The following is a 143,013-nucleotide window of genomic DNA, read 5'->3' as shown; positions in this document are numbered from 1 at the left end:
CCCCATACCACACCACTCCAGGGACCTCCATCAGACCTTTCCTTGGGTCAGCCAGTCTGCTCCTCATGTCTGCCCCTCCCTGCTCCCATCCAAGGATAGAATTCCATTTCCCTCCAGTCCCTTCCACCCTTCTCCCCCACCCGCCCTCTACACACCTGCACCATCAAACGGGTTTGTCTTTAACCTCCAAACAGGGAACTTTAATTAAAGAGACAGTGACCCCTTTTATGAGTTTGGTCGAGTTGGGTTTCAGGGCCCTTGTCACTAGCGGCTCACATAACGCTAACAAAAGCTTGCAGGCCCCAAGAGGAGCCGGTCTCCCTCATAGACGCTGTGGCAGGGCACAGAGTGGGGATGGGCGAACATGGGAAGGGGGGAGGAATACATGGGTCAGGAGCCCCAGTGACCGCATAGATGAGGTTGGAGTTTGGAGGTGGGGCAGGCAAAGAGCCTGGGCAGGGGGCACTGACTGCGCACAGTACCTTTGGAGCATGACCCTGCCCATGGGACAACCATGTGGACCCTAACAGTGTGGTGGCTTCTCCTTTTGTGAAATGGTTAGGCTCCCAACAGGGCCTCATGTCAATGTCCAGAATTTCTTCCATCCTGCTTGCCTGTTGGCTTACATTATAAAACTAGAAGTAATTTCCAAGAGTACTATACTGACTAGAACCTGCTGTAAGGACAGCCAATGTTTTCACTCATATATTTAAAGGAAAAGTCATTTTATAATAAAACATAATTACTAATAACTAGATTAACACCACTGAACATATAACATGAAATGCAAATTCTGTCCTGTGTCCGAAGGTGCAAACGCTACACAATCCACAAGTTGCTTGATAGGGAGCTGTCCTCCCTGTGCAAGAGCCAAAATTCAGGTCTTCTTACTCTCCAACTCCCACACCCATCACAGACTCCAAATGCGGGCTAGTGTTATGAGTTTGAAGGGCCCTTATCTTATGTTTAATCACCTCTTAACTGTTGATTTTTAACCAAGGGCTTCTCTGGGTCCTGTAAGGGATGTTTGCTTGCCCTTTGATCTGGTTCTTTGATATCCTTTGTGAATTCCTTAAGCTGAAGAGGGCTGTCCAATCTGCCACACTTATTCATTCGACAAACATCGTTGGCTGTTAAAAGGAACCTATACTTAATTGATTATTTCCGTTAAGGGTGGGTTTTTCCTAAAGGGTGTACACTCCCATTAACCAGAGGCTGATAAGTTGCCACTTATCTGCATTGGTAGTCACCTAAATGGTAATCCAGGGTTGCTCTGATTGTAATCTAGGGTTAAGCCCAAACTAGTATATTTGTGGAGGCAAAAGTTAAGACCAAAACTGAATAAACAGACCCCAAAACTTCTCCTACCACTCATGGATCCCTGGCTCCTCCTGGTGACACAGGTGGTTGCCAGGCAGGGACACTTAGGTTTGATGTGAGGACATCTGTGAGAAGTCAAGTGACCCCCACACAAGGGGGAGAGCCTGCAGACCAGTGTGCACGACATCATCACATCCTGGGGCTACACATTTCCACAAGTGGGTCTTCCCCTGCACACAGAGTGTCACCTACCCATGTGAGTGGCCTGTCTGTGTGTGTGTGCCTGGGAGTGCATACACCCACTGAGAGAGGTCACAGCCCTTTTCCTGCTCTCTGGGGGAGGGATCTGGAGGCCAAAGGGGTTGGGGAGTAATTGGTTTTGGCGTTTCCTACCTCCGCTGCCCGGGAAGCTTTCTCTGTTTCATCTTCAGTCTGATCAATCCCTAGTCATGTGCCTTTCCACATGGACGCCCCCGACCCCCCAACTCACTACGCTCTTGGAAACTTCGTTAGTGCCATTAATCTGCTGACCCAGGCAAATCACCAACTCTTCCTGCAACTCAAGCTTCTCACCCCTCCCCGAGTCTCCCTGGGAGGGGTGGGCTCACTCTTCCCTTCCTCCATTTACCCCTTTCTGTTCGATGTCCCCATCCCATCACTCCTCCTTCCTCCTCGTTCAGGTCTACACACTCAGTGCTTCCCAGGTCTTTTCCCACATATGTGTCCCAGCACTTTGTGTGTCAAGAGGCTAATCCATGTCTGTCATAGCCGAATAGATCCCTCCTGCTTGGTCCTTAGTAGCAGAGTGTGGGGCCAGATTCTGACTGCAGGAAGAAATGAACACGAAAGAAAGAAACTAACACAGTGAGTGCTTACTGTGTGCCAGTCTGTGCTAGACACCTTTACATAGTTAGGTCCACTGATTCTTGGAACCCAAGAGGCAGGCCTTAATTCTCCCATTTCGAAGATGAGGAAAATTGAGGCAGAAGAGATTAATCACTTGTTAATGAATAGGAGAGCTAAGACTGGGACTTGGATCTGCCTGACTCAAGTCATTCTTTCTGCTATATAGAAAGGAAGAGGACATCCATTCTTGAGCCAGGTTCTAGGTATTCTCCCAAGAAGCTCCCCATGTAAAAGGACCCTCTTTTTCTTCTGCTAGAGCCAGATTTTCAGGTCAGTGTGTACGTCTATGTCTTCTTCCTTTCAGATTAGAAAGGGCCCATGGTGCCCAGCCCCTGGCCTGGGGCCCCAGGCTGCATCCGGGTGCCAGGATGCACCATCTTGGCTGGGTCCAGGCCTCCCAGGAGAAGGCTTTGCTTCTCCCCTGGCCTCCATGGCTGATGTGCTGGGCCCATTGTCCAGGCGGGAACAAAGACTGCAGATTTAAGCCGAGTGACCAGGCGGCTCTGCCAAGCAGAAAAGACCGCCCCCCTGGAAGCTGGGCCCAGCCGGGGGTTAGGAGGGGGACCTGAGAGAAAGGGGACAGGGAACCTTTGAAAGTAACTAATTAAAGAGCCTTTGCTTGCCCCCTCCCCCTGGGCGCCTAATCTCTCTGGGGCAGCAGCCAGACAATGTGCCCCTCCACCCTGCCCCCCTCACCCGAGTTTTAAAACAAGAGACAACTTGAAGTTAATGAGCGCCACCTGATGGGGGTCCCCTAATGAGAGGGGGCTGCTGGGCGGCTCACACATTCTCTGGTTCCATGAATAGTTCCCCCCACCCCCTGAGTTTTATTCATCTAAGGCCAGGGGCAGGGGGCAGAAAGGAAGGGGGCCCTGCTCAGCCTGAAGCACGTGGACAGTGGCTCAATGCAGGGAGGGGGCCCCACACTCCCTCCCCCACAGCCATGCCCAGCTCTGAAGCTAAGCCTCACCAGGCTTTGGCTTGAGCTGGCTGGTGGCTCAGGGCCTGCCCTATTCCTAGGCCCTTGGACACTGGCACTGGCTGCTGGCTTTCCCCAACAGGGCACTGAGGCAGTGGAGGGATGCTTTGGGGCTGCTGTACTTGGTGATGAGGGCGGGGATCAGGTGTCATTAGGGAGTGAGACTGAAAGCCTTTCTTGTTTCTTTGGGCCTTTTTTGGATATTTGGATAATTTCTACCATTGCTGCCTCCTCCATATAATTCTCCTATCTTGGACTCATTCTTGATTCCTGCCTGGTTCCAAACCCTGAAGTTCACTGCTGATGAAGCCCACCCCATCTTTTCCTTCCCCAAATCTGGTCCCCCCTCTCTGATCCTTCCTTGTCACCAACAGTGGTTCTTCTCAGACTCAGTATCTTCTGTTCCCAGCCTGATTAGGCAGGTTATCAGCCTTAGGAGACAGGCCCAGCCAGCTCCCTTGAGTAGGGTGTGGGTCCCACCACAGTGACTGTAACATAGTGTGGGTGTGCATCAGCCTGGGGAGTGGAAAGGTTGGGAGCACTTTTGAGGAACTGGGGGAACTTGAGACTGACTCCAACTCTCTGCCCTCATCAACATTCCTGCCCCATAACTATCCCTAAACCCACGACCCATCCCAAACCCAGCTCAGCCTGCACTGGAGCCTGGGGTGAGACTCACTGAATGAGACTCTGACCTCAGATGAGGGCTCTGGGAAATGGGCTGATGGAAGACTGGTCTTTGCTCTCAGACCAAGTGATGGCCAGCAGGGCTCCTTGGAGCGATGTGATAGAATTCCCCCAACTATCCAAAAAAGGCAGGAGCTGAGGGGATAGCATTTGGAGGGCCCAGGATGAACCGAGTTAGAGGGGGGAGGGAGGGAGGGAGGAGACAGCATGGGGGTCTCCAGCCAGCAGCAAGCCATGGACAGAGGTGACTAATTTCTCAACTACTCATGGTGAAAATATCGCATTTCATGCTTTGTTGCCGATTCATAGAAAAATTCTATTAAAACCGGGTGGATTATTTATACAGTTTAAACAAATGATGATCAAAGATTTTACATGTTTTGAAAAGAACCCAGCTTGTGCAGCATGGCTGGGGACTCGCCCAGAGTGTGGTGGACAAGTGTACCAGGTGTGCAGTGTCTTGGTAGGAGTGGGTTGAGGATAAGATTGGGGGGTAGGCTCTGATGGCCTGGGTTGGGGGTGGTTACAGCTGTTCTTGCCAGCAGGGGGCGCCTTCCCCCCAGTGTCGCTGCCCCCTCCTTCTACCTAATCAAAGACCCACAGATGGGCAATGATTTCATGTCCCTTTTTGTTTGGTCATCCTTCCTCACAGTTCTTGATTCAAACTCCCCTAAAAGTGTAGTTGTGCTGAATTGACACTTGTGGGACTGTGATTGCCTTGGGCTGGGGCCTTGCCACTGAACGTGCATAACACTTGCCTAATGTCCAAGTCCACTATATTCGTGTGGCATTTGTGAATGTGGCAGGGCATGCGGGCATGTCTCCATTGGTTTATTTTGTCATTTGCCTTCCTCTTAGTCCCATGCTGAAGATCATTTCATCCTACAAACCTGCCCTGTTGCTCCTTTGCACTTGCACATGGGTCACACCTGTGTAAGGGGAAGATTTTTAAGAGGCATTTGCAGTGGCTAAGCTGGAGTAGTGGGCAGTGGTAGGTGGGTGGCAAAAGTAGAGGTCACTTTTCTGACAGTTTGGGGGATCCCAGCTTAGGGGGCATGGTTTCCCTACCCCAGTTCTAAAGGACACATATGAACCTCCTAAATATGCCCAATCCCCACTACCCACTCCCCTCCAAAGAAAAACACGCTAAGTGGTTGAGACCCCCCAAGTGGAGGCCAGCCTAGAGTCCCATTGTGAGAACTTGGAACTTGGAACCTAGCTCAGCTCTGGGAGTTGGGTGAGCAGAGTTGGAGGGAGGGCTGGATGGTGCCTGGGGCAGGGACAGAATGACCCTGCATCTGGTGCCCAGGCTGCCTGTCCCTGCCTACCAGGTGGTCCTGCCTCAGCAGTTTTATTACCCATGGGGAGATAACGTCCCGCGGGGAGGCAGCCTGTTCTGAAGGGGAATGTCCTCCCCACACACGTTCTAGCCTCAGGGGCCAGGCCAGGCCTAGCTCAATTTCTGGTCAGATGGATCCTGAAAGGACCTAACAAGTGTCCCCCTGGAGAAGCCATGGATAGTCCTGGAGGTTCCTACATAGGCGGGCTTGGAGAGGAAAGGGCAGAGAGAGAAGAGACAGGGTGAAGGGAGAGCTGGACTTCTTTTGAGAGGAAAGAGGAGGTTTGGTGGGGCAGGACTGGCAACAGCAAGGAATGGGGGGCCCTGCCTCCCTGGATACCCCCAATTGTTGGTCAGGGAGAGCAGGAATAACTAAGGACACCTAGCTTAATGTGAGGGCTCAGTGCTGCTGATGGGTCTAGGTGATGGGAAGTTCTTCGCTGTTCCATTTGCTTATGTATTTATTGCTTCTTCCTTGAAGCTGGTTCCCACAATGACAGCAACACCCAGGGCCTATGCAGCTAGCAAGGAGCAAGACCCAGCCGAGGGGTGTTTAATCATCTCATCATGGAGACCCTGGCCTATTTGTTTTCTTCCATGACTTGCTTTTCTTTTCCTTCTTTCTTTCTTTCTTTTTTTTTTTTTTTTATTTAGAAACAAAACAGGCCACATTTGGAGCCTGGAACAGCAGTGAATAAAACAATCGCTTGTGACTACAGCATCCATCACAGGCTGAGGTCCTCTAGCAGCCCAGCCCAGAGGAGCCACCACCATCACCGCTGCCTTCACCACAGCCTGCACTTTATTAGAATTTATACGTTGCCCCTATTGAGGGGGAAAATAATTAACACCCCTACAAATATATCGTAAACAAAATATTTATTAGAAATAAATAACTCATTTATTTTACATATTTCATTTCAACAATAACATTACCCAATTTATCATTTAACATTTTTGCAAGACAACTTAACGACTACTTATTAGCATTTCCATTTTTCACCCGCGCACCATAAAGCACGGGCGCTCCCCAAGTGGCCTGGCACAGGACGAGCCAGAAGCGCAGAAGACCCCGGGTGGGCTAAGTTCCCCCTGGACCTCCCCTTCTCTTACACACTCCATGCAGGAATGACATCCCATGGTGAACACAGGTAGTCACCTTCAAACACAGACACATTCTTCTACATAACCTAGGGAGCAACTCCCCATAGATTAGTACCCCCAGAAGAGACACATATAAGCGTGCAAATTGATTCCCTGCCTGACTCCCCAAATATTCAAGCTCACATAGACCTAACAACCACACCCAAACACATCCACACACACAAATGTGTATGCACATACATGCACAGATTCCCCATGGCTCACACCTCACTGTGCACAGTCAAAGACCAGGCAATATGCCTGCCTCAGATCTCACATAGGCAGGGAACGGAGACCAGCTGCTTCTCCCCTCTTGCTCCTCACAGTGGGTGTGACATACCACAGAGGCCCATGTGTGGGATCTGAGACCCCCTCAGTTCCCACCTGTGCCCCTTGGGGCTTCCTCTTTGCCTCTTTTCTGTTTCCCCTGCTTAGCAAGGGTTTCCTGAAATCAAGTCCCTGTTTTGATTCCAAACTTCTACTCTAGAGGGGTGATCCCGAAGAACCTGGCCTGGCTCTCTTCATCCCCCAACCCCAATTGTATCTCTCAGAAGGTGAAGTGTGAGGACCTGGCTTCTGGGCTGTGAATTCAGGCCTGGGGGTGTGGGGTACAAAGGAGGGATTTGGACCTGGTGAAGTGGGGTCAAACTACCTGATGATATTTATTGTATTTGAGAGTCCTACCTACCAAGGTCAAGGCCCAGCCTGGTCCCACTGCCTATTTCCTTCCACGGGGCAAACACTCTTCCCTGCCTGCAGGAGGAAAGAAGGGAGCAGGGAGTGCACACCCAGGTAGCAGTCTGAGCTTAGACACATTTCTCCACCCTCCTACCCCCCAGCCCTGATCTGGTGCCTGGTGGGAGTGGAGGGTGACCTTATATGTTTACGGAATCAAATCCCTATCCCCAACAACGGTACACATTCTAGTATATCTGGGTGCTGATGAGGGATAGATGGGTGCACACCCCTCAAGGTCTCTGAATTCTGTCCAGGCTGACTCATGCTCCACCCTCAACACCAGTCACAACATCTGGGAGATTAGGACTTGTTTGGGTGTTGAGGGCCAAGGCTGAGATGTTCCCTCTGATTGTGGTGTGCTTAGCCTCTCTCCCCTCTCTCGCTGGGAGGTGAATGGAGGTGGGAGGCTGGTGCCTGGAGGTGGGGGGCTGAGGCCCAGGAGACAGGGCAGGGGGCCCTTTAGAGTCAGCTTAGCCAGGGGTTGGGGGCAGGGCCCAAGGGGAGCATACACAATGCTTGGAGGTTGGAGGGTCTGAAACTGGAGACTTTAATAAAAGCCACTGACAGCAAATAAAGCTGCCAGGGGAGTCCCATTACCCACAACAAGGACCCTTTGTGAACCAAGCAGAGCTGAACTGACCCTTCTCAACCAGCCTGTCTCCATCCCACCAACCCTGGGCCCCATCTCCTTGCTTGCAGGCTCCTTAGCCTCCTCCCTGCTCAGCCCAATCCAGCTCAAGGTCTCTAATGCTGAAGGAACCCAGATGGATATTGCCACAAACTGGAAGTCCTTCTCTATGTCTACCCCTAATTGCTCTAGTTTCTGATGCCACCAACCTTTGGCTGTTTTGTCCTCTAGACAAATGCCCAGGAAATCCACTCAGGAGCACCTTCTGTTAAATGCACGGGGAAACCGAGTCATGGTGTGGATTCCACTCACCCTGACCTATGGCGGGGCTAGGGATAGATATCTATGGCTGGCCTGATCCTGATGCAGACCCTCATATGGATCTTGACCATGACTTGTTTTTCTCTGGGCCCTGATGCTGACTCTAGTACCATGGTATATCAAAGGGCTGCTGCACTGGGGTCAGGAAGACCTAGATTGAGTCCTGAAGCTGCTGCTTCTCAGTTGTTTGACCTTGAGTAAATCCTTTTTTGAGTCTCAGTTTCCTTATCTTTACAGTGGAACTGATCTAAAAGGATTCCTCTGAGGATTAATGTCCTATTAGGCTTACCACTTATAAACTTAAAGTCAACCAAATTGTGACTTGAACATCGATTTCTATATAGGTTCTGAGTCCTGCTCTGATTTCCATCCTGACCACAACATTGCTAAATGGATAGGAGGCTCAATGATTAGTTAGCTCTTCAAAGAAAAATGGAAAAATGGAACACTTTCTAACTTCTGACCTCAGCCAAGAAGTCCACTAGTTGGTGGAGGACTTGGGAGAGCCATAGGGGGAAGAGAGAAGGTTGGGGGTCAGAGCACTGGCCTGGAGTTTGGGAAGGTTTGGAGGAGAGGGGGAAAGTGGGTTGAGGGCAACTGGGGACTCAGATGTAGAGCTGAGGATGTGCACAGGGAAACTTCTCTGAGGTTAGGTGTCACGGCAAGGGGTGGGAAGGGGCAACCCGTAGGGTTGTCACTTTAAGGGCAAGGTGGGGACTAAGATGGTGTCACCACACGGGGTTGGAAGATGGGGTCCGGCTGGTGATCACAAGTCCCTCCCAGTCCGGCAGGAGGGGATTCTGGTGTAGGGCGGGGAGAGAGATTAGGAGGCGCTCTCAATTGCCTTAATGGGCTCTAAGAGGCGGGATCCTATTACAGCTCGGGGTGCCCCGGGGTGCCTTGCTGGGAAGACAAGCTAATCTGCCATGCAAATTAAATCCTGCCTCAAGACGCAAGGCCTGCTTAATGTGATCCATTACACAGTTTACTTGTTTATATCTAATATTGGAACAGGCAGCCCGGGCGGGCGGCAGCGGCAGGCGGAGCGGCCCAAAAGCAGGAGAGTAAATTACCAGCAAAATGAGCTTTTCCAGCTTCAGCCGCCGCCACCACCCGCGCTTGCCCGGCTTTCTGCGTCCCGGGCGCCCCCTCCCGCCCGCAGCGTCCCCTCGCTCCTCTGGCTGTCCCGCTTTCTCCCTGTCGGCCTTCCAGTCTCTTTCTTCTCTTTGTCTTTCTCTTTCTCTTCTGTCGCTTGACCAGCATTTCCGTCTCTTTCTGCTTCCTTGTCCTTCCCCAGCCTCAGTCTTCTGTGGAGTCTTTTTGGCTATTTCTCTGTCCCTGCTCCTGGGTTTCTGTGGCTCACTTTTGGCTCTTCTCTGTGTGCTCAATCTTTTTCACGCATCAGTGATAGATACCTGTCTGAGGGTGACGCGTGGCAATGTGATGCCTTGTGTGGAAGTGAGGGTGAGCCTGCAAAGTGGACTGGGGATGCCTGGCTTGAGCTCAGTGAGCTGCAGGGTTCCTATTTTGCTGGTGACACTGTCCCTGATTGTGAGGGTGTGTAACAGTGACCTTGAGCTGTGTGTCTGGGAAGTGTCACAATGACCCAGAGTGTGTGACTGGAGTATGCCCTTGAGTGTGGGTGGGCACGGGTGTGCGAGTGTGATGTGTGTGTGTGTGTGGGGGGGTAGTTTTAATAAGCTCTTGGAGAGGTTGTCCATCATCTTCCCAACACACCCTTCTTTGGGGCCTTCCTGTGTCTTGTGTCTCCTGGCCAGCCTCTTTGTGGGCATGAGGTTTCCCTCCCCTTCCTCCCCTTTCTTGATCCACAACCACCTTCTTTCCAGCTGCTGGAATAGCTCCAAGCCTTTCAGTGCCCTAAGGTCACCTGACTGTCCACCATCCATATCCCTGGTGCATAACATTTGCTCTGCCCTTTCTCTGTCCCAGCTCTTCACCCCCTCCTCTGGCCTGTACCCCTCTGTGGAGACCTCCCCTTCCAATTGGATAGCTGGAGACCCAAGCCTGCACCTCCCGAAGAGTCAGAGACCAAAACAGATCAGATCCAGAGGTAGACAGAAAGAAACGAAAATCAACACAGGTGAGAGAGACACAGATACTTACCATGGCAGAGGTGGTAGACAAGGGATGAGCAGGCAGAGAGACCCACAGATGTGGACAGACACAGGTCAGAAGCCAGGCAGCAAGAGGCAGGAGGGCCAGGATGACTGAGCATCTGTGACTGGGAGCTTATGCTTACGCTCACAGGGGCCATGGACCTAGTACTAAAGGTCCATTTCAGGCTGAAGCTGCTTGGGGATAGAGTGTGGGGAAGGGGTTCCCCAGTTTCTAGGTTGATGAGGCACCAGCCCTGTGGTCTCATGCTGAGGAGACTTGAGTAAATGGAGCTAAGCACCTGGATTCCTGTGGTGCCTGTGGTCCCTAGAAGAGCCTGAGGCCCAGGGCAGACAGGGCAGAGAGAGAGCAAGCACCCAGAGCTGTGGCTGTGCACAGCTGCTGCTCTTGTGCTGCCCCCGCACACACACTCTCACACATACATGCCACGTGCCAAGCTGGCGGCTTGCCAGTGAGGTTTCCCTGGCCCTGGTCTATGGCCCTGAGTTGGGGCCCTAGCCACAGTCTCTATGCTCAGGACTTCTGATACCTTAACCTTCTGCTCCCAAGGGCCTTGTCCCCTCCCAAGCCAGGGAGCAATTCTGATTCCTACTCTCCCATCCCTGAGCCCTCTGGGGCGCCTGTTCCCCCAGTTGGTTCAGATTCCCAAGAACATCAAAGCCCCCAGTTGAAGAACTTTGAGGCACATGTCTTCTTGTCCCTGACCCCTGGCCCTGGTTGGGGTGGGGGATCCTGCTGGGTGGAGGGTAGGAGGGAAGGTGTGAGTCTGTATGTCTGTGTGGAACGGGGGCTGTTTAGATAAACAGATGGCAACAAATGGCATAAAATTATATACCCATAATGTCAGTTCATAACATTTTGTTCGACATACTTGATTTAATCGCTTAGCTGACGATTTGGCTTTTGGGCCCATATGGTGGGGAATGAAGCTGCGTGGCACCCGCTCCAATCTGGCTCTTTTATCACCGAGGCTGGGGGGGGCAGGGATGGGGGGTGTTGGTGGAGGGAGGAGAAGGGATGCAGATGGAAAGAGAATGAGCTGACAGGAGAGGGGCCAGGGAGGTGGTGACTGTAGGGACTGAAGGGGACTGGACCCCGGCAGGGTGGAGGACTTCTAGGGACAGTATGAGCAGGGCCCAAGTGAGCTGGGATGGAAGGACCATTCCCACGAGACCTGGACCCTATGGCTGCCCTCACTGGATACTGCTAGGGCTGTGGCCACAGATCTGCCTCCACAGGCTCAGTAACCTAAGACTGCCTTTTACTTTCTTCAAAACCCAGACTCAGATCCCTGGGGCTATCCCTGTCACTTTTTTCCCTCCCAAACTTAACAATTTGTGCATGGGTGTGCACGTGTGTGCATGTGTGTGCGTGTACACATGCGCGTGCCTGTATGCCTATCTGCTTTTGCATATGGAAGGTTGTCTGGGAGTCTGTGAGGTGACTTGTGATTGATTTTGTCTGTGCGAATTGCCTTTCACTCTGGGCAACTCTGAAAGGGGGTGAATGAGTGTTGATGGCTATTTGTGACCAAGTATGACTAAGGGGATGTACTGTGTCTTATGTCTGGTGGACTCTGACTTGTAGATGTGAGTGTGAACATGTATTCTAGTGGTGATGAGGTGGTGGGTATGATGAAGTGTGATGGCCTGTGTGCAACAGATCTGCGGGACCTTGGGATGGAGGGTTGTGTGGAGTGTGGCTGAGTGTACAAATGTTTCAAATGAACTGTGGCATACAATAGGTGCTCAAACAGTGTTGCAGAGTATGTGCGTGCAGCCGTTTCCAAGAAGCTTGTTCTAGGTGTTAATACTGGGTGGGGGAAAGGTGTATGTGTGTGTGTGTGTGTGTGTGTGTCTGTCAGTCTGTCTAGGTCCTTCAGGGTACCTACCCTATACTCTGTAAACAAAAGGCCCTGCATAGGATACCCTCTCAAGTCTCCTGGCTGTGGCCCCAAGTTGCTGGTCACTGGCTCTGCTGGGGACTCAGAGAAAAGAGCCAGGTGCTTTCCCACAGAAATGCCCTTCCTTCCCAATGCCAGTCCAGCCTGGTTCACCCTGCCCACTGCCTTTCCAGTCTCGGAGCTGAGCCAGCCCCACAAGCAGCAAATCTGGGCCTAAATCAGGGCCCATCACTCATGTAGCAGCCTCATCTGCCCCCTGCTGGGTGCTGCCTGCTGGCTCTGGAATGGGGAGGGGCACCAGCCCAGGATGGGGGCTGGCACCTGCAGAGGGTTGGGAGCCCACTCTCTTCTTTCCCCTCCCTGGGATTCCTGTCCCTCAGTCCCAACTAGGGCTTTGTGTGTGCTGAGTCCCTTGGCTGTGCCTGGTGTCTTTCTATCTGCTCTCCTTGTGTCTCTGCTGCTGACTCTCTCCCCTGGGTCCTCATGACAACTTCCCTCTGCCATTCTTTCTGTCTCTGACTTTCTTCCACATTTCAGCTTCTCCTTTCCTCTGTTTTTCTGTTTATGCGTCTGAGGGTCTCTGAAGGTCAGGGCTGGGCTGGAACCAGGGCATAGGCCCTCTCTATTTGGCAAGTCCTATTACCATCCTTCCCTGAAACCAGCAGTATTTATGGCAAAGAGACCTAGGGGTAGTGTTGGTGGGTGAATGGTAATGTGATAGGGCCCTGTCAGTAACGGGCACACCGCTACTCTTCACTTTTCCCAGAGCAAGTGCCCTCAACACCCTGACTCCCAAGGTATGCTGTGGTTTGACCAAACCCTCAGCTCCTTCTCAGATCACTTGGTCATTCATTCATTCAACAATCATGGAGCACGTTTGATAAGCCAAGCACTGGGTTAACCAATATGAGCAAGATGCTCATAGACCCTTGTCCTCCAGGGCCTCACTGCGTAAGGGACACAGGTGTGCAAACAGATAAGGATGTTGGTCTTCCAGCGAGTGGGAGAGAGGGCACAGAGAGGCCCAAAGGAGGATGAATTCTATGGGAAGGAGTGTGGAGGAAAAGCTCTAAGGAGAAGGGGATTCTTAGCTGGAATTTTTTTTTTTTTGCCACTAACAAAAATAATACTTGCTTAATGCAGTATGCTTAGAAGACATAGAAATGCTCAAAGGAAAACAGAAACCAAATGAAGAACTTCTAAAAACAATTTCAGGGAGTTTTGAGAGATGATAGAGTTTTTGTAAGTGAATGAGGTGGTGGTGGGGAAACTTGGGAAGAGTAGAGTTAGGGAAGAGCATGAGTCAAGGCATCATGGCAAGAGTTCAGAATGTTTGTAGCTGTAAGACGTCTGCTGTGGCTGAACCTGAGTGTCCCATAGGCTGGCTGAGGAAATTGGCCTTTGCTCTACAGGTAATGAGGAGCCACCCTGAAGGGTAGTAAGCAGATGAATAATGTGACCATATTTCCCACTTTAGAACAATTATTCTGGAAAATAGATTGGAGTTGGTTGAGACCCAAAGCAGAAAGACTAGTTAGGAATGAAACATCAGACAATGAGAGATGATGACTGTGGTAATGCTGTTGGAGAGAGGAAAGGGAAATCCACGGGGAAGACCGAATGAACAGAAATGGAGACTGGAAGTGGGGGTTGGGGTGGGAGAGAGGGAGGAGCCAAGATTGAAGCCCAGGCCTTTGGCTTAGTCAGTAGCAAGTGTGGTGGTGCCATTTGCTAAAATGGGAAACTTAGAAGAGAAGAATTGGGGTTGGGATGGTGGAAGGGCTGAATATGCTCTTGGATGTGTAGAGTGTGCAATGGAAGCTTTCATGTGGAACTGTTCAACTGGTGGTGGAAAACCAGGGTCTGGAGCTGGGCATGTAGACTTGGAAGCCACTGTTCATTTCTATGTATTGGTCAACAAATATCCACTGAGCACCTATGATAGATTGGGCTGGGGAGGCAGTGGTGAATGAGACAAGATGCCCTCTGCCTTTGTGGGGCTCACAGTTATCAATGGTGGCATCTGAAGTCATGAGAGAGGATGGACTTCCCTGCAGGGGAGAGAGGAAGGTGCTAGAGTGCCAGCCTTGCAGGGCCTCTCCTTTTGATTCACAGAAGGCCATCCAGACACTTGCTCCATTACCTTCTTAGACGAGCTTGACTGGATGTCTCCTGTGGTCCCTGTTCTCCAGGCCTTCTCCCTGCCAGTGTGCCATAGACTTACTCATACGTCTGCAAGGCAGCCGGGCTCCCTGCATCTGCCCTACTCCCGTGTGTGGTGTAGTGAAAGAGAAGTCTGACACACTCAGCTGTCTGCCCTGCATTGCTTTCTACAGCTTCTGACATTGTTTGAAAAAAAACCAAGGCTCCTTGTTATTGTCTTCAAAGCCTTCCATGATCTGGCTCAGCCTAATTTCCCAGAATCATCCATGACCAAACCTTACACACGTCCCAGGGGCTGCCTGTCCAAACTAAATCCCAAACCTTGATCAACCCTCGCTCTCTTCTATACCCAAGCTGTGCCCAGGCTCTTGACACCATCTCTCTGTCCCAGGTGGTCTGCTACCTTTTAGTGATCTGGCTCAAGTGTCTCCCATCTGGGAGATTTTGCTGGTCTTCCAGAGCCCCTTAGGAACCCTTCTCATGGAATTTTTGTTGTGGTCTGAATGTTTATGTTCCCCTTAAATTCACATTGAAATTCTAACCCTCAGAATAATTATAATTAGGAGGTCGGGCCGTTTGGATCTGATTATGTCATAAGGGCAGAGCCCGAGTGAAAGGGATTAGTGCCCTTATTAAAAAGACCCCAGGGGTTGTGGCTCAGTGGTACAGAGGTTGTGTGAGGCACTGGGTTCGATTCTCAGCACCACATATAAATAAGTAAAATAAAGATCCATGGACTGGGGATATAGCTTAGTTGGTAGAGTGCTGGTCTCACAAGCACAAGGCCCTGGGTTCAATCCCCAGCACCGCTAAAAAAAAAAAGAACCCAGAGAGCTAGCTAGTTGCTTCCACCATGGAGGGACACAGCAGGATGATGTCATTTATAAGGAAATGGGCCCTGTTGGTGCCTTGATCTTGGACTTCCCAGCCTCTAGAATGGTAAGAAATCAATTTCCATTTTTTAAATTAGACATTCAGTTTATGGTATTTTTCCATAGCAGACTGAACAGACTAAGCTTCTCTTTAGAAGACCTTATTAACTCATATGATGATTGTCTTGCTGGTCTGGCTCTTCCTCAAAATAAGGAAATACTTTAGGGTTGTGCTTGATTTTTGTTCTTGTCTATAGTTTGAGTGCCTCATGTAATTCTAGGTACATATTAGGTTAAAAATTACAGATGGTGCATTAGAGTAGGCTGGTGTGGAGATGGGGCTGCAGTTGGAGGTAGCTGGGTGTTGGGTAGGGCTGGAACCAGGGAGTGTTGATATAGGGGTGGGGCTAGGTGTTTGGGGTAAGAGTGAGTGTTGCAGCAGAGCTGGCGGAAGGTGGGCTGGGTGTGGGACTAGAACTGGTGTCAGTGCAGAGCAGGGTGATGGGATGGGGTGGATGTTAGAAATGCAATGTTAGATAAACAGCAACTGGGTATAGGAGAAAGGGGGCTGGGTGTTGGGGGAGTCGGGGAGGGCTGATGGAGTTGGATTCAGGAACACAGGAGAGCCCCCTGAGACCTCTCCAGGGTTCTGACTTTTAATGCTGCTGATCCAGCGCTTCCTCAGTAGCCAGCTTCTCCCCAGAAGGAGAGAAGGAGAGAAGAGGAGACCCGGGGAGAAGAGCCTAAAAGGGTGAAGAAGGATTTTCATTATGAAGTTAATTAGCTTCAGAGCCGCTGCACCTTTCAGGACGAGGAATTAGAGGGATTTAATTGCTTTATCAGCCTTCCCTTTGATTTTCAGCAATCAGGCCGATTCCATTTAATTTAACTGCCACAGACGAGGAGAAAATTGATGCGCTCACCTGCCTCGGAGCAGAAAGAGAGAGTGGGGAAGAGGGAGAGGGGGAGCCAGAGAGACTGGCAAACACAGAGTCTGCAGATTAATGAAAACCAACAGCATTTGCTCACAATTGGAGATGAAGTGTGCCCTCGAGGTGTTTGGAGCTATGTGCGTGGCTGCGTGTGTGTGGCTCTGTGTGAGTTTGTGTGTTTGGCTGTGTGGGAGTTTGTGACTATGTATGTTTGCGTGGGTGTGACCGTGAGTGATCTGGTTGACGTGGAGGTGGGAGTGTGGGTGAGTGCTGGTATTTGGCTGTAGGTAAGTGACGTTCGAGGCATGTGATTGACTGTCAAAGACTCCTTGTACATTGGAACGACAGTGTGAATGAGGATGATTGTCTCTGCCTGAGTAACCATGAAAACAGTGACTGTGTGTATCATTGCATAGGTAAGAATTACCTGTGTGTGAGGCTGCACATCTATTTGTTCATTTGTTCAGGAACCACAGAATGAACTCCTGCTAAGAGTCAGGGGCAGTGCTGTGGGGCAAAGAGGTCTGAGATGGGGTCCTGGCCCTCAAGGGTTCAGAGTCTAGTAGAGGGGTCAGACTGGTAAATAATGTCATGGCTATAGAATGTACTGTGTGGACTGCTGTGGTGGCACTGTTCTGAAGACCTCCCAGAAGAAGTGGCTTAAAAGATAAGAAAGTGTATAAGTAGAGAAGGAATTGCTGATTTGGGGGTACAGGAAGGACATTGCAACCAGATCAGAGGGTATGCATAACATAAGAGGAAGCTGGGGTTGCTCAGGAGGGCAGACCCTGGAGCATAAATGACTGCGGATCTTGCTAAGTAATGTGTACTTTCCCTGTCGGGTATTGCATGGAAGCAACTCTCAGATATGTGGGCTAAAGAGATTGCTCTGGCTGTTGGGTGGAAGATAGATTGAGAGGCAAGGAAAACAGTTACAACCATTGAACAATTCAGGGGAGAGATTATGAGGGTCCGAGGAAAGAGGGAAGAGATTAAGTAGAATGGGCAGGATTCAGGGAGGGGATAGGGCACAAGGAGGTCTCAAAGGTTTCTTAAGAGCAGAGTAGTAAGAGATTCCATAAAGGACGTACTGGAGGATGAGGTGGAGAATGGGGTAATGACCCAGTCTTGAATGTGTGGACTTTAAGTTGCTGTAGGATGTCCAGGTCGAGGTACCCAGAAGACAGCTGGATATGGGGCTGGAGCTCAGCAGAGATGACCAGCCTGAAGACAAAGAAAGGAGAATCATCAGCATGTGGAGGTGGCAAACAATGCCACAGGAGCGGAGGTGACTACCCAGGGAATGTGTTGAGATCTGGAGGAAGTAAAAGACTAGAGGAAGAAAAAGAAACAGGAAAGATGATGAAGATTCAGACAAAACAGAGGAAAACAGAAAATTAGGAGAGAGAACATGACTGAGAGCTGAGTTTTTTTTTGAGTTCTTGAGTTCAAGGTTTGCTATGAGACATCCATATAGCTGTGTCTAGTGGCAGAATCTAGAAGGCAGCTCTCTCAGCATGAGTGAAGGCCTAGGGATGTGAAAGTTCATGCTAGAATCGGCACAGCTGATGTACAGGATAAGTGGCTGGATGCAGAGGATGAGACAGGAGAAGTGAGTTGGGTTACCTAGAGCTTTGAAGACCAACCTACAAGTTAGTACTTTTACCTGCAGTCAGGCTAAAGTTACTGACCAGCTTTAATAAGGATATGACTTGATTAGATTTTCAGATGTCACTCTACATCTTAGTTTGATTTTCTCTGGAATCAGAACTTGAGACAAGGACTTGGGAGAAGGTAGCTTATTTGAGAGGAGATCCCAGGGGACAGTAGTGAGGGAACAAGGAGAGTGAAACAGAGAGGAAACCTGGTTGCTACTGTGGGCAGTGGAAGCTCAGTCTTTGGGAAACCTCTGAGGAATCATACAGAATGCAATTTGGGCTGGGTGTGATCATGCACACCTGTAATCCCAGCAGCTTGGGAGGCTGAGGCAGGAGGATTGCAAGTGCAAAGCCAACCTCAGCAACTTAGTGAGGCCCTAAGCACCTTGTGTGACCTTCTCTCAAAACAACAACAACAACAAAACAACAACAAACAAACAAACAAAAAACATAAAAGGGATGGGGGTGTGGCTCAGGGTTTTAGTGTCCCTGGGTTCAATAGCTAGTACCAAAAAAAAAAAAAAAAAAAAAAAAGAAAAAAAAGAATGCACTTCAGAATTTTTAGAATTGTCCCTGTAAAGGACAAGCAGCTCAGTATTTATCCACTGAATGAGGTCCCCCTGGGTTGAAGGCTGCTATCAGGGCCAGGCTATCCCTTTCCCTGGGCTAGATGAATTGATATCATAAGTGGGCTAAAAAGAAGAGATATCAGGAACAATTAAAGAATCTGCTAATTGTGGCAGGCACTTGGGAAATGGATTGGAAAGGGAGAGGCTGTTAGATGATTGCAGTGTCCACACCATTCAAGATGAAGAATGTAAGTGCTGAGGAAAGGAAGGGATAGAATTAATTGGACCTATAGATAAACTTGGCATTTGGGGTTTGTGGTAGGCAGAATCATGGCACCCCAGTGTCTACACCTAATCCCAAGAACCGGTAAATATGTTGTGTTATAGAGCAAGGTGGGATTAGGGTTGCAAATAGAATTAAGTTTGCTGATCAACTCCGGATTTATCTTGGATCTGAATGAGTCGATGTATTCACAAGAGTCCATAAAAGGAAGGCAGGCGGGTCAGAGTCAGGAGTGACTTGAAGATGCTATGCTGCTGTCTTTGAAGACAGAGATTGGGGCCATGAACCAAGGAATGCCAGTGCCCCTCAAAGCTGGAAAAGGCAGAGGAACAGATTCTCCCCTACAATCTCCAGAAAGACTAGCCCTGCTGACACCTTGATTTGAGCTCAGTGAGGACCATGCTAGACTTCTGACTTCCACAACTGAAAGATAATGAATATGTGTTGTTTGAAACCACTAAATTTCTGGTCTCTGTTACAACACCAGTAACAAACTCATTAAAAAATCCAAGAAGTATTCTCAAATGACTTCCAAGACTTCTAGCTTGAACAAGAAAAGGAGGAGTTTGTTGGGAAAGGGTAAAGGGGTAAATTTGGAGAGAAGCTTCTGGGCCGTTTCAGCCATGTTCTTTGTGTGGCAGGAGGGATTTCTGTGAATAGCTCTCTATCAAATAGTATATGAAGCCAGGGTGGAAGAAAGATTTTGGGAAAGGGGCTTGGATGACTTTGATATACTTTGTGTCCGAGGGTTCATGTGTTGGAGACTTGGTCCTCAGTGTGGCAGTGTAGAGGTGAGGAGACCTTTAAAAGGTGACCTAGTGGGAAGTTCTTAGGTTATTGAGAGTGCTATCCTCAGAATACATTAAAATAGTTCTGAAGGAATCCTGTATTGGTTCTTGCAAGAGGGTTGTTAGAAAAAGAACAAGACTAGTCCCTCCCCTCATTTTGGCTTTCTGTATCATCATGTGATCTCCTGCTCTCTCTTTCTCACTCCTGTGTGTGATACCACCATTGTGATGTCACCTGCCATGATATGATACAGCCGGGGAAGCCCTTGCCAGAACCTGCCTAGCCTTCAAAACTGTAAGCTAAATAAATCTCTTATCTTTTTAAGTTTACAGCCTCAGGCATTTCATTATAGTAACCGAAAATGAGTAATATAGCAGTCCTTATCAGCATGGTGACATTTGAAGCTGTGGAAGCAGAGGAGGTCACTTAGCATTGATTGAGGACAGACAAGGGAAGGGGGATGCCAGTGTTTTGAGGATGATAGAGGAATCAATACTGGTGCAGGCTGGTTCTGTTATCTGTTGCCTCTTAGCAAATGCCTTGAGTTCCAATATTGGCTCAGTGGCTTCTGTTCTCTTTCCTGTACTGTATTGCACTCAGTTTCTTAGGAAATGGCCTGTAGGACAGCTCTGTGCTGTTGTGTCAGTTGTATATTGCACAACTCTAAGGGCAGTATTGACATAGGCTAAAATATGAATGTGAGTTGTCAGTGTACAACCTTGCTAGCAGTACTTGAGAAAGTGAAGGAAGAACATGGTGGTATAGTTGGTCTCTTTAGAGAGACAAGGAATGGATCCTCCTTTGCCTCTAACTATATCCAGATCCTCAGCCTTGGCTTGAATCAGAATGCAAAAGTTTTCAGGAGCAAGGCCTTGAAACAATGGGAGCAGCCCTTGTAAGAAATGGGGTTCTGGAGGCTAGGCTGTCACACCCAGGCCTGGACCCTCCTGTCAACCCCCATTCCTTGGGAAGACAGCTCTTCCCTCTTCTCCCAGCACCCCACCTGTGTTGACTGTCTCGTGATTAGAATGTGCACTCTAACTTGGAATTAACCTGATTAATGTAATGAAGGCAGGGCCGGCTCAGCACCGCCCGGTGATGAGGGGAGATGGATTGGGAGCGAAGGCGCTGGGATGGAGGCGCGGCCGTAATTGCTGCGTTTACTGCTACCTGCCTCGCTGACCCTGCTGTTTAGCCCATTAATGATGATGCACAAGCCTCACTTTCCAAAGATAATGACAGAGAATCTCAGGGGAGGGGAAGAGACCTGGGGGTGTGGGGAGACATGGATCTGAGACTAGGGCCATGGCCGGGTGAGGGGATGAGGGGCCAGGGTCACAGAGCATTAGTGGAGAGAGGGTACAAAGATATAAGATGGGAACTTGCTCTACGCTCCTGCCCCTTAGCAAATTTAGGGTATCTACCCAGCCTTGAGCTTTGAGTAAGGACTATTTTAGCTGTCAGGGTGCTCTGGCTAGGAGGTTAACACTACTGCCTGTGATTCAGGAGGGTTTCTTGGGGGAGGGATCTTGGAAAGAGGAAAGAAAATCCAGAGAATGGGCAAGAACTGAATAGTGCTGTCCTCATTGTCTCTGGCACCAACCTCGGGTAGAGAGGCGAGCATGTAGGATCAAGATAGAGCCCTTGGGGGTGGCATATATGTGCTGAGCACAAAGAACCTGTGCCTAAATCAGTAGGAAGATTTATCACTTTAATTCCTCTTTGATGCCTCTACGAAGATGAAATGGATGGATATCACTAATCTCATCTTCTATGCATTTCATCCTCATCCACATAACATCCTTCCTTCCTTCATCCAAGGTAGTTGAGAGCTGTCTTGTTCTGGTACACACTTGCTGATGCCATGAGGCAGACCCCTTCCCCTCTCTGGGCCTCAGTTGACCACCCATAAATGAAGGGATGGACCAGATGATCAGCCCTGATATGCAATGATGCAAGATCCTGCACATCTGTACTAACCCTTGCAATGTCCCCTGGTCTCTGTGTGGCAGGAGGGCCCTCTCAGAGCAGTCTGAAGGACAGCGTCTTTCCAGCCTACTTGCGCTCTATCAGAGTGCCCATTCCTATGTCCTAGTTTTTTAAATAGCCAGTTGACTTCGTGGACCAATGCTAAGCTCATGGACAACAGAAATTCCCTCCTGTTTTGCCTATGAACTACTGGCAAATCACAACTCCTTCACAGTGCACTGAGGCAATTGATTTGAGAACAAATTTAGAATTTCATATTCCCTCCCCCTAAATTCCATTATGTTAATTTTAGCCTACTGTTCCAAGGATCCTATGAGGCCCAATTTTGTCTTTCACCATTCACAAGTTTTACATCTTCTGATGATCTGATGAAACTGGAGGTCATTAACAAAAATAGGGACTAGGAAGAGCTGAGGATGAAATCATGGAATAAAACTCCTGATATTCCTTTTGAACTTCTACCCAGCTCCCTTTTGGATATCATTCTCCATTTGAGCTCTTGGTTCTTGGTGAACCACAGTGTCTATTGCTATGCATGTGCTCTCTGTTTAGACCCTTGCACTGTTAATAATGCATTTTCCAGGCAGAATGTAAACCCTGTGAGGGCAAGAGCCATGTTTATCCTGTTCACCACTGAGTCTACAGTGCCCGGGGCCCTCTGTCTGAGACATAGAAGGTGCTTGGTATAGCATCATTGAGAAAATAAACAACTCCTTTACAGAAATGAGGGTGTAGTTTTGTTAGGGTGGGACAATTAGGAACCTTAGTGCATGTTACTGCTTAGTTTCCTACCCTCTGGTTTCTGATGCCAGTCTTTGAAGGAAGAGGTGGAGAAAAGAGAGATTTGATAGAAATTTTGGAAAGAGCGCAGGGGGGCGGAGAGGAAGAAAAAGTATCGGGTGGGGGCAGTATGCTTTGGGGCCAGGCAGACTTGTGTTTCAATTTCATTTTTTAGGGCTGGGGAGATATCTCAGCTGGTAGAGTGCTTGCCTCGCAATCACAAGGCCCTGAGTTTGATCCCCAGTACCGCAAACAAACAACAACAACAAAAAATTCACTTTTTATTCATTAACTGCATGATTGAAAGTGATTGCTTATCATATCAAAGTCTTAGTGTTTTCCTCTGTGAAACGGGATGAATACTATCTAAACCACTTAGTTTTCTGTAACAATGGAGAAAGCCCCAGGTTTATGGCTTGGTGCTATGCCTGTGAATGACAGCTCCATTCCTTTTTCCCCTCCTGCCCTCTTTCTTGTAGTGGACACTGAAACTCTCAGGAAGAAAGAGAGAAGGCTATAAGGCATGTTATTTGTTCTCTAAGATAGATAGCTCCATACAGTTATGGAGGTCAACCTTTTTCTAAAAATTATTTTCCCTCATTACACAAGTTATGGATGCTAATTGAAGAAAAACTGAAAGATTCAGATATGCAAAATAAGTCACCTGCAATCTTAACACCTATATTACCACTGTTAACATGTTAGTATGTAGACTTGCATAATACATAACCAACCACTTTTTTTTTTTTTTTACAAAAAATAGAATTATAGAATGTACCTTGCTTTGGAAAGTTTATTTTTAATTAATTATTAATTATTATTATTATTATTAGTTGTAGATGGACACAGTACCTTTATTTATTTATTTTTATGTGGTGTCCCACAAGTATGAGGCAAGCACTCCACCACTGAACTACAACCTCAGCCCTGGAAACTTTATTTTTTACTTACTAATGTATTGTGGACAATTTTTTATGTCCATGACTATAGTTCTATAATCTACATTGACATTGTGAATGGTCCCATAAATGTCTACTGTGAGAATAACTTTACTGAATAATCTCTTATTGATGGACACTTGTCCATGCTTTCTACTTTTGTGAACAATAATGCAAGGAACATTCCTGAGCCTTTATTTCTTGCTCCAAGAGAGGCAAGATGATACCAGTGTGACTGACTAAGAAGTTCCCTGATGAGGCCATATTGACTGAGGCTTTGCTTCTGCCATGAGAAGAAGGAAGAGTGACCAAGGAGAGAGACACCAGATTGACAACAAATTATGGGGAACATATGAAGGTGAGAGCTTGAAATGAGCAGAGGCTGGTAAAACTGCCTGGTAGGGGGTGGCTAAACAGACCCAATGTGCATCTATTCTAGAAAGGACTCTGCAGCAATTACAAAGTGAGCTGCTGGAAGTCCCAACAGAGAGCTTCACAAAGCATATTGTTGAATGAGAAAAGCTAATTGTAGAAAAATGTCATTTTTATGTATATAGGCATCCTACTTTTTTTCAAGAAAAATTAGAAAGTTAATAGGAAAAACAAGATTCCCCCTGAATTTCTCCATAGGTATATTTGGACTCTTTGTAGGACTCAGTGAGAATCTTAGTGCTAAATAGAGGTTTTTTTTAAAAAAACATACCCCCCTCCCTTTTGGTCCTGGGGATTTAACCCAGGGGTACTTTATTACTGAGCCATATTCCCAGCCCTTTTTTCATTTTTTATTTTGAGACAGGGTCTCACTAAGTTGCTTGGGCTTTGTTAAGTAGCTGAGGCTGGCCTTGAACTTGTAATCCTACTGCCTTAGCCTTCCAAGTCCCTGGGTATGTGCCACTGTGCCTGGCTCTATCTTTCCTTGTTTATTGTAGTAAAAATATATATAAGAAATTTACTATCATATAATTAAGTGACAGTTATTACATTCACAACATTATGCAACCATCACCACTATTTCAAATAATGTTCATCGTGCCAAACAGAAACTATTCATTGAGTAATAAGTCCTCCCTCCTGCCAGCTCCTGGTAACATCTAATCTAGTTTCTGTCTCTATGAATTTGCCTATTCTAGATATTTCACAGAAGTGGAATCATATAAATATTTGTCTTTTGGTTCTGGCTTTTTTCACATAGCATCATGCCTTCAAGGTTCATCCACGATGGAGCATGCGTAAGAGCTTCATTCCTTTCTATGGCTGAATAACATTCCATTGTATGTTCCTGTCACATTTTGTTCATCCATTCATGTGTTGATGTGTAGACGTTTTCACTCTGAGATTCATTCCTTCGAATCAGATGTTCTGCATGAAAATACTAAGGGGGAGCTTGTTCTCCATTATTTCAAATGGGAAAAATGATAAACAGGTTATGTGTCAGCTCAAAATCCCTCAGTCAATTTCCTAATATGTAACTAAGCCCAGAAAAATGCCTATAAATAAATATCAAATTATTATGTTGGGATGTAAAGTGCTTAAAACATTTCTTCCTGAGTACCAAACAACAAATATCATTGCAACAAATGGTTAGCAGTAGTAAGAACTTTCTTAGTACTGGCCCACCTCCAGACTTATACCCCCTTGTCTATACATGAGTCTGACACCCTAGAGATTCTATTCAAAATGTAGCCTGGGGTTCTTCCTGTGCATCATTATGTTTAGAATATTATATTGAGTTTGGGAAATACAAATACTGTATCTATTTCCCCTATGTAAACATCTGAAAAAATGTTATTGTGAGAGATACATGTCCTATAAAATTTGGGTATTCAAAACCTAGAGGCATCAATGTAGTTACAACACAAAAAACAAAGCATATGCTTTTTTGTACATATATGTGTGTAAGCGTATTGAAAAAATCTGAAGAACATACACCAAGCTCACGACAAGAAAGAATTGACTGGAATTAGAAGGAGCAACCAATAAGAGCTTTTGTTTTATTAGTAATAGTTGTATTTTGATGAGAGTATATTTATGTATTACTAGTGGGATCAAATATAAATAAATAAATAAAATGTGTTTAATACCCAGGACAACCTTTGGGATAGAAGGTCATGATGTAGTATTAACCAAAGACAGAGCAAGAAGACCTGTTATCTTTCTTCTTCCTTTTTTTCCAGAGTGTCAAGATGAGTTACTCAAAAGCAGAAACAGCAAGAAAAAAATTGTACAACTCTAGGTAGTTGTCAGTCTATGTGATCAGAAATTTGCTGACAGGGACTTTGGGGACTCTGGGAGCAATGCTATGGAGTGGAGCTGGACAGATACCACCATTCTGTTCACCAAAAGATTTTCAAAATTGATGTTGATTCTTGGGAAATTCTAAAAAATGATTATTGTACATGGAGTCTGGCAATACATAGTCAGGAAAGTAATGCTAGGTGGAAGCCAGAATGGGTTCTCTATGAATAAATTCTGAAGGATAGAATGTCATGTGTCTTGCATAGATAAGGCTATTGAATGAAGAAATTAGGGGAGTGGTAAATATATATATTCTTTCTTTCAACAGGGCATGAAGCAATTTGTCACACTATCCTGGTGGATGAAATAGAGAAATGTAGTCTGCATGATGGCCCTGCTTGGAGGATTCATAACTGATGACTCACTGTACCCAAAGAGAAGTGATGAAAAGTTTTATGTCTTGCTAGTAGAAGGTCTTTGAGCCGGTGACTCATTCCTGCCCATGTGATGTTTCAGTGACTCAGATGAGATGTAGATGTCCAGCTTATCACACTTTCAGATGCTCAAGAGGAATAGGATTGCTAATAGATTGGACGACAGAATTGAGACTTGAAATGCTTTTGACAGGCTAGAATGATGATCCTACAAGAACAAATGACATTTGGAGAGGGTAGATGTGGAGTCCTACAGGCAGGTTAAGAAGATCAGAGGTGCAAATGTAGACCTGGGAGCCCTGGCTTAGGAATGAATCATGCAAAAAAGACTGAGTTTATTTGACAGCAAATTCACAGTGAGTCAAGTGTGTGGCAATGCCAGAGCCTGATGACTCCCAAGCTGCTTCAGTAGATGGAGAAATCTGGAATAAGAAAGGTCAATGGTCCCACTGGCCCCATATTTTGCTAGATTCAGGGCTATGAACTCTTCTTAAGAGCAATGTCCAGAGGAGGGCAACCCCTAATGGTAAGGAATCTAAACATCAAGTGTTATGGGTAGGGTAACCATACAATTTATTACCTAAAATGGGACACATTTGAGAAGGAAAGAAAGTTTTATTAACAGGAATGTGTAATAATCCTATCTTTAGGGTATCATTGGAAGAGCCAGGACTTTTACTGGAGAAGAAAAGACTTCAAAAAACCAGAGTAGTCATGTGAGATGGGACACCTTTTTAAGACCCATTATTTTTAAAAATTATTTAAGAGGCAACACCTGCTCATTGAAAAAAATTCAAATGATAGACAATTAACTTTCTATCAAGTGGGGATAAAACTAGTACATGCCTTGCTTAGTTGCTATGAGGATTAAATTAGTGTAAAATGTTCAGAGCAGTGCCTGGTATAAGTTTGTAACATAAAAATAAATTTGAAAAACCATTTAAGGCTTGGTGGCAGAGTATTTGCCTAGCACACACAAGGTCTTGAGTTTGGTCCTCAGTCCTGAAAAAAAAAAGTAAATAAATAAAACCATTTAAAGGGAAAAATGTTCTCCCTTTCCTAGCCCCTTCTGTCCTCTATATCAATGACTTGCTTCAGAAGTAACCATATTAATTTATTATGTATATTTCAAGAAATTTAAAATTTAAAGTAATGTTTACATATAAAGCAAGTATGCCAAAATCTTGATAATGGCTAAATCTGACAGATTAGAATATGAGGATTTACTGTACTATTTTTCCAACTTTTATGTGTATTTGAATTTTTCATTTAAATGGTATATTTATTATAGCTCAGAAAGAAACAGGTATATCTACTATTTTTTTTCCCAGTACTGAGGATTAAATCCAGGGAAGCTCTATCACTGAGCTACATCCCCAACACTTTAAAAATTTTTATTTTGAAATAGGTTTTCCCAGGTTGGCCTCAATTTTGTGATCCTCCTACCTAAGACTTCTGAGTAGCTGGGATCACAGGCATGTACCACCATGGCTGGCTACAGGTGTACCTGTCTTCTATCAGTTCTTCATCAGTCAACATTTTTAAGTTGTTTAGCTAAATCTTCTTCACATAATTCCTATTTTCATCGAAAGAGCTTGCTTATATTACTATTTTTAACTTTTTATTTTAGATACAATTTTTGACTAATGTACATATTGTGTGTGTGTGTGTGTGTGTGTGTGTGTGTGCGCGCGCGCGTGTGTATTACTGGGGATTTAACTCACTAGGTTCCCTAACCTTTTTTATTTTTTATTTTGAGACAGGATCTCACTAAGTTGCCAGAGCTAGCATTGAATTTGCAATCCTCTTGCCTCAGCTTCTTGAATTGCTGGGATAACAGGCATGTGCCATTATACCCAACTTTATTGACTAATTATTATGGAAGATTAAGATTGGGGTTTCTTATATCACCATCTATATTCACTTTATGTTTGTCCATTCTCCTATCACAATTGTCCTATCACAATTTGGAGTAAAATCAATAATTTTTTTTTGTGTGTATATAATTATTTCTTTTTATTATAGCTAAGTCATGTTGTCATTTTCATCACATTTAATTTCTCATATAACTTTTGTTTATCCTAGTGTTAATAATTACCTCAGGGTTTTTTGTTTTTGCTAAATTTTCTAGTTACTTATTAATAATTCATCTATAACAGATGTATAAAACTCTATTTTTGTCAAATATATTTTGTAATATATTGTTATCAACTTTTTATTGGTGGCATACTTTTTGGACCTAAAATATTTCAATTAAGGGCCACCACTAACACAGATGGCACTTTTGAGTTTAAACAGATGAATTTTTAAAAAAGGAGCTTCTTAGGATGACACATTATAAAACAGTGCTCCTTTTGGGAAGATCAGTTCTTTTTCCTCTAGATTTGATGGCAATTCCTCATTAAGATTGTGACTTTGGGGGCTGGGGAAATAGCTCAGTCGGTAGAGTGCTTGCCTTGTAAGCACAAGGACCTGGGTTCGATCCCCAGCACCCCCCAAAAAAAAAAAAAAGATTGTGACTTTGTAAGTAGAGTATTAAAAAAAAAAAAAAAAAGGATTTCAGCTCTCATTTATGGCCCCAAGCCAGATACATTAAGTCAGTGAACAACCTACATAACTGCATGTGATATACCTGATCTTGTTTCTATCTGGTACCAGTAACTCCATGATGATGTTGTAAAGTCATCATCTTGGAATTTTCCTTCTTTGACATTTTGGGAACTTTCCTTATCTGTCTCCTATCTTAAATGTTTTGTTTGTTTTTCTTGGTTTATTCATCCATTTTTGATGAAGACCATTCTCTAGTAACTTTTCAAGAAAGAATGCATGAGAACTAAGTTGAGGGGACTTTGGATGTATGATAATGACATTATTTTTGTATCATAATTGATTGATATTTTGTTTGGGTATTGAATTTTAGACTGGTGATCACTGTTCCTTAGAACTTTGATAGTGTTATTCCATTACCTTATAATTTCTATTATTGCCATTGAGAAGTCTGCTGCCATTCTTATTTCTAAACTGTCATAATGATTTTTCTTTTCCTTCTTTCTCTTATTTTAGATGTTTCTATTTCTTCCTTGATGTTCTACAATTTCATCATTATGTACTTTGGTGTGGGAATTTGTAAATCAATTGTTCTAGGTATTTAGTAGTCCTTTTTAATCTAGAAATCCATATTCCTCATTTCTGAGGAATTTCTGGAGGCATTTTTTTGAAAATTTTCTTCACATTTTTTTCCGAGATTCCTTCTAGTCAGATGTTTAACTTATAGTACTTATCCTCTAGTTTAAAAATTTTATATTTCCTAGTTTTCATCTCTGTGGTTGTTTTCCTTTTTCATGATTTTTCTCAATTTTATCTTGAAAAATTTCTTTTTTTATCTCGAAAATCTTCTATTGAATATTTTTACTTCTAATATTATAGATCATTTATATTAATTTCTAGGAGTTTAAAAATTATTTTCTGCATGTACTTTAAAACACACCTTTACTTGTTTTATGGGTGCGAATTTCTTTTACTCCTCTGAAGCTATTAATTATAGGAGTTTAAGTTTTCTTCTCTTCCATGAATCATCTTTGATTCTTTCAAATTCTTTTTTATAGTATATAATTCTAATCATTTTCTTTCATGTTAGAAACTTGTTTTAAACCTTTAATATGCTTTTCTGTCCGTCAATACACAAAAGTAAGGCACTAAAAGAATACTTGTTCATGTTTGGAACATGATTAGTGGATATTGCTAAAGAGTGTGATCAAGTAGAGACCCAGATGTCTTTGGTGAGACCTGAATTGTCAGTATCTAGAGGATTTTTCTTCTGGACTGATCAGCTTCTTTGGAGTCTTCAACTTGGTGGGTTAGGAAAATTCAGAAAGCTGCTAACTATCTGAAAGTCAAGATGAGGGATATAGCTACTCCCAGATTTAACCAGCTTATTTCAGTATAACAATGGTGTAAGTATTTTTATTGTTGAAAACTTCAAACATAAAAATATAAGAATATAATGAACCCAGCTTCAACAATTATCAATTTGTGATCACTTTTATTCTACATATTCATTTAGCCAACTCCATATCACAGATTATTTTATAGCAAATTCCAGATACTATATCACTTAATCTGTAAATATTTCAGTTTTAACTCTAAAATAAAAAGATGTTACCATGTATGTATAATATGTCAAAATACACTGTACTGGTCGTATATCTACAAAGAACAAATAAAAAATTTAAAATAAATAAACGCTGAAGAAAAAAGACATTAAAATAATCATAATATCACTAGCACATCTGAAAACTTCATAGTAGCCAATAAATGCAATGCTTATATAGTTCTGATTGACTCATAACTTTTCCTTTTACTCCTTTTCTTCCTCCTGCTCCTCCTCTACCTTTTAACTACTTGCGGGATTTAAATATAATGTAATCCAACTCTTAAGTCTGTTTCAGTCTATCCCATCCTTGCCTTTCTATTTATTAAAGGAGGCAGTCGTTTACCCTATTGTTTCCCATGGTTTGGAGTTTTAAACTCACATATTTTGGTTTCTCTGTCCATAGGATTTCCTATAAAGTGGCAGTTACATATAGAAGTTTCATTAGGTCAGGTTTGGTTTTTTAAAATCCTCCCTTGTAGAGACCAATTTTGTTTTATTTGGGAATTTTCATTATGAGGCACCTAATGTCCTATGGTCTTTTTGCAAAATTAATAGTTATGGATGATCATTATCTAGCTCTGTTGCTTCATTAGAAGTTGCAAAGTGATGATATTCTAATTCTATCCATATTTTCATGTATTAGTTGGAAAATTTTTATGAAAAGAATCTTCTCTCATACTATTTGGTTATCCTAAGGTACAGTTCATATAAGAAAGGCAGTAGAAAAGCTTGATTCTTCCTCTTTACTTGTCAGTTTTCCAAATTATGTGTTGATCCCATAGCATCCTTCAAAGATCAATAAGATTTTTCTTTTAATTATATACTTAGGAATTTAAACAGATTTGATGAGTTTCAATCAATTACAGTTAATATTTTCATTAATGCTCAGTCATCTCATCTTTGGTCAATGGGAAACTCTAATTGCTATATAAGTTCTTCTACATGACCCAATAGTTTTATTTTATTTTATTTTTTTATTTTTACAGATCGCATTTTGATTCATTTTACACAAATGGGGTACAACTTTTCATTTGTATGGGTGTACATGATGTAGATTCATACCACTCATGTAATCATACACGTACATAGGGTAATGATATGTCTCATTCCACAATCTTCCCTACCCCTCCCCACCCCCCCCTCTCATTTCCCTCTAAATAATCCAAAGTTCCTCCATTCTTCTCTTACCCCCCAACCCAACCCCCATTATGTATCATCATCCACTTATCAGGGAAAGCATTTGGCCTTTGGTTTTTGGGGATTGGTTTATTTCACTTAGCATGATATTCTTCAATTCCATCCACTTACCTGCAAATGTCATAATTTTATTCTTTATGGCTGAATAATATTCCACTGTGTATATATACCACAGTTTCTTTTTCCATTCAGCTATTGAAGGGCATCTAGGTTAGTTCCACAATCTAGCTATTGTGAATTGAGCTTCTATAAACATTGATGTGGCTGTGTTACTGTAGTATGCTGATTTTAAGTCCTTTGGTTATAAACAGAGGAGTGGGATAACTGGGTCAAAAGGTGGGTCCATTCCAAGTTTTCTGAGGAATCTCCACACTGCTTTCCAGAGCAGCTGCACCAATTTGCAACTCTACCAGCAATGTACAAGTGTGCCTTTTTCCCTACATCCACGCCAACACCTATTATTGGTTGTGTTCTTGATAATAGCCATTCTAATTGGAGTGAGGTGAAATCTTAGGGTAGTTTTTATTTGTATTTCTCTAATTACTAGAGATGTTGAACACTTTTTCATATATTTGTTAATTGCCTGTATATCTTCTTCCATAAAGTGCTCAGTTCCTTAGCCCATTTATTGATTGGGTTCTTTGTATTTTTGGTGTAAAGTTTTTTAAGTTCTTAATAAATTTTGGAGATTAGTACTCTATCTGAAGTGTGTGTGTGGAAAAGATTTTCTCTTACTCGGTAGGCTCTCTTTTCACATTATTGATTGTTTCCTTTGCTGAGGAAAAGCTTTTTAGTTTGAATCCATCCCATTTATTGATACTTGCTTTCAGTTTTTGCACTATGGGGGTTTTGTTAAGGAAGTCTGGTCCTAAGCCAACATGATAAAGATTCAGGCTTACTTTTTCTTCTTTTTGTTGCAGGGTCTCTGGTCTAATTCCTAGGTCCTTGATCCATTTTGTGCAGGTGAGAGATAGAGGTTTAATTTCATTTTACTGCATATGGATTTTCAGTTTTCCCAGCACCATTTGTTGAAGAGGCTATCTTTTCTCCATTGTATGTTTTTGGCACCTTTGTCTAGTATGAGGTAACTGTATTTATGTGGGTTTGTTTTTGTGTCTTCTGTACCATTGGTCTACCTATTTTGTTTCTAATAGTTTTTGATAGTTTCTTTGCTTTCTGATTTGAAGAGATACCTGAAATCATATATGCATCACATTTTAGACATAGAATCTTCCATTTTTCCCAAGGAGCCCTGGTTCCTTTTAGTACAAAGTAGTACTTCAAGACCACAATCTGGGAAGAAGAGATGCTTACTGCTACTAAGTTGGTTAGTTTATTGTCCTTTTCAGTGGACAGAGCCATGAAGTAGATGTTTTTGAAGATAAAGCGCATCGAGAAGTATTGCTGATACTTTCAAATAAAATTCAGGACTAAGGAGATTTTGCTAATCTTCATTGATCTACCATCTGTTTTTGTTTCTCTCATACCAAAAGCCTCTGAGAACATCAACATCATTTCTTATTTGTTTTATCAGTGTATATCCCACTAGGGATGTATATAGAGTCAATTATTAGATTTTAAATTACTTGAGATAGTTTCTCTCTATGTGACTATGATATCAACTCAATAGATAGTTATGTTCATTTATTTCATTTTGTGTTTTAAGCAATAACTTATTTACTTGATTATACTGTGTCATCCTGTAAAGTACTTACATTGTTTCAAATTCAAATCTATAAAGTAAGTTATACTTAGTAATATATACCTGCTACCCTGTCATCTTTCCTTTGTTTCCTTCCTCTTCTAGGAGATGATCATTCTAAAAAACATTTTTTTGTTTATCTTTCCATTTTGTGAAACGTAATCAAATAAGCATATACATATATATGCATTTATATATATGTGTATATATGTATATATATACATACATATATATATATATATATATATATATATATATATATATACATACATACACATATATCTTCCTATTTCTCCTTTCTTTCTTTTTTTGGTACCAGGGATTGAACCCAAGGGTACATTACTGAGCCACATCCCCAACTCTTTTTAGAGACAGGGTCTCATTGAGTTTCTTAGGGCCTCACTAAGTTGCTGAGGCTTCGAACTTGAGATCTTTCTGCCTCAGCCTCCTGAGCCGCTGGGATTGCAGGCATGTGCCAACATGCCCAGCTCTCCTTTCTTTTTAGATAAATAATTGCCTACTATATATATTTTATTCTCCTTAATATTTATCAACCTTTTAAATAATAGGGAACTCAGCTTGCTCCCTAATTTGTCTCCTACTGGTTTTTCATGCACTTTTTAAAGTGAATATCCATTGGCAAGGACAAAGATGTGCTTTAATGGTTTATGAATCTGAATTTGAATTCCAGCCTTGCCCCTTTCTTGCTATGTGACTTTGGACACATATCTCTCTGGGTCTTCTTATCTTCATCTGTATGGTGGAAATAACAAATCCTTCTTCACAGGGCTGCCTATTGTGGACCATTCAGGAAGAGCACCATGCCCAGCACATAGTAAAGGTTGGATAAATGTGAGTTGTCCTCAATAATGTTATGATTAAGTCTGGATTTTCTTTCGTATTCTCATTTTTTGATGATTTCAAGGATTTTTTTTGAGATTTTAATTTTAAAAATTTCTTGTATATACACATATATATATTATATATATATTTGTGATTTCAAGGATTTTACAAGTGCTAAATATGAGTTTTACCTTACCTTTCAGCTCCCAAAGGAGCCAAGCGGGCAGACAGGGCACTGAATATCTATTAAGGATGTTCAGATGCTATTCAGCAGTCAGTCCACTTTTTAAAAAAATTTTAAATTTAATTTTATTTATTTGAGTTGCTGATGGACACGATACGTTTATTTTATTTATTTATTTTTATGTGGTGCTGAGGATCAAATCCAGTGCCTCATATATGATAGGCAAGTGTTCTACCACTGAGCTACAACCCATGTCAGGCAACTTTTGATTTAAACCTAGGCCTATTCAGCCTGGTGGGTCCCACAGAACTGTCTTCTGTCCTGCAAAGTCACCACCACTTCTTGCCTTCTCAACTCTCCTTCTTGGATCAGCGATTTCTTGCTCTGGGCTACAGCATCCCTCCAGAAACTGCTTCCAGACCTCTGTTGCATCCTGAGGAATCTTCAACCTTGCAGAGGGCTCTCTCACTCCATTCTTGGGGTCCTGGGGCTTACATTAAGGACTCCATCCTCTTCCTTTACACTGTCTTGAGGCTTTATTGTTGTGTGATATCATCACTACATATGTCATTGCATCATTTTATCAGTACATTACTCTGAGTTAACGTGACTACACTGTCAGGTTGTTTTTTGTTGCTAGGTTCTTTGCCTCCTTAGAGTCATTTCAGTACTACAGTGTCATGATTATGTACTGCCCTGTACTGTTAACCCATGGTGCACTGACCCATTACCTCCTATTGATATTAGTAGATTGTCATATGATTTTCTTCTTCCTGGACTACATCATTACAGCTCTATATCATCACTTTTATCTTCATGGTAACACACATTATGGTAATACATTTACTGTATTATATTATTATAGAATTATTTTACTTCACTATTTTACTGCTACTTTGTTATAGAATTACAAGGGCTCATCCAAACTGAAATGAAAATTTAGAGGCTAGAAGATGGGGCAGGAGGGTAAATCTACCAATTCTGGAAAATTCTCAAGGTCATTCACTGCTCTGAGACAGTTTCTTATAATTCTGTCTGTGGGACATCATGCCCCATAATGTCTACTCACTATACAAAGTCATGCTTATTGTTTCTAGTTCCAAATCAGTCTCTCTTACCTCTGCTGATAGCATCCCCAGCTACACAGCCCCTTGGGACACAAACCTTGGAGGCAGTCATCTTGGCCTTCTCTTTTGCACCTTCATATCCATGGGCAGCCAAGTCTAGATATGCTAGACTTGAGAGGCTTTAACTAGGCCTTCTTGGGCCCAGCTGGAGATGGAGCTCATCTAGTTTACTGAAACCCCTTCTGTCCCTCAAGTGATACTTCTCCATCACTGACCTTCCTTGTACAGGTCACACTCAATTTCCTTTTCTTGACCTCTCTTGCTTTCATCCTCATCTCTCCATCCTCCTTTCCCATGATTGCACCAGCTTCCTGATAGTCTCCCTGTCTCAATTTTCCCTTTAGTCACCCTGTCTAGCAGCCAGAATTAATTTCAAATAACACTTCAAGTGACCAACAAATAGATGAAAAAATATTCAACATTTCTAGTAATTAGAGAAGTGCAAATTAAAACTATATTGAGATTCCATGTTACTCCAGTCAGCACCGCAATTATCAAGAATATAAGTAACAGTAAATGTTGGCGAGGATGGTGGGAAAAAGGCACATTCATACATTGCTGGTGGGAATACAAATTGGTGCAACTAATATGGAAAGCAGTATGGAGATTCCTCAGAAAACTTGGAATGGAATGACCATTTGACTTCGTTATCCCACACCTCAGTGTAAACCCAAAGGACTTAAAATCAGCATTGTATAGTGACATGGCCACATCAATGTTTGTAGCAGCTATACATAGGCTATGGAACCAACCTAGATGCCCTTCAACAGATGAATGAATGAAGAAAATGTGGTATATATCCACAATGGAATATTACTCAACCATAAGGAAGAACAAAATTATGGCATTTGCTGGTAAATGGCTGGAACTCAAGACTATCATGTTAAGTGAAATAAGTCAATCCCAAAAAACCAAAGGTCAAATGTTCTTTCTAATATGTGAATGAATGCTGACACACAATAAGGGGTTGGGGGAAGAATAGAAGTTCATTAGAGTAGACAAAGGGGAAGGAAAGGAAGGGAGGAGGGATGGGAACAGGAAAGATAATAGAATGAATGGGATATTACTTTCCTATGTGCACATGTGAATACATGACCAGTGAAATTCCTCATCATGTATAACTGCAAGAATGGGGTCCTGATTAGAATAAGTTATCCTCCATGAATGTATAATATGTCAAAATACACTCTACTGTCATGTACATATAAAATGAGCAAATAAAAAATAAATATTACAGAAGATCCAATATAAAAAATAAAAATACAAGTGTTTAGCAATTAAAAAAAAAAAACACTTTGATCTGGTCATCCTTAGAAGCAGTCTAAGAACCTCACCAGTGACAGGAAAAAAGACCAAACTCAACCTGGTCTTCATTGCCCTGTACAAGTTGGTCTTCCTCTCCCTCATCCCTCCCCTGCAGTCGGTTTCCAAGTCCTGTCAGCTCAACCTCTAGTAAATAAACCTTAACCAGTTTTGGAAAGTCCTCTTCCAACCATATGTCCCCATCCCCAAACCCTGAACTTTAGCCAGCACATGGCTCTGAGCAGAGGTTGCTTCTTCTACACACTGGGCTTTGCTCTTGTAGGAAGTCCTCCCAGTGAAGGACAATGTGACCTCTCTGACAAGGTGACCTCCAGCTTTCAACAACCTCTCTGTCATCTGAACTTGCCCAGTCCAGTTGCTTTGGATCATTTGATGGGTTCATAAGTTGACTGAGTGTTTCTTATCTCTCCACTCACCCCAGTCTTTCTTGGGCTGCTAGGAGGGTTCTGATTCTAGGGACCATGGCCCCCAAGTCAGGCTCAGGTTAGAGCCAAGGCAGGACTAGGCATTGACTTATCCCTTTATTCATTCAACAAATATTTTCTTATGTCCATTAAGTGCCAGTTTCTGAGAATAAAGACACAAGTTCTATTCTCATGGAACTTAATATTTTGATGGCAAGAGAGACAAAATAAACACTCAGGTGATATGTCGATGAATGGAGAGATCTGGGGAGTTATAAAACCATATTGATGGGTCAGGAAAGGCTTCCTAGAAGGAGTGACATTTATTCTGAGACTGGAAGGATGAGTAGGAGTTAATTAAGTGAATAGTGGGTGTTGCGGGGCGAAAGAAGTATTTCATGCAGAGAACAGAGTGTACAAAGGACAGAAGGCAAGGTCAGTGGGGCCGCAGCAGGGAGTACAGAGGAAGCTGGCGATCACGACTAGAGCATTATGGATTGAAAGTCAGTTAAGAGTTTGGACCTGATAGTCCATAGTAGTCCACCAGAATGTTAAGCCAGAATTCTGCCAGTCATCCTGGCTCCTCCTTCTCACTCATCCAATCAGATTCCAGATCTTGAGAGTACAACTTCCCAGAAATGTATCAGATCTTGTCCACTTGCTTCTAACTTTCTGCCCCCATTCAAGACTGAGCCATCATCAGCATCATCTTCTGCCTGCTCTCCTGACTTTAGGCTATTGCTTGTTGCTAGTATTATCTTTGAAAATGCAAATAACATCTTGCCTGCCCTTCCCCAACACACACACTTGACCAGATTTGATATATTTCTGGGAGCTTGAGCTGTCAAGATTTGGATTCTTATGGGATGAGAAGGATGAGAGACAGGGAAGAGTAAGGATGACTGGAAGAATTCTGGCTTGAGCAGTTGAATGGATGATGGTACCATTCCCTCAGACAGGATCAGTGAATGGGACAGTTGTGCCTTGGGTTCTGGAAGGTTGTGGGTAATGATAGGAGCATACAAGGAGTTATGGTATGTAATGTGGTCAAGGGGCTGAGGAAGCTTTCCTGGTAGGCTAGCTGATGGCAGGGCCATGTCTAAGTGTGATTGGCTTTAAACAGGTAACTGGGAACACCTGGAAGTTGGGGAAGCAGGAGGACTGCAGACTTGGAAGTGGACTCAGGGTGGCCCAAGGCCTGGGTGACTCCAGCCTTCATTGGTGACAGACGGCTGGGCTAGGCTGGGCTGCCCTCTCCTCCTCTGATAATTAATCCCGCGCGGGGGCCGCGGGCGATGACAGGGCTGTCTAGCGTGCACTTAAGCATTAAATGACCAATTTCTGTCAGACTAACTTCCCCAGCCTCCCCGTCCCCTCCCCTGCCGCCCACCCTCCACTTGCACCCCCTCCCTCCGCTCCCTGCACTCTGAGTTTTTCAGCAACTGATGGCTCCTGGTTCATTTCTGTGGAATTAATTGGTCCCTGAATGAATTCTGTTGACAGGGCAATTTATCATGTGTTTGGGCTGACAGTGCGGGTGTCGGGGGGTAGAGGGGGTAGGGAGATAGACCTGCGAGGGGGTGGGATACAGGGGAGGGGGGCGTGGGGTGGGGTGAATATTGACCATACATAAAGGCCTGAGAGGCACAAGCCCAAGGGCTTGGGGTACCAAAGAGTACCCCAATCATAACTTTATTCTTTGCTACACATTCTGATCCCACAAGTTTGAGAGAAAACCTTAGATTGGAGAGGACCCCCCAAACTTTGGTCTCTCCTCAACTCTTCAGTCATCACCTGGGGGCATCTTCATTGGGGAAACTCAGCAGCAAGCCTGTGTTAACCCTCTGAAGGCTATAATGGGGCCCAGGGCTCTGGAAGAGAATGAGAGAGAGAGAGAGAGAGAGAGAGAGGATATGAATGTGTGTGTGTTTTGAACCCACTCATGCACTCAAGGAGCAAAGGACTGATTAGTCTAGGGGGTAAGGGGGCTGGTCCCCAGGGAGTTGGGCGCTCAGCCGGCCTAGCTAACGGGGCCTAAGGGACTGGCTAATTAGGGTATTGGAATGGTTTGGGCAGGCGGGGGTGTGGGGAGAAAGCTAGAAATGTAGTTGGCCCCAAATAGCGGTTTCCTTTGTTTCCCTTCCTTGGTACCCTATCCTGTACCCTCAAATGTCCCCTCAGATCACCATTCATCTGCCTCCATGCTTACATTCCCTACCCCAAGGGTCCCTAGGCAGACACTGGGAAGAGAGATAGGAAAACACAGTACTAATTCCAAGATGGAGAATGACAATAAATAAACAAATTCATGGGTCCTTCTTCTCTAGCATTAAAAAGCCCCCCATTGCCTTCCCCATCTCCATGGACTCACCCCACTTTCCATAGAACTTCCCTGAACTTCTGGTCATTGAGCTTGTTTGAGTATGGAGGTCTAGAATGTCCAAGGAGGAAGGAGTCCTAGAAACCATCTGTTTTTACACATGAAGAAACTAAGGCTTAGATAGAGGGAGGAGCTTGTTGACAGTCACATAGTGACCTTGTGAGTCAACTTCGGTCCCTTCTGCCCTAGGCTTGGAGATGCCTCCATATACACATGCTTTTTGTTCTGCCTCTATGTTGCATGTAGGGCTGAGCAGTTCCCTGTGGGTGGGTGTGGCTCCTCCACACAGGCAGCTGAGGCTGAGCCTGGGTACTTGCAGATGTACAGTCACAATTATCAGATTGTGAGGATGGGCCCAAGGTGCTGGCAACTAGAGAGGTTGGCATGGAGGAAGGGGATATGGATCAGGTGCAGGGCAGGGTAGCATAATCTGGGGAGGCTTGGGTGCTGTGTTGTGAAGGGTGAATCCAGGACAAGGGGAGCCAGGAGTTTACCACCAGAATGTGCAACCCCTGCTGCTAGCCAGCAATGCTCTCCTGCCTCCACAGACTCCTTCAGAATCCCCAGAAGAGATCGTCCAATGTTTGCTATCCTCCTGAAGGTTGCATCCTGCCCTGCTCCCTTCCTCTCAGCAGATAGCACCCTTATCTCCTGCAATCCCTCGTGGACTCCATAAACTCATGACCCTCCCCTTCCTAGCAGGGTTCTCTGGTTCCTCCCCACCTTATGCTTCTACCCCATTCTTTGAGGCCTCATTCCACAAGTCCCTCACATCCACTCTCAACAGCATCCCTTCATCCTCCTGTTTCCTGTCTTCTGCCTCTGCCATAGGCTAGCCCACAGAGCCCTTAGCTTAAAAGAACTGGCTCTGGAGCTCACCAGCTCACTGACACACCATCTCCTGTCCCCTCCCTTTCAAAAGAATTGCTTACACTCTCCTTCTATTTTCTTGGGGTTTAGCTCCATACCCCATCTCCCACAGCTCTCCCTGTACCTCAGAAAGCACAGTTCTTCGAGGTCACCAGGTGCCCCATATGCACCAGATTCAGTGGACTTTCCCTCAGTCATAGAAGGTCAACAACAACAAAAAGTTCAATTTGGTTTATTCATGAAACAGTTATCCTTCTGTGTGTCAAAGTCCTGGTTGTCTTTTTATTTTTTTTAACTTAAATGTGGAAGAAAAATTCTTACTTTCTTTCTTTCCTATACAATGCATACTCTATTCTGCACTTTTTTTAAACTTAAAAATATAATCTTGTAATATCTGTTTCCTTCCAGAGCTAATTTAATCATTCTTGTAGGTTTCCATCATCTCCTGAATGAACCATGGAGGTGGTGTCTACGGGCTTCCCTGCACTCAAAGTCTCTCCTTGTATCCCACTTCTTGCATTATGGACTGAGCACTCCTCCAAAACTGCAGACTTATGAAACCACTTTCTCTTGCTCAAAAAATTTCCATAGCTCTCATTGCCTGTTGGAGGAAATATGTGTGTGTGTGTATGTATATAATATGTGTGTCTATATTATATATTCCTATTAAATATACGCAATCTTTATTATATAAACATCCCAACGTCTTTAACAGGGCTTTCATGCTCTCAGAACTGTTTAGGTCAACATTTTTTTGGTTGCAAGTGTTGAATACCCAACACATTTGCTTAAGCCAAAAAAAAAAAGGAGAAAATATTGGTTTCTAACCCTAGAAAACCCCAAAGTAGGCCTTGCTTCAGACCTAACTGGCTCCAGAGGCCTAATGATAGCACCAGAGCTCTTTCTCTCTATTCTCAGCTTGGCTTGGCTCCTAGTGTGACTCCACTGGCAGGAAGGCACTCTTCATCTGGTGGAGGGGAGCTTTTAGGGGTCTGAAGTCCTCATATTGCAGCTTTCAGTCCAAAGGAAGAGACCCTCACCCTTCTAGGACCGAATAACACTTCTGAGAGAGTTCCCATTGTTTTTAATGTTAAGTCTATAGGCTATAGGCAGGGACATGGGGTCATCATTGGTCAGATAGGGGCCAGGGGCCCACATGCATGGTTAGGAGCTGACGAGGCACTGATTGACAATCCCCAAGAACTATATAGGATGGTGGAGGTGCAGTTTCCCAATGGAAAAAGGGATGCACCCCTGCCTGATGCCCCCCATGGGAACTATGGCTGCTGCTTTGTGTTGTAAGGAATAGAGAGTCATTCAGGTCATGATGTGAGTTACTCAAGGAGTTTGGTGCTCACAAATCTCAAACCGCTGCACTGCAGGAGGAGCAGGAAGAGCATCTGCCCTCAGAAACCTCCTCATAGCAACTCAGTTACTGCCTCTGTGGGTCTCCCTCCCCCTTCACATGGCTGAGGGCTCCCACCATCTCTCCTCTCTGCTCTGTGTTCCTCCCCATTGCCTCAAGCCTCCTGATTACTCCTGGTTTCTTCTCCCTCACCATCTCATTTGCTTATTGCCTGTTATATATCTGTTGAACAGTTACTTTGTGCCAAGCACTGTGACAGACATTAGAGCACACAGCAGTTACAGAGCAAATAAAAACCTCCCCTCATGGAACGCACACTCTAATGGGAGAGGATGGGAGATAAACAAATGAAACAAGCAATCTGTAAGGTGCTGGTAGACTGTATGGAGAAGCAGGAGAAGGTGATGGAGTGTGGTGGGGGATTGTGCTGGTCAGGGAAGGCCTCTCTGATGGGTAACATTGGAATGAAGACCTAAAGGGAATGAAGGAGCAAGTCACGGTGATGCCCAGGGAAAGAGTTTGTTAGGCAAAAGTCAAATTAAGTGTAAATGTCTTCCAAAAGTACTTGCTTGGTGTGACTAAAGAATAGCCCAGTGCTCCCTTTGGCAGCACATATACTAAAATTGAAACAATACAGAGAAGATCAGCATGGCCTCTGCACAAGGATGAAATGCAAATTTGGGAAGAGTTCCATATTTTAAAAAATAATGAAATAAAAGAATAGCCCAGAAGCCCGAAGGCTCAGAGAACAGGAGAACAGTGAGCCTGAGGAGGAAATGGGAGATGGGGGAATTGTCACAGGGATGGCAGTATGTGAATAGCAGAACATGTAGAAACTGGTAGATCAATCTTAGGATTTGACCTTGAATTTGAAGGAGATGGGAAACCGCTGGAGAGTTCTGAGCAGAGGAGGGGCAGGATCTGCTGTACATTTTGGAGGGTCACTCTGACTGCTGGAGGAAAGAGAAGATTGAGTTAGGATCAAGGCAAGTAGATCAACTTTTTTTTTTTTTTGGTTTGCAGGGAGTTGGAAGTGGCCATATTTGGGATCTATTTTAAAGAACTGTTTGTAGAACTGTCTGGTTTTGCTGATGAATCAGAAGTGGGATGAAAAAAAACAAGAAGTCTGGGAAAATTTGGGTTTGGGACTTGAGCATTTGGTAGAATGGAGCTAGCCTTTACAGACATGAAGAAAAATAGGGGGTCTACCCAGGGCCTCCCTGGGGCTTTGCCTCTCCTGAGGAATGGCCTCATTCTCTCCCATACTTCCTAGTTCTGCTTCCTGAGAGAATGGATTGGTTCAATGTAGATTTGTGCACAAGTCCAATTCTGTACCAGTAACAGAATCACATATACAAATATGCGGTCTGCACGGGCAGGAAATGACTATGGGTGGAGAAGTTTCCTTAACGTAGTTAGGTGAGTGGCAGATGCCATCTTGACTTTCTTACCACAATGTTCTAGCTACCAACTACTTTTATTCTTCACCTGCCACCTTACCTGCCCCCAGTCTTTCCCCAGGCACATTTTATCTGGTACATCTCTATGCCTTCATGTCTTTGATCTTGCTGTTCTCTCAAGATGGGACACATATTTTCATCTAACTGTCATACTTAGTGTACCTCAGCTAGGAACTCTGCGGGTATGAGGTGGGGACAGGATTAGCAGAATCAAAAAGAATTCTGGGGAAAGCAAAACAAAGTTGGAGAACAGACCCTGTTAGTATTTAGGGTAAGCGAAAAGGCTGCAGGTGGACAAGCAACTGTCAAGGACTCCAGAGTATGTTTTGGGGCCCTGGGTCTGATTTCAAGCTGAAAGCACAAAGACTTCTGTACAGAGGCAACTACTGTAAATAGTGTGACCCTCATTGTCTATTTTGGTAAGAGGGAGACCAGAAGTGGAACAGAAGATGAGAGATTTTCTTGGGGGGCGGGGGGGACTCACAAAGTAGTTTTGGCTCCAGGTTAGATGGATTGGGTAGGGCAGGGCTTCCTATCCAGGGAGACCTGGAGGCAAAGCCAGGCACTGGAGACCAGACGCCTGCTACATATGATGAAGGCAGTGTTCATTGAGTGACCTTGGCCCAATCCAGTGCCCTGGAACTTCCAGGAATTCTCCTGATGGACACCAAGCAATGGGAGTCCTGCTGGGGTTTTGTGAGCTGAGTTCTGAGGAGGCTCTCCAAAGTGGAGTGCATACCTTTCAGGGGTGCAAGATAATCCAACTGAGTGTGAGAAAAAGATATTAGAACCTCTATTTCTATTTTATTCTTTTGCTATTTTTATGTTTTATAAGATTCATAATGTTAATCTAGTACATTTATAGAATGTGTAAGTGAGTAAACATATATTGGAAAGACGTGATCAAAATTCTGTCAGACTCCACTTTGCAGAGACTGGTGGGAAGAGGGTGGAAGGTGGGTCTGTAATTTGCTGAGAGGGAGCATAAAAAAAGAGTCACAGATGAGGTGAGAGAAGGAAGAGGCTAAGTTCTGATTTGTTCTGCATATCCCCCTGAGGTGGCATGACATGGGTAAGGCTGGGCAAAGCAACTTGGGGAAAAAAAGGCTTCTACATCTTGGAGGGAAGTGTATGGGAGTCACTGCCCCAGGCAAAAGGGAAGGCAACTCCTGAGCCTGTCCAGTAGAGGCCCTGCTTACAGTCCATTTAACCTTGCAGTTCAGAGTTTCAAGAATCTTTCAAGTGGAAGGAGAGTGAGAGGGAAACTGCTGGGTAGGTTTCTTGGAGTGGAGAAAGAAAGTCTCCCAGGGTGGAGAGCAAGTGGAAGCTGGGGCCTCTGTGTTCTCAAGAGTGGGGGAGGGTAGATATGAGAGGTTGCTGAAGGGCCTCTAAGTAATCTCTGTTGCAGCAGGACAATCTTGGACAATTGTGACATCCTTTTCCCAAACAGGAATAGACACAAGGACAGACATACAAATTCGTCAACTGACACAAGAACAAAAAGAAGTCTAAAAAGACAGTCTCCTCCTACCGCACCCCCAGACTTATCCAGGGACACATAGGCCCACAGAACAAACAAAAAACTATTCACATGCAGGAAGACACCCACCCACCATCCACCCTTCAACCCGACACAGGCGTCTGCACAGGCTCTCAAGAACACACCCAGACTTCAGCACAGGACCACCGCTCCCAGTGGCTGCTCGCCAGGGCCTGAAACTCCGCAAGACACGGGGTCCCGTTAGCATGCTCCTGGGTTCTCCGCGCGGCTGGCGCTCTCTCGGTGTAGAAGTGAATGCAAAGAGAGGCAAGCAAATGTGGCCTCCGTGGTCTCCACGTAGACTACCGGGAGAGAATTGCGGCTGCGCCGCCGAAGCAATTGCGCCCGCTAGGGAGCTGAGGGAGGAGACAGCACCCAAGACTACCCCCGCCCCCATGCAGAGGGCCTCAGATGTAGCGTTCTGAGAGCCTGTACCATAGTTCTAGGTGCGGGGGACAGTGGCAGGACCACAGAGTTGGCCTGGTACCGATGCGCAACTCCCAAGTTATCTCTGGAGTTTGGGAAAGCGAACACTCCTTGACCCGAGGGCCAGGGTGGGTAGGGGAGCGCAGGCTTGTCCCGGTCGGCCTGCTCTCATCTGTCACCCAGTGGAGTCTCGGCCAATAGTTTGGATGGAGTCACAGTGAGAGAGGAGTTGGGAGGATCATTGAGAGGATTATTGGGGATCGACCTGTGCGAGGGGAGGCCGGTCCCAGAGACAGGGAGAGACAAACCTGGAGCCATGGGGAGTGACATACAAAATTTTATTATTATTATTATTATTATTATTATTATTATTATTATTTAGTTCTTATGTGCACAAAGAAAAAAAGAAAAAAAAGAAAACAAAGGGAAAAAGGAAGAAAAAGAAAAAAGAAAACGAACCGACGCACTGAAAGTGGTCAAGGAGACCAGAACCTTCGGGGGATCTTTCAAAGATTAGGCCTGGTCCTAGGTCCCGGGAGCTCCTGCCCGGCCAGCCTCACAAGGACTGGAATAGGCCGGACCTCGGAGCTGGGACCTGGGCGCCCTCGCCGTTCCGCTCGGACCACAGGAGCCTGGCTGGGCGCCGGCAATTCCCTTAAACTATTCTCTTTTCTCGCTTTCCTTTTCAAATAGAAAGGCTCCAAGGGGAGAGAGATCTGGGCGAGGACTCCAAGCCTTTTCGGATTTGTTCAAGGATTTTTATTTATTTATTTATTTTCACTTTTATTGACTTTTGTTTCTGTTATTTCGAGTCGTCACGATCCACGGGAGAGGAGACATGCAGGGCGCATCGCCGCTACTGAGAGAGCAACTACAGGGCGGGGCGGGGCGGGGCGGGGTGGCCCAGCCCAGCCCGGCCGGTCCGGCGCTTAGGGCCCGGCCGCCAGGGGCTGCCACCTCTGATCTAGCCAGCGAGGGCAGGGCGGCCGGGCAGGTCTGGGAGAGAGCCCAGGAGGGGCAGAGACAGAGACAAGCGAGGCAAAGAGGGACAGAGACAGAGACGGGGCAGAGAAGCAGAAAGGAAGATGGTGAAGAGAGGGGAGAGATGCAGGGGGGTTGAAAGCGAAAACACGGAATTACAGAGAAATAGCCAACAAAACAGGCGAGAGGAGTCCACGGGACCATGTTCGTCATTTTGCATAGAGATTTGTTTTCTTTCGTAATTTTTTTGTAACATAAAAAATGCCCCCCCAAGACGTGCTGTGCTTTAGTGGGCGTGTAGCTGTGTCCCCCCTCCCCCCAGCGAGCGGCGACTCTCACAGCACAGACAGCGGGGCGTATCTACAGGCAGGGCGGGTGACTGGAACTCTACCGGGCGGGACGGAGGGGGAGGGGTTATATACACAGGGGTCCGCCTTCACGCGACACACACCGTCTTTCTACAAAGCAGCAGCCTGTTGGTATTTTTGTTTTGTTCCTTTTTGCAAAGATCATGATATTAAATAATTGTAGACTTTTCGTTGTTCTGTTCAGTTCTTGTGGGGAAGGAGACTAGGGGTGCGGTGGGGAGTAGGCAGCCCCCACTTCCACCTCCGCCGCAGCTCGGACGTCGGCTCAGAACCGGCTCCTGCGGCCCGCAGATTGGGAGTCTGTGTCGGGGGCACCAAGAAACTGCTCGGGAAGGCCAGTGCCCGCTCCCGATGGAAACCGGTCCTGCGGCGGGTCGAGGAGAGCGTCCCATGGGGCGGCAAGTTAGGAACCAGGGACAGAAGGGTAATGAGGGATGGGCAAAGGACCCGCAGGAGGGGAAAATGGGAGGCCAGCAGATGGAAGTGACGCTGAGGTAGGGGCAAGGCGGGGCCGAGTTGAGTCACGTAGTCGGAGACGCCTAGGCCCTGGGGAACTAGGCAGTCCAGGTAGAGGAAGCGAAGAGCCAAGAGTCGGGCTCGGTTGGTGCAGGCCGCTGGGGCTGCATGCCTTGGGTCCCAGCCTTGGGAAGACTTGACGCCCCCAAGCGCCATCCCTTGATCCCCCTCACGCCCCCTTTTCCGCCTTCTAGGGCTAAGCACACCCAGAAGGCTGGGGGCAGTCCAGCTGGCTCAGAGGATAAGGAATTTTCCCCCAGGGTTCGGTAGGCCGTTTTTTCCTTCTTTTGCAGAAAATCGTTTTGTTCATTTTTTCCTTTGCCCAGCCCCTCCAGCCAAGCCTCCCGGCGACCAAACGTCCGAGGCAGGCTGCTCCGGGGCTGGGCCGCGCTGCAGTCCGCGCTGATTGTGTGTCACAGAAATTTATCCGGCGCGTGCGGTGGTGGGCCGGACCGGAGCCAGCGGAATGGCAGGCCTGCTCCGAGACCGCAGGGCGAAGCCCAAGCAAGCTGGGCCCGGCCCTCCTCAAGGCGCCGCGCAGTCCAGGCAGGCGGGGAGGGGAGGCGGGCGGGGTTGGGGGCGGCGGACCCGGGCCTGAGGGTCCCGCCCGCGGCTCCACTCGTCCTGTCCGGCCTTCGACGGGGTGACGTGAAGGGCTGCGGGGATCTTGGGATGGGGGTGGGGCTGGAATGGTGTCCGAGAGGCATCGCGTCGTGTCGGTCCTCCCTCCCTCCAGGGTGGGTGGTCAGACCGGGACGATGTGGAGGCCGAAGCTGTCGGCCTGAAGCTTGATGTGGTCCCCGCGGTAACTAGTGGCGGTCATAGGCAGCGGCAGCAGCGGCAGGGGCGGAGCCCCGGGGGGCGGCACTATAATAATAAGGGGAACCTGGAAGTTAACACAGGAGAAGAATGGGCTGGGTGAGAGGACAAACAGGAGAACAAAAAAGGAAAGAAAAGCAAAGCAAAGACCTCCCTGAGCTGGGGTCCAGCGGGATCAGGGCTGGGAGACCATGGCTGGGGCACGAAGCCACGAGGAAAGCTGCGTTCACCGGGCGGGATAGGTGACATCAGATTGCGGACCCTCCTGGGGATTCGAGGGTGACAGTGGCGCAGAGCCTTCTAGTGACCCGGGAGGGAGAGGGAGGAAGGGAAGAGGCAGGAGGCGCTGGCGTCCTTGAGGGATCCCCGGGCCTCAGTGCTGCACTAACGAGCCTAACCCCTTGGTAGCCAGGCACCCGGAGGTCGGGCTGCCGGGAGTGGGGCCCAAGACCCGAAGCAGCACTGCTGAGCTGGCGGGCGGGCAGGCGACGCGCAGAGCCGCCGGCCAGCCAGGTGGCGTACTCACTTAGTAAGGCAGGGTTGCTGAATCTCCAAGCCTCGTTGTAGGCGGTGTATTGGGGGTGGCTGTACGGGTTGCCGGAGAATTCGCTCCCTGCGGGAGGTCGGGGAGTGCGGATCAGACTCGCGCACGCCGGGGCTGACCCGACGAGCCCGGCCGGTGGATTTTGCCCTTCCACCCAGTTCTGAGCCGTAGGAGTGGCAGGAAAAGCAATGGCTGGTGCAGGCGGGACGATCCCCTGGGTCCGCGTGGGGCTAGTTCCGGGGAGGCGGGAAGTACCCACGCGCCTTGCACACAGTCGTGGAGCACCTGCCCACAGTGCGCTCCTGGGCTCCCCAGCCCAGGCGCTATGGGACATCCAGGAAAGGTTCGTTCTGGGCCTCGGGAGAGCCCACCCAGCTAACTTGGGGGTTAAGCGCTTTTAAAGTGGACACTCCGGTTCTAGGAGCCATAGCCCCACAGGTTAGAAGAGTCTGGGAGGGTGGTGAAGAAAGGCCACCGGGCACTTTATCCCAGCAAGTCCTAAGAAAGGCATCTCAGCATGGTGCCAATGCAAGGTGGTGTGTGTGTGTGTGTGTGTGTGTGTGTGTGTGTGTGTGTGTGTTCCTTTCCCTCATGAGGTTCTATACGCCGGCCAAGCAGCAGGGGAACGACACTGCAGGAAGCAGGTAGTCTGCCCACTGGTCCAAGAGCAGTAAGGGTAGGTCCCCGTGGGCTGGGAGTCATCGGAAGCTTCCTCCCTCCCTCAGGGGAAGAAAGGCCAGGCCTCCGGGTTTCCCCCTCGCCCTTTCTCCTGTGTGATGACCCCAGACTGTTTACAGTGATCCCTAGCCGCGGGTTAAGTAGAGGAGAAGGGGCCCCTCTCTGAGAGGGAGCTGGGGTGGGGGTGGGGGATGCAGCCACTGGAAAGCCTGTTTATTGACGAGGAGGGAAAGCATGCGTGCAGCAGGATAATGAGCTTCTGAGCTCAACTGTGACCAAGAGGAACTGAGCTATCTCCTTCCCCATCGCTAATGAAACAAGTGTAATTTCCTCATCAGCACTAGATTCTGTTTAACGACTCCCCCCTTGCCACCATGAGCTCTCTGCGGCTCCCCTCATCCCCACCTCCCTGCAGACTCCCACCCTCATCTCCCCACTCTTTCTTCACCCCACCTCTCCAAGACCTCCTCCAGCCTCCACCTGCTCTCTGCTGAGACCTTGCCCAAAAGAATTTCCTTTTCCCTAACAATGCTTTTACTTCCCCAAATCTAGGCAGGAATCCTTTCACCCACACTTCTGACTCCTGTCTGCCCCCTTTCTGTAACTCCCTGCAGTGATTTCCCTTTGCCTCACCCCCACCCTAAGCTCTGCAAACCCAGGGCTGCCCCTGAACTGCCAAGGCCAATCACCCTCTTCTATGCTCTCCCTCTCCCCCTACCAACAAGAGTTGAACTTCAGGGACAGGGCACACAGGAGGGTTGTTAGAGGCAGTGGACTGCAGGCCTGGGTGAGGATTTCTCTCTTTAAGGCAAGAGTTTTTTGATGTTTCTGCAGATAAGAACTTCTACTCTCTTTGGCTTCAAGCCCTACTCCCAATCTGGGGTAAGGGGTCCGAACAGTGTGACCTCCAGCTGCAGTTATCAGGCCCTAAATATGGCCTTTGCCTTCCTGATCCACATAACCCAATCTGATGCCTCAGGCAAGGGGTGGATCAGCCCTACAGGAGCACTGAGGGCCTGGGTTCTCTGAAGAACTGTGGTGGTACCTAGCTTGCCTCTCCAAAGCCAAAGTCTCTGGTTCCTGTCATAGCCTGTTCTCTGTTCCTCATAGGGACTAGCTCCCTCCTCCCTCTGGTTTGGGGTTGGTTCTCCTCATCGGTCTTCCCCTGTGGCTTGTTGTAGACCAGGGTGGCTTTGTCTGAATGACTGACATGCCCCTGGAAATGGTTCTTAGCTCTAAGTTTCCATGGAAACCAGGACAGGCTCTTCCAAGCAGTGTCAGCTGGCTGGGGTGGGCTGGGGCACTGAGGATGGAGCTGAGATTGAGTGCTCCTGGGGCACAGGCTTAGATAGGTGGGTGCTAGGGAGGGGCTGTGACATAAAGTGGGGTGCACACAAGGGGGAACACAAGGGTGTAAACTTTCTCCCTGGGTTGCTCATGAGGGAGGATGAGGTGCCAACTGCAGCCTCTAGGGAGAGAGTGGGACAGAATAACAGCTATTTGCAGGGAGGGGATATTAGGTCTCACCCCACCCCCAGTCTCAGACTACAGACCGCTCAGCAGCTCACCCACAATTTAGTTACCCCCACCTAGATGAGGCAGCTGCATTATTGTCACCTACCAGGCACCATTCCTGCCAGGGTGGAGGTGGGATAGCTTCCCTGGCCAGTGGGGGGCACGTGAGGGGGATAACCAGGCAGAGTGGTGCTCGCCATGTCACGACCTGGAAAAACACAAAGGGGAAGGGGTGAGGCCTGGAAGAGAGGGGCCTGCCTCTGCTTGTACCCAGGCACTCCAGGAACAAGCACTCCTGAAGAGGAAGGACCTCTGTGTAGACATGCACCTGAATGTGCAGGTACTGGAGTGCCTTTGAAGGGGTGTGTATCTGCAATCGGCCGTGTGTGAACCTCTGTCTGTGTAGCTCTTTGCGTCTTTCTCTGTCTGTGTGTCTGCCTTTTCCTGTGTCTCTGCATTCCAAACCCAGATGGAGATGGGAGGAGATGACCTGGTTTTACTCCTCCTTCTCTGCAAGATATTAAGTTGTGGTCTCTCCAGTAGCCAAATGGACTTCTATATCCCCTTCCTAACACTCCATCTTTCCCTCAGGCTTTGAGGACATCCCACTACAGGGACTGATGAATATTCCTTGTCTTTGCCAAATGGGGCTGCAGGTGCTGGGTCTGACAGGTATAGAGGGTCCAGGACCAGTCCGTGGGCTATATTACTGTTATTGTTTGTGACATTTAAATGAGAGAAAATTATCCCAATGTGGATCAAGAGCTTCGAGTCAACAGTGCTAGTGGATCTGATCAAGTTCCAGTGAGCAAAATCTGCTCCCCCACCAGCTGCTGGACTTCTTCCCTAGAAGCCCCTATTCGCTAGGGCCTGGAGAAAGGGAGGCAGGACTTTCCTTGCCAGTGGCCTGGATTGGAGATAAAGTGAGTCAACGTTAGGGAGACACCTCTGATCCACAGACAGTTCCCCTGGAACACGGCTGCATGGACTGACTTCCCTCTTCCATTACTGGGAAGGGAACACTGCACTCGTGGCAACTTAATGTGTTCCAATCATTGATGACAAAATTTGCCCTCTCCCCTCACCTATACTCCCACATGCCAGAATACTCTATTCTGTCCTGGGGTTCACGTGTCCCCTGCAGATTCTCCTTATCCTCACCATCCAGTGCCACTCATGCCTCTGTCCAGACCTGGGAAGGCAAGGTGTGGCTGGAGAAGGTCAGAACTACATGTACCTCTCTCAGTTCACTTTCTTTCCCTCAGCGGGGCCTTAGTTATCCTCCTTTCCATGGCTACTCCAAAGCATCTTTTTGGGAACTGGGAACGTGGTTCAGTGGGAGAGCATCTGCCTGACATGTGTGAGGCCCTAGGTTCAATCCCCAGTACCGCAGGGGGAAAAAAATTAAAGCAGAGCCAAAGCATGTTTCTTTGTTACTGTCCCCTTGAGGATAACCTCACACCCTGTGTTGCTGAAGTGCATGTTTTCTTGACAAAACTGAGTGATTCATCCTTCTCTTAAGAATAGACGTACAGCTCAGGTTTTTGAATTTCCAGTGTCCTACTAAAAAGTTTCATCTGCTGTCCCTCTGTTACCTCAAATCTAACAGGAATCAAGGCAGATTCATCTTCCCCCCACCAATCAATTCTACCAACCTTTTTATTTTTATTTATTTTTTCAATAATAGAAATTAAACCCAAGGGTGCTGTACATACCCAGCCCCTTTTCTTTTTCTTTGAGACTGGTCTTGTAAAGTTGACAAGGCAGGCCTTAAACTTACTTCAACCCTTTGGAAGATCATAAGATCAACAACTTTGTGGTTGTTGACACAGCCTTCTTCCTGCCTCTCTGTATGAAGTCAGATCCTGAGTGTGGTTGATTCTCCTTAGCCATAAGTGCTATATCTGCTCATATCCATTTCCTCTACCACTTTCAGAACTCAGCTAAGCGCCTGCTCTTGGTTTGTGCCTGCCCAATGACTTTCCTTTGTTTGTATTCCTTGTCTCTACATTCTTCTCCCTCCTGTCCACCCCACATGTGACTGCTTAGCTGGCCCCCGTGAAATGTTGCTTTCATCACACCACTACCCTTGTAAAAGCTACAGTTAGAATGGAACCTTTGCAGACTGTCAGAGTCTCCTGGGAACTCACTCCACCCAACTTTCTGAGCTCTGATTCTAACTCCCCTGTTTTAGTGGAACTGTTTTCACTGTGTGCTGTGAAACCTCTGTTCTTTTGCCATCACCTTTTCTTCTTCCTCACTCACAGTTCCCGCTTCTTCCAGCTTAAGCCTCAAAATTCCTACTCATGAAGGAAATTTTTCTCTTCATTGTTTACCATGTCATGACATTGTATAAATGCATCAGCCCTGTTGTTTCATATCCTGGTTTGTTTCTTCAAGTGGATCATAAGCAATCCAAGGGCAGGACTTGTCTTCTACTCCCTCCTACATAGTTGAGAACATGGTAAATACTCAATAAATAACTGTTTAGTTCTCTAATCCTCCATTGCACTTGTAGCCAATTCCTACTAGGTTATGATTGTTTTAAAATTATTTCATATATATTAATCTCCTACAAAGAGGTAAAGCTGGGCAAAATGTAAATGTCTGAACCTGTTTTTTCTTTAAAGACAATTTAAAAAATGGTTTACGAGTCTTTATAGGATGGTGAGAGATTTATAGTGAGAAACTCATCTGTTGTGACTCAGCTTTATCATGCAATAGAATGATATACCTAATATAACTAATATCTTACATTTCTTAAAACTCAAGAAGAGACAGAGCAGAACTGTCAAACAAGAGATTACTTGTGACTCCCAGGGAGGTAAAGGAATCTGTGTTTACTTTTGTTGTTGAGTTTTCTTTTATTGACTTTGATTGTCAATAAAAGTACACATCTCCTGACCATCTTTCAGTGGAGTGGACCTGAAGTGGACAATGACAGCAATATCTATCACTTTGTAGAGAGGTTAATAATATGGAACTTACTGGTCAAAAAAAGGCCTGAGATCAAGGAGAACTAGGGAAGATGTAGAGGTTTTGAAGCTAGGCAATCATAGGAACCAAATTCCTCCTGGCCCTGTGATATGAATCTTTACAAAGCTGCCAGGAAAAGGAGTATGCCTTTTTCTCAATAAACAGAAATTCAAATGTATCTGAGTTCTGGTTTTCAACTGCATGGTTCTCATAAACAGTTGCATATGAAATGCTCATAATCTAAGGTTTTGTCAGAAAATCTCCTCCTGAGCTTTAGGAGAGAGGAAGAAAGGCTGGGTGACTTGAAAACTGTCTCCTGCAAACCCAGAGGCACTTCTATTGCAAAGTTTATTCCTCTTTCTCTCTTGCAAAGTGGTACAGCCAGCTTCCAGCAGGTAGAAACCTTTGTATGCTAAAAGTCACACACCAAACTTAATTATAAGGCACATTTCCAAATTTTGTTTTAAAAAAACTGAATTTGGGAAGTACCATACAGCAATTTAAAAAATGTGAGAGAAGAGGCCCAGGATGAGGAAAGAGCATTCCAGTTTCCTAGTGTTTGGCATACAGCTGTGCTCCATTCTGTCACATCATTGTCACTACAAAGAGGTGTCTGTCTGTTCAGGACCCCTAAGCCAACAAAAGTGCAAGCCGCCGCATACAAAGCACTTTCAATGGCTTCATTAGTACACAGGTGACACCTGAAGAGCAGGAAAAAATTGACCAAACTCTTCCCAGAGCCATATATTCCTCTAGAACACCATTGTCAATAATGGAAAACACATATTGTAGGAAGTTTTCAAATTACTAAGATCGTCATACCATTTGCCCAGCAGCACTCTTTGAGCAAGTCTCCTTTAGTGAGGGAATGTGAGTGAGTAATGGAAACTGCCCAAGGAGGCCTCCACGGAGCACCGGCTTCGCAGAACTATAGCGTGATGAACAGACAGTAGTGAAGACAGACTCTAAAACTGCAAGATGGGCTGGTCACAGTGGTGCACACCTGTAATCCCAGAAACTTGAGAGGATGAGGTAGCAGGAACGCAAGACTGAGGCCAGCCTGGGTAACTCAGAGAGACCATGTCTTCAAATAAAAATAAAAAGGGCTGGGGATGTAGCTCAGTGGTAGAGTGCCCCTGGGTTCAATCTCCAGTACCACAAACAAAAACAAAATCCAAACACCCTGTAAGACAGCACAGCCACCTCCTTTACACAAACAAGCAAAAGTACAGAAACAGGAGAAAATAGCTACATGGCAGAATGGAACAGTTATAAAATATGTGCCATCTGACGGGAGATAGGAAGCAGTAAAGAATTTGCTTTGCTCACTGGCAATGCCACTAATATGAAAACAGCACCAAGAATCACAAATGGATAAAAACTCACATGTTACTAAGAGAATGGGGCTTTCATGTTGCTACTTGCTTTCTAAGGCTAAAAGCTTTTAAAGATGAAGAACCTTCCAGATGATTAGTTTAACAGCCTTGTTTTAAAGGTGAGAAAATGGAGGCACAGAAAGGCACAATGACTTTCCTGTAGCTACATAACTGGTAAGTGGTGGAGTCAAAGTTTGAAGCCATATCTATGCCACACTGCCTTTAATGGAGCCAGATAATTCCCCAAAGAGCCAAAGAAAAGGAAAAGAAGTCACCTGACAGGCTAAGTCTCATACCATCATGCTGTCATTAAGATGAGACAAGAAAAAAAAGGACACAGAATAAATAACTGACATGGAAGGTCTGTAGTAAAACTCCATGGGGTGTAGTATTAATCTCCTTTGAGAGTTTTCTGAAAAAACAAAGAGGCTCTTCAAGAATCAGTAGTAGTTGAGAATCTTAAAGTACTCAAAAGTGTTAGAAGCACTGTACTGGATGAGGATGCCTCCTTAGTTCAACTGCAGAAGTCCCTGAAGATTCTAAAGCCAATTTCTACAGCAATCACCACATCTGAATCAGACAGTGCACTTTTGTCAGACATTCCTTAGCAAATGGGCCAGAGCAAATCAACTGTTCTGGAGAATCTAAGAGCAGCCTCTCTTACAAATACAGAGAAAAGCAAAGTGAGAGACTTTATTAAGAATTCAGAAAATTTTAGTCATTAGATAATTTGTTACTTTGTCAGGTATAAGATCCAAGGGTACAGGCTGGAGAGATAGCTCAGTCGGTAGAGTGCCTGCCTTGCAAGCATGAGGCCCTGGGTTCAATCCCCAGCACTGCAAAAAAAAAAAGATCCAAGGGCAGAGTTATAGATTTCCCTGCACCCAGATACCACAGCATTCACTAAGCACCTACAATATGCTAAGCTCTGTTCTTAATATTTTATGTTATCTCATTTAATCCTTATATAAACTCTATGATGACCTGTTTTTAATCTCTACTTAATAAATGAGAAATTGAAACCCAGAGGAGCTATGTCCAAGATTTCACAGTAAGTAGATAGTAGAACCTAGACTACAGAGCAAAGAGTACACTTGGGACCTGATTTTGGAATGATATTTTCAAATACTGTAGACTTAGAAAATAGACAGATATTTAGTCCAGGCAAGTAACCTAAGATCATGCCAAACTAATCCCTCCTATAAGAGAATATCCTGCCATTGTTTCTTGCATGTCTAAGCTTCTTTCATGTTTTACAGTGGGGGCTTTCAGTCGGGACTCATCAATCCTATAGAGCCCTACAGATGCATTTCAGGGGGTCTATAGAAAGCTATATATAAAATGTTATAGGTATTATACATGCATGTCTTTCTGGGTAGATGGTTCATAAGTATTCATAATTCAAAGCTTTTATAAAAAATCAAGAGAACCTCTGATGAAACTGATTTGTTTTGTAACTACTTGAACAATAACAACAAAAAAAAGATCATATAGAAAATAGCACAATGTGGGCTAGAAATACAACTCAGCGGATAAGACTTGCCTATCACGTGCAAAGACATGGGTTCAATCCCCAGCAAATAACAAACAGCAACAAGAAAATAGCAAATTGTGGAGTAGCAGGGAGGCTTATCTCAAGTTCCAGCAAATATTCAGCACTCAGAAGACCCAGGAAATAATAAAGAGAAAGCCGCCCAAGAAGCAGAAACTGCTGCTCGTGATGGCTTTGGCAACAAGACTTATTAGACACAGATTTATACAGCAAAAGTTATATCCCATGCGTTTAGAGATGCGTTTCCTCAGCATCTTTCTCTGAAAATGAGCACTTTTGCTATCCACTTGACACCGTGGAGGACCCTAAGGCCAGAAAACATAACTCTTGTTTTACTATCCTATCCTCAAGTTTTGTCTCCTTCTCATAAGGTGGCGAAAATGAAGACATTAGATTTCTTCGAGGTTGGCAGTCTGTGCCTGCATCTGACACAAGCATTTATAATTCTTACAATAATACAGTTATTAAATTTGTAATTACTGCCTAAATATACTCTACATTTATATTTGCTATACCATTATGGCCCTTTATGATCAATCCAAGTTATACATAATCACTAAACAATTTGAATCTGTAAAAAGTGTAAAAAGTGCTTTAAGAGGCAAGGGAAAGAGCTTTTACATATTTCATGTTGTTTCTTATTTCTCATGTTTCCAAATCCTCCCAAGGTTTGTCCTCTGGGACACGACTGCCTGTGTGAAGATCCCTGGCCCTGGCTCTGTTTTGGTCCCACATTCAACTGGAGGCTCGCCTGCTCCAAGTTCCAGCAGAGGGGGCTGTGCCCACAGCTCAGGGTGGCTGCTCTGGCTGATCTTACCTCCCACTGACAGCTGGACCTTTAGTCCCTGGGGTGTCCTAGGCAGGGATGCTGCCCAGATCTGCATGAACTCAGTGAGGTCTGATCTTTGACTGCCAAGCAGCTGGACACAACCAGTCATCCTGTTCCCAGCACTGTCTCCCTAGCACACGGCTGTCAAGGCTGCTGGTCCAGGGCCCCATAGGAGATTTTACCTTCAGCTGGACCAAGGATGGAACTATGACCTCAAGATCCTGGGATAAGACTAGGGAGCAATGTGAAGAATCACAATTTCAAAGGGCTCAAAGGGAACTATCCAACTCCCTCATTTACAGAAGAGGAAACAAGGGTCAGGGAGGGAGAAGAAATCTCTGGTGCTCTCCTCCATTCACTTCCTGATGCTGCCTTCTCTGGCTTCATCAGCAAGTCACAAATGAAGAGCAGAGCTGGGCAGGTGCTGGCACCTAGGCTCATGGATGGGCTCAGTGCATAAGAGACCCTCATGCTGGGTGGGCAGAGGTTAAGCCTGTTTGCACAGTCTCCTGATACTCCAGGTCTCCCAGTTCCTCTCTGGCTTTATTTTGTTCTCTGAGAGCACTGAATTGTCAGCTCTAATCCTTCTGAAAGCGCAGCGTTTTTCAGGCGCTCTGTGTAAGTGAAACCCTAATCCCAAGGAAAACGGCCACTTAAGCTGCTGGAGCATTAGGCTGCTCTCGGAGCCTCGGCAGGATTTCCTCCCTCCCTGCCTGCCAGCACAGCCGCCACCGGGGAGAAGAGGGGAGGATTCCAAGCTGAAGGCACGCAAAGCCCTCTCAGAAGTGACAATAGTGGCAGAGCTGCCTTCCAAAGCTCAGGGTTAAAAAAGCACTGGCTCGTTTGTCCTGAGGCTATAGCTAAGAGCGGGGGGGGGGGGGGGGGGGGGGGGGGGGGGGGGAAGGAGGGATTCTGAGCACCCTGGGGAAGGAGGAGGAGGGGCCTTCCTGTCACCCTGGGGGTGGCTGGCTTTCTGGGGCTCTTGCCTAGGTGGCTTTGACATTTCTTTGACCAAGACATTTCTGAGTCCTTGGTCCCAGTTTGTACCTGTAACATTCATTCTGACATCACTATTGAGAATTTCTGGTTATTTAGAAAAGACTGGGTTGGTGGTGGCTTTTACTTTCCTTTTCTTCTTAGAAAATGCCAAATAATGGAGTAAACAGTCTTGGTACTGGAGGAACCCTGCTTTGGGGAACTCCTCTTTGAGACACCCTAAGCATCTCTCAGCAGCTGAGAAGTTCCTTCTCACCTAGCTAATCATGAAAGCAGTGTCCAGTGTGCTCAAATACAACACTTTGTTAGCCTGGTTAGCTACTATAGACACTTATGAAGATTATTATTTTTTTTTTTGAAAAAAATTTTTGTGGTGCTGGGCATTGTTGAATGAAAATACTTTGATTCCAAATTCAGACTGGCCTTTCTCCCTGACCTCTAAATGAATTAAGACTGCACTGTGAACGAAAAAGCACTCCATTTTGGTGTGCTCTGCCTGTAGGGTCTTATGGATAGTGGGGGAAGAGTTGAAGGGAGGAAGGGTATGGGCCAAATTTGGGCTCAGGTTAGAATTGCATCTTTACTATGAGGCCCCCAAACCCTTGTAACTTTCCTCCTCTGGGTAACCCCACTCAGCCTGCATGCTGCCCTACCCTGGGAAGGGCAGTTGGTCATTGCTGAGATGGCTGGTAGACAGACAGGGACATGGGGTAAGCTGGGGACTGGAGGTAGGGATGGGACAGCTTATTCTGCTCAAAGTTGACTGCCATTCATAGCTGTAGTGTGAGTTGGTGCCTCTTCTTTTCCCATAGAGGTGGATTTGATAAAGAAAGAGGGAAAAGGACCTGATCCATCGACTCCCTCGGCTGCAGGCCCAGGGCACCCGCATTATCTGTCAATGTCTCATTGCTATGGAAATGCCCCCATAATTAAATCAGAGTGAGGTCTGGGGGCTGCAGGTCCTTGGGGATGTGGCTGGAGGCCTCAGGGATGTCTGGAGGAAGACAGCCTCTTCTCTTTGGGTATTCTGAGCCTAAATAAAGGGTACTGGGCCCGCGGGTGCAGAGGAGAAACCCTCTAGCTTGGTTTGGCCTCTGCAGTAAGGGCTCTCTGACTTGCTACATGTCCCAAGTTGCCCTCACCCTCTCCTTTCAAGGTTGGAGAGGAACTCTGATGTCTGTGCCCTAAATTCCTCCTGCTAATAAGGGGCTTTGAGCCGACAGACAAGACTAGGAGACTCCCAGCCTCCTTCAGAAACACTTCTTGGCCTTTATTGCCTTTTCCTCCCCTGAGGGGCTGGCCAAGGGCTAAGTGTTTTATGGAGGGAAATGCAGTTGCATTGGAAAGGGGTTGTTAACTACAGGAAAGAGGCGGTTCCTAGAGGTCCTCAGGACTCCCCGAGCAGGAGGAGGAGGTTTTCCAGGGTCTGCACCTCTATCTACTAAAAGGCCACTTTGCTGCTCATTGCAGATGGGGGCAAGGAGTCTGAGCTGGAGCTGCTAAGAGTTGCCACCCTTTCTCTGAAGCTGAGCCCACATCCTTTTCTCTGGCCTCCAGGATACTGGGGGCCAACACTGATGCTCAACTTTGAACTTTGGCTCCCTGGCCTCCCCACCTCTGCTTAAACTTGCTGGTTCCAGGAGACCAGCACCTCTGCTCCTTCTCCCTGTCTTGGGCATTTCTTTCCTGGGTAACACCCACAGTTCCCCTTGGACCTTAGAGCTTCCTTCAAAGTTGCAATCTCTAGGCATTAAGAGAAATTTCTCCCTAACTCTAGAACAAAACCACCTTCCCCCTGCCATGGCAGGGGTGTAAACTGCCCCCTCCACCACACACACTAGGGAAGAAAACACTGTTCTTGTCCCCAACTCTTCAATGTTCAGACATTTTCCCAAAGAAAAGGTAAGATTCTCTGCTGAGGACTAGCAGTCTGGGAACTTGGATAAGCCAGAAAATAGGCTCTACTTTCAGAGTTGCCTGAGGCTTGACTCTTAGGTGCCTTCAAGATCCCAAAACAATGAGCTATAGGTGTGGCCTTCATTCTTTGTCCTTTTTGATCTCTATTATCACAATTTGTTGGGCAGTGGTGAGGAAGGGGCCCTGGATCTGTGATAAAGACAAAACTTATACCTCTATTTGATCCCTTCTAGAATATTAAACATGCTTAGTTTATAGTTGCTTTTGGATGATTCTATGATCAGTTCTTGGGGGTGTTACTTCTCCTATGTATTGCTTTGGCCAACTCTCATTTATGATAGTTGGTATCCACATGAGATGTGTAATTTTTTATAGTGAGCTCATCTTTAATGGTGAATTTTTTCCCCCGGTGGAAGTTCCTTGTGCCTGGATTGTAGAAGATCTCTGCAAAGAAGGTTTGCCAGTATTCCTGCTGAGGTTTCTGAGTGGGTTACTATTCTGGAAAATTTTTGAAACAAGTTCTTGGCTTGGGGTTCCTGCAACACTTTCATGGCATAAATGTGGATTCTGATGCAGGCTCAGGCTTGGGATCTTTATTTCTCCTGGTGACACCTCCCACCCCCCACCTTGTCTCTCTGGGCCATTGGTCTGAACTTTCCTAGACAGAATTGTTTCTCTTCTGTCTCTGTCTTTACACAGGGTAACACTCAGTTCTAGCTTCCTGTTTCTCTTGAGCCCAAGGTCATGTTTCCCATCCAGTGGGTTACAAACCCAACCTCCCCTAATTAGGGTCTCCCTCCAGTAGGATACCAAGCAGTCTTTCACATACTGCTCTGGCTTTGACTTCCTCTATTTCTGGCACCAGAAAGTGAGGTTTGGCTGTGTATTAACATTTTTTTGTGTTATTTTTTTCACCCAGCCATGTTATGCCAAGGTTAGCTTGCCTTATTTCTTTCTGTACATTCACCCCATTCTTCCATTACCTTTTTTTTTTTTTTTTTTTTGTAGTGCTGGGGATTGAACCCAGGGCCTTGTGCTTACAAGGCAAGCACTCTACCAACTGAGCTATATCCCCAGCCCATTCCATTACCTTTGTACCACTAAAATGAGGGTGGTGAGACCTACACTTATAGGAGGCTCTCCTAGTGCTTGGCAGCAATGCCCACTACAGGCCAGTGAAGCCCACTCTGTGCAGCAGCTCGGGACAGGTCGTTCCTCAGCTTCAAGAATGAGCATGGAGCTGCGCAATCACTGACTTGCTTTAGCACCATCTTGGCCCATTTGGGCTCCAAGGTAAGATGCCTGCACTTTCCTCCCAGCTGGACTTTGCCCAAGCCAGGGGACTCTCTATATACTTCAAAGCATCTCCAATAACTTTGGGAATTCATCTTCTTTCAGATAAACATTGCTGCCAGGGTCTTTGTGGGCTCCTCTATCACTGCAGACCTGGACAGGCCTAGGGAGGGTGAGGGTGAGGTGATTTGGAAGCCTTGGGGAAAAAGGGCTGTCATTTTTACTAGTGATGGGAGACTTTAAGTTGTAGTCACAGTTCTCTTTGTAGAGGTTCTGATCCAGAGGGTCCTGGGACTGCTGAGGGGTTAGTGGCAGTTTCCTGCAGGGTCCTCGGCAGGGGTAGGAAGGTGGTGGAAGGCAGCAGCAGGCTGCTGACCGCTGACCTGAGGAAACCTGGGCCAGAGTGCCCCGGCCCATTCTCTCATCTAGCACGTCTCTTCTTCCTTATCACTTAGGAGAGACTCGGCTCGGTTCCAGACCAGCAGCCTAGAGCAGTGGGCTGGAGAGAAGAGATGCCGCCGAGCTAGAGCAGCCCAGCGGCGGAAGGGAGAGTAGGTGATAAATTTAAATAACCAGCTTGACTTGGCAGCTTGCTGAGTTGTGATGCAGTGAAATTAAAATCTCGGCAGAACTTGCAAACACCACTCCGAAAAATCAGTCTCTCGCCTTGGTTCCATGATGGAAGAGGGGGTGGGGGAGGCTATCGGGCTGAGCCCTAGCCTCTGGCAGCCACCCTTGCTTGCAATGTGATTAGCTCTGTCCTGGCCCACTGGGCCCCACTCTCCCCTCCATACAATAGTGCAGGCTCCTCTCTCCTCTCAGTCCTGACCTTGTGGAACAGCTGCATCAAGTGGCTGGTGAAGTTTGAAATCAGCCTCCAGTGCCAGGAGGCAGCAGGAATATCAATAAGGTCTGGCTTTTCAGGTTAGGCCAGGGCCTTCCTGGGCCATTTCCCTCAGGACCCATCCCCAGGGGTTTGTAGCCTCTGCTGCCTGTCCTTGGGAAGAAAGATGAGCTGGGTGCTGTGACATGGGGATTAAGAGGGCTCCTTGAATACTTTGGCACATCCAAGCCAGGCTGTGGGCACAGGATGATCTCGCTGCTCCCTTACCTTAGCACCCACCTGCCTACAATCACCTGCCTACCAGAAAGGGCCTCCCTTTCCCTTCCACCACTGAAGTCCTTAATGTTCTCCAATGAAATAAGTTTTTAAAGAATCTTTGAAGGGAAATTCTACAAATATACCAAGAACCTCTCCCACACCCAAGCTCTTTTTGGAGCCTAGTTCTCACAGATGCCAACATCTTTCTAGAAGAACTCACCTAAAGTCCACCTCCCCTGGGTGTCCTAGCATTATTGCTCATTGCTACCCACAGAGTCCTGCCCCAAAGCCAACACACTGGACCACTCCGAGAAGGCCCACCAAGACTCTGGACAATTCCAGTTTCTCACCTTGACAGTACCTCCAGCAAATTCTGTTTGTCCCCATAATAAACACATCATGAATCATTCATCTTTAATAGATTATGCAAATTAGGAGGACATAAAATCAACAAAGATCAATAGCTGCAGCCGTTTAATTGCCAGCGAAAACATTTTAAGAATGAGCATAATCTGCGTCCTTTTCTCGGGTAATGGCACTATTAATCCAAACATTGGATCTTGGCCTAAGTGTGAAAAAAATCATTCCCTGCCCCCAACCCCACCTCCCCTCCCCCACCCCTCCACACACTTTTCTCTTTTTGGTAATTTCCAGTTTCTGAGCGAGTTTCCCCGTCATTACCACTGGTGAACAGCTCCGAATGTTAATGGTTCTGCTTTTGTTACTCTTCGCTTGATTGAAATGTCGCATACAGATTGAGATGTTAGTGCTAACTTGCCACCTGGGAATGTCAAGCTGGGTCTGAAATGAACTTTTCTCACACTTGGATCCAGATGGATCAGCCGGAGATGTTCCCAGGCTGAGCTGGGACCGTTCCAGGGCCATGGGGGGGAGGCGAGTGGGGGCTGCTCAAGGTGGAGGCACTTTTCTGCACCAGTCCCAGTGTCCCCTGCGGCAGGAGCCCTTTCCCTGAAGATCCACATCTCCACCCTCCCAGAAAGTCCCTGCCTTTTGGACTGTGTCCTCGAGCATAAGAAAGTATGCTGGTATTAGAGAAAAGTCTCTTGCACACTCTTTCACCAGTTGCCTGGGGTGGGACACCTTTGGGAAGTGACCACTGACCAAAAAGGTGGCCTGACTTGCATCGGAGAGCCTGTTCTCCTGGGACAGAGAACTCCCAACTTGGGCTACAGAGGGTTCATGCTGAAGACCAGTTAATCTAGGCTGTGTCCTGACTCAGCTGACACAGCTAAGGTCACCAATCCCAAAAGTCACCTCTGAGCACTTCCTGAACTCAGTCACTGAGTTCATAGCCAAAGAGTGCAACTCCATGTAGATTGGACACAGGCGTACTAGGACACCCTTTCAGTAAGGCCTGGGGAAGCTAACAACAGAAGGTTGGGTGGCTGCTCCAAACTCATGTCAGCATAAGCCAAGCTCACATCAGCTCTAAGTCACAACCATGGCCCTATCCTAGAGAAGGGCCATGCCTGCTCCCTGTCTTTGCTATTGGCTGCCATGCTGGCTGCCTGTAGCCCTGCTGCCAGGTCCCTAGGCCACCTCCGCTCACTCGGCAGGTAATGCCTCAGTGTCTCCCAATCCCCACTGAGACCCTTCTCAATCATCCTGTCTCCCAAGGAACAAACGGCACATTGGCTTTAGTGTCTCCAGAATAATTAGGTGAATTTTAATAACACCTCAATGTGTGTCTCTCCCACTTGGGCACTCTCCTGGCCTGGAAACCCTTCTGCAGTGCTAGGATCCTTCTGCAGCCTACAGCTCTGCAGTCTGGAACATCATATACTGGCCCTCCCCTTCCTGGCCACTCCAGCTGCCTCTGTGGGTCCTGATTCATGGGGGCTCCTGGCCAGAGTGCCCTTCCGCCTGCATTTGACCCTACCTGGCCTTGGTCTCAGTGACTTCTCCAGAAAGCTTGAGAAAGGTTTTGGTAATTATGCTTCTGTGTAGCTCAAGCCCAAAACCACAGCCACCCGTGCTGCCTGGAAGGTGAGGAAAGTGGATCCCCTAGGATCCTTGAGGACAGAGGAGTCTGGAGACTGGATACTGGGCACCCATGATATCCATTCTCAACAGCCTGACCTATCTGCTCTCTGCATTCTTCTGCACAATCCTAAAAGAGGCTCAGAAGTCTGGGCACCTTGTGGGAGGCAAGAAAAAAGACAGGGGTGGGTGGGCAGGAGAACAGGCAGAGAGAACTGGAAGCAATCCCCTAGTTTCCACCTGTCCAGGCTGAAGCCCAGACCCCTTGACTACAATGTTTTCTCCCCACATCTGCACACATCCATTTAGGAAGCACCCTGGTTTTTGAAGGCTTTCTCTCCAGATGCCATGGCAGGGGGCCCACTTATCACACTGGGCCCCAGATGGCATGGGCTGAGTAACCCCCACTGAAAACAGTGCTCCCACCCTCCCGGAAGCCCCCTTACCAGTCACCACAGGGTATGTCTGTGTGCCTGACACGTTGCTGCCCAGCTCGGGGTTGGTGGATGCAGATAGACTTGACTTGACTTCATCAAGCCCAGGGGTCAGGGCTGGGAGGGAGTACTCGTTCCCCTGGGAGGAGAGAGAAAAGCGACAGCTCTCTATTGATGCGCATGCACAGAGAAAGGGCTCGGTGTGCAGATGGGAAGGAGGAACGGGGATCCCTCCCAGATGGGGTAGAAGGAGGTGGCCGGGAGGGAGAGGGGGGATTGGGAGGGGCAGGCACTACAGTGATGGGGAATTCTGTGTGGGTGGGGTAGACTTGACATGGTGAGCTGGAGGTGCCCCCTACCCATTGTGGGTGGTTTTCCCTGTGCCCTTTAGTCTTCTGTAGCATCTCCTGCCTAAGAAGCTCCAAGGGGAGTAAAGCAGTGGAGAATCTCCTTGCTGAGAGGCATGGGGTGTTCAGATCCTCCTGCAGTGGGGACCCTTGGGGAGGAGGGGCAAACCATGACATGAGGGCAGAGGCAGTAGTTGGGGGAAGGGCCTAGTGGGGCCTCTAGCTTGGCACTGCTGGGCTGGCTGATCGGGTATGGGCGCCCCTTTTTTAAAAACAAACAAAGGCAGCCCCACGGGCCCCTTGCTCTCTGCCTGTGCACTGGGGTATGAAATTGGGGAGGGGGAGAGTCCACATGGCTAACAGAAGGGTGGGAGGGGGCCAGTCATTGACTCTGAAAGGGTGTCCTGCCCGAAACACTTGGGTAATTGCCTTTTTATTGCAGCCACCGCCAAGCCAGACCCCGGAGCTGGGCAGACCAGGAGCCTGCACAAAGCAGGAAAAGTTGCTCTGATTAATATTACGTTAAATTAAAACTGATTTTCTGCTCTTTCGGGTCTGTTTTTTTCTCTTCCGCTTCCTGGCCCCCCCAGAGGACCCCCTCCCCTCCCTGGCTGGACGGGATTGCCTCGTCATTTCCAATTCCTTCTCGTATTGATCTTCCTGTAGAAATCAGTTTTGTAATTAGCTGCAAATTAGGCCTTCTACTGGGGGTGAAGCTGCCCCCTGATTTATCACCAGAGTAATTCGCTGTGATCGGAGAGAAATTAAAATGAACTCAATTAGGCTTCGGATTTGCTTTATGGGCCCTGCTCCGAGTTTCAGGGGGAAAAATGACTGTGCTGGTGTTTAATAGTCTAATGAAAGTAAATAAAGGTTATTCATTGTAATACAGCCGGGGACTCGGGGAGGGTGCACCGAACCGCCCGCCTCGGCCGGCTCCTCCTTTGTTGGTTTATGGCTCAGGGCACCTTAAAAAGACTTTTGATTTTTGTTTTATGAAGACAAACAGCTTATGGGATAAAAGGACGGGCGGGGAGAAAGGCAAGTGGCTAGAGTTGTTGGGGTCTTAGAGTGGAACTGTGCTGTGTGGAGCTGTGAGTTCTTGTTGATGTACACGTGTGCTGGTGTACATGAGCCTGTGTGTGCATGCATGTGTACAAGCACGGCAGGCTGTACTGCGTTCCGGGTGTGAGTCTGGTCTGGGCCATGTGTGGGAGGGATGGTTGAGTGCCTTGTGTGGGGGTATTTGCACTAGGGGATACACTGGTATGTGGGCACAGCCGTGTGCTGAAGGTGTGCTGTGCTGGTGATCTGCGGAGAGGGCACACCTACTGGCTCCATGAGGCTGCTGGGGTTATGGATGAGGACTGTGGGCTGTGGGGGAAAGGGAGCAGGTGGATGGTGGTGGTGGGTAAGCAACTGTAAACATGAGGAGTTAGAAATGTGTTTCTGCCTGGTGTGTTTGTGCTGCATCCCACACTGGGTTTTGGTCTGCTGTCTGTAGGAAGTGTCAGGTGTCAGGGCAGGCTGTCTGCCTGCCAGCGATCACACTGGATGGCTGGAAGCAGGAGCCAGGCACAGGTGGGCTTTCCTCTTGACACTGGGAAAGAGGAGCTCCACAGTTTTGCACAGACTTTCTGTAGGACCCTGGAGGGAATGGGCAAAGGACATGGCAAGAGGGCATTCCTGAGTACCTGAAGCCAGGACCACAGAATGGTAGCACTGGAAGGGACCTGACAGACCACACACTGAAGCCCTTTATTCTATACAGATGGGGAAACTGAGGCTCCAAAAAGGGAGAAGATTTTCTGGGTAACCTGGCACCCAGAACTTATCATTTCTAGTTACTGTATAACACAATGGTTTTTCTTAACTATATCCTGGTGACCTTGTATGAGCATGTTCATGCAGCACACACACGGTGCCTCGCGTGAACACACGCAGGTGTTTGTTGTGTGAGTTCCTGGGAGGCCTTGTTCTGCCCAGTTCCTTTTCACTTCTGTAGGCAGGAAGCTCCTTCCTCACCTGTTCTGATTTGATGTGCTCTGATGCCTGGAAGACGTCAGGGTAGGAAGGACGCTCGAAGACTCGATCCAAAGCTTCCAGCTGCTGCTGGGTGAAGGTGTCAGCTCGCAAGTGCTTCCGCAAACTGTCCACACCGCTCTGGGAGTCTCCATTGGGGACTGAGCCCTCAGACACATCTGGGAAACACAGGGACACTCAGGGCGTTAGCATCAGGCCAGCAGAAGCCCAGGAACAGGGGACAAAATGGGTGGGTACCTGACTATGACCTCAGGGCTCTGCACTCCTGCCAGAATCCCTTACTTCCAACTCAGACTGAAGGGGCTGCTCAGAGATCTGACTGAGGAAGAAGCCAGAACCCTGAAAAAGCTGGGAAGAGAAAGGGAGGCAGGAAGGACTGGGTAGGGGTGGAGCCAGAGGGGGCCGTCTTCCAAGGGCATGCTTTCCTGGGGTCCCCTCTGTTCCCTAGCCAGGCGGAACCTAGGGGAGGAGCTGGCTCTCAGACCGGCGTTACGGAGCCTGTGGAGAATTGAACTCGGCTCCGAGATGAATTTCAGTTCCACTGATTCCAAGGGTTGAAAATCATCAAATCTCTCAGACTGAGTGTAACGTGAAGACTTGGGTGAAGTAATTAACTGCCCCCCTGAGTGGGTAGGGGCTCTGAGAGCAAAGCTAAGGCGCTTGGCTCAGATTGGGTTGGGCAGGGCTGGAGACTGAGCAGGAGGAAAGAGGAGTCACGTGGGCTTCAGAGCACCCACGTGGGTAGACCACGGAGGGCCTGTGCCTGCTGCTGTGTCCTGGCCACTTCTCCCCTGGAGAACTCTGGTTCTGGCCTCCATGGGGAGTCAGCTCCTGGGTCACCTGATACTTGCAAGGGAGCTGAGATTCGTTTCATGAAAAGAGGGCTGGTGGTGCCCCACTAGTGTCTGCTCCCTTGGGCTGCAGGTCAGTCCTGTCCCTGTGTCAGGATCTACCTGGCATTATCACCACTCTGTTATCCCTGCCTCTTCCGTCCCTTCCTTCCAGCTTCAGGTCCCTTGGAACTTTCAGAGTGTATGTGGACCAAGTGCCTCTCCCTGAACCCTGACCCAGCAACTCTTCTGGCCTCTAGCCCTAGCCCCAGCTGGGTCATTCCTTGGCTTCTTCGGCCCAAGACCAGCTGGGAATCCTTGGGCCTGGGGCCAGCCATGCTGTAGCCCCCAGGATATTCCTCTGGGACTGTTATATATATCAGTTTATAGGTGATTATATGATATGATATAATCAATATTGCATTATATACAGTAACACCGTACAGTATCATTTGGGAGACCATAGAAAATATTACATATTGATTAACCTCAACCTGCAGCCATCCTCACTCACTGGCCTTCCAGATGGAGTATGGGGCTCTGCTTTCCTAAAGGGACCTCCTGTCTTCCCTCCACACTCTATTCTGTAGAAAATGGGAAAGCAAAGAAAGTGTGTGCAAGGGGGATGATGGAGAGAGAGAGAGAAATGACAGAGCAAGACCAAGATCAAGTCTGAGGCAGGCAGAGGCAGCTTTGATGGTATTCCTGTATTCCCTGTGGATACAAAATCTGGTAGTTGTGTTTCTTGTGTGTAGTTCTGGAATAGTTTTCAGGCTTCGAGGGTGTAGGCATCTCTGTATATGAGTTGGGTGTGGAATATTTATTTTTCGCTCTTGAGTGAGTATTCTCTGTGTGTGTGCACTCGTATATAAAAAACATCAGGATAAATAAGGGAATCTGTGTGTTTAAGTGACAGAATAAGAAGCCTTTTGAAAGGATGCGTGTGATCGCACGGGTGTGGGATCCCATGTTGCCCCTTTCTCCTGTGACTGCTTCTTTCTCCAGGATGAGCATCACCCCAGTTCGACTCCCAGCAGTTATTTGCATGTTCCATTGTGTCTAATTCTCCTGGAGCCCTCCTATCTTTTGGGGAAGCCCTGCTGTCAAGGCCAAGGGAGGCATTGAGGGTCTTTGTGTCTGGTGAGTACAGTGTCACCAAATGCGTCCTGGGGAGTAGAATGTGCATTTGTCTGTGAGCCTGTGCTTATGCATTGTGTGTGTGGGCGTTTATGTGTACATGTACTCAATTCCTGCCTCTGTGAGGTTTGTGTACATGTCTGAGTGTAGCTTGTCTCACCCCGTGCCTGTGTGTGTGAGTGTGTGTGTGTGTGTGTGTGTGTGTAAAGGGCTGAACTGAAGCTTTGTCCTCAGGTCACTGGCTGGAGGAGTCTCTTTGCCTTCATTTATTCAGGGGCCCTTCAGATCTTGACAAATCTGTCACTCTAAATTTGCGAGAGATTATGGTGCTCTCTCCCCAGCCCGCAGAGAGGTGATATATGATATCTGCTGCCCCTATTGATTGCCTGATCTGGTGGCAGAGGCCGGCGAAATGAACTTGAAATGAACATCATGCCTCAACTCATTGTGCGTATAATACACTACTTAATCCCACATTTTTCAGCCGCTATGGAATTCAATTGATCAATCATGTTCCACTGATAGTACTGTTTTAGGGGTTATTGCTGCTCCCTCCACTCACTGACCTTTTTATTTATTTATTTTTTTGTGCACTCAGGCCCTGGTGGTAAGACAGGTTACAGAGGCGGCAGTGCAGAGAAGGGGAGGGTGGAGGGGAAGGCAAAGGAAGAGGTGGCCCTGGGAGGCGGAGGCAGGAAGAAGACGAGAAAGAAGGTGGGGGACGGTGGGCAGCAAGAAGGTACCAGAGGAGCACGACAACAAAGTGGCTGATGAAAGCCTGCAGAGAATCCCCCCAGAGGCTGGAGGAGGCCTAGAAACTTCCAAGGGGACGGCACAGTCATGGTGAACCGGGAAAGAGCACAAAGAAAGTTGTGGGGGGACAGGGAGGTGAGCCACAGGGCAAGGAGAGGGCAGTGGCACTCCTGGTGGGGGCCAGGGATGCAGACCCCACTCAGCCACAGGTCCCACAGGCTGTCAGGGGCTCCCTCCAGAGGAGCGGGTGGTGCCCTGCCCTCAGCTAGGGAAGGGAGGGAGGGAGGAACGAAGGTGAAGGGAGAGTGCAGGAAGGGCAGGCGGAAGGGAGGGAAGGGCCCTGGGTCAGAGGGGCAAGAAGCTGATGCTCCAGGAAGGAGAAGGCCCAAAACAGAGAAAGAGCAGGAGGAGGGAGAGGAGAAGAAAGAAGCCTTCCACACCAGACGCTCAGGAGGCACTGGTTGGGTGAGGACACTTGGCACAGGAACGACACCAGCTGGCCCTGCTTGTGCTGACGCCTGGTGCTCAGCTACCAAGGGCAGCCCGGGGCCTGGACAGGGTGGGCTGGGAGGTACAGGTTGGAAGAGGAAAAGGAGAAGACAGTAGCAGGGGAGGATCAGGAAAGAAAGAAAACAAGGAAGAAACAAACAGAAAAGGAAAATAAAAGGAAGCAGTTGGCAGTGCTGACCACCTGGCAGGGCTTCCCAGGATGATGGGGAAAGAGCTCAGGGTGGCACTTTCAGAGGGACAGTAGGGAGAGGAAGAGCCTGCGACTAGGCCCAGATGTTGAGGGGCTCTCTGGCAGGGATAAACTAAAGGTGAAGGCAGAAGAGGGTCCTGATCTGGGTTTCAGAGTGAGCAGGGAATGAACGGTGGGAGCAGCGGATAGCATCCATCCCAAAGAAGATTCCCACCTGACAGCCCCCTGTTGCCAAGGAACCAGGTTGTGAGATGCTCGTGGCAGGGATCATCACTAATGCATTTCTATAGCTCCAGTGCCAGATGGCACATAGTAGGTCTTCAACAAATGACTGAACGAATGCATGAGACTTTCCTGGGTGGCCTTCATAACCAGACCCCTGGAAGACGGTTTTGGGACTCACCTCCTGACTTCTGGCACCTAGGACACTTGGTTATTTGTCAGGCAAGTCCCATGTGGCCCTGGCTTTCAGGGGACACAGAAGATCCTGCATCAGGTCCCTGGGTAGACTCATGCCTCTTTTGCACTCATACCACTGTCTGTTAGCCTCAAACAGCATCAATTCAGGTCCCCTGGAGGCCCTGCTCACCCTCAACACCACTGTCTGACCCACCCATGGTGCCTCCAGTCAATGGACAAAGAACACTATGTCCTCAGTTAGGAGCAGAACTAGCATTGGAGCATCAGAGCTGACACCAAAGCGGACGGCAGAGGCTGCTTAAGCATAGGGCCTTGAGTAATCCTCTATATTTGGACTCCCTACACCACGAGGGCTAGAGTATGGTGGCCATATGTTCCTCTCTAGAACAATTCTGATTTCTGATACTGTTTCCTACTCTTAGGCCATATTTTTAAGTTAAGGTTGGAAAATGTGGTTGCTATAGGTTTAGAACACAGAGTTAAGAAGGGTCCACAAGCTAGACTGTCTCCAGCTGTGGAGGACTCAGCTCTGCTCTCCTTCTGTCTCCTGTCTATTTATACTAGCAGCACACAAGTATCAAGAGCTTCTTAGATGCCATGACCAGACTTCAGAGCTCATTTAATCCTTTCAACAACCCTATGACATAAGTACTGTGATACCCATTTTAAAGATAAGGAAACCGAGGCACAGAGAGGTTGACTAGCTTATCAAAGGAGCTAGTAAATGATAGCTAGGATTTGAATTCAAATCTGTTTGACTCCAGTGCCTGTCATCTAAATTACTATGCTCTGCTGCTGGGTGACAAACCCAAGGCCCCAGCTGAGGCCACCAGCCCTATCTGGGGCATAGTCTTCCTCATGGCATCCCCAGTTCTCTGCCTGGCAACCTCCCTCTCCTGAGGCTAAAAACTGAGGCATGTGTGCTAGCTGAGTACAGACTGTCCAGATGATTAGGGGACATCTGGTGCAAATCCTTCATGTTATAGAAAGGAAAACTAGCTGGGTGAGTGGAGGGGTGGGTGAGTGGAGGGGTGGGTGGGCCACTTATCCAAGGTCACACAGCTGGGTAGCAGGACTCTCAGGACTGGAGCCCTTTCTAGGTGCTCAGTCTACAACAGTGTGAGCCCACTCAAGGAGGGTGAGTTACCACGAGTCCTTTTTGGAACACTGACAGGATATAATTAAACTAAATTAATTAAATTAAACAAACTGCTGAGTTAAAACTTTGACATGTATTATTCTTTCAAGGGACACAAGGCTCCCATTTTCTTCTCTGACCACTTCATATTCACTTTGTGCTTAATGCAGTCTTCGTAGACCTTATCTTATTTGGTCCCAACCAGTCTTCAAGATAAGTAGGAGTCAAAATCCCTTTTACGTTGGTGAGGAGGTTAAGGCTCAGAGCAACTGAAGTGCAGGTTAGGTGAGGTAGGTGTCTGACTCAAGGGCAGAGCCACCAGGAAGCCTGGCACAGGACAGGTGCTCTGTAAACAGCTGTGGGCTGAACCAATGGACAGCAGCACTGCCACCCAGCCAACATCCAGAACTGGGGTTCCCAGCAGTGAGGCCCCAGGCTTCATGCAAACAAAAACAACATAAAACCAAAGGTTATCTTGACGGAAATAACTACTACCAACATGGGACTGTGGTTACTTCCCGATCATAAGCAATTTTTATTCTCATCTTGTCTAAGTTTTCTGTATTATCCAGACTTTGTTCAATAAGCATGTACTACTTCTAGAATCATTATTAAAAATGTCTTGGGGCTGGGGGTGTAGGTCAGGGATAGAGTATGTGCTTAGCATACTGAAAGCCTTGGGTTTAATTCCCAGAACCAGGAAAAGAAAACGTCTTTTAAGGTTGACAAAAAGATCTGATCTCCTCGGTTACCCCCATCTGTTCCTGGAATGCCCTGGAGCAGAGCCCTTTCACACCTCTCACTCCAGGCCAGAGCCCCTGTGCTGGCCAGTCATAAAGAGGGCTGTCCAGAGGTGTCTCAGCAGCTCAGGGGACAGGACAGTTACTCAATACCATGTTTTGGTCTAGAGTTAAGGACAAGAGACAGAAGCATTCTTTCTCATTTACATTCTCTGTGGATTTCCAAAGTGATCACTGCAAAGGTCAAGAGATAGATGGGGTTGGGCATGGTAGTGTACACCTATAATCCCAATGATTTGGGAGGCTGAGGTAGGAGGATCACAAGTTTGAGGCCAGACTTAGCAATTTAGTGAGATCCTATGTCAAAATAAAAAGAAAAAAGGGGCTGAGAATATAATACAGTGGTAGAGCTCCCAGGTTCAATCCCCAGTACAGAGAAAGAGAGAGAGAGAGAGAGAGAGAGAGAGAGAGGTATAGATGGGGGTCAAGCATTGGTCAAAAAATAGGTGGGGGTAGTGGGGACACACAGAATGAAATGATGCTATTTCCTTGGTCAGAAAGCTCGAGGGTTCCTCAATGTTTAAAAAATCAGGATGAGATGAGCAGGGGCTGCCCACTGAATCCCATGAAGCACGATTAGGCATTTGAGAAGAACTTTTAAAAAGTAGACCAAAAAATCATACTAACTCCAGTTTTCCAAGCCCAAATACAAGTATCTACTAGTCTATGGGGAAACTGACACTATTTGGGCTTTTTATATTCATTAAGTCTGTTCAAGTTTATGAGGTACTTGTTATTTTTTAAAAACATTTTTTCAGGCAAAGCAACAACCTCAGAGAGGCAAAATTATGTGCCCAGCATGATACAGTTAGTACAGAATCTAAATGCAAGGATGTCTGACTCCACAGCCCTCACTCCTTGTCAAATTTGCTTCCTCCCATCGTCTTCGCCATCGCAGCCACCATTTATTGCACACTTCCTGTTTCCAGGCAGGCTCGAGGTACTTCACACACACTACCTTTAGAACTCGCAGAACACTTGCAAAAGAGATGCCATTAGCTTAATTTTACAAACGAGGAAACACAGGGAGGGTTCAACATATGCACAAGATCACACAGCTGACAAGACGCAATCTTGGTGAAAGTAAATCTTCATCCAGAGACAGGAAATGACCTCAAAAAGTGGCATGGGAAGAAGAGAAAAAAATCACTGAGGAAGTGGGAGCAGTGGGTGGGGGTGGAGGCTCTGACCATTCCGAGCAGTGGCCTCTCCACCTAAGCGCCTCTACACACTACCTTCCCCCTCGGAGGGGTTCACCCCAGGGCTGCCCCCCAGTCTCCCCAGCTGCCAGTTGTTGCAGTTTCAAACTCAATTGTTCTCCCCGGTACTGAGGCAAATGGAGTCATTAATTACCTTCTATCGGCTGGGCTGAGTTCAGAATGCGATCAATATCCCCGCTTGTCATTCAGGGCAGCCCGCCTGTGCAGCCCCAGCCCCACCCCCACAGCGGCAGCTCGCAGGCAGGACCTGGAGGTCTGGGTTGCCACGCCGGGGCCTCCCATCTGATTGGGAACAGGGCGTGAGGTTTAGGACATGAGGAATGGGGCTACTCCCCAGAGCTGGGGTGCCTTCCAGATGAGGATTGATGGAATGGGAGGGGAAGGGGCAGAAGACAGAATGGAGGAGGGAAAAAAAACAAAAAGGAAGGAGCATGAGGGAATGAGGAGAGAAGGGAGGGAGATTGGAAAAAAGATGAAGGAAAGATGGGTGGGAAGGGGGAAAGATGGGGGAAAAGTGGAGTGAGGGGGAGAGAGAGAGGAGGGAAGGGGTGCTAAGATACCACAGCGTTCTGGAAGGGGGCCCAGAGGGTCAGGCTGGGGAAAGAGTTGTGGAATGCCGCTTGTCCAAGGAGATAGATGACACACCCCATTGCCTCCCAGCCTTAAACTGGACAACCTGTGAGTCTGGCCTGACCATGAACCCCAAGCCAACCTTGGCAGGCATGAAGAAACCCTCAGAATTCTGGCCCAAATCTTTGGCTCTGGGCAAGACCAAGTCTGCCCATTCCACTAACCTTGGCAAACCACCTGCTATCCTTCACCAAGCCCAGCTTCTAAACGTTCACGGAATTCTTCCTAGGGTGAGAGGCTGGGTGGCTGTGTCCATTCACAACCACTTGCCTCTGGGAACACTAACTGCATTAGGGACCCTAACATAAGGCCGGACTAAGAGTAACATCTTCTGGGTTCAGTTCTAGTTTGTTGCTCACTCGCTGTAAGACCTTGGATAAGTCCTGTGAGCATCTCTGGACTGAGTTTTCTTAGATATACATGAGGGTTGCTAGCACCTCCCTCAGTGATATTAATTTTTCCTTTCTCTGTGTCCCAATAGCCATCTGTCCAAATCTCTACTGCAGAAATAATAATAATAATGACTAAAACAAATTCAGTTCCTATTATGGTACCAGACACCTATTACAGCACTGGTGTAAGAACAGCAACTAACATTTATTAAGTGCTTACCATATACGAGGCACTTGTCTAAGAATTTTTTACATATCAACAACTCATTTAATTTTCACAAGACAAACTTAAGCAGGAAGCTTCTTATGTCCCATGTCACAGAGGAGGAAATGGAAGTGCAGAGGTTAAGGAACTTTTCCAATGTCACACAGACAGAGTTAAGGAGTGACAGAGGAACCAGAGCCAAATCCAGGCAATCAGTGAGTGCCCTCCTAGGAAAGTGAAGACTAGTGAAAAGAGGTAACTTACTACAGCAAGTAAGTGGCATAGCTGAATGTGAATTCTATATGTGCCATAATTTTTAAAAATGTTTGTTTTTCTTCATTAAACTGTGAATTTTGAAGGCAGGGACACCATATTTTTCATCTTTATAAACAGCTTAGGGCCTGATACATGATAGGTGATCATGAATGTTGGCCAACATTGAATAGAATTCTAAAAGCAGAAGCCTGATGAATTCTTGACTTGCTCAACATTTTACCTTTCAGAAGGAAAAAGAGAGAATAGAAATTGCTGCTCTGGATTCTGTGTCATTCACATTTTACAGTCGGAAGGTTTCATGGAGATAATTTAATCTGATTCCCTCTTAGAGATTTAAAATTAAAACCATACAGAAAAAATAAAACAAGAACAACAAAAACAGGCTCAGAGAGGTTAAGTCATATTCCCATGTCTCAGAGCAAGGCACTGCTAGAATTGAAACTCCTAGCCCAAAGTCCTTTTCATTATTTCAGGTTACTTAGTTCTGACCAAGAAAGAAAATTGTATAAAAAGGAAGTGGCAGGGACCTGGCAGGGGGTGGGGTGGGGAAGCAACCTTGTCTAGAGTTGACAGTAGCAAAGGAAAGGGGCATTGGCAGAATCCAACCTGAGGAAAGCAAACTCTCCATGTAGAAGAAAAGAACAAGTGTGGGACCCCACAGCAAGAGAGTCTAAAAGAGAATAAAATTCCATAAGGACAGGGTGCTCTAAAAATGAAAGGCTGTCTTCATCAGCTCAAATAATCCACCTGACAAAGTAAAGAGCGTGAGAATGGGGGAGGGTGGAAAGAGAAGGACATTTAAGGAAAATCACCATTGTTGCACACGGCTAAGCTTTAAAATATGATGAGCTTAGATTTTAAAAGGACATGTACATTGAACAGTGGAAGATTATGCAGCCATTAAAAAATCATGTTTTCAAAGAATATGCAATGATATGTGAAAATGCTCCCATATAAAGTTAAGAGAAAATAGCAAGACAGAAGGCTGTCTATACAGTACCATTTTAATTTTGGTTAATAATGATATATATGAAGTTACGTATGCACAGGGAAAAAAAGCCTGGAAAAATGTAGCAAATTTTAACAGTAGTTATCACTTAGTGATGAGATCATGGGTGATTTTTTTTTTAGAGTTTTACTGTCTTTTCCAAATACTTTACAATAAATATGTATTACACTTATGATCAAACAAAAGTTATGTATTTTTTTTTTTCTTTTATAAAAGACACAGAACAGCTGGGCATGGTGGTACATGCCTGTAATCCCAGCATCTTGGAGGCTGAGGCAGGAGGATCAAGAGTTCAAAGCCAGCCTCAGTAACTCAGCAAGGCCCTAAGTAACTCAGAGAGACCCTGTCTCTAAATAAAATATTTTAAAAAGGGGCTGGGGATGTGGCTCAGTAGTTAAGCACCCTTGGGTTCAATCCCTGGTACCAAAAAGAAAGACACAGAACAGACGAAAGGAGAGAGCAAACCAAGATGGCTATGAAAGTGTGGCATGCACCTGTCAGGGTGAGACCACAAAAAAGGGCCTTGGTTGTTATGTGTGGAGAAAGAAGAAAAAGGAAGATGTGTTTAAGTTCAGTCCCTGAGAAGAGGCAATGCTGAGCAAGGACAGAGAGAAGGCAGAACTTCCAGATCCCCAGCCTGCCTTTGTCTTCTCTACCAAAGAATGAATCTGCAAAAGGCGCCCAGCAGGAAGGCCCAGGTCCTGGCAGGTAACCCTGAGCCATGTCAGTTGAGTTAACTTCCCCCAGATCTTTTGTACTTCAGGATCCTGGGAGGAACTGACAGGATCCTAAAATTGCTGTTGATAATCCTTGAACCAAGAAGTGATCAGGAAAGAGTGAGGCAGTGACAAACCCTATGACATCCTACCTTGCAGAGAATGGGGAAGGTAAGGTCAGGCAAACAACACTACAATAAATTCAGTATCGGGCTCTGACTATCTTTTAGAAGAAATTATTATACAGCTAATTTGTGGGCACTAAAAAAGAAAACACAATACCTCAGAGCCTGCACACACTCACCAAGACTAAGTTGTGGCACATTAACTTGGTATCCATGCTAAGATCAAATGCTACCCTGCGACTTTCCCAACTGCCTAGGTTGGAACCAACTGTTTCTCTCTCTCTCTCTCCCCCCCCCCTCCCTTTTTCAACATTCATCACAGCCTCTCAAGCCTTGATCAGAGCATTGATCACATTCTGCTGGTATAATGAAGTGCACATCTGCTTCCCTAGATTAGAAGCTTCTTGAGGTCAAAGACAGTTCTATTTACCTTTGTAAACTGATTTACAAAGCAGGCCATTTGCTCATCAACTTGAATTGAATTTTTATTGCTTGATTAAGGAAATTCTGAGGATATAGTAAATGTTAACATCTGGCAAAGGATCTCCTTCTTAGTTTTATGGACAAGGTGAAGAAAAATGAAAGGGCTAATGGCTATTGGGTGGGCTCAATAGTATCTAAAGCATTCATTTATTGCAACCAGGAGGGAGGTATCTACTGGTTGGCCATGTACTTTCCTTTATTTTCAAGGAAAATAGCTAAAAGAAAAGAAAAGAAACTACTTGGATGATGATATAGAAGATATCCTTATGACCTTAATCGGGAGGAATTAAGAACCCAAACCAACAAGATGAAATTCAACAGGGATAAATGGAATGCCCTATGTTTAGGTTAAAAAAAATCAATTACACAAGTGCAGAATGGGGTAGGCCTGGCTTGATAGCAATTGATGTGAAAAAGATCTCGAGGTTTTAGTTGACCACGAACTCAATATGAGCTCGAGTCTGACACGGCTGCTAAAAAAATCGAATGTAATCTTAGGCTACATTATGGATGTAGAGTCTCCAGACGGAGAGTGGCAATGGTTCCACTGTACTTGGCATTGGCTGGAGTGTCTCTAGGGTTCAGTGTTCCTTCAAGAATGAGTTTAACCTTCAAGAATGAATTCCAAGATGGGTAACTAGGATGGTGAAGGAACTCCCACAGGGGCAGGTACCACATCATGTGGGAAGCTGAAATCCACACAGGACTTAGCTCACAGTTGGCCAAGTGGTCAGTAAAGGAATGAATGGAAGGAAAGGAGGGACGGAGAGAGGATGTCAAATGGAGATCTTGACCACCATCCATCACTTCAGTGGCAAACTTCATGGTCTCTATGCAGTTGAGGAAATTGAGATTCTGAGAGATTATATAATTAAAGTTCCCAAAGCAAATAGGAAGTGGAGGTGGAGTCCATATGGAGACATTTGGACTCCAACTCCCGTGTTCTTCCCTCAGTCCCACAGTGGCTCAGTGTAAGAGCAAAGCTGTACCCAACAGCAACTGTCCATTTATGCTCTATGTCCAGGCAGGAGCTGTGGCCTGTCAGGCAGAACTGCTGGAAAGGAGAGTTCTATGGTAAGGAGCAGGTAAGATCTCATGACCCTCAAGAATCTGAGACTATGCCTTGCCACCACTCTCAACACAGCCCCTGGTCTCTCTCCATGCAGGAGGTATCCCTGGAGACAATCTCTCCCAGTATTAGCCCCTCCCAGGCTGGAGTTCATTTTCTGTTTGCTCTTCTAGCCAATTCCCTTCCCCAGTAGACGGGAAGCTCCTGAGAGCCTCACAGTCAAACACAGTGGATGCTCAGGCCCAAGAGGAAAGCTACGTGTTCTTAACATCCCACCTGCTTACACACCAAAATCACAGGTTCTCAGTTTGAAATCCACTTGGGGATAGGAGGATAGTCTGAATGACCATTAGGGTCCTCATGTTCCTTACCAACCTGTAGGGAAGAGTGAGGGGGAGAATGGGGGAAGCCTAGAGTCTAGGAAATTTGTCAGCATGGTTACTTTTCCCATTTTGAATAAGTTAGCTTTCTCTGCACCCCCCCCCCCCAAGAGTCCCTAGGCTACCACTACTGAGGCACAGCCAGTCCTAATATGTGCCCCATGTGTGAAAAAGTGAAAGAAGATGAGAGCAGAGATGGGGGAGGAGGGAGGCGAAGGTCAGAGGCAATGGGAAGGGATCACAGGGTTGGTGGGAGAAAGGAAAGGGAGGGAGGAAAGGGAGGGGAGTTCCTGGGTGATCAATGTCCCTGCTTGGGAGCTCCCTGTGTATGGTCCTGCAGACATGCCCATAAAGCTGGTGGGCAAGGACTGAGTCCCCAGATCTCCTTTTGCCTTTCTTGGGCTGGCAGGTAGGGGGTGGGGCTTTCTACCTGGTGCTGCCCCACCCCTGCCCAACTGGACTCAAGCCTAGGCCAGAACCAGTTAGAAACCTCTCTGGAGCCAGGAGGGAAGGGGGCTTTGTTAGCTCAAAGGACACAAGCAAGGCGAAAAATTACATACCAGGCCGCCCTAAGTATGCTTGTTTAGAGAAACTGCTTGCATTTATGAAGTCTTTGGTGCGGAAAGCAGGGTTGCAAATGACTGCATCAGAGCGACAGTAAAGGCCATTAATTTCCTGTTATGTTTTCCTGTGTTGGGGGCTTTATTAATTTAATTTTACACTGTCGAACAACAGCGAGAGCTGACACTGCCACACCGCCACGGCTAGGGTTTTCTTTTTGTGTGTGTAGCAAGGCTTTGCCTGATATGCAAATCAACGCTATTACCAGAACCAATAAAGATGTGTGGAGGGAAGAGGGGAGGGCAGAGGGAGGGAGGGCAGAGGAGAGAGCAGGGGACAGAAAGGACCAAGGCTATCCTCCGCCAGTTTCTGCCTCCCTTGTGCCTAGCATCTCCTGGCTGCCCAGGGCATTCTCCATGATCAGCAATTTCTGCCCACCCTTCACTCTTCCTCTTCCCTCCATTCTCTGCCTATAGTCCTGTGTCCCAGCTCCTGAACAGAATGAAGTTCCCAGGAAGAGGCAAGAGACAGACTTCTCCTGTCTGTTCCTAACTGAGGCATTTCACAGAAGTCACAGGGACAAGCGACCTGATGCTGCCACACCTGTTGACCTGAGAGAAGGCTTTTGCTGCACACTTTACTTTGGGTCATTTTCTCTTCCACATTCCCACTTCTTTGAAAGCCAAGGACCCTGGCCCACTTACACATTACTGGTATACACGTGCATACACGCATGTTCTCACGCACAGAAAGAAGAGTCTGGAAAGGCAGATCCTCCAACTTGCTTACAAGTCCCTCTAAGAGTTCCCATGCCACAGCCTTGTTGGTCATTTATTTCCTTTGAATTCTCAGAAAAAGGCAAAAGGTCTTGAATTATGACTCTTTAAGAAACTCCAAAGGCTGTCATCAGTAGACACAATACCCGCTTGGTCAGTGTTAAGAGAAAAGAGAGGTTCCTGGAAGATCCGTGAGTACCATATTCTGTTTTTTTTTTTTTTTTTTTTTTTTTTGTGGTACTTAAGGATGGAACCCAGGGCCTGGATCATGCTAGGGAAGGACTCTACCACTGAGCTATATCCCCAGACCTTTTTATTTCATACTGAGACGGGGTCTTACTAAGCTGCCCAGCCTATCCTTGAACTTGCAATCCTCTACCTTAGGCTCCTGAGTAACTGGGATTACAGGTGTGTGCCACCACGTCTGGCTTCAATGGTACAATATTCTGATCCTTTTTCCTGAATAGGACTCATACCCACTGCCCCAAGACCACCCATACCATCTCTCACCAAGAGCAGCTTCCATGTGCCAGCTGCCCCAGGTGGTCCACACTGCCCTCAGCCTAGCCTTACTGCACCACCAGTTGGCCCAGCACTCACACTGCTGGTCATGCTGCCTGAGGGGGTAGAGATGGCAGGTGGGCAGGGGAGAAGGGGAAAATAGCTCCCACTGCCACCCTCCCAAACACACCATCTGCATTCCCCTATCCCGGGCTTCTCAGGCTGCTGTGGCCTAGGGTGATGTATGTGCGCCCGCGCTTGCTGGTGTCCACGCATCTCTCCCTCTGTCACTGGCTTGCTCGTTCTCCTGCCCACACTTTCTGCTTCAGGAGCTGTTTGGCAGCCTCGGAGAGGCTACTGGAAGGAATCCAGTTCTCCCGAGGAGGAAAGCATAAACTTCATAAACTGCATTTACTTTAATGCAGGTTCCTGGGGCTGCTTTCCTCCAGCTTGTCCTCCCTTCCCTGTCCACTACATCGCCATTGCATTCTATGCCCGACCCTGTGTGCACCCACGCTATGTGCTATAGCCAGTCCTCCTGAAAAGATGAAGCCTGGGGCAGAGAAGGGAAGGGGTATGAGCTCAGCTCACAGGAGAAGGCACACAGCAGTCCTGGACAGGCCCCAGGAGATGCCCACACCTTGTCTCCAGTGGAGATGAGCACAAAGGGTGCTTTGAAGCAGGCAGGCAGCCTCAGGGAGGGAGGGGATGCTGACATTTCTTGGGGATGGCCAAATGAGGAGCCACCTGGAGGCCGGGCCACAGGGTTTCAAGAAAGGGAGGGAGAGAAGGCAGGGCCTCTGCCAGGTTGAGGTTTGTGAGGCCTCTCTTGTCTGCTGCTGTCAAGGTCAGCAGGTTCAGGTTCACCGAAGGGTCAGGATGGTTTGAATTACTGGCTCTGCTGCAACTCGGGCTCTGAGGCTCGTGACCATCTTCCAGTCTCTGCACCAAGCCCCACTCTCCTCAACCCTCCTGGCCTTTCTACCCCCACAGGGCAGACTAAGAGGGTCCCAAAGAGCCTGAAAGCCACCATGGCCCTGAGGAAGGCAGGGTGGGGAGGGGTCCTTCTCTGAGCTCAGTGGTTCAGGAAGGAGCCTGCCAGGAACCATTCCTTTGGCAGGCAGTGATACTGGGTCTCCCTTACCCTTATTTCCAAACCCATTTTCTGAGGGGTCCTCATGCCAGCTGCCTGCCCTTCTCACTGCCCACTGGTCCGCAGAGGAGGAGGCGCTCTGGGAGGCGAGCCCGCAAGCAGCAGAGCCTGGGGGACAGCCCTGCGCCTGGCTCCTCCCTCCTGCGTGCACAGCCTGCGCTGGGGGAGAAGGGCAGAGCTGAGGCAGCGGATTTCTCGCTTGGTGCCCTTGCCAGGAGGGGGAAGGAGAATGATGCCTACCTACAGGGCTGAAAGACAGTTGCCAAGGGACGACCAAGAGTTGAAGATGTATTCTGACATGATGGGGGCTTATGAGAGGGTGCAAACCGGGGAGTGGGGTGGAGGACCTCCTGGCCTTTGCTGAGGAATTTGTAATACCTGTGTTATATCTGCCTGAATGTCTGGGGGTGGTGGGACACATGTAGCCCCCTCTACAACAAATCTGTGCATTTTTCCCTAGGGATGGTTCACCTATCCTGACTTTCTAGCACTATATGAAAAAATATATGCTCATTTGTGCTAAACCTCAAAATACTTTCTCAAACAACCTACTCCTTATCCATAGTAGTATCTAGTTGGGAAACAAAGGTAGTTAATAATTTGACTGCTCTCTGGTATAAATGTAGGGTTTTATAGACAAATTGATGAATCTATGTCAGTCTCACATAGTCAGGGCTAAATCCAGGTACTTATCCAGGAAAAATACAGTCACCTGTATACAGGGCCTATAGTAAAAGTCTTAATAGAACATCAACATAACCTCTGTAACCATTCTACATCTACCCTGTAGAATGACATAGTGTGTTCAACAGGCTCATGGGCAACATTACCCAGAGAGTTTGGCTAAAATATGTGATCCAACTAAGAGAGGAAAATTCTCCTCTCAGGTATGACTAGTCTAATTTCCCTGGTTACTACAAAGATATAATCATGACCACTAATGTGTTCATAAGTGGGTTTCTTTTATTGGTGTCTTAGTGAATGTTGACCCTTGAATCTTAACTCTTTCATGAACCTGAGTTGACATTAGCCAGGTTTTCAAATATTAGTTGGAAAATGAACATAGGCTGAGCTTTGTTAATGCAGTTAAACTCAGGCACTTCTAGACAGATGGTTCCCTTTGTGTAGCTTTCCTTTCTGGACTTTCATAGGACCTATCACATGAGGGGCAGAGTCTGTGGCGGGTGCTAGGCAGTACAGAGCATGTGGAGCCACATAATCCTAACAATAATCCATAAGGCACCTTAGTCCCCACTTATCTGAAATTTTGCTTTTCAAGGGTTCAATTACCTGTGATCAAGTACAGTCTATTAAATGGAAAATTCCAGAAATAAACAATTCATAAGTTTTAAATTGCACACTTTTCTGAGTAGCATGATGAAATCTTGAGCAGCCCCTTTTTCCCCCCTGGTATGTGAATCATCCTTTTGTTCAGCATATCCACACTGTTAGTCACTTAGTAGCTGTCTCGATTATCAGATTAACTGTCATGGTATCAATGTATGGCTATAATTGTTCTATTTTATTATTAGTTGTCATTTATCTCTTACTAAGTCTTATCTATAATTAAACTTTATCCTGTGTATATATGGGGAAAAACAAAGTATATATAGGACTGGGTACTATCCATGGTTTCAAGTACCCACGGTGCGTCTTGGAAGATATCCTAGTGGGTAAAGGGTGACTGTTGTGTTCTCAAGAAGGGAATCAGCTGGGTGTGTGTGTGTGTGCATATTAGGCAGTAAGCAGACATAATTGTGTCCAAGTGCTGGGTTTAGGTTAAGAAACCAGTGCAACCTCATTTTGTTTATCCAAAGTGGTGCAACCTCATCATGTCTTCTGGGCCCTCCTCAGCATCCATCGCAGCTCCTTCAAGCTGAATCCCATCCCACTAACATAGCGCAGACTCAGCAAAACTTCCCCAAGCTCTTCACCTTCAGGGTGAGCTCTGGTCCCTCTCTGGTTCTGCCAACTCCCTGCACTGGGACCAAAGGCCACCAGGAGTTTAGGTTAAGGTTGCAGCCTCTGTTTCTAAACACCTACTCCCTGTCCCCGCCCTCTCAGTTCAGGGCAGCCTCACCTACCAAGCAGTGCTCACCTGCACACTTCACCACCAACCTTGGTCAACAGAGCAAGCTGTGCCCAAAGACCCAGGACCCCAGGCGGCAGGGCAGTTGCAGATATTTTCCTTCCCTGGGGTCCTCTCACCTGCCTTTTCTGATACCAACTCTCCTCCCACTGCTCCTTCAAGGGAGAGCTGGGAAGATAGCTCGGTGACCAGGGCATGCCTGGTTTCCATTAATGAGATACACTGAGTGTAAGCCAGCCATGGAGGCAGCCTACAAAAGGAGGCGATCGGGCGGCCAGGAGCCGAGCTGCTCAGGTAATTGGTTTATCTATCTGGAAGCAGGGGGAGCAATCTCAGCACAGACAGACTAGCAGTAAAGTCTCTTCCTTAAGGCTATTTCCTTTGTCTTTTCAATTGCTTGCACATCCATGTGAGAGAGGGAGAGAGTGTTAAAGAGAGAGGGAGAGGGAGAAATGTTAATTTGTGAATTAATGGCTTTTCTCAGCGGAATTGTAAATTCAAATGTCACCTCACACGGTGACACCACGGCTGGTCTGCTGAAGAAGCAATGATAAGATCCCCCACCTCCCTTGGTGCCCCTCCCTCCCCAAAGATAGCTGTGGAGTGGAACATGCTACTTTTAATTTGCAATAACAACACAACAGAGGTATGCAGTAATGACTGCCTGCTTCCACCCTCCTCCTGGCTTCCTGCTCCCCAGTCCAGGTGGCTCCCCCATTTCCTCTCTCCCCAATCCCTTCTGAGACAACACCTCACCTCACCTTGGCTGGCCCCCACCCCACCCAGCCAGTGTCTGATCACATGGGGGGTGCCTTTGGAATTGACAATGCTGCAACCCTCTCTTCTCCTTCAATAATCAGGGAATTAATGACCCTGAAGTTAAAGTGAGGCTGATACCGAGGCCCTGCCCAGCGTTGGGAAAAAGCCTTCATTGTTTTCAAGCAGGAGGCGGGCAGCAGTGAGGGAGATTCATGGATGGAGATTGAATATGCAATTTTCTTTCACCTTGCCAAGAGCTGCCCCTGGGCTGTGCCTGGCCTAAATTTTTCCTTTTACCATCTCTGCCTTATCCGGCCCTCCCACCTCCCTTCCATTCTTTCCAGAAAATTACCTTCAAAATTGATTTCCACTTTTACAAACAAATATAATGGGAACACAGGAAAAAACTTGGGCCGTGATGAATTAGGGCTGTCAGGTGCTTCCAGGTCTCCTTTGCTTTTGTTTTACTACCCGATCTGCTCTTTGTTTTTCCAAGGGCTGGAAAAACTGCCCCCCATGCACTGAGCGCCTGACCCTCTAGGCCACCAGGGCCTCAGCCCTACACCCCCTTGGTGGCCCATGGCGGAAGCGATCCAGGCCCCGAGACTCTGTTAGCCTCTTAGGTGCCCAGTGGAAGCCTGAACATCTGCCTCCTTTCTGCTCTCTGCCCTTAGGAACCCACTTTCTGAATGTTCTCTAACCCCCACCCGGAGCTATTTCCCTTGACCCCCACACCATGGTCCCTCTGGCCCTCATACCTCTTAAAGTCCAGACCAGATGCAAACCTCCACCTCCTCTAATGTGGGCAGGATCAGTGTATACCTCGACTAGAGCAAATAAGAGACAAACACTGAGAGATCTCAAAAGACAGGCAGGTAGAAGACTGGGGGCCATACCCTGAGACTGGGAGACTAGACTCCTCTTCAGAGGCCTGCAAGGGTTCCGAGTTGTGACTCCCACACAGCCTGAGTGGGTGGGGATTCCCAGCCTCAGTCTCCCTGGACTTGGCCCCAGCCATCCCTGGAGGCAGGCTCAAGACAGCCCATCCATTTGCCAGCAGATATAGAGTGATATCTATGGGTTCTATGGGCCAAACTCTATTTGCATGCCTGGGCCCAGGACCATGGACACTGAACAAGTTCAGGCCTGGCTTACAGTTCTCCCCAGTCACTGGTGCTGGTAGACACACACATGGTTACACTGGTACTCTCTTTAAGCATGCACACTACCTAGAAAACAGCATACCTTCACAACACATGACATATCAAATTTCCCTATACCCAAAGATCTCAGAAGAGGTAGAACACACACACACAAAGTCATACTTGCATAAACTGTGGGAAAAATTACACATGGTCTCTAAAACAAACATACATTTTCCAAGGTAAATAAATCAATTTGCATGTAGACGTAGAAATGTACTAGATGGATAGAGGGAGTGATACCTCCATATTAAGGCATAAAAGGGTTTTTATTTGTATACGTAGAAAACACCTGTGGCAGCTAAAAGATGATGTATGCTCCAACAGGTAACCATAGAGTAAATGAACAGGCAGAGAGGGACAAAGGTTGTCCCGATTACATAGATGAGGCCAACTGCACTGGTCCCATCCAGGTTAGCTTATCCCAGCATCAGCTAGAGACTGCCACAGTTACGAGGAGCTGCACCAAGGTTAAGGAGCCCGTATCCAAATCAATTTCTTTCTGACACAATTTCGTTTCCCCATGAAACCTAAACCCAAAATCAGGTTTTCTTTCCCAGATGCAAATCAATCCATCTTCCAATATGGAGTTGGTGCAATACTCTAGATCCATAATCTCATGGAATCTTCTCCATAGTCCTTGTGAAGAAAGAGTTGTTACTGTCTCCATTTTATAGAGGAAAAAACTAAGCTGACGCAGGATAAGTGACTTGCCCAAGGTCATACTGAGAGTAAGGGGCACCAGGATTCACCAAGTTATGTTCACCCCAGAACTCACATCTTCCCTGCTGAGCACTCTGCCCTTCCAGCTAGGCTCCTGGGACTGCATGCTGGCCTACACCCTGCATCCTCTTCCTAGTGGGAGTCTTTGCAGCCTTCTCTTGCCTCAATCCAGGGTTCCTAGAAAAGGGCAGGTGCTGCTCATTTCCACAACTTATTCCCCTTCTTTGCTTCAAGACTAACCCGAGCAACACTCTTGGGGACTTCTAGGAGGGAAACTAACTAAGGAAATAAACTGCTTCTTCCAGTTACAGCTTCATCCAAAGCAGAAGGGAGCTATTAAAGGCAGTGACAGGACTAGGCCATTTGCAGCCACACAACCTTCCTTGCCTGAAAACGCACAACTGCACCAGCTTGGCACCACTCAGCTGCACAAATCATTGTGCACCTAATTAATGGAATGCAAAACCACAGCCCCCTGTAATCCCACGCATCAAAGGATGACACCAACACACCTCCCTCACACAGATCAACAGACTTGCCATATGACTTCATTTGGATTTTTGGACAAGTTATGTAACTGCTCTATGCTTCAACACAGCTGCCATTAGATAGCAATGCTTTGGGCCACAGCTGAAAGCAGAAGGCATCGGAGTCCCTTCCACGCCCCCAGCAGTGCTGAGGTTGGAACTCAGGCCTCGCGCATGCTAGGCAAATGCTCTACTGCTGGGCTACAGCCCCAGCCCATGCTTCAGTTTTTCAGGCTGATTATGGATAGGGTAGTACAAGTCTCTATATTCCAGCTACAAAAGTCAGGAGGACATGCAACATTCAGGAGATCAATGTCCCTTCAGAGTTCCAGGGAATCCAGCCCTAATGTACCCACCCATAATTTTAGTTAAGAAGTGAGGATTTTAGCAGAGTACTGAATGATGATTCTTCCGTCTCAGATTGAAGCATGGCTTGTCTTCTGGGGGTTTCATGACATGACTTCCTCATCTATCCCTGGTCTGTCTGTCCCTTGGGAGTTCTGGGCTCCTGGGAGGAGGGTCACAGCTTCTTAAGGGGCACATTTCTCCAAGGAAAGTCTGGGGTTTTCCACATTCCCACAGGACAGGACACGGCAAGGAGTCTCAAACAGCCTGTGGTCACCGCCAGCTTTTCCCCAGAGTCACAGTTGATCGGCCCTTTACTAATATCCCCATGGATATGACTGCTGCAGATACTAATAATGCTGTCCATATTCTGAGTGCCAATGACAATAACGCTCTGGGTATTATCACTGTGAACACCAATAACTACTGCTGAGATTGTCTCCACTAATGCCAGCACACGCTGCAGTCATTGTCCTCGCTAATGCCCACCACCGTGACATTGTTAGAGCTGAAGAATAGGCCGCACTGTACCCAGAAGCAAGAACCGGAGCAGCTTCCTGGAGGGCAGAGAAGCATCCAGCTTACCCTCAGGGTATGACACTTTCAGGGAGATGCCATAGTGCCTGAGGCCAAAGGAGAATCAGTTTGGCAAGGGACATCCAAGGTCCTCCTGGAAGGAGATGTGCCTGGTCTTCCATTCCCTCTAGGGTCTAGTCCCTAGACATGCATCCTCAGTCCCATCCCAACACCCCTCAGTCCCCCAAGTCAGTTTCTCTTTCACCTGCAGTCTTGGCCCAAGAGCTGAAGGACATACCAGGGTGTCTGTGCAGCCTGTGCCCGAGGCTGCCTCCTGCGACTGGCCTGCCAGCTGCTTTGCTACCTTGGCCTGACTGCAGAGTTGGGCTACATCATCTTGACACATAATTATCTCCCCTATTCTTAATCATCTGAGCTGCTCCCTAATGCAAACTGGGCCTGGCTGCTTGGAGGCATCCAGAGTGGGGGAGGGGGAGGAGGGCTGCTGCAGATCTACCTTTGCTCTCCTCTCCCTCCTCTCCCTTCCTACCTGGGTCCCATGGATCAAGAGCAGGGCAGTGGTCAGGGGAAGCTGGCCTCCCTCACAGGCCTGGCCTACAGGGAAAGGATAGCTCTATCTGGCCTGGGGTTGGTCAAGGGAAGGGGGAGTCAGGACAAAAGAACCCCTGCCAAACGACAGGGCCTCTGATCCTTCTTGCCACCTGGCTAGGCCTAGCAGTAAGTGTTTAAGAGGAAACTTCAAGGTCCCCATTATCTCTCACCTGAATATTTCACCTACTTCCTACACTATCTTCCTGCCACCATCACTGTCACATTGCTAGGAGTTTCCCAAACCCAGCTGGCTCCTTCAGCGGCTGCACCTGCTTTCAGGAGAAAGGTTCTCCCTCCTTGCAGAGCTCAGTCTTGGCCTGCACTCCTGTTACCTACACCCACCTGCTTGGCCTTACCTTGCGCCACTCCCCCTCATGCCTGTTCATTCCTGCCAAAGCTGCCCTGCATTTGCTGGCCACAAGGCCTTCTCGTCACAAGGTTTGCTCCATCAGATAGAATTTCAGGCTGCCATTGTCTATAACATCCTCCTCAGCCATGGCAAAGGCCTCTCCTCAAAGAGCAGCCCTACCAGGCAGTAAACTCCTTCCCCACCTCCTTCCCACTCGCAGCTCCCAGGTGGCCATACCTTCAAAATGCACCATGTCTGATGGGCCTTTCTGCCCTTTGGGCTCAGTGTTTTATATGCTGCACTAGAGAATAAGCTCCTTATGGACAAGAATCATATCTTGTTCTACTTGGGGATCCTCTGCACCAAGACTTCCTTGCAGCTGATGTGCAGGAAGTTTCACCGAATTAATTTAACTCAGAACAATGAATGTGAGCAACTGCTCAGAGAGGACAGCACTCTGTCCTGGGCCTGCTGGGTCCATCCCTGGGTGTCCAAAGCCTCAGGCCAGTACCTTCCTACCCCAGCTTCCCTCACAGCCTGTCAGCAGAGGGTGTGCATGCCCCCAACCTCAGGCCAACAGGGTAGGGTGGACAGAGATGGTGCCTTCCTGGCCCTTGGACACTTCATACTCTAAACAACACAGGGGCTGGTAGCTGAAGAGAAACCCTTAGGGTCTGAGAGGCAGATTCTACCTGGCACTCAGGGTGCCAGGGAGCTTGGCTAAGGCCTGAGTATGGGAAGCCCCAGGGAGACCTGGGACTTAGGGCCTTTCATGCTGCCTCCCCCTGCCCATCAGGGGCTGCCGCCAAAACAACCACAATGAAATTTAGTGAGTGGCAAAGGCCGTGGCAGCCAAATGGGTTTGGATATTTTGGAAGAAGGAGAAATAGAGCCAGACAAGCTGTTTCCCTGTGAAACGAGGCCATTAGGGCTTCTGGAAAGAGGCCAGCACCAGGTCATCACTGTCTTGCCAGGCCTAGGCCTCTCCTACACTCCACCCCATTTGCTGGAGGCCCGGCCTCACACACTGTCTTCCCTCTGCCTGGGCCTAGGGAATCCAGACTGTGGCCCATGGAATGTCAGCTTTGTCCCTCTTCTCCATTCTTTACTCCCTCAGATTCCCCCACCAAGGGCTTGTCTATGTTTGGGGTGACCACAGAACTTACTGTCCAAACGTTACATTCTTGAGAGAAAGGGAGGTGCTGCCCGGTCAGGATGAAGAGACAAAAGGCATAAATTGGAACTTTCTAGGCTAATTGGAAATATGGGCACCCTTTATGCTTATCTTTGGAGGATTCTGTCTCAGAATTTCATGGAGGATTCCTTTAACTACTATACTCTACCAAAGCCAAGAGGTTACCACTTCCCTAGTTGGGACCATGAGAGAATTGGGGCTAGAAGCAGGCCTGAGACACTGAAGTCTCTGTTTGTCTGGACCTGTCAGCCCTGTGCCCAGGCCTTGTGCTTCAGAACAAAACCAGATGGTCACCAAAGGAATCCTAATGCCAAGGTATTTGAAAAACACTTTGTTTCAAGCTCACCCCTCTCTCTCTCTCTCTCCCTCTCTCTGTCTTTCTTTCCCCCCCACCTCTTTCTCTTTATTCCCCTTCCCTTTAACTTCCAGCCTAATAGCCTTGCTGTTCTTGGAGTGCTCCAAGGGAATGAGGGGAAGAGCCAGAAGAAGAGCTGTCATGTGTGCTTCCATGGAGAAGAAGAGTAGAGAAGTCCCATGTCCAGCAACACAAGTGGTTTTGATAGGGGCAATGTCCTTGAGTTACAGAGAAAGGACACCAGGGCCAGCTGTACCTGATATCACCCCCTACCTTCTTATGGGTTGGGATCAAGTGAGGACAAAGTAGGCCGGTCTTTCATCCTTGAGTCAGAGACCAACTGTTCCCCCAACCTCCAAAACCTTCCCAAGGTAAATGGTTCATGCCTTTCCTGAAACCCCGCAGGGACGGCTGGGGTGAGTCCCAGCGGAAGGTGAGGCAGTCGAGACTGAGCAGATGGTTAAGCTGGTGGCCCCACCAGCAGCCTCCCTCCCTCTCTCCAGGAGCCAGCAGGGCAGTGGGGGGACCTGGGTTTTGCTACTAAAACTGATCTCACAGCAGAGCAGCTGCGAGGCCAGGCGGAAACCGGAGCTCTGAGTCCAAGGACAAAGCATGCAAAGGGGAAGCCAAACCTCTTCCCTCCTCCCTACCTTCATCACGTTTCCTCTTCTCACCATTGGAGCGAGGAATCCCCAGGATCCCATTGATGGAGTAGGATCCCACTGGGTCATTGGAGGCGCTGGAAACAGGAGGGGAGGCCGTGCTGGGAACTGGGCGAGAGTAAGGAGGAAATGCCATCAGGATAGCAGTCGTGATCGTAGGCCAAAGCCCCAAGGCTGGGGGCAGAGAGAAGCAAAGGACAGAAGGAGGGATGAGGAGCCCATATTCCCCTCTTCCTCTGAGGCTTAAGGGGGGAAATGTGTTACACATACAGTTCAGGTTGTTATTACTTCTGTCCAACTTTAGTGGTGAGCAGTGAACCCAGGTCTTCTCTGCAGACCTGTGGGTTTCAGTGGGTGCCTCAAACTCTCCCAACCATGGATGGATGGTGTTCAGGCCCAGGAATCACCAAGGCTGACTCTCTAGAAGGTACTTTCTGACCCTCCAGAAAGCATAGCTCCTGGGGCGCCTCCTGGCACAGCTTGTCCAATTCCCAGAGCTGGGTAAATCCTTCCAAACAAACACCATCTCATTTTTCTCAGTCTCCAGGGCAGAGTCTTTACTAACTGTGATTTAGGCCTGGGGCTTTCTAAGAGTTCTCTGATTCTGTGGAGACACGTGATAGTCCTGAGTTTCCCAGGAGTGCTCAGTTCTCTTTCCCAGTTACTCTGGTGTTGAAATCACTTGAGAAGTTCCTCAGTTCCCCATCAGGGCACAGACTAGTGAGCCCATACACAGTAATCAGCTCAGGCCCAGCCCGGCCCCACCCTCCGTCCTAGCACATGCTGTAACCCAGGTCTGGTAAACAAGGGTTCCTGCCAACTCCAGGAGGGCTGGGACCAGCCATTTCTACTACCTGCTGGTCAAGAAAGAAAAGGACAGCTGCTAAGAGGGGCAGCAGGAAAAATTTAACCATATCCCAGTTCTCAAACCCCAGACCTCATCTATGGCCACAATAGCATCAGTTGCCCAGGGGCCAGAAAGAAGTCGTTCTAGTGTATCTGGGGGTAGGACAGTGTCAGGAGATGTTCTGGCAGGCCTGGGCCATGTCTTTGAGAGACCCTAAGTACTGGTAGAGAATTGAGACCAGAAAGAGGCAGAGAGCTATAAAGTAGATAAGATAGAGACAAAGAGATCAGGGACACAGGCCAAGAGAAAAGTGGCCATGAGGAGGGAAGGTGAGAAAGAGGGAAAGATCCAGAGCTAAACACAGAAGAAGAGAGAAGAGAAAGGAAAGGGCAGAGAGAGGAAAGGAGATGAGAAGAGAGAAGGATAATTTTGAAAATTAAAAGCAAAAACAAAGATGGAATAAGAAAGCAGACAAAAAAGAAAGAGGAACAGGTAAGGAGATAGAACCAGATAAAATAAAAGATGATAGAGAAGAAAAGAGGAAGAAGAAATGCTAGAAGAATAATACAGATGTAAGGGTGAGAAAGGAGGAAAAGGAGAACATAGACTAAGGCAGGGCAGAGGCCAGGTGTAGTGAACTAATCTCAATCAGGAGACCCTGAGCCTCTAGGAGTAGAGGAAAAGGAGGGTTTGGGAAATATGGCAAGCCCTGAACCTCAATGGAAGGGGCAGATCCAAGGGTTGGTCTGCATTTCCTGGCTTTCCCTGGGGGTAGGCAGGCTTCCCCAATTCCCTAAACCCTCTTACCAATGGTATGGCCAGGGGTGGTCACTCCTGTCCCTGCCCCATCCGGCGTAGGGTGGAAAGGCTGCTGAACTTTGGTCCGGATGATCCTGCAACAGCATCACAACAGCATTATGAATCCTATGTCCATCCTACTCTGACCAGTGCCAGTTCAGCCATGCAGAGGGTTTCTCTTAAGCTCCTCAGCTCTATTCTTGCCCTATTGCTCCTTGGACTCCTGTTCTCACCAACTGCATGAGTTTTCCCTCCAGCTTGCTCAGTGGATCCATCTTCTACAGCTCTAGACAGAGGCTCTGCTCCTGTTCTGCCACAGTGTCATCTGAATTCTAGTTTGATTTCTGGTAGCAAGGATCAGAGCACGGCAGCTTGTCTCCTTCTGGGGTTGGGAGAACCTGGTGGCTGGTTTTCCACCTTTCCCTCCTCAACATATACATGCACTTTCTAGTACCAGAACCCCCTGAGTCTGGAGAGCATTTTGGAGCTGACTTTCCTACTGGGACCATGTCACAGTCTTCCAGAGTCCAGGTAAGGATGCATGTTTTATCAATATCCTGAAGTAAGGAAAACAGGCAGGAAATGGCTGGGCAACAGGTAACCCTTTTGTTCCTAGAATTCCAAGGATACCATATGGTCCCTTCGCCAGACATCAGGCCTACACAACTTCTTCCTGAGCCCACTCACTGCTCTCAAACAAGCCAAAGCACTGCCTGTATCTGGCTGGCTGGCTCCATCACCTCTTTATCTAAGGGTCTTACTTGGGTCACAGCTTCTTTACCAGCCTGGCTGAGAAGACTGTTACCCTCCCTGTACACCCCAGGGAGTAGGGCGTCAAATCAAACAATCAGGGACTGGGATGAGCCTACCTTTTGGTGATCTAGAAAACTCAGAGTTCAATGATGCAAAAGACCAACCTTGAGGCCAGGACTGAGGACTCCATCCATGGGTCCAATTAGAGGCCCATGGATGCATGAAATCCATCTCCTTGGTCACTTTCCTCTTGTCCCCTCATCTGTAAGGGGGTTGTTCCTGCTCTGCATCCTCTGGTACTGACTGCCTGATTCCCTTGGGTTACTTAGCTTTCTTTGAATATAAATCTTCCCTCCCCAACTTCCCAGCATTAGGAGGAGGGGCCTTATCCCCTGTCCTGGTCTGGTCTACAGGATTGCTACAGTCTCTCTTTGGGAAAGATAACACAATTCTAAGATGAATAAACAAGTAGAAGGAAGGGTGTTATATGAGGGGCTGGAGGGGGGTGGAAGTACAGCACGGGAGCCAGATGAGCATGAGGCTTCAGGTGTTAATGCTTAGACCCATCAGCCACCTTTTATGGAGACATAAGAGACAGAAGAGGAAATAAGGCTGAAAACTTGGATGCATTGATGAAAATAGCTATTTCTCACTTATTGAACATCTATTGTGTGCTAATATTATATACAATTTATATTATTTATATGTACCTGTTAATTCTCATGACGACCTCTGTAGTCAATACTGAGATCCCCATTTTGCAGACTGACAAGCTGACCATGGTTACATAGTTTATTTAAGATCACACTGTCAGCTAGGGCAGAGTCCAGATTCAGTCTCTCAAACTGTGCCTTTTGCTACTTTGTCATCCTTCCAATCTGTGGGAGCCAGGTTTAAGAGGGTCTTGAGCCATGAGTAACTTCCCAAACTAGAAAGGACATGTACAAACAATCCCAGGGAAGCAACATCGTGGCATGACATGATAAGGAGCCTGTCTCAGGAAAGAGGGAAGGATTTGCAAGACACATGAAGACAGAATGGCCAGAATGTAGCAACTAACTGGAGGCAACCATGGCTCTACAACCTCAGTGCTCTGCCACTGGGAGCTTGGTGGTCCATGTCATTGTTGAAAACAGGCTGCAGGAAAGTGACTGATTTTGGAGAGAAGTGGTGATGTTTGCCTTAGGCATGTAACATGTGAGATGCACGTGTACAGGCATTGGCTGGCATGGCAGAAAGGGATTGGAGAGTCTGTTGAGGAAAGGAGTGTTGAAGTGAACGAGAGGCCTCAAGGTGGATATGGGCAGAACCTGGGTTGTGCAGGGCAGCCTCACCTAAGTCCATGGAGAAGAATGTTTTAAGAAGAATGTAATTTGGGTTGGGGATGTAGCTCAGTGGAAAAGTACTTGCCTAGCATATGCAATGTCATGGGTTCTATCCCCAGCACAAAAGATAGAATAAAATAAAATAAAAAATATGTATGTACATATATATACATATATATATTATAATTCTCAGTGTCCAGCTTGACATAAAGACTGAAGGGAACTGGGAACAAGAAGAGGCACACATTTGGGGATTTGGGTGACCATTAGTGATCCTGGGAAGAACAGTCTCCCCATAGTGACTGGAGTAGGAGTCAGGCAGAATAAATGTAAGAGCGGCCAGGAGAAGAGGGAAGTAGTGAAAGTGGACTCCTATGTGGAAATCAGAGAACGCAACTGGCCACCAAGTGGAAGGAGAGTGTTTCAGGGTAGGAAAGACCTGGATGAATTTGTAGGCTGAGGAAGAACAAGTGAAGAGGGAGAGACCAAAGTTGCCAGAGAGACTGGGATGACAGAGGGCAAGGCAGAATAAGGATGGGATGGTGTGAAGGGCACAGGGAGGAGTAAGCAAGAGACAGCATGCTTCCAGGCAGGGTCAAAGTTTCAAAAATGAACTTCTGTGACTTTTAGCTCTCAGCAAAGCAGAGAGTTAGGAGAAGGTTTGGAGCCAGAGGAAAGATCAGACAGTAGGTGAAGGCAGCATAGGCTCAACTAACAAGAAAAGTCTAGAAGGATGCTGAGCAGCTCAGAGAAGTTGCCTCTGATTCATTGCAGCACAAGTGTCTAGGGCCTCACTGATCCTGTGGGTGGCTCTACTTGAGAACTGATGGGCTCTGGACTAAGGGAACCCCAGGGCTAGGGCGGGGTGAGACAGATAACTGGACGGGTTTGTGGAGTTTCTGTCTTTGTTACCCAGAGCCTCTGACCCCTGGGGCACTGGTGCAGATTTAGCTGAGGCAGCAAGTGATGGAAAATCACTACTCCCTGACAGCAGCTTGGTGCAGGGGAGAGGAGTTAGGCAGGGTGCCTGCTTTGAGTTACTAATGTTCTTGGTGTCTATCCATGACCCCAGGCAGTGGGCACTTGCCAGTCCCCTGAGTTAATCACAGGAAATTAAGAATTAGGATAGTGGAAACCTGAAGGTCATTAAGTGCCCTCCTGCATCCTGTACACAACCCAGTAAGTAACTCATAGGGCTAAAAGGATGAGGTAAAGCAGGATGGCTGCCTGATGCTTCTCCCCCATGTTCCTGCACTTTTTCCTCCAATTCTTTTCCATCTTGGCCCCACAAGTTATCCAGTCATGCCAATGTCCTCCATGGCCCCAGGAAGGTTTATCCAGAAAGGCCAAATCCCAGGATGTGGATCCTTGGAGGATGTGGACAGAACCATGGAGGCACAGCTAGGCCATATCATTTCCCATTTTCATGGAGAGAAAAGGAGTGGTCCCCCACTTCCCTTGCTAGTAGGTTTTCCTTCATAGGAAGCTCTTTCCTTTCCATTTCAGATGAGAGCTTGCTATTCCCAGGGTTTTGATCTGTGCCCAGTATGGGACTTCTGGGCACTTAGAATCTCCCACACTCACAAGGATGGGAGTACAGTAAGGGAATTAGTGCAATGGACTCTGACTTCAGTTTATCTGAGTTGGAATTCCAGCTGTATTACTTATTGCCTGGGAAACTCTCAGTGGTTTCTTATTCCCTTATCAGTAAAATATGATTATACTACTATGCACTTTCTGGGACAACAGTGAGGATAATCCATATAAAGTGATTAATATGATGACTGACTCAGTATATGATAGCCATAACAATAATGCCCACTAGTATTATTATTTCTATGGGTGACTCTGGCTGCTTTCAATTTTAGGGCTGAACCAGGTGCAGGCAGGAGACCTTCCCATGCAATATATTCCAGTTTGGCCAATGTGGCAAGCTATAAGACCCAGGGAAGAATACTAGAAGATAGGAAACAGCAGCAGCAGAGGTCATAGGTTGACCCCAAAAGACATTGCATCAGAAAGATTTTCATACAGACTCGGGACCAGATAAAGCCCCAGTTAGGGGTACAAGGAAGGATCCATAGAGGACCCAAGAGATGACAGGGGGTTGAGGCAGAGCTCTGGAGCAAAGGATGGCGAGGCAGGTGCAGGTGGTGAGGTCATTCTCTCTTTGGTTAAATTCCCAGGTGCCTCAACCTCCCACTACTTGGAAAGCAAAACAACTGCATGGGCTATGTGAGTCAGAATGGAAGAAACGAGTGAGTCTTCAGCAACAGTCTGTTACACTCATGAAGGAGGACAGAGCCTCCACCTCTCAGGAAAGCACTGTGGAGACCCCCACAGCTCTTTTACTTCTACCCTCCTCCTCTTCCTCTCATTGCTTCCTGTTTCCTTCTCTCTCTCTTTCCCTCTCTGTGTCTGCCCTTTTCTCACTTTCCCTCTCTTTGTCCATCTGTCCGATCCTTGCACCCTGAAGTCCCACTATGGCTGTATGAGTTTATTGATTCCTGGGAGCTGGGGGAAAGCAAGAGGTAGGGCTGGGGTGCAGGCTCAGGGATGGAAATAGAAGGCTATAAATTATTTGTGACAGGAAAGCAATAGTGGCAGAGTGCTGAGCACAAGTCCTGTGTCACTATTAGATTCCTTTTAGCCTGATGACACTGTAAAAAAGGTTAAGTGTCTGCTGGAATCGTACACCTGGGGGGCCGGGGCAGCCTGGGAGCAGAACAAGCCACTGAGAGCAGGTATATCAATTCTCCAGGCCAATAATATTCCTCTCATTGATCGCCACGCAAAGTTCAAAAATCTCATTACAGCCAGGCAGACCGGGAACTTTTTACAAATCAATAGAATGATATAATGTATGTATACTTAGTACAAATGTATCTATTCATCTATCCATCCATCCACGGTCTGCCTCAGGGTTTCCAAGTTAACCTACTCATCATATTACCTTATGTTATGTATGATATTATATTGCATTATGTTATATGATAATAAATGGTGTGCAAAAACTTCCCCTGAGGTGGAGACAAGAAGAGGTCCTATTAGCATTGAGGCGACCTCAGACAGCTCACCTGGGCAGGAGTGAGGTGGTAGCATTTCCTGGACTGGGTTGGTCAAGACTCCTAGGAGTGATGCTTCCTCAACAGAGCCTCCAGTACTAACACCACGGTCTACTACATGCATGCTGTGTGCTAGGCAATGTTCCAAGTGCTTCCAACAAGTGGGTCTCTGAATCCTCACAACAACCCATTTTTCAGATGGTGCATATTATAACTTGCCCAGGATCATCCATTTTATGAGTGGCAAATCTTGGATTTGAATTTAGGTACACTAACCCCTTAGCCAAAAAGCTATACAACTTCCAGAGAGACACACCCAGAAGCTCAGATTCCAAACTTCTGGATTCTATTTCTAGTCCCATATTCTAACAAATGAAGGGCAAGGGGCACCTCTGAATCTCAGTATTCCTCACTAGAAAATGGGAGTAATGAGACCTTCCGGAACCAGTGCTGACAATATGTGTACATGGGATCAATCAGTATGCCTTTATGAAATCTTGTCCAGGTGCTTAAAACAGACTGCCATCCCAATTTTGGAATTATTTTCTAGAGAAACAGTAGGTTGGCCCCAAACCTGGTCATATCATTTGTTTTTGCTTAAAGAGCCTTAGGAGCAAGATGTCAACTATCTACACACATGCATTTTATACATGTATGAGTCAGCTTAAATTGTCCTGGGTAGGCTGCTCACTTTAGAGTTGCAAAAAATACTTAATCCCTAGTTTGGGAAAAATCTTTCTGATTTGGTAAATCGGAGGAACTCCAAGGTAGAGAATGTTTTAGACTAGATGCCCCACTGTTCACTGAGCCAGGCAAGCCATTGGTAAGGCTTCTGTCAGTGACTTCAAGTTGCCTGTATATTATAAGTAGGATCATTCTAAAGAACAAAACTGTATTTGCTTCAGTAAAGGATATTTTGCCCAACTAATGCTGACAATTGCTTTGACTTAAGTCTTTGAGAGCTGCCTGTATCAGGCGTATATCTCTGGCCTGGCCCTGAGGCAATCAACAACACAAACAGCTGGAGACTTGTCATAGCAGAATCTCAAGGGAGATATCATAGATCACCCAGGAAGTTTTCACCTCTCCTAAAAATGGTCCTTACTCAGAGAACTCTTAAGTAATTAGAATATTCCTTCTTTATATTCCAGAAACTGAAAACTGAAATTTATTTTCTTTTTTCTTACTTTTTAAATTTGTTCTAATTAGTTATACATGACAGTAGAGTACATTTATGCATTTTGATAGAGCATACCTAAATGGAGTATAATTTCTCATTTTTCTGATTGTACATATTGAGGTATTGCATCGGTCATGCAGTCATACATGTACATGAGGTAATAATGTCTGTTTCACTTTACTATCCTTCTTACCCCCATACCTCCTCCCCTCCCTTCACTCCCCTCTACCTAATATAAAGTAACTATTCCCTAGTCCCCCACCTCCTTATGGTGAATTAGCATCCGCATATCAGAGAAAACATTTGGTCTTTGGTTTTTTGGGTTTGGCTTATGAAATTTATTTTCTTTTGAGTTCCTTATATTCTGGCTATAGCAGGAATACACAAGTTGCCAAGATTTCTCCCAAATGTGTCAAGAACTTCTGCCACTTTCATCAGCCCTCAGAAGTCAAATTTAAACTCCAAGAAATGAGAACCCTACCAAAAAGCTTGCAGACGGGTGTAATGACTTGAACTACCTGCATCAGAATCTCCTAGGGCACTTGCTGAAATGCAAACCCCTGGGTCCATCCTCTGACCTCCTGAATTCAAATTTCTTTATTATTTTTTAATATTTCTTTTAAATCAGGGATTGAACACATGGGCACTTAATCACTGAGCCATATCCCCAGCCCCCATTTAAAAAATATTTATTTTGAGACAGGGTCTTGCTAAGTTGCTTAGGGTCTTGCTAAATTGCTGCAGCTTGCTTTGAACTCACAACCCTCATGCCTCAGTCTCCTGAGCTGCCAGGATTACAGGTGTGCACCACCACACTCAGCCTGAATTCAAATTTCTGAGCTTTAATATTTGAGATAAACTTAAACCAGGGGGTGAGGGAACCATCCTACTGGTTCTACCAGGGGGCCTTGAGAGAGCTGGGAGGAAGTCTTAGTGAGTGAAGAAAGATCCTTACTCCTACTCTAACGATACACATTTCTTACCATTTGTTAAACCTGACTCTAACTGATGCTGTCATCCAAATTCAAGAAGCCATAAGTCCCTCTGTGGAAACTAAGCTATAGGTTAAAAGTAAAAATCATTTCAAAATAGTTTTTGTACATTTCAGGATGATATATTCTCAGTGGTTTCCTAGATACCAGGCATATTTGATGCATCAACTTAGCCTTCTCAGACTGGCACTAAGGGCGATAATCTTCTACCACGTGTCCCTGGGAGCCCAGGCCAGAGACAATTTACCAGGCTAGATGGGCCATGGGCCTGGCCCAAGGGGGTAGTAGTGATGGTTTATATGATGAATGGTAAGCATATGGATTGATTTAACTTCAAGATATGCATAGGTTTAAAAATTAAGGGGCAATGTGTTTAACTAACCATTTGGAAACCAGACTGTGGTGCATGCCAAGCCCAGAGCGTGACCAGACTAGCTCCTCTCGCCACAGGCCTTGCCCTCATCTGTCAGGGCTTCTAGCTAGAGCTGGGGTCTACCAGCTGTCCACCCCATGGTTCTGCTTGGAAGATTCTGGAGGCTCAAAGACTGTTCATTATAATGGAGAGTGAGGGTTGCTGCAGATTCATTGCTGGACCCAGGCACCCACTCTGTACCTGTCTGTCCTCCCCATCCCTCCACAAGCAAGTCCACCTCCCTGGGCAAGCAGAAGGAAGCCAGGAGAGGCGTCCACCTTGGCAGCAGTAGATGTACAGCCCACTAGTGACTGGCCTCCCTGCCTCTAGCCCTTTTCACCTCTCACCTAGTTACTCAGGTACTCAAAAGCAATCCATCAGCCCCTCTCCGACTCTCTCTGAAAGAAAGTAATGTGGCTAAACCCTGCAATTGCTTCCTATTACCTATGGGATAAATGCAGAATTCCTCAATCTAGTCTTCAAAATCTTCCCCAATTGGGGCCCCCCTGAGATTTCTCATCTATTTCTCCCTGTTTTCCCCTTTCCCTCGGGCTCCACACAGAACTGAGTCTTGCCGCTTTGCATACTCAGCTCAAATTAAGTCCTCCCTTGGACTCTGAGCTCTACAAGGGCAGATGTCCTCACCTGGCACCAAGGTCTGGCTGAACATAATACTTAATTATTTGTTGAATAACAAATGGATGCTATTATTATCAATAACAACAATAATAGAATCTTAGGGGACATAGTGAGCAAACATAATCTCACCATGTATCAGGCACTGTGCTAAACACTGTCCATACATTATTTAATTCTCATAACTAGTCAGGCTTGGTGACAAGTGCCTGTAATTACAGCTACTCTGGAGACTGAGACAGGAGGATTGCAAGTTTGGCAATTTAGTGAGACCCTGTATCCAAAAAACAAAAACAAAACTGGATATGTAGCTCAGTGATACAGCACTTGTCTGGCATGCATAAGGCCCTGTTTGATCCCCAGTATCACAAAACACAATAATAATTCTCACAACTACCTATGAAGATTATTATTTCTGTTCTACAGACATGGAAGCAAAGGTTCAGAGAGGTTAGATAACTTGCCTAACACACAGCTGTTAAATAACAGAGCCAGATTTTTGTTGGGGTTCAAACCCAGGGTTTTGCGCATCCTAGGCAAGTGCTCAACTACTGAGCTACATCTCCAGCCCAGAGCTAGAATTTAAACCTGGGTGTTTCTCTCCAGGACCCATGCTACTAACCACTAGGTAGAATAAATCAGCCATATCAGGAACAGATGATAGAAGTCATGAGAAAGTAGGCTTCAACAGAAGAGGTGCATATAATAACAGTAAAAATAATAACTATTCTTTATTCATATTCACTATCTGACAGGTATTGTCATAAATGTATTTTCTCATTCAAATATTAAGTACTTAAGTACAACTCTCTGTCTCTCTCTCTCTTTTTTTTTTTTTTTGTATTGGGGATTAAATCCAGGGGCACTTAACCACTGACTCACATCCCCAGTTCTTTTTACTTATTTTATTTTTTATTTTGAGACAGGATCTTGCTAAGTTGCTTAGGGCCTCACTAAGGCTGGCTTTGAACTTGCAGTCCTCCTACCTCAGCCTCTGGAGTTGCTGGGATTATAGGTGTGCACCACGGTGCCCAGTTTAACTACACCTCTCTTCAATAGGTCTGCTCTCTATTTTACCTAAGAACAACAGAAAGGCTAAGCAACTTGCCCAAGGTGACATGCTTAAGAGCATGGTAGCCAGACTTTGGATTTAGGCCTGTTTCCAGTATCTGAAGGCTGAATGATGGGACGACCTCTGGGAAATTTCTATATTAATAATTTTCGTGTTTATTAATTATTTGAGCACAAACACATTTTCCATCTTTTCACATGCATAATCTGGACGATTGAGCAAATGTATCTGTAGACAATTAGCAGCAAACGCATGTGACTGTGATTCTAAACATGCTCGCCCTTTGTGTGTGCCATAGTTCATTCAATAAGAGTCACGTTTGTCACAAATGAATCATAATTTACAAATCATTAAGATGATTGCATAATACTGCATATAGATGTGTTTCTCAGTTTCTATGCTTTTAGAAACTACTTCTATGATTAGTGTATCTTTATATTCCTGTCGGCTCTAATGCATTGATCCAAGATTTATAACAGTAGATATATTTATCAAAATCTAATTCATGAATATCTGCCCAGTTGTGTCTATTTCTGTTAAATATGTAAGCCACAGTGAGACTCCACACCCATCACTGATCTCTTCTCAGGGTATCTGAGGTTCTTACATCACAATTGTGTTTTTATATTGGTCTTTGCATCAATATTGACATGCATAAATGCGCATTTGTATACCTGTGTATCTCTCTGTCTATGGCCAGGATGGGGTGGGGTGGGGGGATGTGGAAATGAGAGAATTATTAAATGCCAAGTAGATGTGCAATAAATTCCATTGATTTTATAAACTCCAACTTGTCTTCAGTCTCCTTCCATTCTTTATCCTGGGGGCACTGCAACAAAAACCTATTTTAAATACCTTGGCTTCCACCCTCCCCCTCCCCAAAAAAGTGTCAATATTTTATTTGGATTTTTAACTTCGCTCCATAACAGTTGTTTGACCTCCTGACTCGTGCAAGTCACATAAATTCTGGGACTTTATTCAGGAGCCATGTTCCTGCTATTGAATAAGCAATTTGGGAGGGTGAATTAATGACTTGTGCTGTTGCTGGAAAGTCCCTGAAGAAATATTAAAATTGCTTGCAGACTGAATCGATACTCAGTGAACACCCAGCAAGAGGGCTTCGGCTCTGGAATGGCCACAGAAGGCAGGAGTCGGAGGGGAATTCCTGCACCCAGCTTGGCAAGCCACCCCCACCCCCACCTTTCCCTCCATCCCTGGAGCTCTGTCATTTTCGGTAACAGCCAAGTCTTATTAAACCCCAACCAGGATAGAGCTGATTTGTCCTGTCTCAGGAAGGAGGCTCAGGGGACAGTTTACTCTCTTACTAGCAATGAGAGCCCGGAGGCCTTATTGGAGGTGATGGTCTAGACATATCCACCTGCTGGAGAGACAGGATGGTGCTGCTGCTCTGTGGCAGGCTGCGCTGAGCTTTGGAAGACTGCAGCTGTGACCATTTTCTGCAGGGTGTGCAGAGGGGCTGGGTGTTGCAATGCTGGCTCTACCTCTGTGTATGTCTGACCAATGTTTACCATTGCTCTGGTGGCCACCTGACGTTAGCCTGTGTGGGATGGAGAGTTTGAATTGTATTGTGTGTTTCTGTATATTGCATTGTGTATTACTGTGTATTACATTGCGTTGACGCATTCTGGCAGGTGGCAGAAGGTTCGTTACTTGGTGCTGTACCAAGGTGACTGTACTTTGTGTAACACTGAGTTGGAGGAATTTGAGTATTGTTTGGTGGCAGTGTCTGTGTTTCTGCTTTGAATTATTGTGTTCATTGATCATATCTGCATCTTTTTATTCATAATATATGTCTCAGAGATTAGGTTAATGGGTGTCTCCTTGGTGATGTGGGTTGAGTAATGATGTTGGAGCTGGGTGCTGGTATATGATTCGGTAATTGCTCTAATTGCCTTCTTGATGTGGTTGTGGGTGAGAGGGCCCATCCTTTGGCTTACTCTGGCCTGGTCATTTGCACTGCTCCTTCCCTAAGGGAAGATTCTAGAGATGAAAACAAATCTCTTCTTGATGATCAAAAATACAGTTCTGTTCCTCTTGAAGCAAACTGCCTGAAGAGGTCTGACTTTACCACTGGCTTAGGTCCTGGTGCCACCCTCCCTACATCTGCCTAAATTAGAGAGTGAAGCCCCTGGGTGAACCCTTAAGCCAGTTGAAAGTCTAAATCTCAGCTGGGACTAGAGGAGAATGGATGGGAGTCAACTCTCCAGACCTAATGAGGATAACATGAATTCTAGTTCCAAGAACCCCAATCCTCTCCATTCTGTGCCTTGGCCAGCAGCATCTTCTTCCTTCCTGGTGACCTCAGATGATGTGGCTTAGCAGCAGTTTGCACACAAAGGGAGATCACAGGTACGCATACTAGGCGTGACCTTCTAATAGGGCACAGGCCCTTGTTCTGAGCTTATAAATAAATGTGTGAATGGGTCATAAGACTGCAAAAATATACAAAATATACATAGCTATGCAAGAAATTACCCATGTCTGCACTTCCCTTGATTCAAAGTGGATATGAAGTGTGACACAGCAGATAAGCCAGTACTGCCTGGGTTCAAGTCCTAGTTCTGCTATGTAGCTTGTGACCTCCAGCAAGTTATTAACTTCTCTGTTCTACAGTTACCTCATCTGTGAACAATCCCACAAAGCCCTATGGGGTTGTTCACGAGGCTTAAATCAATTAATACAAGTAATATGGTGAAAACAGTTCCTACTGAAGTAAGTACTGGTTAGCTATGATTGTGAGAAGGAGGGTGAATATAAAGGCTTATTGAGCAAATCAGTCTTAAGATGAGCCAATGTACATATACAAACAGTGATACAAGTGTATTGATGTACATAAGATCCTAAGGTGAATCAAGGGGCAAGGGAAAGGGCGGGGGAATATATGAGTGTGTGTTTGAAGCAGAGAAGTGCAATAAAAAAAAGCAGTCAGGTAGCATGGGAGAAGGAAGCAGTTCCCTTCTTGGCTTCTGGTCTATTTGGGCAATGCAGGGGCTGGGGATTGATGGAGGCCACCATTGTCCATCTCCATCCTGAGGTGGCAGTCAGCTCTTTGGTGATAATAGGCCAAAAGGAAGATGGCAGCCCTCACGCAGGTGTTACACTTATAAAAACAAAATACTCTGAGAATAATTGAACTCTCACAGTTCCAGTTTAACTCATTTAACATTTTTTTCTTTCTAATTAAAAAAATCTGGACTTTCACCAGTTAATGGGTTTAAATGAGAAATAGTAGGATGTAGGTATTAAATTTGACAACAAAATAAAGGGTAAAAAAGTGACCAGTAAGACATCAGATAAGTGACCATTAGGGCTGTTAGGATCTTTGAAAGTTCCCCAAGTTGGACTGGTTAACTAAGCCAAAGGGGCAAGGAGCACTTGAGATAAGAATGGGAGTAGACCTCAGCCTCATTCCATAGAATTTCCCATAGAGATGGGAGAAACATCATTGTGTATTTGGGAAACTTTGGTCTTCATCTTTACTCTCTCAGACACAGAGTTAATAGGAGTAGCAAATAGATTAAGTCCAAATTAAATTTTGTTTCTTTTTTTTTTTTTTTTTTTTTTGCAGAGCTGGGGATTGAACCCAGGGCCTTGTGCTTGCAAGGCAAGCACTCTACTGACTGAGCTATATCCCCAGCCCTAAATTTTGTTTCTTAACTCTTTTTTTTTTTTTTTTTTTTGGTGTTACTGAGAATTAAACCCAGGCAATTTACCATTGAGCAACACCCCAGTCCTTCTTGTTTTTTATTTTGAGATGGTCTTGCTAAGTTGCTGAGGTTCTCACTAAGTTGCTGAGGCTGGCCTTGAACTCCAGAGTCTCTTGCCTCAGCCTCCTGAGTTGATGTGATTACAGGTGTGCACCACTGCACCTGGCTCTTGAATTTTTTTCTTAAAATTATTTACCCCTTAGCAATGAAAATAACCACACTGATTATCAAATTCCCATGCTCCCTGGGAATATCTGGATATGCAAGGCCCTAGTTGACAGATTAGGCTTGAATTCATCAAATATTTGCTCACTGCTCCCTCTCCTCTTCTCATCCTTTCTCTTTATCTCCATTTACTCTCCTCTCATTCCCTACTCTTCCTGTTTATTTTTCCTTCCTCTCCTGTCTGTGACATTTAAGAATCAGAGAAACTGTTCAAACCCATCACAGGAGGACTTTTTTTTCCCTCTACCATTTCATTTTATCTTTAAAAAAACCTACAAAATGCAAAATACCACAACCCATGAAAATGCCATGAAGCTGGGAAAATGCCAACCTTCAACTCCTGAAGCCACAGTAGGCTCATCCAGAGGAGGAGTATGTACCTGTACACAGTATACTCTCAAACACACACACATCACACACGTACACACACATAGGCTGAGCTCACAGAGTGAACAAAGGGGACGATTATCTGACCAATTCTGTTCAATGGTCGGAGAACTGAGTTGCAAAGATTCCCCCCACTGCCAACACACACTGAAAGCACACGGAACAGACCTGCTTCTTAAATTCAGCTGGGCTCAGGGGATACCATAATTCTCACAGGCCTTCATGATATGCAACACTATCCATAGAATATCCTTGTGGCTCTTCAAGTTTTCTTTTTTAAAGGATTTCAGTATTTATACACACACAAACAAGAATGCATACACACTGACATAGACACATAACATGAAATACACACTGGCTGGGTGTGGTGGCACATGCCTGTAATCCAGCAACTCAGGAGACTGAGGTGGAAGGATCACAAGTTCAAGGCCAGCCTCAGCAACTTAGTGAGGCCCTAAGCAACTTATCAAGAAGACCCTGTCTCAAAATACAAAGAAAAAATGGGCTGGGGATGTGGTTCAGTGATTAAGTGCCCCTGGGTTCAATCCTGGGTACCAAAGAAAAGAAAAGAAATGCAAACTTAATGATTACTACTGCAGTAAGAATAACATTTGCTGAGCCCTTAATATCTGCCAAGTACAAGTCTAAGCAGGTTTATGTGAATTGGCTTATTTAATCTTCATGACAACCTATGAGGGACCTACATGATTATACTCATGTTATATGAGTGAGGAAACTGAGGTTCAGAGAGTTTGCCCATAATCATGCAGCTGGGGAGTAGTGAAGTTAGATTCAAAGTTCTCCCCGGAGTTTCCTTTCTTGCTTTATGCCACACAACTCTATGTGAATTGCCTGGCACATAGTAGGTACTTAGCAAAGGTTTTCTGAGTGGATAAATGAAAGAATAAACCAATGAAAAATCACATCTATTAAGAACCTGATAGTCTCCCTCAAGATGACAAAGTGGACTCCCTGAAGAATACCAGTTCTACTAGACATTCAGCTTATTTGTACAAAGTGATCTTCTTCCTGACCAAAACATTCAGGGAAGCCAAGTGCCTCTCAGCTGCCCATACTAACTGCTTCCACTACCCAGTCAATGGCAGCCTTCTTTTAACCAGAAATCAGACCCAAATGCATAAAGATACTTTCTAGCTGGGCATGGTGGTGCACACCTGTAATCCCAGCTATTCAGGAGGCTCAGGCAGAAGGATGGCAAGTTTGAGGCCAACCTCAGCAACTTAGACTGTATCTTAAAATAAAATAAAAACAGGGGTGTGGTGTAACTCAGTGGTAGAGCACTTGCCTAGCATGCTTGAGGTCCTGGGCGGCAGGGGATACTTTCTAACCACAACACTTAGTTTCCTAGAACATTTTTCTCTGAAAACAGGTATTTCCCAATGTGTTGAATCCAATCAATTAGGTGGATGTTTCTAATTTGCCAGATCTTTGGCATCCTATGGACAACCTTTATAGATGATTGACTAAAGTTTTTGGTTTTCATTCAGATGTTTGGGAGTTGCCACGGTCATTAACCTGTTTGTCAGCAAGTGCTCGTGCATTTCCAAGACACGTAAGTGAACACTAAAGAGGAAAAGAATAACCCAGAATAAAACAGACTAAAGAGGACAGGGGTAGCAGCTATTTGAAAAATCAGTCAGGCAAATGGCATTTCGGGAATGGGTTGCTACCTTAGAGATCCATTAGAACGTGGATCTAGCTCACAAGAGACTCATGTGCTTAAAGACCTTTAAAAACCTCATACAGCTGTATCCTTAGCTGTCTGCAGAACTGTACCAATCAGATTCCTGCACAGCAAAGCTGATGGATCAATCCCAGCATCCAGCACAGCTAGCAGTCTGCCCACAGTGCAACCAATCCACCCTCTCCACACTGCCTCTCTCCCAATGCCTGTGTCTGTGCACTCCGTGTCTCTATGTGTTGTCAGTCCAGGCTGTAGATTTTGCAAAGCTTGGTGTAAATCTGGTTTGTGACTTTGTACACGTACCCCGATTTGTGATTTAGTGCTCTGCCTTTTCTCACCTCTCCTACCTCCATTTCCTTCTCCTCTGTGTTTTAATGCTGTTTACAACTTCCCTACTCATAGAGCCACAGAGCTATCTTTCAGTGTCTCTGATACACCCAAATGATTTTTCTTATCCAGGTTTTCTCTCTCCTCGACTTAATTTATGTTTTTGCAAATAGGAACTTTAGATTGTTCTATTCAATAACATTTAGGGTAACTGCTTTTATCAACGGGATCCTGGCACTAAAAGACTCCTTTCAAGGGACATTTGTTTATTCTTATGAGCAACTGGCTCTCCCTACGTGTAAGAAGGCTGCGTGCAGGCGTGCATACACAATGTCCTCCTCAGTTTGTGCCTCTATGCTCCACTGCCCCGTGTCAATGCCACTTGGCACTGGCAGGAAGAGCTCAGCAAAAACCATGATGTGGACCACAGCCCCAAAATGCTAGAAATAAATCCAGGCTGTGGGCCCATCCTGTGGATGACCACTGAGTCCTCTTAGGAGAAGACCCACATATACCTTGCAGGGTTGCTTCCTCCAAATTCTGTCTCCCATGCACCCCTTCATCTACAGCTGCATAGAAGGTTTGCAATGATATTATTGACAAGCAAGGTGTTGGGGTTTAACTCTACAGGTGTGAGTTGATGGGAAACCAGGAAAATGCTTGCCTGTATCCCTAGGCCATTTATTGCCTTTTTTCCTTCTCTTTAATTCTTTCTACACCTTTTCTCCTTTCCTAACTCTATTTGACCTTGAACTCTGGTCTCTCCCTTCACACAAAAATCTGTCACAAGGGGGACAATACCTCCAGAGAAGCAGTTACCTGGCCTGACAGGCCTGGAGACCAGTAACCAGAGAGGCCAGCCTATCACTCCACTCCTGGAAATAAATCCCATTGTATTTGCATTTTAATTTTCCACATAAACAAAGGCCCAGAGTACTCGCTTGGGCAGCATCACTGGACGAATTTAATTAGAAATGAAAAGTTTATAGGGCCCTCTTTAATGCGATTAATGCTCAGTTAACATTTATCACATTCGTATGCTGGAATCGCCTTTTCTAAGCAGCCACTAGCCATGAAATGAATTTCTCTCAACTTTTTTGTACCCGCCCTGGGAGGTCATCTCCTAAGGAGTCCACATGACCTTCCAGGCTGTCTCCCTATGGTCAATGGGAGATGAGAGTGGAGGAAGAGGCAGACGTTATCTGCTGGGTAGGAGGCAGGGGGCTAAGAGTGAGGGCCAGCACTGTTTCTAGGAGCAGCTGACACTGAACTGGGTGCAGGGGGCTCAGTGCTTAGCTCTGAAGTCTAGCTGAAAGTCTTCAGAGTGTTTTGTGTGCTTCCCTCTTCCCAGTCTACTTTTGTAGTCCAAACCAACGGTGTGTCTGGTCAGTGTTACTCCGAGCAGGCTCTTACTTCTCTCTTCCTGTCTTCCGCTGTTTCTCTTTTACCTTTTCCCCCTCCCCGTCTCTCTTATTCAGAATCCTGTTAGGCTTTCCTTCCAAGGAGCACAGTTATCCTTTCCTTGGGATAAGAAAGCCAAGTTCCCACATCAGTATACCTCTGTCCCTCTGGTTCTCCCAGAGGCCAGACAGTCACAGTCAGTTGGAAGGCTGTCTGCCCTCAGAGAAGCAGAGGGGAGAGGGAACATGAAACCTCTGCTGGTCCCTAGAGGAAGGAGGGCCTTCCTTATCTTATCAGGTTCTCTTCACTCTTCAATTAGAATCTACTGAGATTGGTTTCTTAATCCAAACCAGCTAACCTGAGTGTGGAGAAGGAGAAAGAGGCTGGAGAAGGAAGGAGCTATGGGGACGGGCGTCCACTCTGCAGATATCTCCCTTTGAAGTGACACGGTACATACAAATGATGCAACTGCTACCAGTTCTCCTAGCAAGGTGTTAACACTCACCACTGCAGCCCTCACGCACAACTTGACACCCTCACCTCCAATGGAGCAAACACACACGGCTCACCAGTGTTCACACCCCCAGGCTCGTGTATGCACACAGACTAACAGTGTCGGGACCCTATGCAGACCTGTCCTGACCCTTACCTATTGACCACTAGGATGTCTACTGTCCTTTTGACCCTAAGCTCTCTGGATAGCATTTGCTAACACCCAAACAAGCAGACCCTCCAAGTGATGGCAGGGACTCTTGTTTTCGGAACAAATAACCCCATTGCTGGAAACCTGAATAGCAAACCACCAGCTCCTGGGTTGACAAGACTGACTTCTTCTGGGAGCTCCCTGGGATACTGGGCTATTTGGACAGGGGCACAAAAGCCAAGCTTGGCTAGATGCTACAAGCCCACATACTTTTTCTAAAGCAGAGCTACATAGAGGCCCCCACCACATGTTCACCAACTTCTCTCAGGGTAAACACATTTAGGCATGCACCAGAACTCACCCTCTAGACCAAGAGCTGGCAGAATAAGAAGCCAAAGAGGGGCTCCTCCCTGACCATCTCCATGGTCCATCAGGCCAGTACTGTCTAACTGGCCTCTTCGATTTCCTTCATTTACCTACCGGTTATGGGCAGGGTAGCAGAGTCTGACCAAGACCCCAGGGCCAAGAGGGAGCACCAGGATTATGTAGAGCTGTCTCCAGCACTTGCTTCTATTTGCTTGAGCTCTGGGGATTCTTTGTTCTTCCTTTCTACCCCTGCCCTCTCTTCCAGTCCTCTCCTCTGCTTCCTCTCTGATTTCTTAACTCCACTTTTCCCCTCTCAGTCTGCTGCCTTGTCTTGCCTCCTGTTAGGAGCTGCCCAGCACATCAGCTGGCTTTCTTGTTCCTGGGTTGCTGCAAAGGGAGATCACTATAGGTTGGGTAGGACTAAAAGTAGGCAGAGCAGAAGTCCAGAGAAAAGTGACCAGGGGCTCTAATGAGGAAGCCCCAGGAAGCCTGGCTGCCCTCCCTTCTTCTGGCCTTTCTCTCACTCTCCCTTCTCAGCCTGCACTGCAGCAGCCCCATAGATACTGCTGGTATCCTGCAGAGTGCTGTGGGGGCAGGGGGCCGCGTGTCCATGTCTAGAGCTCATGTGAGTCCCTCTCAGAAGGCACTACACTGCTCCCAGCTCTGCAAGTTTATCCCCCAATACCACTTCCTTTGCTCCACTGTCTTTTCAGAAACTTGCCCACCTTCTCCTCCCTGGCTGGCCTTCATCTTTTCTTGTATCACTTCTGAGCCTCTCCTCAGGGGCCCATCAGCCTGGACTAACAGCTGCCTGGAGCTGTGGCTTTCTTCAACCACCCTGGAGTCCTTGCAGGGTATCAAAGGCCCTGGCTTAGATGAGCAGGATCCTCCTTTTCAAGCTCTGTGGTTGCATCCTCTGTGCCCTGCCACATGGTCCCGTCCTAAACAACCTCAGCCAGGCCAAGGCAGCCCCCAGACAGCTCTCTTTCACCTCTCAGCTTCCCATCTCCCTCCCACCTCTTGCAGTCCACATCCTCATCTCCTGTCCCCTTCCCATTCACATCTCATCTTCTCCTCTTTGTCTCACACTGCCTTCCCCAGGACCTTCTGGACTAAGGGGCTCAGGAAATGCCCTATCCTCTTGTACTTGCACTGAGGTTACTGCTCTGGCTTAAAGCAGAAAGATCAATGCAGTGAGTTACGTAGACCAGAGGCAGCCTATCAAGGGCCAGAATGAATCGAGTCTGAAGCTGTGTTTAATTTGTCTAGCACAGAGTTTTCAAAAGTGTCTTCCTGGAAAAGGTACACTCATACATTGCTGGTGGGGATGCAAATTAGTGCAGCCACTCTGGAAAGCAGTGTGGAGATTCCTTAGAAAACTTGGAATGGAATCATCATTTGACCCAGCTATCCCACTCCTCAGCCTATACCCAAAGGACTTAAAATCAGCATACTACAGAGATACAGCCACATCAATGTTCATAGCTGCTCAATTCACAATAGCCAGACTGTGGAACCAACCTAGATGTCCTTCAATTGATGAATGGATAAAGAAACCGTGGTATATATATACAATGGAATATTACTCAGCTATAAAGAATAATAAAATTATGGCATTTGCAGGCAAATGGATGAAATTGGAGAATATCATGCTAAGTGAGATAAGCCAATCTCAAAAATCCAAAAGGTGAATGATCTCACTGATAAGCGGATGATGACACATAATGGGGGGTGGGAGGGGGGCAAGAATGAAGGAAGGAGGGACTGTATAGAGGGAAAAGAGAGGTGGGAGGGGTGGGGGGAAGGAAAATATAACGGAATGAATCAAACATCATTACCCTATGTAAATGTATGATTACGCAAATGGTATGCTGTTACTCCATGTACAAACAGAAACAACATGTATCCCATTTGTTTACAATAAAATAAATTTTAAAAAAAAGTGTCTTCCTGGGATGGGGATGTAGCTTAGCAGGAGAGTGCTTGCTTAATGCATGTAAGACCCTGGGTTCCATCCCCAGCACCTCCCCCCATATAAAAAGCTTTCCTGAATCAATGCCTATAAGTTGGGCCCTCATGGCCCATGTACCTTTCCAGAGCCATGTACCTTACTTGCCAGGGCCTGGAAGGCATTTCTGTTGTAAGTAGCGTCTGCATCACCACTCTTGGCAAATACCAGTCTGGACAGTCTGGACTTGTGGGCACTGCTCTACTTCCCCCACATCCCTACAATAAACCTGAATAGAATGCTACCCAGGTTAGCCCTGCCTGCTCTCTTAAAACACAAAACTTCTCATTATGTCATCTCTCAAGAAACACAAGAAAGGGTCCCACTATTTTTGTGATCGGAGGACAAGTTATGAGAAGAGCCTAGGTCTGTGACCACTACCTCCTACACACCTTCCTCTTACCAGAGAATTCCCTGGTACATGGACCTGCTCCTTCTCCTCCAGGCCAGGCCATTCTCTTCTTATTTCCCATAAGCCCAGCAGCTCCCTGTGCCTATCCGTCCTCAGAAGGCCCCAAGCAGCTGCCTCTGCCACCATGCCCTGTCCGGCCTCCTAGTCAGTTCCAACCATGCATTTCTGACCCAGAGCCTCTTCCTCATTTCCCTGAATTATTGGGGGAGGCTTTGGAGACTAGACCTAGGCCTTCCCTAAGGACAGCTCTACCCATGACTATGTCCCAGTGCCATGCTTCCTGCTGGAGGACCTGGCTTGTGGGTTGCTGGACCATAGCTTGGGAGGAATGGTTGCACTGGAAGAGTGTCTTCTTGGTTGCTGATGCAGTCAGTTTCTAATTAGCCCTGCCAATTGATCTGGGGCTGGAATGTTGAAGAAATGATGGACAGTTGGTCACACAATTCAATGTCAGAAAGTGACATGGCATCGGTTCAGTACATTCTCTCTGACTAGGAGCTAACCGAACTATAGAGTATAATGATGAAAATAAAAATTTAAAAAATAAATAGGCCCAAATGAGATTTCTTCAGCCCAGCCCTATTACTGCTACCACTTTGCTCAATAGCCCAATGACTGCCTGGCCAATTGACCTGTTGGGCCCAAGTACAAGATGCCAAGCCTTTGCCTGTGACTACAGGTCATGTCCTGTGGGCCTTCCTCCCTCCTCTTGGCCTCAGAGGCCTGCACCTAACAACAGATTCTGGTGGGCACACAGAAGACCCACACACAGACGACATCTACCTTTAGGCCTATAAACTATTGTGAATATATTTAAGTTGTGCTGTGGTAGCACCAAAAGAGAAAACATGACCGACAGGAGATAACCCCTCAACCCAGAGACTCAGTGGTAGATAGATAATCCCAGGTGATGTCACTTTTCTCCATCTGGCATGTCTCCTGTAGTCTGGGAGTTTGTTGGGAGACAGTTTCCCACTCCTTGGATCTCAGTTCTTGTTCTGCCTTCTCCAGATACACTCAGAGTGGGTGAGCTGTGCCTATAGCTACCTCCCCTGCAGGAATCTGAGCTCTGGACACCTGGCCTGGCTGGGTAGGAGGTATGAGAAAGCACAGTAGGGAACCAGAGAATTGGCAGGTCAGATGAGTGCCTTTTACTGCATTCTTTTAAGGAATAGGAAGTGAAAAGATCTTCTTTCCAGTATGTTCATTTTCCTCTTAATATAAGAACTGCAGTCCTATTTAGCAACAAGGCCAGACCTGAGCACCAAGAGGCAAAGCTGCTAGAGATGCAGATCTAGGAAGCTGGAATGGACAATGGGTGCCTGGATTTAAGGTGTTCCTTCATTAGTCCTGTTAAGAAGACTAGGGAGCAGTATCTCCATCTCACATGGATTTATAAGGAGCCCCCTTTTCAGAATGCATGCTTTGGGGAAGTGTAATTAAACTTCGGCACCAGTTACTACTATTGCTACTCTTTGTCTAGAAGCTATCATGCAGCCCACGAGCACATCCTGTCACATTTACTCCATGTGCCCCACAGAAATACCCATTCCCCTACTATCCTCAAAAACATGTCCCACCACCCCAATTTCCAATGCTGCCTCTCCATCCCTGGCTCTACTCTGCACAACAATCCCCCACCTTATGCCAACAGGCATGTGAAGCCACCACTCTCCCCTCGGCCACATCCCCACTGCCTCCCCAATCTTCTCTTCTCTAGACACCCCTATTTCTATTCTCTAGGGGCCATTCCTGCCTGGCCCTGTCTCCACTTGGCTAATTCCCCTTGTGGCCCTTCTATTGAACTGTTGTGTTGTCCATTTCCCTGTGACAAGGGCTCTGGTTACAGAGTTATTGATTGGTTTTCATGCAGACAGATGGGCCCTTCCCGGGTTCCCATCAAAATCCCTGGCTGTATGGGCTGATTGTTGCCTCTCAGGGTGTAGGATTGCACTGGAGACCACCCTCCACGCAGTCTCCTTTGCCAGGGCCGTGGATGGTAATAAATGGAGGCAGCCAGAGCGATAATAAAAGCAATTGAGTAGGTTACCTGTGCAGACACAAGATTTATGCCTCTTCATATTTGATGTGATTGTTTTATTGAGTTCTTGGAACAGTTGGGACACTATTTATTTACTTATTTAGGGTCTCCCCTTCTCTTTTCTTCTTTGCATCACCCTCCAAAACCTACCTGGAGCTTTTGTTAGGAATAACCCTTCCTGGGTGCCTCTTCTTAAAAGTTGCAAGCTGAGATAGAACTCACAGCAACCAGCCATTGCCCTTAACAAAGGCCATTCTGTTGCCTGAACATCCATGAACCAGTTAATAGGGAGACAATCAGACCAATATAATGGCCAGTCAAGAAATCCAGGCTAAAACAACCAAGGAAACAAAATGTAGGCTTTTCAGGAGGACAACGCCAGCACAAGTTAAAGAACAGGATGGATAGTCATGCCTGCTTCACGTGTTCTAAGGATGCACTACCTTAACAGCTGGAGATATCCTCTGGGATGGGCATGGCTTCTTAGACAGAAATTGCTGAGGAGAAACTGCTATTTGTGGCCCCAGTGTGCTAGGCCCAGTGTACCAAAGGTAAGGTCTCTGTCCTTATTTCTCCCATTCCTCTGTGGGCAGAAGTCTTTTTCTTAACTCATTGATTCACTCTGGCTCTTTGCCCTGAGATCAACTGTGCTGATCATCAAACAGATAGGAGGTTATGGAGATGTGGCAGGCAATGCTACTACCGTGTTCTAGTTCCACACTAAGCCAGGCCCAAGAATCAAATACGCAATGTTTTGGAACCTGAATTCCAGAGAAAGAGAAACACACCCTAGTCTTGAACATATCTTCAGCATTCCAGTGCCTAGAAAGACTGGCTCCTGGCTTACTTGGAAATACAACTGGTAGACCACTGTCACCCAACTGCTAGACCTTTGATGAAGACCTGAGAATGACATAGTGGTGTTGGGAGGGATCAGAAAACACCTGAATGACAGACTGGAATTTTAAAAAACACAAGTTCTGGGACTGTCACCTTATTACAGTCAGTGTTGCCACTGCTAGAAGGAATGTGCTTACAAGCTAAGCTAAGGGATAGCACCTGTGGTTGGTGGGTAGTGAGCAGCAGACTCTGGAAAGGTCCATTCCAAAAATGTACAGGTAGGGAGTCACTAGCCCCAAAGAGTGTAGGGCAGCCTCAAAAAGTTAGAAGGTGGTGCCCTTATTGTCATTTCATTCCAAGAGTGCACTCTCAGGGGATCTCCAGTAACCCTAGACTTCATCTGGAGTTTGTGCTATTCTTTCAAAGGAGCTGTATTCCCTGCCCAGAGCAACAGCCAAACCAGAAGACTCTGGCACATAATCAGGGAAATCCTTCCTGCCTAGTCAATTGCTCAGCCATGTAACTAGGTGACTTTTTCCCCTTTCAGTAGCAAGGATCTCCCCTCCATCTCTCCCTGCTCCAGGCCATTTCCCACGCCAGATTTCAATCCAAAGTCACCTGTTTATAAACACCAGCCCTCCACAGCAGTGGTGTACAAGCCGAAGAGCTGACAATTCTGTGTTAGCAATCAGTAACCCAATATTAGGAATGATTCAGATAAATTCCATGCACTAAACGACCCAGTCAACTTGGGATTTTGGACAGCGGTCTCTGGGAGTAGGGAGGCCTCCCTGACCCACTCTTTTGGCCCAAAGAGTTATTTCTATGAGAATTTGCTAATGGAGAATGGAGATTGGACAGCTAAGCTTTAATCGCGATAGGATCAGAAATTGCCAAAACCATTTTTAAACATGAAAGCAATTTAGTTTATAGTCACAACAGCATATTTCAAGTGCGGCGACAGCATCTGTTTTGGGGAGAAGATGAAAAGCCTTTGGCTCAGGTGGGTGAGCATGTGTGAACTTCCTTTCTTGCCAATGCTGGCTCCTGCCACCCTTACTCATAATGATCTTAAAGGACCTAACACAAGTGGACAACTCACTGACAATAAAACTCTGAACTTAAAACTCCCCATTTTCCAGCGCACTGCAATTTCTGCACAGAGGAAAATCTCTTGGTTCTTCCTGCAGAGAGTGAAAATTCTCAAAACTGAGAAAGGGCTAAGTTTCTGACAAAACCAGCAACAGCAGAAACATTTTGCCTTTATCAAGTATTAGAGTGAAGCACATCTTAGATAAACCATCCCTTTAAGAGCAGAGTACCTACCAAAGGATGCTAAGGATGGGGTACTCAGATGTATCCCAGAAGCCCCCAGAATTCTTTCTACAATATGAACTGTGGGAGAATTCTGCCCAAAGCAAAATCAAGAACAACCTGACTGCTCCTTGTTGACAAAAGCAGCCATGAAGCCTAACTGAAGATCCAGGGCTTGCTGCCCATGCTACCAGTGGCTTCCCTTTTCCCTCCCACTACTGCCTCTCCATCTCCAGCAACACCAGGCTATTTCTCTGTATCCAAAGGAAGCTTCCATGCCCCTGTAGTGATAGGGTCCTGTGCTGGATAGTTTCTGAGGCTGTCAGTGCTGTCATCTGAGACCATGAATCTCACAGTTGGCTCACTTGTCTACTTTATCCCTCAGTTTTGGTGAATGTACCTCAAGGTCTCCAGAGCTTGATCCCCAGGTCACCTGTTGCCTACACTCTACGGCTTTTGAGAATGAAACATTCCCAAACTTGCACCTAAGCCAGTTTCCAAAAACATCTGGACCACAAGGTTTATGTGTTGGGGTGTGAGACAGGGCTGCCAGCAGAATACCTTGTTGCTCCATTCTTCCATGCCACTCAAGGAAACAAATCTCATTAATTATGTACATCTTGGGTTCCTCCAAATGCTTGCAAATATCATCACTGACAACAAGCATTTCTCTGAAATGTTACCCAAAATGTCACCACCTAGTCCAGCTACACTGCTCCTCTACAGGGTCACTCTTGGCCCCAGATGTTCTCCTCCTAAAAATTCAGTTCCAACTCACTGCCAGGGCCAGTAGTCAGCTGAGACAGAGTCTCTGATGACTCAGAAAACAATGCTTTGTCCCCTTTCCCTTCCTAAACAGCACTCCTGCCTCAGCCCTCAGCTTCCTCAGCCTCCTCCTGACTTTCCCCTCCCAAACCACCCAGCCTTTTTCTCTAGCTTCTTTGGAAGGTATCTGAATGTCAAACCGCCATATTTTCAATACCTGGCTGAGCCAGACCCAGGGAGCTGGAGGGTTTCGGAGGGTGTATAATTAGCTGATCAGTATTATGTTACCCTGTTCATAACTGAATAACCATTTTAATACAGATGGCACACACTGGGATAATTTCTGGGGTCGCCTTGCAGTACGTTACAGCACGAGTGTGGCAGAGGGAATCTTCTTTAGCCAAGGTACATTCTACTAGCTAATTTTACCTGCTGTTTTCAGGATGATTTGGGATAATTCCATATCATTTGCAAAATATTTTAATAAAAACCCTGTGATAGGTGATGCCAGTTTCAGAAAAAGGCACCATCTGAATCATTAGTTGTCTCGATTAGTGAGCTTTTAAAGAGTGCAAGGAATAAAGGGGTGTGATTCTTAGCCCCCTTCTCTTTTGGAGACTACCTTAAAATGGGGGTCCAAGGCTGTCTGAAACTTACTTCTGACTGGTGAATGACTTGTGCAGGATCTCTGTGTATAACTGTCAGGTTGTACAGTTCTGCAATGGTGAAGCCATCCGGGGTTCCTGAGCTTAATTGCTGCTTGCATGTTCTGTAGTCACCCAATAGGCATGTTGACATACTGGCTGTGATGTACATGCATGGAGCATGCCCATGTGTTCTCCCAGAGAGCACACTGAAGGGGCTTGTGGATTAGAGTCCTAACTAACCTATACGTCAAGTTTACTCTGACCTATGTCATCTCTACTCTTGAACCTGTCATCAGTGCAAAGACTTTATCCTGGAGATAGGCACCTTAGGTGGTTAGGGCATCTCCCAAGTTTCAGTCTCAAGGTCTGACTTCTCCCTTCCTGCCTGGCATCCCACTCCTTGTCCAGATCCTCAATCCTGCCAATTACTGCCTGGTGGTTGGCATTTGCTCTGCAGACCTGGATGCCAGTACTTCTAGGCCGGAAATTTGTGCAGAGCTTGCTAGCAAGACCTGGGCTCCTGGGAGGCAAGCTTTGTGGGAGTTGGCTAGGAGGGCAGAGGAGCCAGGGCTGGTGGCTGCCCCTGGGGAAGAGTACATGTCTTTAGAAAGGGAAGTCTGTTTGGAGGCAATGAATAGACACTGGTCATTTTAAAGGCTTCGCTATGGGCTGTGATTGTCTCTAGATCCCGAGGCGCGTAATCTTGGAGTCTTAATTACCACAAACACTTGGATTCATTTCCAGGACGCCAGCGGGAGAAGCCTGGCAGGGAACACCCAGCTCTGAACTGGAGACAACGCTGTCTGTCTGTCTATCTCTCTGCCTCCCAGGATCCCTCTCCCTACTCAAAGGACTTCAGGCTGAGAGTTGGAAGGAAGGGTGGAGCTGGACAAAGAGCAGAGACCAGATTCAGGGAGCCACCCCAGAAGGTAAGAGCTGGGAACTGGAGTCCCATCCTGCAGGCCAGGGAGCTTGCTCACCTGTTGATGGAAGAGACGCTGGGCACTGTGTCGTTGTCGCAGATTCCCTCAGCCAGGAGCCGGTCTCGGATCTCCCAGGCGAACATAGTCGGGTTCTGTCGCTTGTATTCAGCAATCTTGTCCACCACTTTGGGCGTTGCCACCTTGGGCTTGGAACCACCGATCACACCAGGCTTGATGCTGCCAGTCTCGTAGTACCTGCGCCGGAAAGGCCGGCGGGGTCAGCAAGAAGCAGGGTGGTGGCAGGGGCAGGGGGGCTGCAGGCTCTGAAGCCGCTGAGCCACTCTCCCGCCTTAGGCAGCAGCTTGGAGGGAAATGGCCCACTGTGGCTGAATCGACTTCCAGAGGGAACTTGGCTAGTGTAAGATATGCTGCAGAGGAAGAGGACTAAGGGATGTTCCCTCTTGGGAGACAGCCACACCAGGGACAGGGTGCATATTGGTCAGAATAAACACCCGTGGGAGAAAGCCCAGCTTTTCACTTGGGAAGAGCAAGAGGAATATCCCGAGAGGCCTCAGGTCACACCAGGGCTGCGGCACCACCTCCAACCCTTTCCTATTGAGCATGGAGCCCTGTGGGAACCAGGACCCTTCTACCTCCTGCGGGCTGCCTTTTCTTCTCTTGGGGACCCATTTTGCTCACCACCCCATTCCTCCAACATCTTTCACATTAACTGGCTGGAAAAAGTGTCCCTCCCTTTCTGAAGCCACAAATGGAGCTGCCTCCCCTTGAAGGGTCCTGAAGCAGGGCAGGCACTGGGTTGACCATGCTCCACTCTTCCTCCTGGGGCCCTGCCCCCCACTTGATTTCCCTTTCCAAATGGAGCAGCTCTTTAGATCCCTTCAAGTTGGGGATCTCCCTCTTCCGTTTGGCACCCTCCACTTTTAACCAAGTCCTAGGGCCAGGGAAGAAGGAGGTTGTCTCCAGGGATAGCTCCGGGCCCTCACCTGCCCAGGATTTTGCTGACGCAGCCGTGGCTGACCCGCAGCTGCCGGGAGATGTCACAAGGCCGCACACCCTGGTGGGCCAGCTCCACGATGCGCTGCCTCACCACGTCGGGTAGGGGCCGGCCGTTCACAAACACCCCCCCGAGCTGGTTCACACCCCCGTGCCCTGCTGGGGAGAGACAAGAAAAAAACACAACACCCCACACACAGCAGGGACCAGCCATTAGTCAGGGTCCGCGGCCCGGGACATGCGAAGGGAGCATGTAGGTCTCTGGGGCACGTTCCGAACTCGCGGAGAAAGGTGGTGGACTAACCATAACTCGGAGGATTAGGGGTTGGAACCCCCGGGGCCATAGAGCCAGGAGAGCGCGGACGTTGGACAGAGGGCTGGACAGAACGCGACTCTCAGACCAGTACGACGCAAGGGAGAAAGTGAGGGAAGGAATGGAGAAGTCGAGAGAGAAAAGAGGGGAAAGAAGGAGAAAGGGATTAATGCCAGTGGGAACAAATATAGGACAATGAGGAGGCGAAGGGCCCGGGAGGACCGAACTAGTGCGGAGCGGGATCCCGCCTGCGCCGCATGCAAGGGGCAGATTCGATGCGTGCGAGGGCTTGGAAGCGGATGATTTGGGGAGGTCGGGGTTCGCTTGACTCTGCTCAGCCGAACCCCAAGCATAGAGAGGGACACACACGTGTGCGGGCGCACACACACACACGCGCACGCACACAAACACGCACCTTTGCTCCCTACCTCTTCCCTTGTATTTATTTTTAATCGGGATTGTACTACCTCCTTCCCTATGCTTTTTATTTGGTTTGTTTTCGACAGGGAGTTTTTCTTTCCTTTATGTTTTCTATCTTTAGATATTTGGGAGCAAATTTGCCCCTCACCTCCTTAGTGTCGAAAGCGGAAAGAAAACGGGTTGAAGAGGGGAGAGTGGAAAAGACAGGTGTCCGGGATCTCATGCTTTCCAAGACAAGAAGGTGGCCTGAGAGCGGCGCGGTTCCCCGCAGCAGCGGAGAACAGAGGCTGTTCGGGTTCTCCTGCCTGTCGCCGGCTTCTCCGGGCTTGGGGCAAACCGTTTCACCCAGGTCGCACAACACAGGCCGCCCTAAGGGGCTGAGGACTCACGGGGCACCCTGCATAGCCAGCCCACGTCAGTGTGGGTCCCTCTGACCTTTTAGACCTCTGCAGCCGCGCAGGGAGCCCAGGAGAGCAACAAGGGCGTTTGCTTTTCTGGCCAAAAGGACTGTGGGTTTCCAGTCCTGCTCAGCTGGGCTTCCAACACCAGAGGCAAGGTGACCACCAGGTGCCAGACCTGAGGGTACTGCCCGGATGCCTCATTCTCCCTGGCCTATGGCAGACTAGAAATTCTGCACCCAGAGCGATCAACCCGCAGCCGCGTTTACCAAGCAATCCAAGCTGCGAGACTTGTAGCAGCTTAGGCCAGACTGGGCCAGCAACCTGCAGCCCCTGCCCTGCTGGCCTCACGCGAGTTCGAAGAAAGCGGGGACATCTTGTGCTCCCTTTACTTTTTCGCCCGTCCCCCTTCTGGGGGAACCAAAAACAAGCTTGGGTGAAATCCCTGGGAAGAGACCTTGAAGGTGGCTCTTGAAGGCCAGAACCTCTTATTTTACCCCCCATCCCTATAGTCTCCCTATCTCTAACCCCACTCCTCACCCCTCCCCTCCTTCCAAACCCCAACCATCAATAATTTAGGCCCCGAGAGAACTCGCGTTACCAGTATGAAAAGGCGGCAGCTGCCGGCAGATTAAAGATGAATAATTCAGCCTCCCCGGGCTCCGGGCCCGATCCCTCAGCCCCAATCTAAGGGGTGGAGATGGGAAGGGGGCACAGCAGAAGTCCAGGGCCCGTGGTCGACCGAAGGCCGAAGGTCTGCCGGGCTGGCGCTGAGTCAGGCCTGGAATGCGCCACTGCCGCCGGTGCCGACCTGGGCTGCGGCTGTTCGCCCGCGAGTCCGCCAGCCCGCCGGCTGCGCGGCGTCTTTCTCCCTTCCTCCGACCACCTTCTGCTGTCCTTGCTCCCTTTTAGGTTTCAAAGTGGGTCTCAGTGAGCGACCGGGACTCCCGCGGGTCCCAGGCGCAATCCGCAAGAGAAGAGAGCCAGAGCAGTGGCAGCCGGCCGCGAGTCAGGCGGACTGGTCGAAGACGGCGTGTGGACCTGGTTCCACTCCCTCCGAAAAGAAGTGAGGCTTTCGGGCCCGGCTCGCGGAGAAAAGCAGCTGCCTGAAACCCCCGGCTTGGGTTTCCTGTACTTCGAAATTATTTAGGGAAATATATTTTATCCCAGGAGTAGTTTTAAAAGATCCCCCTGTAAAGATAAATATATGCCTAGAGAAACACACAGCTCTTCCTTCTCGGCTTTCTTGTCTTAAACACAAATGCAAGCCAGGTCCAAAAAGTTTCCTTTTGAAAAGTTGCAAATTATCTTTAATTATTAATCTACAGATGGGGAGGGGTTTGTGTTTAGAATTTTATTTATCTTTTTATTTTAAATGCCTGCTTAAATATCTCACAGTTTTCCAAGCTAAAAACATATGAATTAGAGTAATTCAAATTTCATTAAAACAATTCCCTCTTTTTCCTGTTTCTTTTCTCCCTTTCTCTTTTCCCTGTAACATCCTTTCAATTTTCTTTATTTGATTTCCTTTCCCTTGTTTTGACTTCTCTTTCATTTCTCCCCAGTTTTGGGGATTTGCCTTCCTTTTGTTCTTTCCTCCTCATTTTTCCTTCTTTCCTAACCCCCTGCCCAGGACACCGACTGCAAGATCCTCAACAGGGAGTAGGAGGCAGGCAAGGAGCCTTCAGAACTGAGAGCAGAGCTGCACTCTGCCTGGGGGCCAGCTTGGAAGGCTGCCCTGCTTGCTCTCTTCTTGACTTAGATTTCTCCTCTGAACCCCTCTTTGTTTTTAAAACATCTCCCAGGGCAGAGGCAGGGAAAGATGACCACCATGTCCTGCCAACCTTGGATTCCCAACTCAAAGGGAAAGGAATGGGAAGGAGATGGAAGGGAAGTGGGAAAGAGAGAGGAAGGAAATATTTCAAACCAGCTCAGGAGAAGCTTTGAGTAGGCTGGAAGGGCCAAAAGATGCTGAGAGCTGAGGGTCAGAAGGGGGCACCCCACCCCCACTCTCTTCTGACCAACTATCCTAACGCTGAGGTTGCCCAAGCTAGGAGTCTCCTCCCTGACACCCACAACTCCAAGTCTGAGAAAGATAGTGATGAGGGAGGGAGGAGAGGAAGACAAACAGTGAAAGAGGCTGAGAGAATGTGAGAGAGAAAAGAGAGAGAAACCACAACACCCTGAAAACTGCCTGCCAATTAGTCCTCCAGCCTAGGGAAGAGGCTGACTAGGGAGTGAGTAACTGGAACCCCGGCCCAGAGCTGTGGATCCCACGACCTAAGAAGGAGCAGGTGGAAGGAGCAAAGGCAGGTGATGAATACCAGGGAAGGTAGGAAGATGGGCTGAGGAATAAGCGTGGCAGAAGGTAGAAGGGAGAGAGGCTAAAGGCATTAGAAACACCAGGCGAGGGAAAAGAGATAGAACGAAAAGAGGGACCGGGAAAAGCCAGCGTGGCCTCCGAGATGGGACCTGAGTGCAAGGGGCCGGGCCGCGCTGGGATTAGACAGGGTTGGAACCCGAGCAGGAGCCGGGCGCCGGTACTCACGGTGCATCGCGGAGAAGGGATCTGCTTTGCAGTGCATATCCATGGGGAGGCAGAGGAGCGGGAGCAGCGCGGCCGCCGCCGCCGTGTCGCCTCGCAAACTCAACTTCAGGACTTGAGGAGAAAAGGGAGGGACGGTGAGGGAGGGAGAGTGAGCGGGCGCCCGGCAGCTGTGGGGCGCGCGGGGGTGGGGGCCGCTGCGCTGAGCTCCCCGCCGGGACTCCTCTGGGCCAGCGGGGGCTTGCAACCGCAGTGGCCGCAACTTCCCACCGTCGGGGCGCGGGACTGGGCGATCAGCAGAGCGGCCCGGGGGAAATGGGCCGGGCCAGGGGGCACCGGGGGCGCATTGCTCGCGCGGCAGCTGCGGTCAGGTCTGAGGCCGGGCCGGGGAGGCAGTTAGCTCAGCTCCCCTGGAACCCGGTCATCCGCGAGGCGTTGGTCGCAGAGGGCGCGGGGCGGGGGCGGCCCGAGGGCGCCGGGATGGGAGCCGGACTGCTTCAAGTGCCGGCGAGTTGGCGAAGTTGGCAGAGAAGTAGCAATCCCCGGGATGTCCGAGCAGGCGCCCGCGGGAGGGGAACGCGCGAGCGGGCCCCCGCCCCCGGAAAAGGCAGGCGCACGCCGCCGCGGCCGAAGGGCCGGGAGGGAGGGAGGGAGCTAAGCGGCGCCGGCAGCGCTGGGCTGGCCCCAGGTGGGTTGCGGCTTCGAGAAGACTCGGCCGGAGACTGGAGCCTCGGCTCCCGGTGTGTGTCTCTCTAAAAGCTGCAAAGCCCCCTCCAGACCCCCTCCCCCTCCCCGCGCCGGGAGATGGATGACTTGTCAGACAAAGGCAATAGATTCCACCACTCTGTGATTCGCCAGCGCCAGAGCCCCGAGCTTCGGCGAGGAGGGCCCCGCGCCTGTCACTCCGGTGCCGGCGAGGGGAGGGTAGGGAGGGGGAACAGGGGGGAGGGAGGGAACCGCGGGCGAAGGAAGAGGGAGGGAGAGGAGCGGGCCAGGGGGAGGAGGAACGGGAGCCCAGGATTAAAACTACACTGAGAAACGAAACTCGCCGATAAGGTAAACGTTAGATAAGGATAAAGAGCGGCCAGTCTAATGAATATTCAGGCAACGACAGAGGACGGCGGAGCGCGCCGCGCTCAGAAGCCGGGCTTTCAGTCCCAACTCGCCCAGCCTTGCCATCCACCACCGGCCAGTGCCCGCAGGAGCCACGCGGCCCGGGGCGGGTCCTTGTCCCTAGTCCTAACCCCACTATCCTCAGCTCTGAGTTCCCTTCCGTTGTGTCCTGACTCTTCCTTCCTCTTTCTCTGGTCCTTCCCTTTCCTTTTCCCTCCTGAGGTACCTTGCCATTCACGCACCATCACCATTCTCATTCTGGGGCAAAGTGCCCAGCAGTTTGTCCTCTCCCGTCCCACACGCAGTTGCGGACACTGCCTCCCGCCTCCCTTTGCCCACCCCGGTCTGGGCAGTACAGAACACTTGCTTTATAATCGAGCTGGACCCTCCGGGCAGGACCCACCTGCCGTGGGACCCAACGGATGACAGGAAAGCCGGGGGACCTGGTTCCTGGACCCTCGGTAGCCGGGAGGGGATTGGGTAGAAAGACTGCGGAGTGTCTGTTCGCTGGCGGCAGAGGATGCGGGAGACCAAGGCTCGCTCTCCCCGGCTGGGAAGAAGAGGCGACTGCTAACGCGGCTGAGCGCCGCCCGCTGCCAGCTCTGCGGATCCCGAGCGAGCGCAGGAGGCGCAGCACGCCGGCCCTGGCCCCACTTCTACCGGGGCCGCTGGCTCAGACTCCGCAGCCTTCACCAGCACTCGCTCGCTTGCTCGCTGGAGTCCGCTCTCACGCACCAGGCAGGAGAAGCCCTTTGTCTCCTAACTGGTTAAGTACAGAATATCCGGGAGATCTTTATGAAATATTTTCCCTCGTCTCATAAATCATCTTGGCACTTCAGCTGATGTTTTAACTCTCTCTCCCTCCTTCGCTCCCTCCCCCCGCTTCTCTGGGTCTGCGAAAAGGCGGCTCGACGAAGCCCGCGCTGCGCTGCACTCCTGCCGCTTGGACTCAAGGTTCCTCCGGCCGGTCTGCAGCCTCGGGCGCTTGGGGGAAGGGCCGCAGACTCATGCCCCGGTCCCTCTGGCTGAAGCCTAGGCGGCAGATAGTATCCGGATCCGCACCTGTCTGACTCAGCCTGACTCCAGTTGGACGTCTCCAACCCTGGTTTTCAGGACGCCCTTACTCCTCGGTTGGGTCTCAGGCCAAGTTCTGCCGCCTGAGGTTCTGAGAGTCCCACTCCCTAGAGGCCTGGGTCTGCTGGGATCCTGGTATTTGCCCTCCCTTCTGGATTGTCCTGAGACCGATCCGCTTAATCCATCTGCGGAGTAACTTCTAGGAGAAAAAAAAAAATCCTTTCCGTCTGCGCCACCCCCCTACCCCTGCCCCCACTTCCCTTGGGCTGCGAAGCAGGTTCCCTGGGGCAGGAGGTTGAAGGCGCAGGGTCCAGCCCCGAAGGTCAGCCTCTTCTTCTCAAGGCCTGCAGATGGCGCTCTCGGGTTTACTTTGGCCTCAGAACCCCACGAACACGCACTAACTCCGAGTGGATAGCGAAAAAGGAAAACAGTTCCAGCAGTCTAAACCGAACAGCTCCCAGACCAAGGAGCAAGGAACTCTCAGGTGGTATTAGCTGATACAGTCTTGGGCTTCCTTCGGGGAGATAATTAACCCAGAATGGGGGTGGGGAACATTGAAGAGGGGTCCTTATTGAGAGGGGCTCAGAACTAAAGGAGCTCTTGCCTCAGGTCTCCATATGTTGTTGGTCATCCCAGGAGTTAAGTCTTGAGAAGTGTGAACTATTGGAAGAGCAAGACTGTGGGTAGAATTCCCCTTTCCACACAGATTCTGATTTTTCTAGAACCCAACAGATACCTCTATGTTACACATACTATAAAGCGTGGGTGTGGACAACAGGCATTTTCATATATTGGGAGACAGGAATTTTCACATTTTGTGAAGAAGGGAACTGACTCAATGCACAAAGTGCACTGGAAGTTGTACTCATATATCTATCCTTCATATGCACCCTCTCAGGAAGGAAGACCCTTCCATGATAGTCCAAGTCCCAGATAGCCCCTAAAAGACTTGGTATCTCCCCTGCTTCTCACTCTTCCCAGCACTGTACTAGCCACTCACTCACCCTATTGCAGGGCCAGTCCCTGGCAGCTTCATCCTTAGTTCCAGCCCATTTCTGGGTCTAGAAAGTCAAAGAGCAATGGTCCCTGGTGATTTAGAAGCCCCTTTAGCCAAGGCTCTGCTTTCTCCTAGGCCTCCAGGATGAAGAGTTGGCCTGCAGATTTCTCTCCAGTCACTGGCCTCTCCCTCTGACTCCCCCTTTCCTGTTCTTCTTTTTCTTCTTCTATAGAGTCTAGTAGAGGGGAAAAAAGTAAGAAAAGAAAAAAGGAAGAAGAGGAAAGGGGAAAAGAAAGAAAACAACCCAACCCCAAACACAACCCGGGCTCCGACCTGTCAGGGTTGGTTGCTTTTCCCGTCTGCCTCTAAATGAACCTTTTCTCTCTGGTGTTTTCAAAGCGGCCCTTCCACCCCCCAACCTAGGGGCATTTACACTTCAAACAAGGCGCCCGCCTCCCTGCGGAAATTTAAAGGCAAATAAACTTTTGGGGAGTTGCTCTGATACCCATCTCGGGATTTGCTTCATTAGCCGCCTCTGTGCATCTGATCTGCCCAATAAATCTTCCTTGTGGATCTCGGCTCCTTCGCCTTCTCCGCTCCCTTCCCTTGCCAGGCTTGCCTGGCGCCTGGCGGCCCCCACTTTTGCCTCCTCCCTCTCAGCCAAGCTAGGGTCAGCCTGGTTCTGCGGCAGGGCCGCGCCTGCTCTGCTTGGGTGCAGGTGTCCTAGAGGCGGTAGAGGGGGATAAGCACCCCCACCTCGAGTGTACCTAAGCCAAGAGTGACTCACCCGCCCCAAGCTCTTAAATACGTTTCTGGATAGACTGTGCAAAATCGTGAAGTGTCGGTGCAGACCCCTCGGCTGTCCCTGCTCGCACCCGCTCCTTTCGTGGGCACTTCTCTTTTCGTTTATTGGTTTCCCATTCCCTGGCCCAGCGCTTTCTGCCCAGGCGAGAAAAGGCAGAGGCATTGGCTGCCTTCCTCTGACGGCAGGGCGCTGACCCAGGGCCCAAGAGACCGGCCTCAAGCAGTTCAAGAAGGCTTCTGGGCCGCAGGGGACTTGGCGGGGGCCGTGGGCTGCAGCGGGAGCCTCCCGGCCGCGCCCCTCCCCCGTGGCTTGGGCCTGCCCTCCTCCTCCCGCCTCCCGGGGAGCAGCACCGGGAGCTAGGGCCCGGCTCTGAGAGAGGGGATTAGAAATTCCGAAATTAAATGTATCTCCCCAGGATATGCTCCCCACAGCGCGGACCAAATTAAACGCATTAAAGTTCAGGGGGGGAGAAGCTGTTCAGAATCAAAGGGGAAAAAACTAGTCCGAAGGGAAGAGAAGCAGAGCCGGAGGAGGGAAGAGACCCGGGTAGGGCAGAGCAGATGCTCCGCAGCCAAGCTCCTTTCCTGGATTATTCCCAGTTTAGTAAGTCACCACCACAACTACCAAAAAGAAAAAAAGGAAAAAGTTCTTTGACAAACTCCGGGACTGGCACCTTCAGCCCACTTGCCCTTCGCGTCCCGCCGCAGCCTAGAGCGCGTACCCTCGGCGGCCAGATCCCAGGCAGTCGCCGCTCGCACCCCGGCCCCCTCTCCAGCTTGGCCTGACCGGCTCCCGCCCGGCCTTTTCCCTCCTCCTCCCCATTCTCTCCCCGCCCCTCCCCCTGCCTAGCCCTCTGGTCACGTTGGAGGATGGTTTTTTTTTTTTTTTTTTTTTTGGAAGAGCTTCTGGTACAATATGGAGCACCATGGGCTGCAATTTCACACTCCACAGCACATTCCCCCTAAAGCTACTTTCTTTTTTTTTTTTTTTTCATCTAAGACCCCCTAATTTCTGCTTCCTCGCTCTCTCCCTTGCTCCCTCCCTCCTGCTCTCACTCTTCTTTTCCCGCTTTTGTTCCCAATATTTGGGCACCCCGCGTGAAGCCCGGGGGGCCTGACTCCCGCCTGGCCCCGCCCGCCAGGACTGTTGGTCCTGTGGACGCCGTGCGCACGTGCTGGGCTTTTATCCTCCCTAGCCCCTCCCCCTTTAACCCCGCTTCCCCTCACAAGAGGTCCCTGCGATCGGCCCGGCCCTTCGCAGCCCCTTTGAGGGACAACGACAATGCAAACCACTTGGACACCAAAGCGGCCTCTTAGCGGCACGGGTCAGCCAGGTGGCTGCCGCCTGAGGGCCACTGGACTAGGAGGCTGAAAAAAATAGTGAAGCCAAGAGAAATCTGGCCAGCAGGTAGGGTAGGAGTGGAGGGCCCAGATCAAAGAACTAGATAGATGGGGGTGGGGTGTCTCAGCGAGACCCTAGTCCTCCTGGCTCAGTCCGGACACAGCCTGTCTCCCCTCCCCGAACACGCATGAACCTCTGTACAGCTAAAGGGATCACCTATTCCACAGCCTACAGGAAGGACCAGCCCACTACATGCATAGTCCCTTTTCTTCTTTATACCTCAGTTGTCTCACCTGTAAAATGGGGATACTTACACTTGTCTACTCTATGGAGCTCACCAAAAGGCATTTTGAAAAACAAACATGTGTGCAGTAGATTGAGGAACAGTTGCCCTGCTTTTTGAACCTTTGACCTTCCCAAAAAGGGAAGGGAAAGATCTGAGAGCCATGTTTTCCATCCAACTCCTATCCTGTAAAGCTTTCTGGGGATTCCTTGACGCAGCCCTTTTCTGTGTTCGTCCCTTTCAGGATCTCCCCTCCTTTCTTTTTAACTATACCACACCCCATCCAGGTTTATCAGTGTGCTCTATTCTTCTTGCCACTCCTTCATGTCCACTTCCTACCCTCCTCCACCAGCAGCTGCTGGAGGATCAGTTAAATTCCACACACACACTCACACCCAACAGCCAGGTTAATTGTGGCCTGAGGCCCTGTCCCCTTCGGGCCAGTCCTCCAAAATCTTTGGGAGGAGCTGGGCCCTTGACGGAAACTCAGGAAAGGAAATGCCGTCGGGTCTGGTTGCAGACAAAGGGAGTTGGTCCTCCCAGCACTTGAAGTCAACTTGCTAAAGCCAGAGCGGAGATGAGACGGTGGGGAGAGGCCTGTCTGACCCGGGAGACATAAGGGCTGGAGAGAGAGGAGGGAAAGAAAGAGGATGTGAAAGGGACAGGGACGCTGAGGGAACTGAGAAGGCACCTGTCTCCAGAAGGCCTGGGGAGGCTGGTTTGGGCAAAGCCAAAGTCTCCACCGAACCAGCTCCCCACCGCCTCCTCCCCAAACTAGGGTGAGAAAGTCCGAGAGAGGCTGAATGTTGGTGGAGAAGTAATGATTAACCCCCTTCTCAGCCGGGCCGAACCAGCTGCCTGACTCGGCTGTGGTCGAGGGATACAGTGAGGGTGGACCCGGGCGACCTAGCGCTACCCGCTACGGCCACTGCAACGGTGGGGACTGCGGAGGGAGGGGACAGGCAGCATCAAGAGGCAGCCAAAAGGGAACGGAGTGCAAGGCAAAGGGAGCGCAACTCAGGATGCCAGGAAACCAGGGAAAGCGAAATAGCCACAGAGGATACGCAGGGAAAGTAAGAGGCCAAATGCGGGCCAAGGCGCGCGGCTGGGCAGCGCAAGGAATAGTTGGAGAGGGGCGGGAGCACCCGGGCTGAGTTTCCCCGGAGTTGCCAGCAGACACCAAATCTACCGTCTCGGATCCATCCGCAGCGCGCGCTCCCTCCCTTCCTCCTCTCCCAGCTGCTGTGTGGATGTGAGGAGCAGGCGGTGCGCGCGCCAGAGCCCTGAGCTGGTAGGGCAGGGGGAGACCCGCCTGCGAGACAGGGAGGCCGGCCGAAGAGCAGGGCCGCCCAGGCGGGAACAGGCTGCGAGGTGGCTGGAGACAAAGGACCAGAGCGAAGGGGAGAGGGGACCCCGAGTCAAGAGGGACTGGCTGAAACAGGGAGAGGCCCAAGGAAAGGGGGTCTCTCTGGGGACCCGCCAAGGTTTGTATATTCCTGACTTCTCTCACGTCCAGCCTGGAGCCAGGACGCCCTGGGGGTTCCTGGCCGGTCGTTTTGTGGCCTGGGATTGGGCAGGGGGTGTCGCTGCAGCTGTGGGGGCCGTATAAGTGTGTACGTGTTTGCGCGCGAGTGTGTGTGTGCGCACGCGACGCTTTGGGCAGGCGAGGGAAGAGGTAGGGAGGGGAGGGCCCTCGCTGTAGGGTTAGACCCTTGCCCCAGGCAACTGCAAATCTCTACCCGACACCCTCCGGCGGCTCAGAGATTCCCCACACTTGAAACAAAAGGCCTGAACCGAATCATTCAGGAGACAGGGCAAGATCTCTTTCTGGAAAAAGGTGCTTTGGTTTGAGATTTTAAGGGTCACCTGCATCCAGAATTATCGCTTAACTTTCTGTAACTGTACCTATAAAAGAAAAGGCGCAAAGTAAATCTGGAATAGTAGGTCCATGCCCAGTAGTTTGTCCTGCCATGTTTAGACCTGCGGTAGGGTCTAGACCCGCGGTTAACGAATACATTGAAGAAACTGGCTAATGGAGTACCCTTTCAATTTCTGAATCAATTAAGGAGAATTTCTTAAGAGTCTCCTTGGAGGCAGTGCATCTCTTGGTGAGGGATGGTGTGAGTGTGTGTTTAAGTGTTGAGGGTGCATAAAAAGTGTGTGTGGTGGGGGTGGCCAAGGGTGTTCAGGCAAACAGCTGTGTTCCAGGCGGGGCTGAGCTAGGAGCCCAGGCCCATATCCAGCACCTCCCCCTCCTCCTTCTGTCTTCAGCCGAGGCTGCTCGGAGGCCAAGGCCTCCTCAGCCTCTTCCAGCGGGGCCGCCAATCAATCCTGCAGGTCAACACAGCAATTAATAACGGGGTGAGGAGGCCTGGCAAAAGAGGGCGGGGAGGCGTCTGCCTGTGTCTCCCCCAGGCTCTGAGGACCCGGCAGCAGGACCAGGGAGAGGGAGGGGTCTCCGAGGGTAAAAAGAAGACTGAGAAGTCAGCGTGAATCAGAGAGTGGGCCCAGAACCCCAGGAGGGAGAGAGGCAGGGGAACAGCGACAGGGAACCAGAGAGCCAGAGAGTCGCTGAGACAGACCAGCGGAGGAAAAGGGAGGACATAAATAAACGTCTTATTTTTATGGTTCTGGGGGTATAGGCTACGCTCTCCGAAGACCACAATTGACCTAGTTACTGATTCTCTCCCCTTTCCCCTTTCCTTCACCCTTTCCTGATGGTTTTCGCTGCTTAGAACCAGTCTCAGCGAGACAAAATAAAACCCGCATCCTCCGCAAACCCGGCTGCGGCGGTTGCGCCAGGGTGTCCAGCAGTCAGGTTGGCTAGTGCGCGTCTGTCATTGTCATTTTGAACTCATGGGGTGGGGCCACAAAGGGCGCAGGGCCAGTCCAGGGGACAGGGCCCCCAGGAGTTGTACCCCGGCCAGACGTGGCTTTGGAAAAGAAGAGGGCAGGGGAGCGAGGGCAGTGAAGAGAGAAAGGAAAGAGAGAAGGCAGCGAAGAGGGCGGAAGACTCCGTGGCTCGCCTTGTGGGGTTGGGCGGTGGGGGCGGGGGGGCTTGACAGGATGGGAGATTTCCTCCTTTCCAACACTGCCCTGCCTTCTGCCCAGTTCCGCGGCTCCTCCCCGCCCTTGACCGAGCCGTGCCTGCCAGAAGTGGGAGCCCGGCTTAGGGAAAGGAGGAAAGGGAACCGGAGTACGGTATGCAGGCTTGTCCTCCCAGCAAGGAACCGATAGGCGCAGGTTCCCTGGATATGCGGAAGCGCCCTGGTCTCTTCTGAAGTATCCCAGGTAATTGGGGATGAGGACTCTGACACGTGCACAAGGATGGCCCCCATGCTCTGCCTCCTTCTTCCTGAGAGTTGGGGAGGGGGACTGAACACAACTGCTGGAAGATTTGCTGGGACTGGGAACCCATTCCATGCACCTCAGTCCTGCCTAGAGGGAAAATAGAAACATGATAGTACCAGGAGCCTGAGCAAACTGGACAGAGAAGGGGAAAGAGGCATCAGGAGACAAAATACATTCAGAGAGACAGAAAAAGAGAGAAGCCTCATATAGGAAAGGAAGGAAGCGGAGAGAGGTTCCCAGGAAGACCCAGCCATTAGGTCTGTCCTTGGGCTGCATATTTCTACGGTCGAGGGGGTGCACAGATGGGCTCTCAATTGAATTCCATCTTCAACACCATCAGAGATTGATTTTGTACTCGCTTTTAATTTTGCCATAATTAATTAGATCATTACAACTGTTTGCTATTGATCTCCCTACTTAAACCTCTGGTGCAGAGGGTCTGCCCACAGTCCTAAAAACCCTGGAGGCCACAGTTTACACCTCTGAGGGTCCAGGTTCCTTGGTCAGAGCAAGAACTGGGAGGGGAATGGGGACAGTCCAGCAATTGAGTCAAGAAGGCAGAGCAAAGGTAGTACAGGGGTGGGGGTAGCAGGACATGAGTTATCAGCTGAAAGAACTGGAACTTGAGCTGGGTGAGTGGGGAGGGGAGAAATGAGATTTGGGAAAGGTGAGAAGTGAGTCAAAAAAGGCCCAGAGTTAGGCTTTGACCTCTTTGGAAGTATTTGGTCAACTCTGGAAACCTGACCCAACCCTCTTCCTTCCCACCAATCCCCAACTAAACTTGGGTACTTGACTTCCCTCCCCCCCCCCCCAACACTACACCAGGACACCTAATGCACAATCAGAACTAAGTTGGCAGGCCTGGGGGTGGAGGGAAAAAAATCAGCCTTCACTCAGCAGGTTGAGTAGACAGTTTCAGATTCTTCTTAGTGTCTGGGTCCCCTGGGGCCTGCCACATTTTCCCTAGGCCTCCCTTGAACCTCTCCTCATTTTTTGGGCAGAAACCACCCTACCACCCGACAGAAACATTTATACTAGTGCTCATAATCAAATACACAAGACTCTTACATGTGCACACAGGTATATGCATTCAGTGTTTCCCACCCACTAGCATAGGTACAGAGTCCCACACTCGCGTCTCCCTTCCCTCTAGAAACCAAGGCCTTCTCAACACTCCCAACTTGGAGGAAGTTGTGCAAAATATTTATGCTCCGAGAAAAGTTGAAAGATCAAGTCCTAAACACCCAACAGGAAGGAAAAACCAAGCGCTCCAAAGACGGCATGAGAAGTTGTAAAACTAACGCTTTCTGGATGGAAAGTTTTCATTAGAAGATTTAGAGGACACGGGAGGGAAGGCCCTGGAGGCCCCAGTGATGAGAAGAGTCTGCAGAGATTCTGTCCCCAGCCCTTACAGTACAGCTGGGTACCAAGCACGGGAGAGAAAGAGAAGTGGAATCCGTCCTTGGTTTGGCCGCCCCCAACCCTCCGTTGCTCCCCGCGCCCTTGCCTGAGACGCTGACCAGTCTCTCCTCGATCTTACCTGCCCGACCCGCGTGCTGTTCCATACTCTGCTCCCCTCCGCCTGGGCCTGGCTTCCCGGCTTCTCCGCGACGGGACAGTGCGTCTCGCCTTGGCCGCCGCCGCCCGGAGATCTGGGAGCAGCCACCCAAGACCGAGCGGCTCAGATAACCCAGGCTGCCCGCCGCCTCGGCGGTGCGCTTCGCTCGCGCCCGCGCTCACACAACCCGCGGCGCCGAGGCACAGCCGCCAGCAGAGGAGCCCGGGGCTCTCCGCCTCGCGCACACGCGCGCACACGCGCCGAGGCCCCCAGCCAGCTGCAGGCACCCTCGCTGCCTAAGGCGCCTAAAGACCGAATCCCGGGTCTAGAAGCCTGCACACCCTCTCACCCCACCCCCTCTTCTTCACTGTCACTCGCTCCCCTTCAGTCTACAGCCTCTAGCGCAGGGGCGTCCTCGCCTCCCAACTTTGTGCGGTAACCCTTTTCCCCACGACTCTCGGCACTCTCCCCATCCCACTCTCTCGACCATCAGGCTCCACTGCCTGTCACACTCCTTCAGGTCTCAGGCTCAGACTCCAAGACATTCACAGTAGTCCTCCAACTTTCGCAGGCCATGCAGTTAGTTGTTCCCAGAGGTCCCTGTCAACAATACATTCACTATGAGCTGCTCATGACATCCTCACAAGCTTTCCCGCTCTGGATCACTTTTTTTTTCTCCTTTTAAAAAAAATCAAAATGAAAAGAAAAAGAAATGGCTTCCTTGCCTCTGAGGAAATGAGGAGGACCAGGGAAACGGGAGAAGAGTCCCATTCCTCTCACACTTACTTAGCCAGCCACTTGAACATTGCCGTTCTACAATATTCTGGGGTCCCTTACCCCAAATCTCTGGGACCCTTGACTCACACCCACTCTGAGCACACCAATGCCTTCATCCCTGATCAAAGGTTCAACCCTCTTCCCTACACCAAGTCTTCTTAATCTGAAATTTATAACTTACACCTTGGTCACAAATTCTCCCTCAAACCTCCCATGCTCCACTTTTTTCATATGTACCAGCTTATACTCCTACTGTCACACACACACATACCCCTCATGAACACTAGTGTCTCCACACCTACCCTCTCCATGGTCCCTTTTCTCATTTGTTCCACTTTATTCTGCCACCCACTCTACAACCTTGGCCATACACACTAACACTGAGAGGCCGTCAAGGAAAATGTGGGGTAAGAGGTAGAGGCCTGTGGCTGGCGCTCTCTCTCTCTCTCTCTCTCTCTCTCTCTCTCTCTCTCTCCACACACACACACACACACACACACACACACACACACACAGGCAGAGGCCCAGAGAATAGGTTCTAAGCAAGGGTTCACAGGGCTCACAGGCCCACATCCCTCAGGAACTGGAAGTTGTTTCCTGGAACTTCAGCTGAGCTTCTTCTAGAAAGATTTTGCAGCTAGGGACAGGAAGCTGGAGGGACACCAGGGTTCAGAGGCAAAACTTGTATTGTGGCTCCTTGACTTAAGTTTTAAAAATCTTCCTACAGGAACATGACTTTCTACCATTTCAGACAAATCCAATCATTGCCAAATTATCATCTGATCAATTTTTTAAAATAGTACTGGGGATTGAACCCAGGGCCTCAAGAATGCTAGGCAAGTGCTCTACCACCCAGCTACAACCCCAGCCCCATCTTATCAGTATTTTAAAATTTTAAATGTCAGAACTTATTGGTGTTTATTTTCTTCTTTATCAGTGATTTTCCAATCCAAGTGCATAAAAACTTAAAAACAAACTCTTTTCTTTTTGTTATATACTGAACAACATTTCCAAGGACAAGGATAGGAGAGCAGTATTCATAAATGAAACTCTAGCCACACATGTACACACACGTACACACAACTATCATGTGGTCATTCCATTATATACACATGAGAGGATCACCCATAATTAGCCTCTCATTGTCACCTACTCAGAACCACACCCAGTCGCACATAAGGGTTGTGACCTGCACACATCTCTGCACAGCTCTTTTGCCTTTGTTTCTTCTTCTCTAAAATAGTGATAATAATCCTTTCCCTTTTCAAAGGTTTCTTGAGAGAGAATGTGTGGGCAGGTGATTCATAAAATGTAAAAGTACGACCATACTTAACATCAGGTGCTGTTGATAGAGACAGAAACTGAGATCCAATGTCCTTGACTTGACACATATATGGAGATACCTACTTGGGAGCCAGGTGTTTTGAACTGGGGATACACACACTCAGCTTAGTGCCTCCTGCCTGCTCCTGAGTTAGCTAGCTGGTCACAGTTACCTGAACACAGGGCCCGGGGTTGGGGCAGTGCCAGGGCCAGGGCCTGGGCCCAGGGGAAGGCAGCTGAGGCCATTGTGCTAAGCAGCCTGTCTCATACCAGAGGGGCTATGAGGAGGAAGGAAACTTCTTAGCTCTTGGATCTGATATTCTTTCTCCAAAGCCAACAAAGTGATGCTAAAAGGTTCAGCCCTATATCTTGGCCCCCTCCAGCCTCCTCCCTCAGGCTCTGCTTCTCTTTGTCTCCTGGCCCTCACCCCTGTCCCACACTGTCTCTGGAGCCCCTTTGCTCATTGCCCGCCCCATTGATTGAAAGTCTCTCTCAGGTTCTCCAAGGAATCCCAGGAAAAATGATCCGCCAGCCTATTGATTCTTCATTAGAATTACATTTTCACGTGTGCTAAATTGGTTTTAAAAGCTTTTTCTGTTGTTATTGTCTTGTCAGACCCTGCGGTCCAGGGCAAACCAAGTTTAAACGTTGTGGCTTCTTAGGGGAAAAAAAATCACCAGGGCTGGGTCTGTGATTACCGGCTTTTCTGCCTTATTGTTGTCATGATGACAATTGTGATTTGGTTTAAGTATCTTTAAGAAAAGGGCCCTGTAGGAGACTACTCAGGTCAGGCTGGAGCTGGCTGGTGAGGAATCTGACGCCCCTGGAGGAAAGACACCAGAGCAGTTTTTCTTTTACTGAAATTAAACTTAGCACTTGAACTTGTATCAGTTGCTTCTGGGACAAGAGGAAAGACAAAAGTTTAAGAAATCGTTTTTATTTCCTTACTCACCTTTCAGAAAGAATGGAGAATAGAAAATACAGCCCTGCTTATCCTAGCTCTCTTCCTGCTCTCCTAAGTAGGTGGTGTGTGCATGTGTTTTCTACCAGGTGCCCAGGGAGTGGCCACATCTGCTTTGTAGCAGGGCAGAAGCCCAGTCACTAGGACACTGGTAAACATACTCTGCACTGGCCAGGGAGGAGGGAATTCAAATAAGGAGGAAGGAGAGGGAAGAGAGAGGCAGAGACAGGTAGAGTAAGGGAAAGAGAGACCCAGAAATGCAGGGGTTCTAAACCCAATGAGAGAGAGAGAGAGAAGAGGGAGAGAGAATCAGGGACAATCTGATAGTGTCAGAGAAGCAAAGGACAAAACAGGACAGGAAAAAAAGGAAGGGAAGGAGAGAGAAAGGGAAAAGGAAGGAAGATAACATAAAGTAGAAAAAAGGGGGAAAGGAGGGACTAAGAAAAGGAAATGCATAGAGGAAGGGAAAGAGAAAGAAAAAGAATAAGAAAGGGAAAGAGAAGGCAGAGGAGCAAGCCCTAGGGAGCTCCTAGTCTCTGCAGCCTACCCTGGCCCCAGCCCCCTCCTCCCTCTGGCTTGGCAGCAGGCTGGCCCTGCTGGAGAGTGGGCATTGGTGGCGGTGGAGCTGAAGCAAGAGAGCCGAATGTCTCCGTGATGTGTTTATCCCCTAATCAGTTCATTAGTTATAAACAACATGACATTAGAAGTTAGGAGGCAGTTGATATTAATTTTTATTTAACTAGTTGATGTTTAATCCGTCACGCCAGGCTGGGTAGCAGCGAGAAAGATCTTCCTGACACAAAACCAGTTAGAACTTCATAAGGCGCAATCAGTGTCCGCGCATTGAAACAAACAAGAGAGACAGAGACAGAGAGACTGAGACAGCCCTGCCAGAGACAGAGACAGAGACAGAGTGGCCGGGTGGGGAGAGACCTAACCCAGGGAGAAGGTTGGTGGAAAATCAGCTAGAAAGACAGAGCTTCGAGATGACGGCTTGGCAAGGCACTGGCAGCCCTGAATTCCCACTCCAAACCCAGCAGGGCCCTGAGTAACAGTTGGGGACCATCAGCTGACCCCCTGGGAAGGTCCAGCAGGGGCAGCCAGAGGGCAGAGGCCAGGGCCCTGCCAATTGCCGCTCCTCTGGCTACCAGCGCCTTTGAGCGAAGAAGGTGTTCAGTGTTCCCGAGGCCTGGCGGGTGGCCAGGGGCTAATGTACCAGCAAGTGGAGGCTCTGACCCTCTCCTAGGTCTTGAGGCTGAGAACCTTCCCCCTCCCTGCTTCAGAAAGAGCAGTCCTGGCGAGAGAGGAAACGGAAAGGAGTTTGTATCCAGCCACACAAGTTGGACAAAGTTTGCAGCAACGGTCAAATACACTCAGAGAGGGGTGTCTGTGCACGTAGAGGCTCCGGGGTGCTGGCAGCGGGCAAGAGGGAGGAAATGGATAGTTTGGGGGTTCTACAGGCCAGAGAGGGCTTTTTCTTGAGTATGTTTATGCCTTCGCGAGCGTCCCTTCGTGCAGGGCTTGGCGCAGGGAGCAGGGTGTTGGTTGTGAGCTCCTGGTGTGGCCGTACTGGCCGCAAGCCTGAAGTCTCCGGCTCGCATGGGCTAATCACTCCCTCCCCATTCAACTCCGCCCCTGACCAGGAGCGTTCGGCTTTTTCCACCTTCCTCCGGGCACCAGCCGGGCAATGGCTTGGTCACGGCTTCATGGGCAAGCAGGGGTGGGGGGCCGGCTGTAGTTTTCCGCTGTCGCACAGGACAGTTTGGCCAGGCAGAGGCATCCTCGCTTGCGCGCAAACTCAAGCCGAACATCTCACCGTTTGCATGTTAATCTGCCTCCACCGCGAAAAGGAAATCGCTGAAATTCCGAAGAAAATTGCCTTTTGCCATCGGTTAATAGTTAACTCGGACAGGAAAGTTCCCAGGGATGGGCGAAAGCCAGTGTGAAAGGCACAGGGGAGGCGCCCAAGGAGGCGCCCCGGGAGGGCCGCGGCTGGCCCTGGCCTCTCTCCTAGCCTGCTGCGCTCCCCTCCTCTGTCGGCGGGTCCCACACCCCGTAATTAGCATCGTTTAGTTCACAAAACCTTTCCTGGGAGAAATCTGTTCCCTCGTTCCTGGGCTCGATTCAGCACCTGATTCCACCGGGTGAGGAGAATAAATCACCACCGCGGCGGGGGAGCCGGACTCAAGCCTGCCAGACGGCGGTCACTAGAGAAGAAAAAAGTGAGAAAGAGGCGGAGGAGCCAGGAGACGGTGCAAGCCTAGGCCAGGGAGAGCGAGGGGGGCCGGGAAGCGTGATCCAAAGAAAGAGAGGGACCCAGAGGCAGAGAAGAAGCCAAAATAGGAGAGATACTGGAAGAGAGAAGTGAGGCAGAAAAGGAGTGAAAAAGAAAAGCGAAAAGAAAAACGAGGAAAGAGGAGTTAGAGAAGAGTGAGGAGGGAGATTAAGAAGAAGAAGGCAAGAGAATAAAGAAAATTAAAGAAAACCAAAAGAGCAAATGCTTTTGTTTATCTACAAAAACTCCCCCGCAAGGCTTGCAGTGAAAGCGCGCCCCGCGGCGGCCAGGGTTCGCACTGTGGCCTCAGGTCTGGAGGCCGGGCGGGGAGCTCGGCCAGCGCACTCTGGCTCTAGGCGGAGTCCGACGCAGAACTGGTCTCCGAGTTGAAGTTCCAGGGCGCGGGGTGCAAAGGAGCATCTGTCGCGGAAGCGGTGGTGTCGGTGTGGGGGATGTCATCCCGGGTGGGGGAGGGGACGGGTAAATAAAAGACGCTCGGCTCTTGGGCACGCATTGGGCGCCTGGGACTTTCAGCCCAACGGTGAAGCGGGCGGGGACGGGGTGGGCGGGCCGAGGCAGTGCAGGGTAGACCCCCAACGTCCCGGCAGCTCCGGCCCCCCAACCCTTCAGCAGGCCCTCGGAGAACTTCTACCCTGAGAATCTCCGGCGCCTGGGGCGGCGTCTCGGGCCTCAACTGTGAGAAAAAAGTAACTCAGCGAGAACCACGACCCGGCGCCAGCGGAGGGCGCATTTCCTGAGCCGCCTCCGCGCCACAGCGGAGAGACGCGGTGCAGATTCCACCTGCTCTCGGGGCCTGGTCCAGCCCTGGCTGTCCAGGCCGGAGGGTGGGAGGAGGAAAGGAAAGGAGAAAGAAGCCGGGAGGGGGCGGGGCGGTGCAGAGGAGAAGAGGAATGAAGAGTGGAAATTCGGGCTGGAGGGGAAGGCAGGCAGCGTGGGGTGTTAGGCAGCATCTCCCCTCTGCCCTGAAGAGGTCTCTGCATGGACAGGGGTGGGAGTGCCGGCTCCCCCGCCTCGAGATTGAGAGCCCCTCCGCTTTGGACACCACACTGAAGACTGAGACCTCAGCAGGGTCGCTGGAGGCATCTATGCGCGCGTGGGACCAAGAGTAAAGAGAGAAAGAATTCCCTACCCGCCAGGCAGTCCTTGGGATGACGAACGCACCCAAAATTTTCAGCCTTTGCGACTTCTTGGTCGATACGGTCCAACCCACTCTGCTCCTCCTCCCTTTCCCTGCCCCTCCCTAGTCTGAGTCACCCACAGAGTTGAAGTAGAATGGGAAAGTTAGTTTTCCACGAAGGAGATGGGTGACTTACTACCTACTTATTCCCAGAGGCAGAACAGCAAATGATGTCTAAACCAGATTTTTTTTTTTTTTTTAGGCTGGGGAGAATACGGAGGCAGAATCTTAGCTGGACCAATTCAGACAGGCAGGGCACCAGTTAGTTGGTAAACCTGGGTTTATATTGTTTGGGCACTGTGATTTTAGAGGTAAATTCCACACTGGCCCTGTTTGCAATGATACCTGGTGGCAAAGAGAAACTCTGGGAAGTGTCAAGATGTGAATTGTAAGGGTGACTGGGATAGAGTGAAAGATGATTGGGATGTCAGGGAGCACTTGATAAAGGGGGTGGAGGCTTGCAAAATTATTATATGTACCCTAAATGCAGGGGATAAGAGGGGGACATTTTTTCCAGGCAAAAGGAGCATCAAGAGAAAAGGTATTGGAGCCAGGGACAGTGGTACTGGCCTGTAATCCCAGCTACTCAGGAGGCTGAAGCAGGAGCATCATAAGTTCCAGGTCAGCCTAGGAATGAAACAGGCCAGGCATACAGCTCAGTGATTCAATCTCCAGCCCCCTGCTCTCCCCGCTAAGAAGAAAGAGAGAGAGGGAAAGGGGGTATGGGGAGGGGACAGCAGCCCACCTAGTTGGGGAACTGAAAAGGATTCTATGAAACCAATATGGGAGTTAGGGGTGAGGCAAGAGCTAAAATGGGGAGGTAGGCAGGGCCTTACATAGAGA

The 143,013-nt window shown here is 48.0% G+C and overlaps 1 protein-coding gene, 1 long non-coding RNA gene and 1 other non-coding gene across 24 annotated transcripts; 2 read left to right on the top strand and 1 right to left on the bottom strand.

Moving 5' to 3' along the window:
- The first annotated feature begins 41,884 nt into the window (after positions 1-41,884).
- On the top strand, positions 41,885-41,991 carry LOC124986085 (U6 spliceosomal RNA). Its single transcript, XR_007108986.1, has one exon. It is a non-coding gene; the product is annotated as a U6 spliceosomal RNA (small nuclear RNA).
- A 4,252-nt stretch (positions 41,992-46,243) lies between these two features.
- Positions 46,244-135,746, bottom strand: Pax2 (paired box 2). 22 transcript variants are annotated; one of them, XM_047552238.1, is made up of 15 exons: positions 129,086-129,263; positions 128,306-128,533; positions 127,290-127,500; positions 126,631-126,990; positions 125,118-125,228; positions 121,429-121,597; positions 120,482-120,679; positions 93,267-93,352; positions 91,601-91,720; positions 85,885-85,953; positions 66,987-67,162; positions 64,627-64,753; positions 50,245-50,346; positions 47,928-48,014; positions 46,244-47,449 (listed from the first exon to the last, which is right to left on the bottom strand). In XM_047552238.1, exons 5-15 carry the CDS (start codon positions 125,158-125,160, stop codon positions 47,328-47,330), a joined length of 1,299 nt encoding a protein of 432 aa, XP_047408194.1. In that variant the 5' UTR covers positions 125,161-125,228; positions 126,631-126,990; positions 127,290-127,500; positions 128,306-128,533; positions 129,086-129,263; the 3' UTR covers positions 46,244-47,327. The 22 variants fall into 22 exon arrangements, with proteins under 22 accessions (XP_047408194.1, XP_047408193.1, XP_047408192.1 ...); XM_047552237.1 differs by lacking the exon at positions 129,086-129,263 and adding an exon at positions 128,632-128,676; XM_047552236.1 differs by lacking the exon at positions 129,086-129,263 and having other exon boundaries at positions 128,306-128,686.
- LOC124984531 (uncharacterized) lies at positions 131,386-138,425 on the top strand. Its single transcript, XR_007108702.1, has 3 exons — positions 131,386-132,211; positions 133,839-134,018; positions 135,232-138,425. It is a non-coding gene; the product is annotated as an uncharacterized LOC124984531 (long non-coding RNA).
- The last annotated feature ends 4,588 nt before the right edge of the window (positions 138,426-143,013 follow it).

The sequence above is a fragment of the Sciurus carolinensis genome, chromosome 5, assembly GCF_902686445.1.
Source record: "Sciurus carolinensis chromosome 5, mSciCar1.2, whole genome shotgun sequence".
In the NCBI taxonomy this organism is placed as follows: Eukaryota; Metazoa; Chordata; class Mammalia; order Rodentia; family Sciuridae; genus Sciurus; species Sciurus carolinensis.
Note: the sequence above shows the minus strand (reverse complement) of the source record. Positions and strands in the feature narration are given on the sequence as shown.

Coding starts and splice junctions, on each gene's coding strand:
- Pax2 (XM_047552229.1), bottom strand. CDS start 135,643: ATGGAACAGCACGCGGGTCGGGCAG. Junction 93,353..120,481: donor AGCGTCTCTTCCATCAACAG/GTGAGCAAGCTC, acceptor ATGCTGTTGCAG/GATCATCCGGACCAAAGTTC. Junction 64,754..66,986: donor AGCACATCAAATCAGAACAG/GTGAGGAAGGAG, acceptor CTCTCCTCCCAG/GGGAACGAGTACTCCCTCCC.